General features: G+C 42.3%; 9 protein-coding genes and 1 pseudogene across 13 annotated transcripts in view; 6 read left to right on the forward strand and 4 right to left on the reverse strand.

Moving 5' to 3' along the window:
- Nucleotides 1-5,458, reverse strand: part of LOC115178892 (zinc finger protein 883-like) — a 17,064-nt gene extending 11,606 nt beyond the window's left edge. For 2 of the 4 annotated variants that reach the window (XR_003872712.1, XM_029740297.1), the window contains exons 1-4: nt 5,213-5,458; nt 2,176-2,647; nt 1,714-1,918; nt 1-1,508 (exon numbers count right to left, since the gene is read on the reverse strand). The exon at nt 1-1,508 is cut by the window's left edge. Coding sequence is in view for 3 of the 4 variants with exons in the window: in XM_029740297.1 (XP_029596157.1) it covers nt 1-1,508; nt 1,714-1,918; nt 2,176-2,586 (2,124 nt within the window). In the remaining variant the exon portion in view is untranslated. The remainder of the gene's footprint in view (nt 1,509-1,713; nt 1,919-2,175; nt 2,648-5,212) is intronic. The other 2 variants (XM_029740298.1, XM_029740300.1) reach the window with 2 other exon arrangements.
- A 7,766-nt stretch (nt 5,459-13,224) lies between these two features.
- Nucleotides 13,225-37,047, reverse strand: LOC115178893 (zinc finger protein 271-like; annotated as a pseudogene).
- Nucleotides 37,048-40,457: 3,410 nt separating this feature from the next.
- Nucleotides 40,458-44,903, reverse strand: LOC115178894 (zinc finger protein OZF-like). Its single transcript, XM_029740303.1, has 2 exons — nt 44,728-44,903; nt 40,458-42,863 (listed from the first exon to the last, which is right to left on the reverse strand). The coding sequence occupies exon 2, from the start codon at nt 42,785-42,787 to the stop codon at nt 41,318-41,320; it is 1,470 nt and encodes a 489-aa protein (XP_029596163.1). The 5' UTR covers nt 42,788-42,863; nt 44,728-44,903; the 3' UTR covers nt 40,458-41,317.
- A 3,283-nt stretch (nt 44,904-48,186) lies between these two features.
- LOC115178382 (vascular cell adhesion protein 1-like) lies at nt 48,187-49,724 on the reverse strand. Its single transcript, XM_029739547.1, has 3 exons — nt 49,339-49,724; nt 48,915-49,154; nt 48,187-48,824 (listed from the first exon to the last, which is right to left on the reverse strand). Exons 1-3 carry the CDS (start codon nt 49,712-49,714, stop codon nt 48,751-48,753), a joined length of 690 nt encoding a protein of 229 aa, XP_029595407.1. The 5' UTR covers nt 49,715-49,724; the 3' UTR covers nt 48,187-48,750.
- Nucleotides 49,725-54,541: 4,817 nt separating this feature from the next.
- LOC115178443 (uncharacterized) lies at nt 54,542-60,881 on the forward strand. Its single transcript, XM_029739626.1, has 3 exons — nt 54,542-54,789; nt 55,070-55,334; nt 58,229-60,881. The coding sequence occupies exons 2-3, from the start codon at nt 55,076-55,078 to the stop codon at nt 60,808-60,810; spliced, it is 2,841 nt and encodes a 946-aa protein (XP_029595486.1). The 5' UTR covers nt 54,542-54,789; nt 55,070-55,075; the 3' UTR covers nt 60,811-60,881.
- Nucleotides 60,882-62,507: 1,626 nt separating this feature from the next.
- On the forward strand, nt 62,508-79,713 carry LOC115178576 (zinc finger and SCAN domain-containing protein 2-like). The gene is made up of 4 exons (XM_029739831.1): nt 62,508-62,688; nt 76,534-76,738; nt 77,161-78,202; nt 79,701-79,713. Exons 2-4 carry the CDS (start codon nt 76,540-76,542, stop codon nt 79,711-79,713), a joined length of 1,254 nt encoding a protein of 417 aa, XP_029595691.1. The 5' UTR covers nt 62,508-62,688; nt 76,534-76,539.
- Nucleotides 79,714-80,650: 937 nt separating this feature from the next.
- Nucleotides 80,651-91,394, forward strand: LOC115178343 (zinc finger protein 41-like; the record flags this gene model as incomplete). Its single annotated transcript, XM_029739485.1, has 3 exons — nt 80,651-80,854; nt 88,618-88,828; nt 90,760-91,394. Coding segments are annotated over exons 1-3 (1,011 nt in total), but the record flags the coding sequence as incomplete, so codon positions are not given.
- An 8,111-nt stretch (nt 91,395-99,505) lies between these two features.
- Nucleotides 99,506-135,783, forward strand: LOC115178339 (zinc finger protein 345-like). Of its 2 annotated transcripts, XM_029739480.1 has the most exons (4): nt 99,506-99,727; nt 109,731-109,947; nt 110,610-112,426; nt 134,664-135,783. In XM_029739480.1, exons 2-3 carry the CDS (start codon nt 109,749-109,751, stop codon nt 112,391-112,393), a joined length of 1,983 nt encoding a protein of 660 aa, XP_029595340.1. In that variant the 5' UTR covers nt 99,506-99,727; nt 109,731-109,748; the 3' UTR covers nt 112,394-112,426; nt 134,664-135,783. The 2 variants fall into 2 exon arrangements, with proteins under 2 accessions (XP_029595340.1, XP_029595339.1); XM_029739479.1 differs by lacking the exon at nt 134,664-135,783 and having other exon boundaries at nt 110,610-112,833.
- On the forward strand, nt 123,019-135,006 carry LOC115178338 (zinc finger protein 345-like). Its single transcript, XM_029739478.1, has 3 exons — nt 123,019-123,280; nt 132,134-132,350; nt 132,768-135,006. The coding sequence occupies exons 2-3, from the start codon at nt 132,152-132,154 to the stop codon at nt 134,609-134,611; spliced, it is 2,043 nt and encodes a 680-aa protein (XP_029595338.1). The 5' UTR covers nt 123,019-123,280; nt 132,134-132,151; the 3' UTR covers nt 134,612-135,006.
- Nucleotides 135,784-141,853: 6,070 nt separating the features above from the next.
- The window catches only part of LOC115178341 (zinc finger protein 660), a 5,342-nt gene continuing 3,016 nt past the window's right edge, over nt 141,854-144,179 (forward strand). Inside the window, exon 1 of the mRNA XM_029739483.1 lies at nt 141,854-142,058. The gene's annotated coding sequence lies outside the window, so the exon portion shown is untranslated. The remainder of the gene's footprint in view (nt 142,059-144,179) is intronic.

The following is a 144,179-nucleotide window of genomic DNA, read 5'->3' on the forward strand; positions in this document are numbered from 1 at the left end:
TCTCTCTCTGCCTGTGGGGATTTTCTCTCCACCTGTGTTGGTTCTCTCTCTGCCTGTGCGGGTTCTCGCTCTGCCTGTGTGGGTTTTCTGATGACTCTTCAGGTTTCCTGACTGAGCGAATCTCTTCCCACATATATCACATTTATAACGTTTCTCTCCAGTGTGTGTTCTCTTGTGTACAGTCAGCAGTCCTGACTGAGCAAATCTCTTCCTGCATAGAGTACAGCTGTAGGGTTTCTCTCCAGTGTGCACTCGTTGGTGCATTTTCAATTCTACTGGCTGTATAAAGCTTTTCCCACATTGATCGCAGCGGTAGGGTTTCTCTCCTGTGTGCCTACGCATGTGTACATTCAGGGATCCCATGTGTGTGAAGCTCTTCCCACATCGATCACACAGGAAAAGAGAGTTCTCTCTGGGGTGTACAAGCTGGTGCGTTCGCAACTCTCCTTTGGAAACATATCTCTTCTCACACTGTTCACAAGTGTAAGGTTTCTCTCCGGTGTGTATATGCTTGTGTTTAGTCAGGAATCCCGATGAAGCAAAGCTCTTCCCACATTGATCACAGACATATGGTTTCTCACCTGTGTGTATACGCTTGTGTATATTCAGGTTTCCCGAACTAGCAAAACTCTTTCCACACTGATCACAGACATATTGTTTCTCACCTGTGTGTATACGCTTGTGTATATTCAGGTCTCCAGAACTAGCAAAACTCTTCCCACATTGATCACAGACATGAATACCCTCCCACATGTGTTTTCTCTGGTGGTGTCTTGCTAGGTCTTCTGAATGAGCAAAACTCCACTCACAGTGCTTACAGCTGTATATAGCACAGCTACGAGGTTTCTCTCCAGTGTGTGTTGGCTTATGTAAAGTCAGTGTTCCTGAGTTAGTAAATCTCTTCCCACATTGATCACAGACATATGGTTTCTCTCCAGTGTGTGTTAGCTTGTGTTCAGTCAGGGAATAAGCTCTCGCAAAACTCTTTTCACATTGATCACAGCGATAACATTTCTCTCCTGTGTGTGTATGCTGGTGCCGTTTCAACTTCACTGATGTAGGGAAGCTCTTCTCACAGTCTGAGCAGTGGAACGTCACACCAGTGTGTGTTCGCTTGTGTTCAGTCAGGGAACAAGCTTGAGTAAAACTCTTCCCACATTGATCGCAGCTATAAGGTTTCTCTCCAGTGTGTGTTCGCTTGTGTATAGTCAATTGTCCTGACGTACCGAAACGCTTTCCACATATAGGACAGCCATATGGTTTCTCTCCTGTGTGTGATCTCTTGTGTCTAGTCAGTGTTCCTGACATACGGAAACTCTTTCCGCATATAGGACAGACATATGGTCTCTCTCCTGAGTGTACTCTTTGGTGTCGTCGTAGGTTTCCTGATTGAGTGAAACTCTTCTCACATACGTCACAGCTATAAGTTCGCTGGATCACTTTCAACCCTGGAGCCTTCCCAGATGATAAGACCCTCCCACTGAGCAAACGACCATTTGGGTTGTCCCCTGTGAAACAAAGACATGAGTTAAGGTTCCTCACTGTGTACCAAAGTACTTAACAATGAACTAGTGTTGAAGTATCTTCCCCATCCAACACAGATGAGCTGCTATACAACACTGAGTAGTTACGTTTAGCAAATATGGGTCAATTAATAAATATTGACCAATCAATGAACTGTTACTGAAGCAGATTGTAGACTAATACACACACCATTGTTCTTACTTGAGGACATCGAATCTGAATCTCCATATCCCTTCTCTTCTCCTCCTACTCTCGTAGTTCCACTCAGCCCCAGTGTTTTCCTGCAGTCGACCAGCCGCACAGACACCCTCTTCAAACCCAGTAGTAATGTGCTAGCGGGAGAGGCAGGACCTGGGGACTCGGGGAGAGGGGAGGCAGGTGGGAGAGACATGTCCTGAAAACCACAAAAAGGGATCCAGTATAAATCAGGAAGGAAACACTCTCCTACCGGTCAAGGAATTTAGAATCCTCAAAAGTCTCAGCAGTATTTCCGTGATTCCTCTCATTCTCTGGACCCACTGCTATAAAATGCATTGAGGAGAATACCTGAGGTCCACCTTGGACTTTCTCCTCCAATGAATTTATAACAGGAGGTCCAGAGAATGAGAGGAATCAAGGAAATACTGCTGAGACTTTCTGGGAAATACTCACATCCCTATGCCTCTGCTCTGGGGTGTGGTTCTCTGGAGATGACTCCGCCTCCAGCCTGTTGCTAAGAAACCAATCCTTGTCCTGCATGTCCCATTCCTCGCCGCAGGTTGTAGCATCATCATCATCAGACTGGCTGGGACTCATGGGTGCCACAGTAGATTCTTCATGTATCTTTCTGATGTCATCTTTCAGTCGGAGTAACCAAGACATTCCCTGCTCTTCCGAATTGACTGAATCTGCATTTTCCCACATTTCCTCTATGATTTTACGTCGCAATGAGCAATGGTTCTTTCCTTTAACTTGGGAGCCATCTATTCCACAACGTTCACACAGGTATCGTAAATTATCCTCTGTTAGAGGATGTAAACTCTGTTCGATTTCATCCAGCAATGTTTCCTTCTCTCCACTCATGTTGTCCTACTGGAGGGAACAACAATGAAATCAATGGCAAGACAGCAGGAAGTCCATACACCTGTAATAGAAGAATGCTACATTACAACACAGTATTGACAGTGTAATATGATATTTACAACATTTACCAGAGTTCTCTTCTCATCACCTAATCCAACTACCTAATGCAACTACTTCTAATCAGCGATAAAGAATCTTTCAAATAAAATGCTACACTTCCTGTAGCAGTTTGGCACAGATCCATACGCTGTTTGTGCCTCCAGTTGAAGAACTACACTTCCTCCCCAGTTACTTACACACAGGTGTTCAGGGCACGTTAGATAGCTGATTAGCACAGGTGTGTTCAGTCAACAAGCGATGTAACAAGAAGACACGGCCGTGTGGGAACCATAACCCTACAAAACGGTGTATAACTCATTTAAACGTTTTTTGAAAATATTTCTTGCTGATATGAAAGATACAGTACGTTCCCTTTGTTTTCAAATACGTACAGCAAGTAGTGTTAATATTTACCGCAAGCGATGCGCGCTAATGTTTAGAGCAAGCGTCAGGCCTCTTAAAACACTCCCCCAGTCAGAAGATACTATCCTCAATAGGTTATCAATAAAACATCACAATACGGTACAGAGCGTTTGATTTGGCTGGGGGAGGGGGGGCAAGGGGACCCCCAGCTCCACTAAAACCCTTGACAACTACGTGCCGTTTTCAGGGGATTGGTAAATGTTATAACTATTTGGTTTTAATATCATCACCTCTTAAGCGCCTAGTCAGAACTACACATTTCTGATTAACTCTGATAGAGATACATGTGGAATAAACAGCAGTAACGGCATGCTTTTCATGATCAGTAAACATCAATGGATCATGTATTTTCAGATATGTGAGGGTAGCCAGATCCATTTGGCATGTAGCCAAGTAAACAACATGTGTCATTTGTATTGAGATATCGTGAGGCTACCCTCAAGTATCTGAAATGACATGATCCATTGATGTTTACTGCGAACGATGACATGTCAGAGGGAGAAGGCGGCCAAACCCTCCCCGAACCCGGACGACGCTGGGACAATTGTGCGCCGCCTCATGGGTCTCCCGATCGCAGCGACACAGCCCGGTATCGAACCAGGATCTATAGTGATGCAGCTAGCACTGCGATGCCTTAGACCGCTGCGCCACTCGGGAGGCCTAATGGCGCCCTTTTCTTGAGAGCAAAAACAATTCACATTTCTTGCCCCCATTCGTTTAACGCGGAGCACCTGCTCCCTCTGACCAGCAGAAGCACAAACAATTATCACAAGACCACTTCTGGTTACCCTCACCGATTCCACAGCACCCAACTCTGTTTTCACCCACCCTGAAACCACTAAATGGATCAGCCACAAGGCAAGAGTCCAACTTTTTCTAAAACTTCACTCCTACTGTCACAGATTGATCTTTATCCTGACCCTCAGTGCCTCGGGCTCCGAGAACTTCCCCACACCTACCACCTCTGATACTTCGCCCTCATTAACTCACATTTCTCCTCCTGTCTTCAGCTCACTCTGCTTACACTTTCTACCATTCTTTTTAACAAACCATCTCCCTTTTCCCCAGCATTTTTAACAAACTCAAGCTTCCCCTCTTCCTCCCTCTCTCAAACCTCCCTCTCTTTTCCCCTCCATATTCCAAGTATAAGTCTCCTTATGATAAGTGCACTTCACCTGACACATCTTCAGTGTTTGACAATCAGCACAGATCGAAAACGATAACACTTAATGAGGAAACAATAACAAAATGAAGCATTGCAATTGATTAATCGAAATTGATTGATCATTAGAATTTTGACAGTCTTAAACCAGAGTATGGAAAAGCATTGTCAATTGAGAATCATTTATCTTGTCACAATTCATGCTCTCCAAAGGAAATGAAATGGCAAACATGATAAATGATTTGTCATTTAAGCATTTACATTTGATTTTTAAATGTATCAGTGTTGTACTGGATAGTACCATGGAACTTAAATATCAAACACACTTTGCTATTTATTTTGCAAATTGGCAGACAATATGCATACTCAACCATGAAAATACCAATTTAGGAAATGCATACCCAGTTAGGAAAAGGAATTGCAAACATGATACTGATTTATCATTGGCCATTTGCAATTCCAATTGAGTTTTGGCAGCTAAACGCTTCCATACACTCGCCTGATATAAAAGAACTGAACTCAGACCGACTAATGACGTCATCAACATGGCCGCAACCTAATCTACAAAACTTCCTCCGGTATTATTTTTGGAGCAATTCATAACGTCGTTTAAAGGTATCGACATGAAGAAAAAAATAACGTTATGGTTCATTTGAGCTATTTATATTTTAAAACGGAGCAATATCAGACCAACTAACGTTAAAGATTTTAAAATAAATAAATAAATATATATATATATATATATATATATATACACCTTAACCGACGACTAGTTGGGCATAAACGTCCGTGTCATACTCACAATGCCGGGTTTGTTTGGACCTCACCAAACTAGAATTTGTAACATTGTCATAATTAGACTGTAAACATTCCTCGTTCATAAAAGGTACAAAAACATAAATCCGGCTAAAGCTGTTGTTGAACAAAAGCTAGCCAACTGACCAGATTCCTTGTAGAAAAGCCAACTACGTAGTTAGCAAGTCTCTGTCCCCCGTTTTCTTCCACGTGGAAAGGCAGGTAGGCTATATCTCGTCAGTTTCGACTAATGGTCCTTTTCTACGGCGCTGTATTTTTTTATTTTGAGATGAATAGCTTGTTTAAACGATACTAGTTCGACTCTTAACTGGCTACCATCTTTAGTAGCAGGGCAGCAACTTCCGTTTTGTCTGGTTTTGTTGCGTTCAGTCACAGGCCAGAGCAATCGAGTATCGACAGAAAAAGAAGCGAGACATCCCATTCGCTGTTTGTTTTTTTGGGACTCCCTAAAACACGCCACTTCAATACAGCTACGACTTTACGCAGCAGGTTAGGATAATTAATGTAGCAGGTTATGAAAATGCTTTACTAACCTGCTACGAAGTCACTTAAATTGAAGTGGGGTGTTTTTAGGGAGTCCCGTTTTTTTCTGGTTCAATGAAAGTCCATGAGTTAATAAGTAGACCAGAACTGACCATTTTCCCCCAATGGTTTTCAATAGTAAACGGAGCCTGAGTGAACTATCTATCCACCATATTTTATATAAGTAAACTTATTTTTCAGTGGGGTTTATTGAAAGTTGGTATCCAACGTTAGTGCATTATCACCACCTACTGTACTGGAGGGTGGGCCAGAGACAACCTGCCAGCCTAATTTCTCTTAAAAAATGATATCAAAAGATTGGCGATTGTAAAATGATGCTCTACTCAGTAAACACTTAACTCAATTTCTGTATCCTATTCTCCCTCCTACTGGATCTCAGTCTCTCCCTCTCATACGGACCACAGTGTATCAGTCTCTCTCCTTCCCTCTATTACTGACCACACTCAGTGTCTCCTTCCCTCTCATACTGACCACACTATCAGTCTCTCTCCTTCCCTCTATTACTGACCACACTCAGTGTCTCCTTCCCTCTCATACTGACCACACTATCAGTCTCTCTCCTTCCCTCTCATACTGACCACACTATCAGTCTCTCCTTCCCTCTCATACTGACCACACTATCAGTCTCTCCTTCCCTCTCATACTGACCACACTATCAGTCTCTCCTTCCCTCTCATACTGACCACACTATCAGTCTCTCCTTCCCTCTCATACTGACCACACTATCAGTCTCTCCTTCCCTCTCATACTGACCACACTATCAGTCTCTCCTTCCCTCTCATACTGACCACACTATCAGTCTCTCCTTCCCTCTCATACTGACCACACTATCAGTCTCTCCTTCCCTCTCATACTGACCACACTATCAGTCTCTCCTTCCCTCTCATACTGACCACACTATCAGTGTCTCCTTCCCTCTCATACTGACCACACTATCAGTCTCTCCTTCCCTCTCATACTGACCACACTATCAGTGTCTCCTTCCCTCTCATACTGACCACACTATCAGTGTCTCCTTCCCTCTCATACTGACCACACTATCAGTCTCTCCTTCCCTCTCATACTGACCACACTATCAGTCTCTCCTTCCCTCTCATACTGACCACACTATCAGTCTCTCCTTCCCTCTCATACTGACCACACTATCAGTCTCTCCTTCCCTCTCATACTGACCACACTATCAGTGTCTCCTTCCCTCTCATACTGACCACACTATCAGTCTCTCCTTCCCTCTCATACTGACCACACTATCAGTCTCTCCTTCCCTCTCATACTGACCACACTATCAGTCTCTCCTTCCCTCTCATACTGACCACACTATCAGTCTCTCCTTCCCTCTCATACTGACCACACTATCAGTCTCTCCTTCCCTCTCATACTGACCACACTATCAGTCTCTCCTTCCCTCTCATACTGACCACACTATCAGTCTCTCCTTCCCTCTCATACTGACCACACTATCAGTCTCTCCTTCCCTCTCATACTGACCACACTATCAGTCTCTCCTTCCCTCTCATACTGACCACACTATCAGTCTCTCCTTCCCTCTCATACTGACCACACTATCAGTGTCTCCTTCCCTCTCATACTGACCACACTATCAGTCTCTCCTTCCCTCTCATACTGACCACACTATCAGTCTCTCCTTCCCTCTCATACTGACCACACTATCAGTCTCTCCTTCCCTCTCATACTGACCACACTATCAGTCTCTCCTTCCCTCTCATACTGACCACACTATCAGTGTCTCCTTCCCTCTCATACTGACCACACTATCAGTGTCTCCTTCCCTCTCATACTGACCACACTATCAGTCTCTCCTTCCCTCTCATACTGACCACACTATGTCTCTCCTTCCCTCTCATACTGACCACACTATCAGTCTCTCCTTCCCTCTCATACTGACCACACTATCAGTCTCTCCTTCCCTCTCATACTGACCACACTATCAGTGTCTCCTTCCCTCTCATACTGACCACACTATCAGTCTCTCCTTCCCTCTCATACTGACCACACTATCAGTCTCTCCTTCCCTCTCATACTGACCACACTATCAGTCTCTCCTTCCCTCTTATACTGACCACACTATCAGTCTCTCCTTCCCTCTCATACTGACCACACTGTATCAGTCCTTTGTTTCTCTGTACCTCTACTCTTAAAATCAGTCCCTCTAGTCCCTAGCCCACCTAGCCTCCAGCCCATCTAGTCTCTGTCAGGGATGCAAACTGCTGAGGGCCCAAAATGGTGACACTGTTTTTGCACTGAAACCACACAACAACAAAAAATCCCTGCTAGGGGGAAATGCAGGTTTTAACCAATTAAACAAAGAATATGATCTACATGATCAGTCTCTGTGTGTAAAATAAAAAGTGGTTAATGTGAACCTAAAGAAAGCAATCCAATGTTATTTGTTGCCTAGAGACTTTACTGCAAATGGCACTCTTGAATCTTGAGAAAAAGCAATACACTAACATTGCAGTTAGCCATGACAGCCTTTATAATATACGCTTGTGACCACACACACATCTAAATATTGCACTTGGGGAAAAAACATCTTAAAGTAGAAATAGAATGAAACAAACAGGCATTCTATTTCTGCTCTATTATAGTGGCCACTATAGTAGACGACATCAATCAAGTGCACACGGCTACATGTGTGAAATAATAACATTCACCAAGTGAAACATTTAATAATCCCCCCTCACTCACACACAAGTGGTACTGTCCAGTTCAACACAACAAAAGCAATATCTTTGGGCTACACATTATTACATTGTACACTTTCTGCCTGTGGACATCTGTTCTACAATGTGCCAGCAGCAGAGCATGATACCCTTTGTTGGCATAATTGATCTCTTTCAGGCAGAGAGTACACCTGGCCTACCCCTTTTTATCCACTGTATTGAAAAAGTGAGAAAGGGAAAGTGTGTAGTGTTCCTTTCACCTCTATGGTGGCATCCAGTTTAAACCAGGCCCAGCTCCAGCTACACTTCATCCCTGAATCCACTCCTTTAACAAGCAACGCCTCATTTTCACCTAATTCTCTCATTCTGAAAATTAACCACATATTGTAGAGGGAAAACATCAGTTCACAGATAATTAGTTAGCTAGTTAACATTTCACAGATTACTGGACTCTGGCAATCAACTAACGCATTATAACTTGAGGAACGGCAAGAAGTCGTATACCAGTTACCATAGCGGATTGGTTAGGTTACTAACGTTAGCTCATCTGATGTTGCAACGTTAGCTAGCTAACGTTAGCTGTCTGACTTTATTAGCCAGCTAATTTTCACACCATAAACTCAATTATTTGATCAGTTAAGTTGGCTAATGTTGCTCAACATTTCTCTGGCTAGCTAACGGGAATTCGATCCAGCTACCAAGATACTTAACAATGCTAACAATACTTGTTCCACCACACTTTTCCCCACCGAGGTAAAGACAGTTTGAAGTTGGATATTCGACGGCTATTCGCGCTTTCAAACCTCAATAGCTTTCAAACCACTTGAGCCACAGACTCCAAATAAGTGTCATTATGTTGGAAAAATTGCACACAACATTGCACAGGTCTTATTTTCACGATTTGGACATTAATTCGCTTTCCAAAGCTAATAAACATGTGGAAATGTGAGCAGCATTTTGTATTCCTAGTTGAATTAGTTAGGGAGCGTAAACAAAGTACAAACTTTTTTTTACATTCGAATTTCAATAGCTCCTTGGTAATGTGACCTACTTAACTCAAACAAGGTCCAGAACGTCCACTGACTACCCTTCTATATTGCACACCCTTTAGTTTGTCCATTTTCATCTCAAGATTTTACATACATTTTTCAACATTTAGAATTTCAATAGCTCCTTGGTAGAATTTAGAATTTCAATAGCTCCTTGGTCATGTGGAAGTCACTAGGTCACATGATCAAGGAGCTATTCTGGTAAAATCTTGTGAGATGAAAATGGACTAACTAAAGGGTGTGCAATATAGAAGGGTAATCAGTTGACATACTGAACCTTGTTTGAAGTCATTAGGTCACATAACCAAGGAGCTATTGAAATTTTACATTTGGAAAAATTCATGTAAAACCTGTGAGATGAAAATGGACAAATTAAAGGGTGTGCAATGTGTAGGCCCACTGAGTGGACATTCTGAACCTTGTTTGAGCTATTGAGCTCAAACAATGAGCTATTGAAATTCAAAAATATAAATAAATAATTTAAAATAGTGCGAGCTGTAAATCGACAAAAAATTTGTGCAATGTTCGGCTATGCCATCGGGTTAGCTAGAACCCGTTTTGAAAGTTTTAGGAGTAATGGTTAAATAGCTATTAGAATTTGAAAAATGTGATTTGTCACTATGTTGACGGTCCCTAATTGCTGTTGGTGGACTTAAGGAAAACTACAGGCGAATATCGTTGAATATCCAACCTGAAACTGTCTTTACCTCGGTCTTTTTCCCTCACCTCAAACTTTCCAAATGCCAGTTGTTTTTCTGTTACAGCTCATGAAGTACGCTTTCATCACCTTCTCACACCCGTGGTCAGGCTTCTCACCTACAGTACCTCTTTGTTATCATTCAGGGGACGCACAGCTGTAACTGACAAACTACCTTTCTACTCTCACGATGTCTTTCCTACTCTCCCGATGTCTTTCCAGAGAGCCGATGATGCTATAACTAGCACATTGGTTGTATCTTCTCTCTTCAGTCGTGTGTTGCATTCTGTTGTGATGTGAATGATTGGCTGAGCCTTGGATACAGACAGTATTGCTCCAAACATGCATCACTCGTTCGCTTACAGCAAGTAGTGAACCCCGAGCTTACAGCCAGTAGTGGTCCAACGCCCACAGTTTACAGCCAGTAGTGGTCCCCCAGCTTACAGCCAGTAGTGATCCCCCAGCTTACAGCCAGTAGTGGTCCAAAGCCCCCAGCTTACAGCCAGTAGTGGTCCCCCAGCTTACAGCCGGTAGTGGTCCAAAGCCCCCAGCTTACAGCCGGTAGTGGTCCAAAGCCCCCAGCTTACAGCCGGTAGTGGTCCAAAGCCCCCAGCTTACAGCCGGTAGTGGTCCAAAGCCCCCAGCTTACAGCCGGTAGTGGTCCAAAGCCCCCAGCTTACAGCCGGTAGTGGTCCAAAGCCCCCAGCTTACAGCCGGTAGTGGTCCAAAGCCCCCAGCTTACAGCCGGTAGTGGTCCAAAGCCCCCAGCTTACAGCCAGTAGTGGTCCCCCAGCTTACAGCCGGTAGTGGTCCAAAGCCCCCAGCTTACAGCCGGTAGTGGTCCAAAGCCCCCAGCTTACAGCCGGTAGTGGTCCAACGCCCCCAGCTTACAGCCAGTAGTGGTCCAAAGCCCCCCACCACCCCCAAACTTGTCATCGGATCTACACGAATCACGTAGGTCACCTATTTTGGATTCAAAAACGTTGAATTTCGCCAAAAGGTGACTAGTTTTCATCCCTGCTCTTTCCCTGTACATATAGCCTCTGTCCCTACAGTACTGTCATCAGCTCTGCATACAGCCAGGCAAGGCCTACAGTACTGTCATCAGCTCTGCTGTGTATACAGCCAGGCAAGGCCTACAGTACTGTCATCAGCTCTGCTGTGTATACAGCCAGGCAAGGCCAACAGTATGGTCATCAGCTCCGCTGTGCATACAGCCAGGCAAGGCCAACAGTACTGTCATCAGCTCTGCTGTGCATACAGCCAGGCAAGGCCTACAGTACTGTCATCAGCTCTGCTGTGTATACAGCCAGGCAAGGCCAACAGTACTGTCATCAGCTCTGCTGTGTATACAGCCAGGCAAGGCCAACAGTACTGTCATGAGCTCTGCTGTGTATACAGCCAGGCAAGGCCAACAGTACTGTCATCAGCTCTGCTGTGTATACAGCCAGGCACAGCCAGTTAACTGGTTAGAGGGGAACCTGTAGAACACAGCCAGTTAACTGGTTAGAGGGGAACCGGTAGAACACAGCCAGTTAACTGGTTAGAGGGGAACCTGTAGAACACAGCCGGTTAACTGGTTAGAGGGGAACCTGTAGAACACAGCCAGTTAACTGGTTAGAGGGGAACCGGTAGAACACAGCCAGTTAACTGGTTAGAGGGGAACCTGTAGAACACAGCCAGTTAACTGGTTAGAGGGGAACCGGTAGAACACAGCCAGTTAACTGGTTAGAGGGGAACCGGTAGAACACAGCCAGTTAACTGGTTAGAGGGGAACCGGTAGAACACGGCCAGTTAACTGGTTAGAGGGGAACCGGTAGAACACGGCCAGTTAACTGGTTAGAGGGGAACCTGTAGAACACGGCCAATTAACTGGTTAGAGGGGAACCTGTAGAACACGGCCAGTTAACTGGTTAGAGGGGAACCTGTAGAACACGGCCAGTTAACTGGTTAGAGGGGAACCTGTAGAACACGGCCAGTTAACTGGTTAGAGGGGAACCTGTAGAACACAGCCAGTTAACTGGTTAGAGGGGAACCTGTAGAACACAGCCAGTTAACTGGTTAGAGGGGAACCTGTAGAACACAGCCAGTTAACTGGTTAGAGGGGAACCTGTAGAACACAGCCAGTTAACTGGTTAGAGGGGAACCTGTAGAACACGGCCAGTTAACTGGTTAGAGGGGAACCTGTAGAACACAGCCAGTTAACTGGTTAGAGGGGAACCTGTAGAACACGGCCAGTTAACTGGTTAGAGGGGAGCAGGTAGAACACAGCCAGTTAACTGGTTAGAGGGGAGCCGGTAGAACACAGCCAGGTACATTAGAGTGTTGCATTTTGATTCAAGTGGGTCGCCAGCGCGATAAGTGTAACAACACCTTTTTGTTAATTACTCCTATCGTCATCACATTGAAATCAAACTAACACTATTCAAAGGCCAGACGGAATCTGAGAATCATTTTTATTTCACTGGTTAGAAGAGAATTTGCTGAAGACAAGTCACCTACATTTTTGAAACGTGGGATTGAGATTCTGGAAGGCTGCTGATACGCAGAAGGAAAACAAATCACTTGCTTTTTGTTATTTAACTTGTTTAATTCTACATAGGAGTAGTATAGAAAGTGGTCCCATAGTGACTGTGCAGCAGCCCGTTCATTACACTTCCCCAATAAGAGATCAAACACTTTTGTTAAACACATGATGCTTGGTGTAGCTGTAATCTTACTTCAGGAAACAACTTGCTGCATTTTGTCTTGTTCTCTGAAGAATAGGTAAAGTCAATCAATCGATCAAATTTATTTATAAAGTCCTTCTGACATCAGCTGATGTCACAAAGTGCTGCACAGAAACCCAGCCTAAAACCCCAAACAGCAAGCAATGCAGGTGTAGTGGCTAGGAAAAACTCCCTAGAAAGGCCGGGAACCTAGGAAGAAACCTAGAGAGGAACCAGGCTATGAGGGGTGGCCAGTCCTCTTCTGGCTGTGCCGGGTGGAGATTATAACAGAACATGGCCAAGATGTTCAGCTGTTCATAGATGACCAGCAGGGTCAGATAATAATAATCATCATCGTTGTGATTAGTGATGCATTTACATCTGTCCCTCACCCCAAGATGTTCAAATGTTCATAGATGACCAGCAGGGTCAAAGTGAAGAAAAAGGAATGCCAAAGTTCATAGCAGCCATTTATTATAAAGGAGCTTTGTATTTAATCTTATTAAAAGTAAAATAAAGTGGTATGTATTAACATATGGATTCAATTTGAATTAAATAGAATTAAAACATTAACTCTTACTATAGCAATTATAAAATATTCTACATGATTTAATTTACAATATGAGCCCATGAAATAAGATACAAATAAGCAAAGTTCATCGCACATACATCACAGCTGTACTGCTTCTCTCCAGTGTGACTCCTACTATTGTGTCTTACCAGAGAGCATGACTTAGTGAAGTTCATACAACATACATCTCAGCTTTAGGGCTTCTCTCAAGAGTGAACACGTCTGTGCTTAGTCAGGTTTGTTGACTGAGTGAAGCTCTTCCCACACTGGTCACAGCGGTATGGTTTCTCTCCGGTGTGTACTCTAATGTGTATTTTCAAATCACCTGGATGAGCGTATCTCTTCCCACATTGATCACAGCTGTAAGGCTTCTCACCTGTGTGTCTGCGCATGTGTACTTTCAGGGTGCTTCTTCGAGAAAAACTCATTCCACAGACATAGCAATGAAAAGGTTTCTCTCCTGTGTGTGTACGCATGTGTTCATTCAGGGCCGTGGCATCTTTGCAGCTCTTCCCACATTGATCACAGCTGTAAGGTTTCTCTCCAGTGTGTAGACGCTTGTGAATAGTCAGGGCTCCCAAACGAGCAAAGCTCTCCCCACACTGATCACAGCTGTAAGGTTTCTCTCCAGTGTGTACACGCTTGTGTTTAGTCAAGGAATCCGAACAAGCAAAGCTCTTCCCACACAGACCACACCTGAAAGCTTTCTCTCCTGTGTGTACACGCTTGTGTTTAGTCAGGGAACCTGAACAAGCAAAGATCTTCCCACACAGACCACACCCGTAAGGGTTCTCTCCTTTGTGTGATCGCTCGTGCTCTTTCAACTTTGCTGGTGTATAGAAGCTCTTCCCACAGTCTGAGCAGAGGTAGGGCTTCTCTCCTGAGTGTGTTAGCTTGTGTGCGGCGTGCGGCCAAGCAGTTAGGCCGAGTGAAGCCCTTTCCACATTGATCACAACTATGAGGCTTCTCTCCAGTGTGCGTTAACTTGTGTTCAGTCAGGTAATCAGTTCGAGCAAAACTCTTCCCACATTGATCACAGCTATAAGGTTTCTCTCCTGTGTGTGTTCGCTTGTGTAGAATCCGATGTCCTGATGTACAGAAACTCTTCCCACATTGATCACAGCCATATGGTTTCTCTCCTGTGTGTATTCTCTGATGTCTCTTTAGGTCTCCTAAATGAGGGAAACTCTTCTCACATACATCACAGCTATATGGTCGCTGGATCTCTTTCAACCCTGGAGCCTTCCCAGATGATAAGACCCTCCCACTGAGCGAACGACCATTTGGGTTGTCCCCTGTGAAACAAAGACATGAGTTAAGGTTCCTCACTATGTACCAAAGTATTTAACAATTAACTAATGTTGAAGTATCTTCCCCATCCAACACAGATGAGCTGCTATACAACACTGAATAGTTACGTTTAGCAAATATGGGTCAATTAATAAATATTAATTAACTGTTACAGAAGCAGCTTGTAGTCTAATACACACCATTCTTCTTACCTGAATCATCAGACTGGCTGTGCATCATGGGTACCCCAGTAGATTCTTCCTGTATCTTTCCTGTGTAGATTCCCTCTCCACCTGCCTGACTTCTCCCGCCGCCTGCCTCGTTTATTCCGCCGCCTGCCTCGTTTATTCCGCCGCCTGCCTCGTTTATTCCGCCGCCTGCCTCGTTTATTCCGCCGCCTGCCTCGTTTTTCTCTCTGCCTGTGTGGGTTTTCTGATGACTCGTCAGGTTTCCTGACTGAGCGAATCTCTTCCCACATAGATCACAGCTGTAGGGTTTCTCGCTGGTGTGGGCACATATGTGCTTTGTCAATTCACCTGCATGAGTGTATCTCTTCCCACATTGATCACAGATGTAAGGCCTCTCTCCTGTGTGTGTACGCATGTGTACATTCAGGTTGCTTTGTCGAGAAAGACAAATTCCACAGACACAGCAGCTAAAAGGTTTCTCTCCTGTGTGTGTACGCATGTGTTCATTCAGGGCTGTGGCATCTTTGCAGCTCCTCCCACATTGATCACAGCTGTAAGGTTTCTCTCCAGTGTGTAGACGCTTGTGAATAGTCAGGGCTCCAGAATGAGCAAAACTCTTCCCACAATGATCACAACTGTAAGATTTGTCTCCTGAGTGTACTCTTTGGTGTCGTCGTAGTTTTCCTGACTGAGTGAAACTCTTCTCACATACATCACAGCTGTAAGGTCGCTGGATCACTTTCAATCCTGGAGCCTTCCCAGATGATAAGACCCTCCCACTGAGCGAGCGACCATTTGGGATGTCCCCTGTGAAACAAAGACATGAGTTAAGGTTCCTCACTATGTACCAAAGTACTTAACAATTAACTAGTGTTGAAGTATCTTCCCCATCCAACACAGATGAGCTGCTAAACAACACTGAATAGTTACGTTCAGCAAATATGGATCAATTAATAAATATTAATTAACTATTACAGAAGCAGATGGTAGTCTAATTTTTTTTGCTTCTTGACCCACCGATACAGATGTATTGTGTCACAACCAACCAATAAGGGTTGAGCGGTGAAAACACATATACATACACACACACAGCCATGGAACTGAAAGAAAATGTTGCAGTTTAAGATAATTTCCTACAATTCTACCCATTGTGACATGGCTAATGCTGTATTCCTATGCTCAAACATTAGAACCCTATCAAAAGAACCTGATTGTCTAGGAGCTTTATCCCTTTCAAAGTTCTCATATATATATATATATATACACACACATTCTTTTTTTCTACATATTCTATTTGGTTTCAGTCGTCAGATAGCGCTCTTCCATCCCGGAAATCTATTTATAAAATGTATTTTTATTTTTTTATCATTGCTATTTTCATCCCGTGACCCACATGGACCCCTGCCGCGACCCCATTCTTCTGGCCCACATTGGACCCCTGCCGCGACCCCATTCTTCTGACCCACATGGACCCCTGCCGCGACCCTATTCTTCTTACCCATTTCGTCGTCATCAGACTGGCTGGGACTCATGGGTGCCACAGTAGATTCTTCATGCATCTTCCTGATGTCATCTTTCAATCGGAGTAACCAAGACATTCCCTGCTCCTCCGATTTGACTGAATCTGCATTTTCCCACATTTCCTCCATGATTTTACAACGCAAAGAGCAATGGTGCTTTCCTTTAACTTGAGAGCCATCTATTCCACAGCATTCACACAGGTAAAGTAAATTATCCTCGGATAGAGGGTGCAAACTCTGTTCGATTTCTTCCAACAATGTTTCCTTCTCGCTACTCATATTGTCCTGCTGGTGGGAACAATGACAATGCAGTCAAGGGCAAGACAGCAGGAAGTCCATACACTTTAGATGATATATAGTAGAAGAAGACAGCAGGAAGTCCATACACTTTAGATGACCTGTAGTAGAAGACAGCAGGAAGTCCATACACCTGTAATAGAAGAATGATACATCACAACACAGTATTAATACACAGTATGGCTGGGTATGAGGTTTTCATCTATCAACAGGTATATATGTAGTATACCCAAGATTGTGTTGGTTTGTCTTTCAGAAGAGAGCAAATGGTAGGTGCTGCCACAGCTATTGTCCCAGTTTCATTGATTTCAATACAATATTGATGTGAGTGATTAATTTGTGCGCACTATAGATTACATTAGAAAAAGCTAATAAATTTCAGTCTGGAGTGACCGCTTGGTAAATGTTGGTGCGTGAGTAGTTAAGATACTTGTATTTTGTTAAATTGTGTAGTAACAAAATACAACTAATCTGAGCACAAGAGCGACACGTGTTTGTAAGGAGTAATTTGTATGTCTTGGTCTTCAACATATCACGACTCATTTCAGCATATTGACGATGAATTTGGACATTTAAAACTGGTGTTTTGACACTTTGCTATAATTACAGGAAGCAGCAACAGTATAAAATGTCAACTTATTTTTTTCAACAGGATTCTACTTAAATCAGGTAAAAAAAAACTGCAATGATTTATTGACTTTGATGATATTAGTGAAATTGTGAAAATGTCATCTTGAGACACCTTCTCCAGAAGAAGAAAATAAAGAAAGTTGTAGGGAGGGCGAACGCACAGGCTGCTGTGTAGCCTCTATGACAACTCTTTGTAGAACTCCTGGTTAAAATGGTTCAACTCTCTAAAATGGTTAAACTCTAAAATGGTTACAGTTTCATTCAAGTACACCATCCAAAGTGTGATTAATAACTTCACCATGCTCAAAGGGATATTCAATGTCTGCTTGGGTTAGTCGAGGTAATATGTATATGTAGGTAGGAGTAAAGTGACTAATGCATAGATAATAAAACAGTGAGTAGCAGCAGCACAAAAAAAGGGGGTTAATACAAATAGTCCGGGTAGCCATTTGATGAACTGTTCAGGAGTCTTATGGCTTGGGGGTAGAAGCTGTTCAGCAGTCTTATGGCTTGGGGATAGAAGCTGTTCAGCAGTCTAATGCCTTGGGGGGGTAAAAGCTGTTAAGGAGCCTTTTGGACCTAGACTTGGCGCTCCGGTACCACTTGCCGTGCGGCAACCTCTGTAGCGCATTGCGGTCGGATGCAGGTCTCTGACCTCATCCCTATCGGCTGTCTCATCGTTGTCGGTGATCCGGCCTACCACCGTTGTGCCGTCGGCAAACTTAATGATGGTGTTGGAGTCGTGCTTGGCCACGCAATCGTGGGTGAACAAGGAGTACAGGAGGGGACTAAGCACGCAACCCTGAGGGTCTACCATGTTGAGGATCAGCGTGGCAGATAGGTTGTTGCTTACCCTTACCACCTGTGGGTGGCCGTCAGGAAGTTCAGGATCCAGTTCCAGAGGAGGTGTTTAGTCCCAAGGTCCTTAGCAATGAGCTTTGAGGGCACTATGGTGTTCAACACTGAGCTGTACGTGTTCCTTTTGTCCAGGAGTGAAAGGGCAGTGTGGAGTGCAATAGAGATTGCGTCATCTGTGGATCTGTTGGGGCAATCCTTTCAAAGCTACAGACGTGAGTGCTACGGGTTGGTAGTCATTTAGGCAGGTTACCTTGGTGTTCTTGGGCACAGGGACTATAGTGGTCTGCTTGAAACGTGGAGGTACAGACTCGGTCAGGGACAGGTTGAAAATGTCAGTGAAGACACTTGCAGGTTTGTCAGTACATGCTCTGCGTACGCGTCCTGGTAATTCGTCTGGCCCTGCGGCCTTGTGAATGTTGAACTGTTTAAAGGTCTTACTGATATTGGCTACAGAGAGCGTGATCTCACAGTCATCCGGAACAGTTGGTGCTCTCATGCATGCTTCAGTGTTGCTTGCGCACATAGAAGTCATTTAGCTCGTCTGGTAGGCCCGTGTCACTGGGCAGCTCGCAAATGAGCTTCCCTTTGTAATACGAGTGTTAGAGCCGGTGTAGTAGGATGAAATCTTAGTCCTGTATAGATGCTTTGCCTGTTTGATGGTTCGTCGGAGGGCATAGCGGGATTTCTTATAAGTGTCTGGATTAGTGTCCAGCTCCTTGAAAGCGGCAGCTCTAGCCTTTAGCTCATGCGGTTGTTCCCTGTAATCCATAGCTTCTGGTTGGGATATGTACGTACGGTCACTATGGGGATGACGTCAACGATGCACTTATTGATGAAGCCGGTGACTGATGTGGTGTACTCCTCAATGCCATCAGGTGAATCCCGGAACATATTCCAATCTGTGTTAGCAAAACAGTCCTGTAACTTTGCATATGCGTCATCTGACCACTTCTGTATTGAGCGAGTCACGGGTACTTCCTGCTTTAGTAGGATAGAATTATGGTCAGATTTGCCAAAAGGAGGGCGAGCTTTGTATACGTCTCTGTGTGGAGTAAAGGTGGTCTAGAGTTTTTTTCCCCCCTCTGGTTGCACATGTGACATGCTGGTATAAATTAAGTCAAACAGATTTGAGTTTCCCTGCATTAAAGTCCCCGACCACTAGGAGCACCAATTCTGGATGAGGATTTTCTTGTTTGCTTATGGCCTTATACAGCTCATTGAGTGCGGTCTTAGTGCCAGCATCGGTTTGTGGTGGTAAATAGACAGCTACAAAAAAATGTAAATAAAAACTCTTGGTAAACAGTGTCGTCTACAGCTTATCATGAGGTATTCTATCTCAGTCGAGCAAAACCTTGAGACGTCTTTAATATCAGAGATCGCGCACCAGCTGTTATTGACAAATACACAGTCCACCACCCCTCGTCTTACTGGAGGTAGATGGTCTGTCTTGCCGATGCACGGAAAATCCAGCCAACTGTATATTATCCATGTCGTCATTCAGCCACGACTCAGTGAAGCGTAAGATATTACCGTGTTTAATGTCCCTTTGGTAGGATAGTCTCGAACAGAGCGCATCCAGTTTATTCTCCAATGATTGCACGTTCGTCAATAGGACGAATGGTAGAGGCGGTTTACCCACTCGCCGAAGGACTCTCACAAGACACCCGGATCTGTGGCCCCTGTATCGGCGTCTCCTCTTCATGTGAATGAAGGGGATTTGTGCCTGGTCCGGGCGGAACAGTAAGTCCTTTGCGTATGACTCACCTCCAGTTCGAGGTGAGTAATCGCTGTTCTGATAACTATAAGCACTTGTTAGGGTTAAACTGGCTATTTGTATGCATAACCTTTATAATATACCGGGGAAGCTATGCTACAATATTAAGTATATAAACTACGGATAAATCAACTGCTGAAGACAGGAAGAACGACACCCGGCGACAGGAAGTGCGTCACTAGGCTGGGACCAGACTGCACGCCGACAATAGGAGGAGCAAGTTTAAACCATGCTCCTCCTCCCTCTGACAGGCCAGCATTGAGTGGGAACTATCTCTGTCAGAGTATAAAAGAGAGAACAATAGAATGTGACGCCCTCTTCTCTGTTTGCCCTGCGAGGTGTCACAGAGAGACCGTATACGAACGACATATTTACCATACACGTGTTTGCATTAATTAAAGTACAGCTAAATCAGAAGTTACTATGTGCTGACTATTTTGTTCTGATACCAGAAACGAATAGACGCAGCTTTAACACACTTTATGGTCATAAGAGCTGGTGGCAGAAACAATATTTAGAAAATGTGTTAAACAAGCCGGAAGAAAAGACTACAAATGGTTAGTAGCCCATAAACGGAAGCCATCCCCTCCGGCGCCATCATTATAATTTTTTTAGGTAGTAAATTGTATCTTTAGGTTTTCAATATCACGAACTGTTCCTGCGTATTGGTTATGGAGTGACATTAAAACTGTTAATGTGTTATGACATTAGGCTATTTATCAAAATGTCTCGTGAACAGGAAGCAATGACAGCATACTTTTCAACTTACGTTTATAACGTACTTTTTATCAAGTAAAAACTGCTGAATGATTCCAAAAACGTGATTTATTTATTTTGATGATATTCAGATATCTCCAAAACGGGTTTGTCTTGCTTATTTTTAGCCAAATTAGGGAACTCTGAGATATCGACTAATGACGTAATTTCAACATGGACGCAACCAAATCAACTACAAAAATCGTTGGTTTTTTGGCAGGAATTCATAACGTCGTTTAAAGGCATTGACTGGAAAATAAAACCGTATGGTTGATTTGAGCTATTCAGATTTTAAAGGGAACAAACAGTATCAGGCTAACATGCGCCGACGAGTAGTTGGGCGGGAACATAACTTCAGGGTGATAGTCGCACTGCCGTGTTTGTTTGCACTTCACAAAACTCTAATTAGTAACATTGTCGTCATAAATAGCTAGACTGCAAACAGTCGTCCTTGAGTGCACTGCAACTGGCCAACTCACCAGATTTCTTGTAGAAAATCCCGGCTAGCTTGCTAACGTATTTTTTCCACGCTAGCTATATCTATTCAGTTAAGGGTAATGGTCCTTTACGACGTCCAAACAAAGTTATCCTGTGGCTGATGTATTTCGGAAATTCAGAGGAGGATACCTTGCTTAATTAAAGGCTAGTACTAGCTCGACTCGTTCAGCTTCCATATTTAGCAGGGTAGCAACTTCTGCTTTGACTGGCGTTGTTGCGTTCAGTCACACAGGCCAGAGAAATCGAGTATCGATTTAGAAGAATGGGTAGGAAAAATCTACTCTATTCTACACTTATACAGTGCCTTCAGAAAGTATTCACACCCTTTAACTTATTTAGTTGTCTTACAGCCTGAATGAAAATTGATTAAATATGTTTGTCTCACCCATCTATACACAATACCACATCATGACAAAGTGAAAACATGTTTTTAGTAATTTTAGCTAATTTATTGAAAATTAAATACGGAAATATCAAATTTACATAAGTATTCACACCCCAGAGTCAATGCTTTGTAGAAGCACCTTTGGTGGTGATTACAGCTTTGAGTCGTCTTGGGTATGTGTATATCAGCTTTGAGTCGTCTTGGGTATGTGTGTATCAGCTTTGAGTCGTCTTGGGTATGTGTGTATCAGCTTTGAGTCGTCTTGGGTATGTGTGTATCAGCTTTGAGTCGTCTTGGGTATGTGTGTATCAGCTTTGAGTCGTCTTGGGTATGTGTGTATCAGCTTTGCACATCTGGATTTGGGGATTTTCTCCCTTCCTTGCATATCTTCTCAAGCTCTGTTAGGTTAGATGGGGCACAGCGTGAACAGCAATCTTCAAGTCTTTCCACTGATTTTCAATGGGATTCAAGTCTGGGCTTTGGCTGGGCTACTCAAGGACTTTTACGTTCTTGTTCTGAAGCCATTCCAGCATTGCTTTCGCTGTATGCTTGGGTCATTGTCCTGTTGGAACGTAAATCTCCGCCCCAGCCTAATGTCGTTTGCACTCTGAAGCAAGTTCTCATCAAGGATTTGCCTGTATTTGGCTCCATTCATTGTCCCTCTATCCTCACCAGTCTTTCAGTCCCTGCTACTGAAAAGCATCCCCATAGCATGATGCTGCCACCACCATGCATCAAGGTATGGATGGTGTTAGACGGGTGATGAGCTATGCCTGGTTTTCAACATAGAGCTTGCATTCAGGCTGAAGAGTTACATGTTTGTCTCATCAGACCACAGAATATTTTGACTTATGCTCCGAGTCTTTCAAGTGCCTTTTTGCAAACTCCAGGCCTGCTGTCATGTAACTTTTTCATTTTTCTCAGGAGTGGCTTCCATCTTCAGGAGTGGCTTCAATCTGGCCATTCTCCCATAAAGCCCAGATTGGTTGAAGTGCTGTAGAGACTGCTGTCCTTCTGTCAGGTTCTCCCATCCCAGCAAAGGAATTCTGTAGTTCTGTCAGAGTGGTCATTGGGTTCTCGGTCACCTCCCTACCCACATGGAAACTGGAGATATTTTTTTACATCACTGGTTAGAGGACAACCTGCAGAAGACAGGCGGACACATTTCAATGTCTTGCGTTTTGATTCAAGTGGGTCGCACATCACGATAAGTGTAACACTACACTTTTTTGTTCATCACTCCTATCAATTTCACCTTGAAATCAAACTAGCACTACTCAAAAGCCACACCGAATCTGAGAATAACTTTTACATCACTGGTTAGAAGATAATTAGTTGAAGACAGTCATCTAAATTCTAGAATGTCGGATGGAGATTCTGGAAGGCTGCCTGAAACGGGGGAGGAAACAAATAAGTTGCTTTGGTATTTAACTTGTTTCATTTGACATGAGATATCAAAACCGCTAAGGGTTGGGAAAGTACAGTGCCTTCGGGAAAATATTCAGACCTATTGACTTCTTCCACATTTTATTACGTTACAGCCTTATTCTAAAATGGATTAAATAAAATACAAAAAATCAGCAATCTACACACAATACCCCATAATGACAAAGCAAAAACAGGCTTTTAGAAATTTTTGCAAACAGAAATATCTTATTTACGTAAGTATTCAGACCCTTTGCTATGAGACTCAGAATTGAGCTCAGATGCATCCTGTTTCCATTGATCATCCTTGAGATGTTTTTACAACTTGACTGGAGTCAACCTGTGGTAAATTCAATTGATTGGACATGATTTGGAAAGGCACACACATGTCTATATAAGGTCCCACAGTTGGCAATACATTTCAGAGCAAAACCGAGCCATGAGGTTGAAGGAATAGCCCTTCTGCAGAGAAGAATGGGAGAAACTCCCCAAATACAGGTGTGCCAAGCTTGTAGCATCACACCCAAGACTCGATGGTGTGATCACTGCCAAAGGTGCTTCAACAAAAGTACTGAGTAAAGGGTTTGAATACTTATGTAAATGTGATATTTCCGTTTTTTTTTTTAAGAAATTAGCAAAAATGTCTAAAAAAATGGTTTTGCTTTCTCATTATGGGGTATTATGTGTAGATTGATGAGGGAAAAACTATTTAATCAATTTTAGAATAAGGCTGTAACATAACAAAATGTGGAAAAAGTCAAGGGGTCTGAATACTTTCGAAGGCACTGTATTTGAGTGATAGTTTATTGGTGTGTGGCCAGTGATTTTTATAGTGTCCTGCATTATTCATAACATTTGAGTTTGAAATTGGCAGTAGCGTTCTAAGACCTGCAACCGACAAGCGTACCAACACCAAAGATATTGATCTGTTTTATTAAGCAATCGACTGTGTCATCGTGATAACTATAAACTTTTACATTAACAGCACCAATCTGAGGTAAAAATGATGTCTAATTAACCTAAATTCGACGTGATCAAAACGTGAACTTGCGTAATGTAGTTGAAACGTATGGTGTCCATTTGGATCAAAACATCAAGGAAAGACAGCGCAATATAAAATAATCTAATATGTACAAATAAATCAACATTTCAATTTAGGATGATAGTATTATGTTACCCACTTTACAGAAAAAATCTATATCTCACGAGTTTAACCGTTTGCAGAGTTTAAAAAAAAATATTGCTTCTATGCACAATTTAACAGAGCTCCCATAGTGACGGTGCAGCCCGTTCATTAGTCTTTCCCCAACAGGAGATACAAAATTATTGTGTGTCTACGTGGATGATGTTTCGTGTAGCTAATCTTACTTTAGGTTTAAAAAAATACATTTTTAGTTGTTCTCAGAAGAATAAGTTGAAAAAAAGAATGCCAAAGTTTATAGGAGCTTCGTATTTATTCTAATTAAAAACAAAAATACAGGGGCATGTATTAACTACAAGCACATATGCGTTCAATTTTAATTAAATTGAATTACAACATGAATTCTACCTATTTTATTACAACATGAAAACTCGACCTATAACATTGAATTACAACATGAAAACTGTACCTATAACATTGGCAAAGCATTCTACATTATAACATTATTTTAATTGACAATATGAACCCGTTTTTAAAGTCACTGTCTCTGTCATCTTAAGATGAAAGCACTAACAGTAGGTCGTAAAGTAAATATAACCCCTCAACATGCCATCAAACCAACACACAAAACTTACTCTTCTCTATTTTTACAAATGATTTGCCATTTGTCTTACAAGAAGCTAGAATGACTATGTATTGCTGACGACTGCAGACTCTACACATCAGCACCTACAGCCAGGGAGCTCACAGAGACTCTTAGCAAGGACTGACAGAATCAACTGGACTTAAATACATCTAAAAAGCATTGTATTTGGTTCAAACCATTCTCTTAGACCTATACCTCAACTGGGGTTGTGCGTGAAGGGTGTGTATCCATTGAACAAGTTGAAGTTATCATGGTCAAGTCATATTGACTATGTTGTTGTGAAGATGGGGTGAAGTTATCATGGTCAAGTCATATTGACTAAGTCGTTGTTTAGATGGGGTGAAGTTATCATGGTCAAGTCATATTGGCTAAGTTGTTGTGAAGATGGGGTGAAGTTATCATGGTCAAGTCATATTGACTAAGTTGTTGTGAAGATGGGGAGGGGTGTGTCTGTGTTTTTGACACAAAGATCAACTGTACTAGTTGTCCAGGCTCTGGTCTTGTCCCATCTTGATTACTGTCTGGTAATATGGTGCAGAAAAGAAAGACCTAGCAAACCTGGCTCAAAACAAAGCAGCACGCCTTGCCCTTTAACTACACACATATAACTAACATAAACAACATGGATGATAGTCTTTTATGGTTGAGAGTTGAGGAGAAATTGACTACTTCTTGCCTTAAGAAATATTTGTGTGATGAAAACACCTAACCACTTGTATAATGTATTTGTATACACTTCAGAACAGACAAAGTGCCTTCAGAAAGTATTCAGACCCCTTGATTTATTCCACATTTTGTTACGTTACAGCCTTATTCTAAAATTGATTAAATTGTTTTCATCATCAATCTACACACAATACCCCATAATGACAAAGCAAAAAAACAGAGTTTTTTCCAAATTGTTGCAAATTTATACAAATAAAATTAAAAACTGACATCACATTTACATAAGTATTCAGACCCTTTAATCAGTACTTTGTTGAAGAACCTTTGGCAGCGATTATAGCCTTGAGTTTTATTGGGTATGACACTAACCTATAGTTGGAGTTTCCCCCATTCTTCTCTGCAGATCCTCTCAAGCTCTGTCAGGTTGGATGGGGAGCGTCGCTGCACAGCTGTTTTCAGGTTTCTCCAGAGATGTTAGATCGGGTTCAAGTCCGGTCTCTGGCTGGGCCACTCAAGGACATTCAGAGACTTGTCCAGAAGCCACTTCTGCGTTGTCTTGGCTGTGTGCTTCGGGTCATTGTCCTGTTGGAAGGTGAACCTTCACCCCAGTCTGAGGTCCTGAGCAGGTTTTCATCAAGGATCTCTCTGTACTTTGCTCCATTCGTCTTTCCCTCAATTCTGACTAGTCTCCCAGTTCCTGCTGCTGAAAAACATCCCCACAGCATGATGCTTGTTTCTCATGGTCTAAGAGTCCTTTAGGTGCCTTTTGGCAAACTCTAAGCGGGCTGTCATGTGTCTTTAACTGAGGAGTGGCTTCCACCTGGACACTCTGCCATAAAGGCCTGATTGGTGGAGTGCTGCAGAGATGGTTGTCCTTCTGGAAGGTTCTCCCATCTCCACAGAGGAACTGTGGAGCTCTGTCAGAGTGACCATCGTGTTCTTGGTCACCGCCCTGACCAAGGTCCTTCACCCCCAGGGTCTGAATACTTCCCGAATACACTGTAGATACCCCACCAGACACACCACTGAGTTTCTTCACAGTACCAAAACCGTGAAAAATGGGGATCCAAAATCCTGTAGCTAATGGGGATCTAATAAACTAAACTCACAGCAGACCACACATCTGTAATGTCTCTCTCCAGTGTGTGTTCGCTGATGCATCTTCAACTGTGAGTTTGTGTGTGTTCAGTCAGGTAATCTGCTCGAGCAAAACTCTTCCCACATTGATCACAGCCCTCTCCCCTGTGTGTTAACATGTGTCTAATCAGTTGTACTGCCTGACGGAAAACTGTTTCCACATATAGCACAGAGGTATGGTTTCTCTCCTGAGATTTCAAAAAGCCTTATGTTGGTATAACTCTTTCCACACAGAGCATTGGAAAGGCTTCTCTCCAGTGTGTGTTAGCTTGTGTAAGCCGTGCGACCCCCGTCTATGGTCCGTGACGTAAAGGGGCGAAAGTGGTGATGGAGGAGTGCCCTTCTCAAATGTAACAGTAATCTGCATCACTCGGTCAAGCCAGCATGGTGCATCGTCCAGAAACATACATATCTTTTCCATAAAATGTGTGCTCAAATGAGTTTTCATTGAGAAGGCAGATAAAATGATTTTATCAAAAGCAATCACTTCTTGCTTTTGAAAACAGAATCCTAGTCATTACTCCACAAGCTTAAATATGTCACTTTTGTTTTGAGCCTACTTTGCCATGGGCTTTCCTGGTCCTAAAACGAATGCAATCACCTTTCACCAGATGCAAACACTTCGCACCGGGGCAACCCAGGCGAGATGATCAAATCCCCTCATTGATCAAAGCTTCTATAAGATTTCTCTCCCGTGTGTGTTCTCTTGTGCCTTGTCAGTTGTACAGTTTGACGGAAACTCTTTCCACATATAGCACAAACATAAGGTTTCTCTCCTGTGTGAATTCTCTGGTGTATAGTCAGTGTTCCTAATGTAGTGAAACTCTTCCCACATTGATCACAGACATATGGTTTCTCTCCTGTATGTGTTCGTTTGTGTTCAGTCAGGGAACCAGCTTCAGCAAAACTCTTCTCACATTGATCACAGTTATATGGTTTCTCTCCTGTGTGTGTTCGCTTGTGTATAGTCAGTTGTCCTGACTGACGGAAACTCTTTTCACATACAGCACAGACATATGGTTTCTCTCCTGTGTGTATTCTATGGTGTATAGTCAGTGCTCCTAAGGTAGTGAAACTCTTCCCACATTGATCACAGACATAAGATTTCCTTCCTGTGTGTGTTCGCTTGTGTTCAGTCCTGGAATCAGCTCGAGCAAAACTCTTCCCACATTGATCACAGCAATAAGATTTCTCTCCAGTGTGTATTAGCTTGTGTTTAGTCAGTTGCCCTGGCTGACGAAAACTCTTCCCACATTGATCACAGCCATATGGTTTCTCTCCTGTGTGTATTCTCTGGTGTCTCTTTAGGTCTCCTAAATGTGGGAAACTTTTCTCACATACATCACAGCTATAAGGTCGCTGGATCTCTTTCAATCCTCGAGCCTTCCCAGATGATAAGACCCTCCCACTGAGCGAGCGACCGTTAGGGTTGTCCCCTGTGAAACAAAGACATGAAGTTAAGGTTCCTCATATGTACCAAAGTATTTCACAATGAACTAGTGTTGAAGTATCTTCCCCATCCAACACAGATGAGCTGCTATACAACACTGAATAGTTACGTTCAGCAAATATGGGTCAATTAATAAATATTGACCAATCAATGAACTGTTACAGAAGCAGATTGTCTTCTAATACACACACACCATTGTTCCTACTTGATGACATCGAATCTGAATCTCCCTCTCCATCGTTGTCCTCCACGTTCCATTCTTCGTCGCAGTCTGTAGCATCATCATTAGACTGGCTGGGACTCATGGGTGCCACAGTAGATTCTTCATGTATCTTTCTGATGTCATCTTTCAGTCGGAGTAACCAAGACATTCCCTGCTCCTCCGAATTGACTGAATCTGCATTTTCCCACATTTCCTCCATGATTTTACGTCGCAACGAGCGATGGTTCTTTCCTTTAACTTGGGAGCCATCTATTCCACAGCGTTCACACAGGTATCGTAAATTATCCTCTGTTAGAGGATGTAAACTCTGTTCGATTTCTTCCAGCAATGCTTCCTTCTCTCCACTCATGTTGTCCTGCTGGTGGGAACAATGACAATGCAGTCAATGGCAAGACAGCAGGAAGTCCATACACTTTAGATGACCTGTAGTAGAAGAAGACAGCAGGAAGTCCATACACTTTAGATGACCTGTAGTAGAAGAAGACAGCAGGAAGCCCATACACTTTAGATGACCTGTAGTAGAAGAAGACAGCAGGAAGCCCATACACTTTAGATGACCTGTAGTAGAAGAAGACAGCAGGAAGTTCATACACTTTAGATAACATGTAGTAGAAGACAGCAGGAAGTCCATACACCTGTAGTAGAAGAAGACAGCAGGAACACTTCAGTTGATAAATAACTACTACAGGTTGTCATCTATCAACAGGTATGGAAGTATTCCCAAGTTCGTTGTGGTCGGTCTTTTTAGAAGAGGACAAACGGCAGATGTTTCTGCGGCTATTGTCCCATTTTCATTGATTTCGATGTGAGTGATTAATATGCGCGCTATTTATTACAGTAGAACAAACTAATCAATTTCAGTCTGGAGTGACCGCTTGGTAAATATTGGGGCGTGAGCAGTTTTTAAAAGGTAGTATTTTAGCAAAATACAAGTAATCTGAACAAGTGTATGTAGAGAGGGATTTATATGTCTTGGTCTTCAACAAAATCACAATTTATTTCAGCATATTGATGAATTTGGACATTTAAAAACTCTGATTAATTTACGAGACATGGTCTATAGCGTTGGGGATACGGTCCAATGACTGTAGCCCACCTGCTAACACTTAGCCTGTTGTTTTATGGTACAATCATTTATTTTATTTCGCGTGCCGGGCCCGACATGAACGCTGGGCCCGTAAAACGTGTCAGTCAGTTCAGTGGATCTCGCCAGTCACTCCCATGACAGGGCCAGTAACTTTTCCGCGCATTTTTGCATTCCAGTTCAACATTTTCCTGCTCTGACGCAGTCTACACACGTAAATGTCATGCTATTTGTAGCTGAGCAATATGATTGGCCGTTCATTCAAGCACCACCATACTCCCGCGAGTCACAACTTCTGGAGCAGAGTACACGAGTTGATGCCTCCACACAGCACACGCCAGCTGTCTACTGGAGCTCCACATTGATCTGGTACTGGTACTCCCTGTATATAGATGCTCATTGATCTGGTACTCCCTGTATATAGCTGCACATTGATCTGGTACTGGTACTCCCTGTATATAGCTTCACATTGATCTGGTACTGGTACTCCCTGTATATAGCTCCACATTGATCTGGTACTCCATGTATATAGCTGCACATTGATCTGGTACTCCCTGTATATAGCTCCACATTGACCTGGTACTGGTACTCCCTGTATATAGCTCCACATTGATCTGGTACTGGTACTCCATGTATATAGCTGCACATTGATCTGGTACTCCCTGTATATAGCTCCACATTGATCTGGTACTGGTGCTCCCTGTATATAGCTCCACATTGACCTGGTACTGGTACTCCCTGTATATAGCTCCACATTGATCTGGTACTGGTACTCCCTGTATATAGCTCCACATTGATCTGGTACTGGTACTCCCTGTATATAGCTCCACATTGATCTGGTACTGGTACTCCCTGTATATAGATGCAGTGATCTGGTACTGGTTCTCCCTGTATATAGCTCTACATTGATCTGGTACTGGTTCTCCCAGTATACAGTGCAATTCTGTATTTTATTTTATTACTCATGTTACTATTTTATTTTTAAAGTAAAGTCTACACCAGTTGTAATTGCCACGTGACAAATAAAATGTGTTTTGATTGTTCAAATCATACCTATATTGCTCTACTCTTACAGAAATTCTTTAAAGGCCCAGTGCAGAATAAAAATGTTTGTGTTTTATCTCATATCATACAACAGTTGATGAAATTAACACTGTAAAACGTGTGAAAAAATGTGATCAGTGTTATTCCCTGACAGTTGCAAATTGAAAATCTAATCTGGCATTAAAAATGTACCAGAGGCCACCAAAATACGATTTGTTTTCACAAAACAAGCTCTAATTCACCCCCCCCCCCCCCAAAAAAATGATATTGATGATATTTAGTGAAATCGTGCAAATGAGTTTGTCTTGCTTAACATTAGCGTCTTGGGGCTCAGTCTCCTGATCTAAAGAAGGGAACTCAGATCTCGACTAATGACGTAATTTCAACATTGCCGCAACCAAATTAATTACAAAAATCTGCTGCTATTTTTGCAGCTATTCAGAACGTAGTTTAAAGGCGGCGACATGAAAATTAAAACTAGGGTTGATTTGAGCTGATCATCTTTTTAAACAGGGCATTATCAGACTAGCTAACGTTCACCGACATAGTTGGGCGGGAACTTTCGGGTAATAGTCAGTCCCCGCCCATTAGGCAGGATTAGGTGGCCGACAAGTGTGGCTAATTGATGAGGGCGGTATTTTCTGAGCTAAACTGAACAAGACGCACCGCCAACAACACATAACAGCTCACATAATTCTGCCCAAAAACAATGACAATTTCTCTCACCCAAGTGGTATATGGGGTATTTAGGTGAGCGCTGAAGTCACCCCATGATTAGCAGTGCCTGTTTTTGTTACACACTACCGGTCAAAAGTTTTAGAACACCTACTCATTCAAGGGTTTTTCTTTATTTTTACTATTTTCTACATTGTAGATTAATAGTGAAGACATCAAAACTATGAAATAACACATATGGAATAATGTAATAACCAAAAAAAGTGTTAAACAAATCAAAATATATTTGATATTTGAGATTCTTCAAAGTAGCCACCCTTTGCACACTCTTGACATTCTCTCAACCAGCTTCACCTGGATTGCTTTTCCAACAGTCTTGAAGGTGTTCCCACATATGCGGAGCACTTGTTGGCTGCTTTTCCTTCACTCCGCGGTCCGACTCATCCCAAACCATCCTAATTTGGTTGAGGTCGGGGGATTGTGGAGGCCAGGTCATCTGATGCAGCACTCCATCACTCTCCTTCTTGGTCAACTAGCCCTTACACAGCCTAGAGGTGTGTTGGGTCATTATCCTGTTGAAAAACTAAAGATTGTCCAACTAAGCCCGAACCAGATGGGATGGCATATTGCTGCAGAATGCTGTGGTAGCCATGCTGGTTAAGTGTGCGTTGAATTCTAAATCAAACATTGTCACCAGACAAGCACCCCCACACCTCCTCCTCCATGCTTTACGGTGGGAAATACACATGCAAATCATCCGTTCACCCACACCACGTCTCACAAAGACACTGCGGTTGGAACCAAAAATGTCCAATTTGGACTCCAGACTAAAAGAAAACATTTCCACTGGTCTAATGTCCATTGCTTGTGTTTCTTGGCCCAAGCAAGTCTCTTCTTATTATTGGTGCCCTTTAGTAGTAGTTTCTTTGCAGCAATTCGACAATGAAGGCCTGATTCACACAGTCTCCTCTGAACAGTTGATGTTGAGATGTGTCTGTAACACCGTGACGCATTTGTTTGGGCTGCAATTTCTGAGGCTGGTAACTCTAATGAACTTATCCTCTGCAGCAGAGGTAACTCTGGGTCTTCCTTTCCTGTGGCGGTCCTCTTGAGAGCCAGTTTCATCAAAGTTCTTGAAATTTTCCAGATTGACTGACCTTCATGTGTTAAAGTAATGATGGACAGTCATTTCTCTTTGCTTATTTGAGCTGTTCTTGCTATAATATGGACTTGTTATTTTACCAACTAGGGCTATCTTCTGTATACCCCCACCTTGTCACAACACAACTGATGGCTCAAACGCATTAAGAAGGAAAGAAATTCCACAAATTAACTTTTAACAAGGCACATCTGTTAATTGAAATGCATTCCAGGTGACTACCTCATGAAGCTGGTTGAGAGAATGCCAAGCGTGTGCAAAGCTGTCATCAAGGAAAAGGGTGGCTATTTGAAGAATCTCAGATATAAAATATATTTTGATTTGTTTAACACTTTTTTGGTTACTACATGATTCCATATGTGTTATTTCATAGTTTTGATGACTTCACTATTATTCTTTACCCTTGAATGGGTAGGTGTGTCCAAACTTTTGACTGATACTGTATATAGATTGATTTTCTTATTTTCTTTAAAACAACAATACACAGACAATACAAATGGCCGGACAACATCAGAGGGTCAGAAGGTGTTCTGGTCAGTGGGTGCTCATGCCCCCACTCGCCCCGAGACATCGACAAGGCCCCGCCCAGGCCCAAAAGGATTTTTCAAGCACGGGACTTGGAACGCCCAGGCGGGCATGGAAGTGTGGGCAGTCTGATGCATGGAAGTGAGCATGGAAGTGGAAGTGAGCGCACCCATAACTACCAGGACCAGCAGACACACCGCTCACAGCATGAATCTACCAGGACCAGCAGACACACCGCTCACAGCATGAATCTACCAGGAGCAGCAGACACACCGCTCACAGCATGAATCTACCAGGACCAGCAGACACACCGCTCACAGCATGAATCTACCAGGACCAGCAGACACACCGCTCACAGCATGAATCTACCAGGAGCAGCAGACACACCGCTCACAGCATGAATCTACCAGGACCAGCAGACACACCTCTCACAGCATGAATCTACCAGGACGAGCAGACACACCGCTCACAGCATGAATCTACCAGGACCAGCAGACACACCTCTCACAGCATGAATCTACCAGGACCAGCAGACAGACCGCTCACAGCATGAAACTACCAGGACCAGCAGACACACCTCTCACAGCATGAAACAAAAACACAAAACATAAATAGCTAAATGTAAAACATACAATAATCCCATTCCTACCCTCACCCCGATTGGAGGACCTCAATAATCCCACCCTCACACCCGATTGGAGGACCTCAAACATTTATACTGTACATTTGCGTTTATAATTTTTCCAACACAATCAATTCCACCCTTCAGACAGCATCAGATCAACCCATCTTTCCCAGGAAATCATCATTCTACCATTTCCTCTCGCAATACATCCTTCCATTCTCCCATGGTGTCTCACTAGGGACTTCAACCCCGCCATCTGCAATATTTCTGACCAAACGTCCCCAAAAATAAACATTTAACCCAAGAGCACAATGATATTTCCTGTTGACTGACGGTGGTCCTTCAAGTCTCCCAGCAATATAGTGTGCAGGACCAACCACACCCTGATATTGTTCCTGAACCTGACTCCAGAAACTAGACACCTACTGGACAGTAGGGCTGGGCGATATATCAATTTCATTTGATTTATTCTAATGTATGTTTTTGCGAAAGATTACAAATGCCTGTATTGCAGAATCAAGTTTTTTTTTATTTTTTATGAGCGTTTATGTCCGCTTGTTCTCATCTTGTCTTTTTGGTCCTTCTGTGCTGAGTGCACTTTCTCCATTTACATCAGATATCTGTATATAATGACGAAATGCTCATGTCTCCTCCCTAACAACAGGAGTTGTTGTCCCAAAGTGAAAGCAGGCAACAAGCTTAGGTTCAAAATAAGCACATAGAAACACATTGGGCTAATTTTGGCGAGTGAAACCTCTCTCTTGGTTTCTTTCTCCCAAGTCCCTACCACTCACAACAATAAAGATGAGAGATCACTTCTTCGTCGCTGACAAGCAGTTTCAACTCGCTATTTGCATTTGAGGTTTGGTCTAACACTCGGTCATATGGACACTGAAACACATGGAGACATAATTTTACTGTAATAGAGGAGACGTTAACCTTTCGAACCAATCCCTGTTCATGTTTCAACTCCTCACATTTCAAGCAGAGCAGACTACTAAAACAGATGCCAAAATGCTCATTTTGTCGCGAGCGCATTACAGTACCACGTACAGCTAGCAGCATTTTAGTCAAATAAAGACGGTTATACTGGCTGTTTAGTCTGTGTTTTATGAATGTGCAATTAGAATAAAACAATTATATAAGGAATTGGCAAATCTTTCTCATTCTGAGAAATAAGGTAGGCCACTTGGTTTCAACATGTGAACAAAGTGGACAGGCTAGCATGCTGTTCAAACAGCTGGAGACTGACTGAAAGGTGTGTTTTTATAACAATTCAACTGCTATGCCTTGTTAGCTAGCACATAGATTCTAAACTTGAAATATAAATATGAGTTGGCTACTCACTAGCACGTGGGCTTGTGCTGGAGAGACTGTTTATGAGACCAGTGTTAATGTTCTAGAATGCCTGCTACATTATTAGTGAATGTGCATTATGCATGGTTCTGGTTAAAGTTGTAACAAAAAGGGCATTTGTATAGACAGACCTGAAAGCCAGATCAGTGATAGCATAAAAAAGCAGGTACAACTATTTTTACTAAATTATTAGTGGGTCTTATCGTTGTGGAAGGACAATATTCATTTTTTTTTTTTTTTACATTTTAGTCATTTAGCAGACGCTGTTATCCAGAGCGACTTACAGTAGTGAATGCATACATTTCATACATTTTTTTTTCTTCCCCCCCATACTGGTCCCCCGTGGGAATCGAACCCACAACCCTGGCGTTGCAAACACCATGCTCTACCAACTGAGCCACACGGGACCAGCTTGGTATAATTTCACAAGCTCTGAATTCATTCAATTATTTCTCACCATTTTTAAATGCAGTGTATTTTACCTTTAAAATTGTACAACAAAGCTTATTTAGAGGATAACATTTTAAAATATCAAGATATATCGTGAGTCGCCCATAAATTTGAACATAAACGGAGATATGAGTATTGAGCCATATCACCCAGACGTAAAGGACAGTACCAGAGAGACACGCTATTGAGCCATACCGCCCAGCCCTAAAGGACAGTACCAAAGAGACACGCTATTGAGCCAGACTGCCCACACCTAAAAAAACAGTACCAAAGAGACACACTATTGAGCTATACCGCCCAGCCCTAAAGGACAGTACCAAAGAGACACGCTATTGAGCCAGACTGCCCACACCTAAAAGGACAGTACCAAAGAGACACACTATTGAGCCATACCACCCAGCCCTAAAGGACAGGACCAAAGAGACACGCTATTGAGCCATACCACCCAGCCCTAAAGGACAATACCAAAGAGACACGCTATTGAGCCATATCACCCAGCCCTAAAGGACAGGACCAAAGAGACATGCTATTGATTATTTGTCTGCATGGCAGAGTCTGCACCGATCTGTCTGTTCAATACCCCATATACACTGAGAATTATTTCTGGAGAGAATTTTATATTATAGCTTAAATTTAAAAGAACGAATTGATGCATCTGTTTTGTTTAACAGCTCAAACCCGTTGCCATGGTATTGGGACATCGAAGATCTGTTTTATGCGGCTTAGTTGTCAACCCTCTTGACTGTAAGTGAAACATAAATTTTATGATTTATAATGAGTCATTTTAAGTCATTTTTTATTCTTATTGGTGGCAGACAAAATAATTAATTATTTTCGCAAAATATTTAGCTGGTCCGTGCTTCTCCAGGGTGCTGTTGGAGAGATGCACCGCTATGGCGCTCCATCAACGTTCCGTCAAAAAATAATCTATGACAATGTCGTGAAACAGACACTTTTTACACCATGCATGCACGCTTCTCCGATCAAATAGCCGAAACAAAGGCAATAAAAAAGCTATTCAGTGTGAATGACATTTTAACAAATACTACACCCTAAAAATCAGGCTACCCACACCTGCTGTCCAGGAGTTTCACCCTGCGGGCTAAATCATGATAATCAGTGATTACAAGTTTATATTTCTTAATGGTTTTTGACGAACGGATCATAGCAAAAAAAATCAAATAGTTCAGCATTTCCTGCTGTGTAAATACATTGACTCATTGCAAATAGGCTCACTGATAAAAATTGGGTAGCTGATATTCTGAGCTTAAACAGCCAAAATGATTAGTCACGGGAATCAGGACTAATAACACAATGGAAATGTCTGTTTTACAAACGGTACCACTCAGACACTGACTACACCATTCTAGTTTTGCGGAGGGCGGCTTTTTTGTTGTTGTGGTCTCGTCTAGAGCGGCAGAACGGCCAGGACCCGGCCTGCACTGCCGTGTTTGTTCACGAACCACTAAACTGGAATTATTGACGATATCGTCATATCTAGACTGTCAACATTCGTCATTCTTAAGTGCACAAAACATTAATCCGCCTACAGCTGTTGTTGAACAGAAGCTAGCTATTTAACTCACCAAATTCCTTGTAGAAAAGCCAGCTAGCTAGCAAGCTAACGTAGTTAGCAAGTCCCTGTCCTCCTTTTTTTCCACGTGGAAAATGAGGTAGCTAGCTAGCTTTATCTCGTCAGTTTTGGCTAATGATCCTTTATGACTTTCAAACAAAGTTATCCTGTGGCTGTTGCATTTTGGAGATTGAAAATAGGATATATTTATAGTAGGCTACAAGCACGAACGTTTCAGCTACTCTCTTACAAGGTAGCAACTTCCGCTTTGACTGGCATTGTTGTTGTTCTTCTTCTTCTACGGTATTATGGCGGTCCGCAAACAAGTGTCAGGTGCATGCCGCCACCTACTGTACGAGTGGTAAACGATAGAAGGAAAAAACTCCATTGTTGGAAAATAAACATTAAAAACCTATCCTACTCCGTCTGTCACAGTCCAATTCAAGTCACATCCTGACAACGGCTCAGCGGCCTGTGAGGACAGAACATTCTGTGACAGGATTTCTTGCAAGGCCTCGGCTGTAAACTCAGAGTCACAAAAGAGCGTTCTGTATGCACTAACAATGACTCAAATGTTCTCTGATTTCTTCTTTGTTATGTGCTGCGTAGTTTATGACGAGGCACTAAATGCTACAAAGACCAACTTTTTCACGTGCAATATATCAGGATCCCTTGGTTGCGGAGAAACATTCACTGGTGCAGGCTCTATTACCATCGCGTCTTCAACGCCACTCACCCCTTCCACTCTTCTCACCGCCTCCAAATCGGAGACACACTGGACATCCCTCACTCTTGCCACCTCTGTCTCCTTCCCCCTAACGGGACAATCCGGGAAATGAAGGTGCATGTTCACCACTTACAGTTGTAGCATTACCTCAGCTGGCATACGATATTCTTCCCGTCTGCATACACTTGACCAAATATTTTTGCATTTATGACACTAGAGGGGTTTGTGCACAAAAGCTCTTACAGGATATTTCACAAATCCTAACTTTACATGAGAAGGGAGAGACTTTTCATCGAAGAACAGTAGTATGGATGAAGTCAATTTCCTTACTCCATCCACCATACCCAATTGACGTGCACCAATCACTTCACCTGCTTCCTCGGCAGGTAGCCTAGTGGTTAGAGTGGTTAGAGTGGTTAGAGTGGGGGGGGGGGGGGCGGGTAGCCTAGTGGTTAGAGTGGGGGGGGGCAGGTAGCCTAGTGGTTAGAGTGGGGGGGGGGGGGGGCAGGTAGCCTAGTGGTTAGAGGGGGGGGGGCAGGTAGCCTAGTGGTTAGAGTGGGGGGGGGCGGCAGGTAGCCTAGTGGTTAGAGTGGGGGGGGGCGGCAGTAGCCTAGTGGTTAGAGTGGGGGGGCGGCAGGTAGCCTAGTGGTTAGAGTGGGGGGGGGGGGGCAGCAGGTAGCCTAGTGGTTAGAGTGGGGGGGCAGGTAGCCTAGTGGTTAGAGTGGGGGGGGGCAGGTAGCCTAGTGGTTAGAGGGGGGGGGGGGGCAGGTAGCCTAGTGGTTAGAGGGGGGGGGCAGGTAGCCTAGTGGTTAGAGTGGGGGGGGGGGGGGGGGGCGGCAGGTAGCCTGGTGGTTAGAGTGGGGGGGGGGGCGGCAGGTAGCCTGGTGGTTAGAGTGGGGGGGGGCGGCAGGTAGCCTAGTGGTTAGAGTGGGGGGGGGGGGGCAGGTAGCCTAGTGGTTAGAGTGGGGGGGCAGGTAGCCTAGTGGTTAGAGTGGGGTGGGGCAGGTAGCCTAGTGGTTAGAGTGGAGGGGGGGCAGGTAGCCTAGTGGTTAGAGTGGAGGGGGGGCAGGTAGCCTAGTGGTTAGAGTGGAGGGGGGGGCAGGTAGCCTAGTGGTTAGAGTGGAGGGGGGGGCAGGTAGCCTAGTGGTTAGAGTGGAGGGGGGGGCAGGTAGCCTAGTGGTTAGAGTGGGGGGGGGCAGGTAGCCTAGTGGTTAGAGTGGGGGGGGGGCAGGTAGCCTAGTGGTTAGAGTGGGGGGGGGGGCAGGTAGCCTAGTGGTTAGAGTGGGGGGGGGGGCAGGTAGCCTAGTGGTTAGAGTGGGGGGGCAGGTAGCCTAGTGGTTAGAGTGGGGGGGGGGGGCAGGTAGCCTAGTGGTTAGAGTGGAGGGGGGGGGCGGTAGCCTAGTGGTTAGAGTGGGGGGGGGGCAGTTAGCCTAGTGGTTAGAGTGGGGGGGGGGGGGGGCAGGTAGCCTAGTGGTTAGAGGGGGGGGGGGGCAGGTAGCCTAGTGGTTAGAGTGGGGGGGGGGCGGCAGGTAGCCTAGTGGTTAGAGTGGGGGGGGGGGCGGCAGTAGCCTAGTGGTTAGAGTGGGGGGGCGGCAGGTAGCCTAGTGGTTAGAGTGGGGGCGGCAGGTAGCCTAGTGGTTAGAGTGGGGGGGGGGGGCAGGTAGCCTAGTGGTTAGAGTGGGGGGGGGGCAGGTAGCCTAGTGGTTAGAGTGGGGGGGCAGGTAACCTAGTGGTTAGAGTGGGGGGGGGGGCAGGTAGCCTAGTGGTTAGAGGGGGGGGGGGGGGCAGTTAGCCTAGTGGTTAGAGTGGGGGGGGCAGGTAGCCTAGTGGTTAGAGTGGAGGGGGGCAGGTAGCCTAGTGGTTAGAGTGGAGGGGGGGCAGATAGCCTAGTGGTTAGAGTGGAGGGGGGGCAGATAGCCTAGTGGTTAGAGTGGAGGGGGGGCAGGTAGCCTAGTGGGTAGAGTGTTGGACTAGCAACCGAAAGGTGTCAAGATCGAATCCCTGAGCTGCCAAGGTAAAAATCTGTTGTTCTGCCCCTGAACAAGACAGTTAACCCACTGTTCCTAGGCCGTCATTGAAAATAAGAATTTGTTCTTAACTGAATTGCCAGGTTAAATAAAGGTTAAATAAAAAAATATAATCTACATGCGCCACCCTAGAGATAACCTCCTTGACAGGTGCCCTGCTTTGGAAATCCGTACACATTACATTCAAGTGTTTTTTTGAGGTGCAAAGCACGCTTCTTCTGCCCCAGCGGACACACCCAAAAAAATCTGAGCAAGCCCCAGGAGGACATTTCCCCGTTGACCTATTAACGCTCTCTTCCAAATCTATCAAAAAGGCTGATCTTACATTTAGCCTCACCTCTACCCAGTGGAGCCTGAAGATCTATTGCATCACATTTCAGCGCCTTTTTTTGGCTATTTTATTTGGACACTATTGCATTTGAAGAGATTTAATCTGGCAAAGTGTCAAATAAACAATATAGCTGGTTCATAAAAGCCAACTCACTGACCTAAAACAGGAGAAGCCTGTTACCTTTTTAGGAACATCTCTACCAAGAGAATTTAACAGGAACTGTGCTATTAACATAAGTAATGTACATGTATAAATTGCATGGGCATTAATGATAAGGATAAATAAAAGGGAGGACTGGGTGGTGGCAGAGCCATATTACTGTACTATAGAGTTGGTCCAATGCAGTTCTGTCTGAACGTTCTGAGAGCTCCACCTTCTCCATAGCTGAATAAAGGCACTAACATGGTAGCGCTTCTAAAACCTGGCCGAACTCTCTCTCTCTCTCTCTCTGTATATGCCTCAGGGTGGTGGTAGTTGATGATGTCATCTCTAACAGGTATCTAGTCTTCACATAGAATGATGTGGTTCTTTACAACAACGGTGTGATTCACATAGGAAATGTACAAGTATAAAATGCATGAATAATATTAGGTGTGGTACCAAGATTTAACTGTGACTGAACTGAGGAGTCAAAACAATAAAAGGTCACGCACACTCCATGTAACTCAATGATTTTAATGAACCAATGTTTCTGTACATAGTGTCTTAAGTCATCTTAAAGCAGATAAAAGTATATGAGGCTATTTTATTCAATTTCTGACCACACCTCAATTTAAAAAGCCATTTTCTATCGAGGAAAAAAAAGAGGTTAGTATTTAATCTATTAAAACTGAATTCAGAATCTGTAGAGCTGGATTCAGGCACAGATGCGGGAAAAGAGGTCAATGGAACGCAGGACCCTGTGACGGCGTCATTGGCTCACATTCAACAAATCTGATCTAACTAAAGTGGATATATTCATCAAATCCGTCATATGATTTATGTAACAGGCCCACAAAGTGGTTACTTTAGTCCGATTTAGATATATTTGTCTGTTTCCTCTGCATAACATTTTTGAAGATGTCCCTTTTCCTGTTTAGAAGAAGTAACTGCTAACTCCTGTTCTTATGAGCTTGTAGCATACACAAATCGCTGATGGCAGTCAAAGTCCTTTTGTTACTATAATGCAGTTGATTGGTGATGATGACATGAACATGTGTTGGGGGTTGACATCCATATAAGCATTATACTCCGATTTTTACCTCAACATATAGTGAGGGGACCATGAGGAGATTCGGGATCTTTCCCCCATGGCATCTTTCTCCCACCTGTGTCCATGGCATTTCTATTGTTTTGGTCGAGTTCCATCCATCTCTTTACCGCATATATATAACAGATAGGTGTCATAATTTCCTAGTGCTAGAGTCGTCCAGCAGCGGAACCTTGGACTTTTCTTTGTTTATAGAGGGTTCTGGAACTGATCCCAGGGAGGGAGATGGATCTGGAACTTTGTGCTGCTCAGATTTATTTGAGGGTTCTGTTACTTTGGGCTGTTCAGATTTATTTGAGGGTTCTGGAACTGCTGCTGGGGAGGCAGATCTGTACACACTTCACCTGCTGCGTGTGATTTCTGGTGCACTTTCAATGTTCCTGTTCTAGCAAAGCTCTTTCCACACTCTCCACAGATGTATGGCTTCTGTCCTGTGTGTGTTCGCATGTGATCTTTCAAGTGTTGTGAATTAGCAAATTTCTTCTCACACTGATCGCAGATATGAGGGTTCTCTCCAGTGTGCATTCGCAGGTGTGCTTTGAGTTGTTGTGAATGAGCGAATCTCTTCTCACACTGATCACAGACAAACGGCTTCTCTCCAGTGTGTGTTCTCATGTGTGATTTCAGGTGTTGTGGTTGAGTGAATTTCCTCTCACACTGATCACAGCTAAATGGCTTCTCTCCTGTGTGCGTTCGCAGGTGTTCTTTCAGGTGTTGCGAATGACCAAATTTCTTCCCACATTGATCACAGCCGTAAGGTTTCTCTCCAGTGTGCATTCTCTGGTGAACTTTCAACCTTCCTGTTTCACGGAAGCTCTTCCCACACTGGTCACAACAGTACGGTTTCTCTCCTGTATGAGTCAGCTTATGTTTAATCAGGGTTCCTGACAGAGCGAAACTTTTCCCACATAGATCACAGCTATAAGGCTTCTCTCCTGTGTGTGTCCTCCGATGGTTAGCCAGGGTATGTGATTCAAAGAAACTCTTCCCACAATCCGCACAGCTATAAGGCTTCTCTCCTGCATGTTGTTTTCGCTTGTGCTTTGCCAGGGATCCCGGATTGACAAAGCTCTGCCCACACTGATCACAGACATACGGTTTCTCTCCTGTGTGCGAACGACGGTGGCTGGCCAGTAGTCCTAACTGAGAAAAGCTCTTCCCACACTTCTCACAGCTGTAGGGTTTCTCTCCAGTGTGTGTTCGCTGGTGTCGGATCAGATTGAAGGCTACGTTAAAAGTCTTCCCACATACATCACAGCTATGAGGTTTCTCTCCAGTGTGTGTTCTCAGATGAGTTGCCAGGCTTCCTGACTGAGTGAATGTCTTCCCACACTGATTACAGCTGTAAGGATTCTCTCCAGTGTGTGTTCGCTGAGTCACTTCCAACTGTCGAGGCTTCCCAGCTTCATGGCAGTCTGCAGCGTCCCCGTCACCATCAGACTGGCTGGGACTCGAGGACACGCTGCTCGATGCACTGGAGCTCATGGTTACATGTCTACCATCCTCCTGTATACCTCTGATGTCCTCTTTCAGTTGGAGTAACCAAGACTTTGAATCCTCATTTTCCCAGATTTCCGCCATGATTTGACGCCGCAGCATGCGTTCACTGTTTTCTTTACCTTTGAACCGATCCTTGGAGCCTATTCCACAACGAACGCACAGGTAACATAAGTTGTCCTTGGTTAGAGTGTATAAACTCTGTTCCAGTCCATCCAACAGCTTGTCCCTCTTTCGACTCATGTTGTCCTGCTCATGTGGCAACAACAGCAATGCAGTCAATGGAAAGACAGCAGGAAGCCCATACACTTTAGATGACCTGTAATAGAAGACAGCAGGAAATAAATGAACTGTAAAAGACAGCAGGAAGTCCATACACTCTAGATGACCTGTAGTAGAAGAAGGATAGTGTCAAAATATATACATCCAATACTTCGATGCTTACCGATAACACGTTACCGATTGAATATTTCCACAGCATTTCAACTTTTGATGCGAAACCATCATGCTGTTGTAATATCAATGAATGCTTTTTATGTATATTGTATGTTTATATAACATTTATATTTAGAGGCTATTGATCTCAACCCTTTACACTCTAGCCCGTAAACGGGTTGAAAATGGCAGATTAGGTCACTGATAAGGGAAACCATTGGAACACAGTGTCTGTACAGTAACATTGTATACATGTATGAGATTCAACTGATAGATGCTCTAAAACGTGAGCACCACACAACAAGATCTCACCCACATCCCTCCTGCTGATTGGGACTTCTGCGCATTGTGTCGTCTGAGTAAGGGGAATGCTGTAGATCAAGAGGACTCGATGTGTTCTGAGATGTTAAGGGTTAGAATAAATACCGCTCTGATGTCATTCATATAAGCATCTTGGAGATGTAGGGTGAAGATGGAGATGCAGGGCTGGGTTCCAAACAAGAAAACTACAAGTGCTTGCATCAGTTCCTCAATTGCAAAGCTAGGAGAGCTTTAAAAAAAACAAACTTAAAGATGGCTCTTTCGTTGAGTCAAAGTGCATTGAAATGACTTAGTAAGTGTGCACACATTGAAGAGGTGTGTGTCCACTTGGAGACACCAGTTAGTCCTCTTACCGAAACCCTTGTCATTTTTGGGGTCTTAGTTGCACCTACCCTAGCCCTTGATCCTGACTCTCAGTTGCATTACACATAAGAGTAATTGGATAAAGGCATCTTCTGTACAGGGGAGTTTTGTTAATAGCCCTGATGCTTGGTCTGAACATTAACACACAACACTTACGGTAAGGTTTTGGAAGCATAAGGACCTTATCTTTTATATCAGCGAGAAATAATAAATAAAAATGTTTTTTAAAGGTTACATTGATGCACACCTTTATAGGGTTTGTGTTCCCACACGGCCATATCTCCATGTTACAGCAGCGTGTTTACAGAAAACAGACGGAAGACAGCGTGGACTACATGCCCTAATTAGCTATATGCATCTCCGAACACCTGTGTGTAAACGGGAAGACGGAAGCCACAAACGTAACCGGTTAAAACAGTAAGTGTGTATTTCGCATTTGTGAAATTATTTTGACGTGAAATGAAAGTCGAGAGATTTATGTTTCTAGAACCGTACCGCAATTGAGCATCGATTCACATTTATATGTAGTATTTGGCTCTTTTTGGCTTCCAGAGCCAATTCAACCTTTAAAAACAGAAGATGTAAGGTTCTTTAACTATTGAGTAACGTTAGACTCCTTTAGTCCAATACTGAGCTACACCTACCCCAAATTGAGCATGAATATTCTAATTATGTTCCTGAATGTATCCAGAGTATTTTAGGGTGTTATAAAGAGAGGACCATAGATGTTATTTATATAATACTATCTACTGTATTCTGTGTAGCTATGTTCTAATCATATATTCTAATATCTAAAAAAAATTGTGTCTGGAGGGAACCATTTTAAGGGAACGCATCTCATTTCGTGACGTACATTTAATCAAATTGTCTCTAGAACATTACTATATCATACGTGTATAATAAAATAAAACATGTTGAGAAGCTTTGCTTGACTAAGACACAAATAAACCTTCCACTATTCTATAAAGACGCGTCCAGTAAAGTCATACATTTACCGCACATATTCATTGAGTTGGCGTTGCCTATTTAACTTACAGTTAGCTAACGATAGCATGCTAACTCACCAGCGGTAAAAGGCCAAGTCCAAAGTTTCCACGGGATGACCGTTACTTTCGTTGACGTTCAGATTGAATTGTCGTTACTCTGAGGTCAGTTTGTCGATGTACTTTATAGATCGAGTGTATGAAGTATGCCCAGCACAGAATATTTGGTGAAGAGTCAGCCGGAAGCGAAGGGACTTCCGCTTGCCTATGGCCACTTCTTCTTCTATGATATAATGGCGGTCCGCAAACCAACGTTAAAGGTGCATGCCGCCACCTATTGTGCTGGAGTGGGTGGTCAATCTCGGTTTACAACATTTCTAAATCCTTCTACCTAACTCAGTATTTCTTGAGAAAAAAAAGAGTCTACTAACTTCTAATAGACCCTCCCCCATCCCCCAAATCCCTTCCAACGTCAATGACCCTATACTTCAATATTTTAAACACTCTCTTAAACACACTTACAACAATATAACAACACATACTCCACCGTTTCATCGACCATACACTCGAGACACAAACCATTCACATGCTTGCCAAACAGATGTAATGACAAGTTCCATGTACAATGTCCAAAGCGCAGTCGAGTAAACACCACCTCTTCCTTTGCATCTTGGTCCACAACCTTTCTTTAGAGGGCATATAAATGCCAGCCCTTGGGCTCAGAGTTCCATCTCTTCTGCCACATATCTATCAAAATGGCTCTGATCTTACATTTGGCCTCACCTCTACCCAGTGGAACATTAATATCAATTATATCTCATTTCAAAACTCTTTTGGCTAACTGGTCTACAATTTCATTCCCTTCCACACCCGAATGTCCTGGGACCCAGCAGAATCTCACTAATACACCCATTCTCTCAATAAAGGTGAAAAAAATAAAAAAATTCTCCATAATAACATTAATACCACCAATAGTAGGTCAGTCCTATTAGATTGACCAAATTATAAACTATTCAATACAGACAGAGAATCTGAGCATACTATAATTAATTGTTTTACGCCGTATATTCAAAGGCATCTCACCTGCCTCCACTAGTAAGGCAGAGATACAGATGTTGATTGTCTGGTAAAATCAACTGATCATGACCTATTTGTCAGAAGGTGAGTGTAGCTGGTGTCACGCCCTGACCGTAGAGAGCCTTTTTATTTCTCTATTTGGTTAGGTCAGGGTGTGATTTGGGTGGGCATTCTACCTTATTGTATTTCTATGTTGGCCTGATATGGTTCCCAATCAGAGGCAGCTGTCTTTCGTTGTCTCTGATTGGGGATCATATTTAGGCAGCTTTTTCCCACTGGGTTTTTGTGGGATCTTGTTTTTGTATAGCTGCTTTGAAGCCTGCAGAACTTTACGTTCATTTTTGTATTTTGTTGTTTTGACCGTGTTCATTTTAATAAAGGAAAAAATGTTCGCCAACCACGCTGCACCTTGGTCTCCTTCTTACGACGGACGTAACAGCTGGTGCATGAAGTCAGGCGCAGGAGAGCAAAATGAGTGAGCAACGTACTTTACTCATAATCAAGGTAACAAATACACTTGACCAAATACAAACGGTAAATATTACGCACGGGTGAAAACAGCACCCGTCAAAAAACCAGCCATCATGAACCGACATGAACATAGAAACAATCACGCACAAAAAAACATGGGGGAAACAGAGGGTTAAATACATGAACATGTAATTGGGGAATGAAAACCAGGTGTGTAGAAAACAAAGACAAAACCAATGGAAAATGAAAGGTGGATCAGCGACGGCTAGAAGACCGGCGACGTCGACCGCCGAATGCCGCCCGAACAAGGAGAGGGACCGACTTCGGCGGAAGTTGTGACACTATTAAGGCTGAACACATCTCAAATCGACATCTAAAGAAGACTCAATAGTATCTATTTTCTTATATACATTAACATGAGCATTTAAAATCTCACACCTGTGTTGCTAATAAAATAAAATAATATTTTATTGGTCACATACACATGGTTAGCAGATGTTATTGCGAGTGTAGACAAATTATTGTGCTTCTAGTTCTGACAGTGCTAATATCTAACAATTCCACAACAAATACCAAATACAAACAAATCTAAGTAAGGAATAAAAATATATAAATATATGGATGAACAATGTTAGAGCGGCATAGGCAAGCTGCAATAGATAGTATAGAATACAGTATATACAAATGAGATGAGTAATGCAAGATATGTAAACATTATTAAAGTGGCATTATTAAAATGACTAGTGTTCCGTTTATTAAAGTGGCCAGTGATTTCAAGTCTGAATGTAGGCAGCAGCCTCTCTGTGCTAGTGATGGCTGTTTAACAGTCTGATGGCTTTGAGATAGAAGCTGTTTTTCAGTCTCTCGGTCCCAGCTTTGATGCACCTATACTGACCTCGCCTTCTGGATGGTAGCGGGGTGAACAGGTAGTGGCTCGGGTGGTTGTTGTCCTTGATGATCTTTTTGACCTTCCTGTGACATTGGGTGCTGTAGGCATCCTGGAGGGCAGGTAATTTGCCCCCGGTGATGCGTTGTGCAGTCCGCACCACCCTCTGGAGAGCCCTGCGGTTGTGGGCAGTGCAGTTGCCGTACCAGAGAGTGATACAGCCCGACAGGATGCTCTCAATTGTGCATCTGTAAAAGTCTGTGAGAGTTTTATGTGACAAGACACATTTCTTCAGCCTCCTGTCTGTGTGGGTGGACTGTCTGTGTGGGTGGACCATTTCAGTTCGTCAGTGATATGTACACAGAGGAACTTAACTTTCCACCTTCTCCACTGTTGTCCTCTGCTATAAACGCTGCTGACAGCACAGGCACTTCGAGTGTTGAGAACGTGAAGAGGGTGAAGGTAGTGAAAAACGAAAGTAATGATGTGTCGGAAGTGGAAAGTTGTAATCATGTTTGATGCGAACACAGGGTCTCAACTACGCCCTATTCGATCAACCAATGCCGTTAAGAGATAGGGGAAGTCACATTAGCCCGGTTCAGTGGTAATGGTAGACTGTTAATATTCTGTGCTGACCATGTTCAGCGAGGGAAGATTCTGAAAATGAAAACTCTCAATGGGAAGAAAATCACAAGTCATGTCTCTGGAGCTTCGGCTAGGCTGAGGTTGTGTATAACATTAGCAGTGTGGTTAGATTTAGGTTTTAAATCTGATTTTAAGAAGAGAATTGTAGAAATATGCGGTGTTTATGACTTTATGGCTGTGGTAACGGCCCATGCTATCTGGAATCCCTGGGACGTCCATACCACACTACAACATTGCAGTTGACATTTAAAATGGAATTGGTTAGGTTTATGGCTAGGGACATCCCAAGGATCCCAGATAGCACAAAGCATGTGGTAACTAGTGACGACTCTCCTCCTGCGGATCTGGTTGAAAATGCATAACATGGCGCGGCTATGTCACCTACGGTGGTTGCCATACAAACACATCCACCCACACTCATAATCATTGCAGCCAACCTGATAACAAATGTGTTAAACCAATGACAGTTTGTGGGTCAACTTTTATTAGTCACAAAAGACATTGACAACATTGCAAAAAGGATAATGGCAGATCTGTTGCTAGAGACTGGGTTAGGATTAGGCCAAAACATTTATATAGTTTATTAGTAATAAACATTTAGGGTTAGGATTAGGCCTAAACATTTATATAGTTTATTAGTAATAAACACTTAGGGTTAGGATTAAGCCTAAACATATATAGTTTATTAGTGATAAACATTTAAGGTTAGGGTTTGAAATAAACATTTATACCGTTGTGTCGTGCATAAGAACAGCCCTTAGCCGTGGTATATTGGCCATATACCACCCCCTGGGCCTTATTGCTTAATTATAGACCTGTTCAATAGCACTACTTCAAAATAACACATTTCAAAACAGCTAATTTCACATTTAGGAAAAAAGGGTTTTCTACTAACTCAGATCTGATTCCAGATCTATTGAAGACTGCCCTCACAGATCACTGTCAAATCACAAAGCTCCAGCACAGAGATTGATGTCCTGATTAGTCAATTAATCATTCAACCATTCAATCAATAAAATAATCATTCAATATAGCCAATGAATGAGCTGGTGGAGCAGCAGAGCCACCGTGGCACTCCCAGCAGCCTGACAGGAAGCTCCTGTGGAGGGAAACAGACGTTGAACAACACCTTAAAAATCAGTTTCTAACACGCGCACACACACACACAAACACAAACAAACAAACACACCTCTAGCAGCACAGTCATGTAGGACCTCCACCTCCACTGTGTGATTGGCTTTTCCAATACGGTTCAAAGCCATGAGGGTGTAATTCCCAGCATCCTCTCTGCTCAGGTGTGTGGGCGGGGTCAGCATCTTTCCGTCTCTCAGCCAGGTGACCGATGGGAGGGGATTGCCTCTGACATCACAAGTTAGCCCCTCCCCCGCTCGCACCTGCAGCTTGGCAGAACAGCAGAACTCAGGAGCGACTGGGGGGGAGAGAAAGGATACGAAACTTCAGTGAAACAACCATATTATAATCATCATCATCATGACCTCATAATTACATCCCCATCATTTGATCCCCGTCATCTTTAATACCATCATAACCACAGTACTGATCTGTACAGATAGACATTACCAATCAAGTCACGAATCACCAGATGGACTCACAGTGCACGGTGGTGTTGAGGCATTCTGATTCCATTACAGGAGGAGGTTGGGGTCCCTGTGGTCCCAGATCCAACATGGCTGAACACAACAACTGGGCCCCGTCATCAACACTAGTGGGGGAGAACTGCAGGGAAAAGCTCCCATTCACTGGTTCCCTAATGTCATTGTTCAGTTGTTGTGTGTATAACACTGTCTGTTCACCATTGGTAGAGACTTTGAAGAAGGTCACTCTGAGGTGCTCAATAGGAGCGGTGTTCTGGACAACACAATGCAGAGAGTACTGATGCCCCTCAACCACGGGACCAGAGTGGTTTAAATATCTGATGGATACTCTGTCTGGAAGCTTTGTGGAGGAAGGGAAACACACACGCACCATTGAAATGAACAGAGTGTGTTTCTGGTCAGTGTGTTACTAACAGGTTTCTGGTCAGCGTGTTACTAACAGGTTTCTGGTCAGCGTGTTACTAACAGGTTTCTGGTCAGTTACTAACAGGTTTCTGGTCAGTGTGTTACTAACAGGTTTCTGGTCAGTGTGTTACTAACAGGTTTCTGGTAAGTTACTAACAGGTTTCTGGTCAGTGTGTTACTAACAGGTTTCTGGTCAGCGTGTTACTAACAGGTTTCTGGTCAGTGTGTTACTAACAGGTTTCTGGTCAGTGTGTTACTAACAGGTTTCTGGTCAGTGTGTTACTAACAGGTTTCTGGTCAGTGTGTTACTAACAGGTTTCTGGTCAGCGTGTTACTAACAGGTTTCTGGTCAGTGTGTTACTAACAGGTTTCTGGTCAGTGTGTTACTAACAGGTTTCTGGTCAGTGTGTTACTAACAGGTTTCTGGTCAGTGTGTTACTAACAGGTTTCTGGTCAGTGTGTTACTAACAGGTTTCTGGTCAGTGTGTTACTAACAGGTTTCTGGTCAGTGTGTTACTAACAGGTTTCTGGTCAGTGTGTTACTAACAGGTTTTGGGTCAGTGTGTTACTATCAGGTTTCTGGTCAGTTACTAACAGGTTTCTGGTCAGTGTGTTACTAACAGGTTTCTGGTCAGTGTGTTACTAACAGGTTTCTGGTCAGTGTGTTACTAACAGGTTTCTGGTCAGCGTGTTACTAACAGGTTTCTGGTCAGTGTGTTACTAACAGGTTTCTGGTCAGTGTGTTACTAACAGGTTTCTGGTCAGTGTGTTACTAACAGGTTTCTGGTCAGTGTGTTACTAACAGGTTTCTGGTCAGTGTGTTACCAACAGGTTTCTGGTCAGTGTGTTACTAACAGGTTTTTGGTCAGTGTGTTACTATCAGGTTTCTGGTCAGTTACTAACAGGTTTCTGGTCAGTGTGTTACTAACAGGTTTCTGGTCAGTGTGTTACTAACAGGTTTCTGGTCAGTTACTAACAGGTTTCTGGTCAGTGTGTTACTAACAGGTTTCTGGTCAGTGTGTTACTAACAGGTTTCTGGTCAGCGTGTTACTAACAGGTTTCTGGTCAGTTACTAACAGGTTTCTGGTCAGTGTGTTACTAACAGGTTTCTGGTCAGTGTGTTACTAACAGGTTTCTGGTCAGCGTGTTACTAACAGGTTTCTGGTCAGTTACTAACAGGTTTCTGGTCAGTGTGTTACTAACAGGTTTTTGGTCAGCGTGTTACTAACAGGTTTCTGGTCAGTTACTAACAGGTTTCTGGTCAGTTACTAACAGGTTTCTGGTCAGTGTGTTACTAACAGGTTTCTGGTCAGTGTGTTACTAACAGGTTTCTGGTCAGTGTGTTACTAACAGGTTTCTGGTCAGTGTGTTACTAACAGGTTTCTGGTCAGTGTGTTACCAACAGGTTTCTGGTCAGTGTGTTACTAACAGGTTTTTGGTCAGTGTGTTACTATCAGGTTTCTGGTCAGTTACTAACAGGTTTCTGGTCAGTGTGTTACTAACAGGTTTCTGGTCAGTGTGTTACTAACAGGTTTCTGGTCAGCGTGTTACTAACAGGTTTCTGGTCAGTTACTAACAGGTTTCTGGTCAGTGTGTTACTAACAGGTTTCTGGTCAGTGTGTTACTAACAGGTTTTTGGTCAGTGTGTTACCAACAGGTTTCTGGTCAGTGTGTTACTAACAGGTTTTTGGTCAGTGTGTTACCAACAGGTTTCTGGTCAGTGTGTTACTAACAGGTTTCTGGTCAGTGTGTTACTAACAGGTTTCTGGTCAGCGTGTTACTAACAGGTTTCTGGTCAGTGTGTTACTAACAGGTTTCTGGTAAGTTACTAACAGGTTTCTGGTCAGTGTGTTACTAACAGGTTTCTGGTCAGTGTGTTACTAACAGGTTTCTGGTCAGTGTGTTACTAACAGGTTTCTGGTCAGTGTGTTACTAACAGGTTTTTGGTCAGTGTGTTACTATCAGGTTTCTGGTCAGTGTGTTACTAACAGGTTTCTGGTCAGTGTGTTACTAACAGGTTTTTGGTCAGTGTGTTACTAACAGGTTTCTGGTCAGTTACTAACAGGTTTCTGGTCAGTGTGTTACTAACAGGTTTCTGGTCAGTTACTAACAGGTTTCTGGTCAGTGTGTTACTAACAGGTTTCTGGTCAGTTACTAACAGGTTTCTGGTCAGTGTGTTACTAACAGGTTTTTGGTCAGTGTGTTACTAACAGGTTTCTGCACAGACAAAAGATACTGGGAGACACGAGAGAGTCAGAGAGCAAACATAAGAGGGAAGTTACTCACTGTAAACAGTAACATTCAACACTCTGGCACACTGGCCTCCCTCCTCAGAGAACTCAAAGCATTGAGGCTTTATATTCCTTTCAGTCAGGCTGTCTACTCTCCAAGTCAGCTCTTTCACCCCAGTGCTAAAGACCTGAGATTCTCCCTGGCTCGGCACCCAGCCCATAGAGGTGACCGTATCGGAGGTGCAGTTGGCCGAAGCAGGGGCTCCATACTTCACCACCAGCCCAGCAGGACTGACCACCAGGGAACAGGACTCACAGACGCCTGGAGAGAGAGACGGACGGGGAGGGAGGGAGGGGACAGATATTATGTCTGTGAGTGGAGAGCCTGGAAGTGTCAGGAAACCAACGTCTTAACAATTACGCAAATAGGAAACTCCGTCTTGGTCCGAGGGTGACACTGATTTTGAAGTCAGGGCTACCTCATCAAAACAGCATAAGTCCGACTCACCTCCGGTACAGAAGCACGACTACACACTTTTAGAGAGAGAGAGAGAGAGAGAGAGAGAGAGAGAGAAGGAGGAGAGGTGAGGAGGAGGGTGCTGGTGGGACAGGAGGAAAGGGAGGTGACCTCACCGTTGTCATTGATAGAGAATGCTGACGACGCCAACATCCAAACACAGCAACAGCACACGCATGCACACACACACACTTAATTTCCAAAAATGAGGAGAGGAAAGGAGTTCCTGACAGGAAAGAAGGAGTCCCTGACCTAGCGAATCACCTTACTGTGACCATTTTTCAGCCAATTACCTCATTCCTCTCTATGAACATTGTTCAGTGGTCCTCTGGGATATTATGATCTCATTTACTTTCACTGACATAGGCAAATCATGTACAGTCATGATATCACTGTGTGTGTGAATGTGTGTGTGTGTGTGTGTGTGTGTGTATTTGTTCAACCGCCGTCTCTATCTCTCTCAACCTCAATCTTAGTGTAATATAATCCTAAACATACGTGACATTAGACATCTGAAATCAAGTTTCAAAGTTTATTCGCCACGTGCAAAGCATACAACAGCTGTAAACAGTACAGTGAAATTCTTACCTTGAGAGCTCTTTCCCATCAATGCAGTGATAATAATAATGATAATAATACTAATGATATAGATAATAATGGAAAATAGAATTTAAAAAAATACAAGAAGTATAATATATGTTATTTTTTTTAAAACAATTGTTTCCTGGTGATCTAATTGTCACTGTTCTAAAGACGAAATCTCTTTCATGATCTACTGCTACGAGCCGTCTCTTTTCTGGGATATCGCATTTCCACCAATGGAATAGAGGTGGAATGTGACCGCATTACAGCCGTGCGTAATTGTATCACGCCTCTCTCCCTCATTTTCTCTCTCACACACACACACACACACACACACACACACACACACACACACACACACACACACACACACACACACACACACACACACACACACACACACACACCCTCACCTGGCTTCAGAAGGAGGAGAGTGTGTGTGTGCATGCTGTGTCTGTTTCTTCACTGAGAGATCAGTAGCCGCACATGCTCCCCTCAGAGTTCTCTTAGTAACTGAGACGAAGATAGCTGATCTCCTCCGATATGTGTGTGTCCAGCTCATTGTCCCTTTTCTTTAGTCTTTTGGGTTTGTCCTGTGACCAACCTGGGTGTTCCTACCGTTCTGACTACGACCGCGTTCCAAAAATGACACCCTGTTCCCTATATAGTGCACTACTTTTAACCAGGACCTTAATCAGGACGCAGGACCTGTGAGAGGAAGGAAGGGAGGAGAGAGTGCTAGTCTAAACACAATGTGGCTTAAGAAGGGTGGGCAGTACACCCACCCTTTACAGCACACAGTACATACACACTAAAGTATCAGATACTATGTCTGATAATGAGTTGAATAGTAGGAGAAGGCTACACACATACACACTAAAGTATCAGATACTATGTGTGATATGTGCTGCTTTGCGTGAAGTATTGTTGTCTCTACCTTCTTGCCCTTTGTGCTGTTGTCTGTGCCCAACAATGTTTGTACCCTGTTTTGTGCTGCTACTATGTTGTGTTGTCATGTCTTGCTGCCATGCTATGCTGTCGTCTTAGGTCTCTCTTTAGGTAGTGTTGTCTCTTGTCATGATGTGTGTTTTTGTCCTATATTTTTATGTAATTTCTTTTTCTTTTTAATCTCAGCCCCCATCCCCGCAGGAGGCCTTTTGTTAGGCCATCATTGTAAATAAGAATTTGTTCTTAACTGACTTGCCTAGTTAAATAAAGGTTAAATAAATAAATATGTCTGCTAGTGTGTTGAATTGAAGGCGATTCCAAAATAATAGGAGAAGGCTAAACACAGAGCTGATCATAAGTGGAGAAATACATGTTTGATAACCAGTGTACGATAGGATTATAATTGTGCATATATTTCCAATCGTTTATTTCGCCTTCATTACCCATTTACACGCGGTTTACAGGACAGGACTCTTATGTTGACGTTTTTTCCCCCCAAATGACGTCACCCGGAAGTTATTACTAGCTGGCGTCAAGTAGTTTTCCACTGATATTCTCATCCAAACAAACAATTATTTCAGGCAGCTAGGAAATTCGTTTTAAATCTGTTTTACATTTTCATTTTTAACTTTAATGACTTATTTAAATAACTCATGTCTCAGACAAACTCTTGAGTCTTTTAGAGTGCGTGTTATCCTAGCTTGTAAGCTAGCTAACGTTACACTAGCCATTGTCTTGGGTTGGAAAGTGACTGCAGCTAAATAGGTTGGTATCTTTCTAGCTAGCTAACACTTTGCATTGTGTTTTGTCCATAATATTGTATTTAGCTATTGCTGTTGGCTACGAAAAGTTATGCACTCGTATGTTGCTCTGGATAAGAGTATCTGCTAAATTACTCAAATGTAAAATGGCTAGCTTGCTTTGTTTACTACCACATCAGCGTACACACGTTTGCATTGCACCCCTTTACCAAATGTGGTATAACCTGTTTGTTTGTGAAACTCACCTTTTTATACCGCCTCTGGTTCTACTGGCCCACTTCTAGCCCACCATGTCTGAACCGAGTTCTGGCTGTGGCATTCCAGTCCAGAGAAGCTCACAGTCTGGTCCAGAGACTGTGTCAGTGAAGCTGGAGGACTCAGTGAAGCTGGAAAACTGCAGTCAAACACTGGAACTCAATGTGATTGTCAAAAAGGAGGAGAAGGGAGATGTTAAAGAAGAAAAGAGTGAAATCAAAGAAGATAAGGAAGAGGAGGAGAAGAGAGAGGTCCAAGTAGAAGAGGAGGGAAATGCTGATATGTCTCCTCCAGGTCAGTTAGGTTGGATGTGGGGTATGGAGAGATGTCAATGACAAAATGATACAGTTGACCTAAAATTTCCCAAGTGATTCCATACATTGAAACTAGTTAGATGGAGTTTGCCTTCTCCCCCTCTCTCTCCCTGCAGCCTAGAACTGGAAAGCTACATAAAAGGGTCACGTGACATGGAAAAACAGATAAATGTAAAATTATAAAATTATTGTTTTGTACCCACATTTTTGGCACTAGACTACTTCCGTATATACTTCCATTAATTTTTTTAAACTGGTACCGGGCTACCTTCAGACAAGTCTTGTGGGCATCCTAGAACGAAACAAGTGTGTAGCCCCAAGCTGTTCGGACACTACAGACAGAAGTTGGGCAGATCGGCGGTACCGACTTCAGGCGAGTTCCATGACACTTGTGAACTATCATGTTCATGAGAGTCTCATCTTTCCATAGTGGTCACGGTAATTTGTAGGCCAAACCGTTCCGACGTTTTTGTGAGAAAGACCAATTTTCGGGATGTCTCGTGGTCTGACAAACACCACTGTAGTTTGCCCACCTTCCAGCGCAGATGCAGAAGGACACCATTGGCGGATGCAGTAGATTGAGACGCAGCCCATACAAAAAAACAACAACCTAGCAATCTATCTGAAATAGATGGATTTTGATGGAGATTTTTTTTGTATTATGCAAGGGGGTTAAAGAGTATATGCATTGATTTTAATTGGACTCAATTGATCCTAAATGTGAAAAACCCTGTTAACTCCTCATTGATTTATAAAATTCTGACTAATAACATCCATACATTTTTCTCTAGTGGAGTATTTGCATATGATCTCAGTGATCATTGTCCCGTAGTATGTTTTAGAGATACCAAACGACAAAATACTAATCTTCGTTTAATTCAGAAGATGCATTTTAAAATGTTTTCTCAAGGGATTTTACATGACATGTTCAACTCTGATTTAGCTACTGACCATGTTTACATATAAACACCCATATCCCATTATTATTCAGGATACTCAACTATTCTGTTTTTGAGTTGACGCATATAAATATCATATCCCGTTTTACAATAACCTGAAAAAAGCTTGTATCCCGGGTTATGAGAAACCCGGATAAGATGCCAGGGATGAGTTGATCTAAGACAGGACACTGTGACATGTAAACATCTCCTCCCGTATACTGTAGTTTTGGAGGTCTGTGCGGGCTCAGTTTCACATATCATGGGTGTTGTGTGATGCTGTTTTCATCAGATCAGATCACTTCAAAAGTAGGCTACCTGCGCAGTTAGATCCACCATAATAATTATCCTATAATTTAGCCAGCCATAATTAATTTACTACTGGCTACTTTCACCCCTAATTTAGACAAGTTTCTGCTTATAATTTCTGACATTTGTTAGGCCATATTATAATTTCTGACATTTGGTAGTCCATTTGTTTGTCAACTATAGTTTGATACATGCAGCTTCTCTTCTGTCATAACTTGTTGCCCCAGAAAACGAAATAAAGTAATGCTCATCAGAATAATGTCTTACATCGTTAGAATGAATGCATTAGTAATCTAGTTAACACCAGTAAAGTTGTCTGTTTCGGTTAGGGACCGGGGAGGAAACACCATAACTCCAAAACAGTGGAAAGATTGGTCCTATGCAAGATGTCCAAATGTCATCCGTTTTACCAGTTTTAAGGAAATGACAAGCTGAGAAAACGACGAAAGACTTCAGTGATGAGATCCTGAGGCCCATTGTCGTGCCATTTATCCACCGCCATCACCTCATGTTTCAGCATGATAATAAACGGCCCCATGTTGCAAGGATCTGTACACAATTGCTGGAAGCTGAAAATGTCCCAGTTCTTCCATGGCCTGCATACTCATTGAGCATGTTTGGGATGCTCTGGATCGACGTGTACGACAGCGTGTAATGGTTGGAATGGAATAAATGGAACGTTATCAAACATATGGAAACCACAGGTTAAACTCCGTTCCCTTTATTCCATTCCAGCCACTACAATGAGCCTGTCCTCCTATAGCTCCTCCCACCAGCCTCCACTGGTCACAGAGTTTGCCCAACGAGAGCGCACATGCACAGTTGTTACCCATCTCTGCTGTTGTTGCAGTCGGCCACATAAAATAACCGCAATCGTTTTAGGTGGGAAAGTACACATTTCTTGACTCAAAACCATTAGTAATTTTGATTTAAAAAAATAGCTGATTTGGCCATACGCTTTCAATAAATCAAAGAATCTGTCCACAATTCGCAGATTTCACAATCACTCTTTGACTGACAACGGAGCAGAGTTAGTTGTACAGAAAGACGAGTAATGTGACCCTTTTAGCAGCTTTCCAGTTCTAGACTGCAGGGAGAAAGAGGGGGAGAAGGCAAACTCCACCTAACTAGTTTCAATGTATGTAATCACTTGGGAAATTTGGTATTTTAGGTAAACTTCCCTTTTAACCTCATACATTCTGATAGGCGCTGTAATTGAATTGGGGAGATGCCTTTGTATTATTTGGTGTTTTAATCACACTTGAATTCTAAATAATCAATGCATTATTTTTTTACTTTTCTGATTGTAAACCCATATTACTTGCACATTCATCTTCTATCACTCCAGTGTTTAATTGCTAAATTGTAATTATTTCGCCACTATGGCCTATTTATGGCCTTACCTCCCTTACCTTACCTCATTTGCACACACTGTATATTTTTATATTGTGTTATTAACTGTATGTTTGTTAATTCCATGTGTAACTCTGTGTTGTTGTTTGTGTCGCACTGCTTTGCTTTATCTTGGCCAGATCGCAGTTGTAAATGAGAACTTGTTCTCAACTAGCCTACCTGGTTAAATAAATGTGAAAATAAATAAATCAAATCTGTTAATATATTCTCACAGGAGAGAGCTCCAGCTCAGGCTCACTCAGCGAGCCCAGTACCACAGTATCAGGAAACCACCGACAACATAGAGGGAGGAACTCAAGACAGAAACATCACCACTGCATGGACTGCTTCACTAGTTTCTATGAGCCAGAGGAGTTGAGAAAACACACTTGTAAAGACCGCAGCCACGGTGCAACATGTCCTCCCAAACGGAAAAAGACTTCCAGCTCCTTCTCACCAATCCTCCCACCAGTCCTCCCACAATTTTCTTTCATCATCGTGTCAGCTAACGGGGATCCTAGTAAACATAAAGATATATGTGATGAGAGCTTGAACCAGGCCAGAAAACCAACATCAATCAGTAACCATGTGGATTTTCTCCTTACTAACCGTTACACTTTGTCGCAGGAGGAGAAACTCCAGATAAAAGGTCTCGGTCCCCACCAGCCAGCTGATGTAGAAATAACACTTCCCCAACACAGAACAAAGGGAAAGGACCCGACCCGTTCATTCAACCCCTCGTGGTTCCATAAGAAATCGTGGCTGACGGCTAGCGTCTCTAAAAAAGCGCTTTACTGCTTCCCGTGCCTTTTATTCGGCAAAGAGGGCACTTGGTCAACGGTGGGTTTCAAGGACCTGAAGCACCTCTCCGAAAGGATTTCGAAACATGAGAGTTGTTGTACTCATCTGGAAAACGGCATGAAACTGGGATTTCTAGGGAAGACTAACGCCGCTGGTCAGCTGGTCAGCGTAAACCCAAGCTCCATTGAGATACACAACAGACAAACAGAGGAGAACAGGTACGTGCTGGGTAGAATGGTCAAATGCTTCGTGCTGTGTGGGAGACACATGGCTGCCACGTGGCGGCGCGGCCGGGTCGCGTCGGACTCTCTAAACACATCCATGTTTAAGTGCATCTTTGAGACGATGTGCGAGGGAGACTCGAGACTTCAGAGGCATTACGACGCTCACGGCTTCTTTAAGCACCCAAGAGGCTATGTACAAAACAAACTGTTTGACTGTATGCACGAGGTGTACAAAGAGGCGATTACCAAGGAGGTGTGGGCGGCTAGCTTTGTAGCGGTGCAGGTGGACGGCATGCCGTGGACAGGGGAGGTCTCCTCCAGGGTGACATTACCCCTAGCTACAGATCTAGGATCAGCGTCTCCAATCCCAACCTTGACCATTAGTGTGGAAAATGCCATACTGGCCCAAGATCAGCTTCTTGGGCTAACAATCTACTCCTGTATGCCACAGCAGGTCTCTGTCGTGCTACGGTACATGCTTCCAGACAATACTATCACAGAGAGGTTTTGGGAGTTTGTGGACCTAAAGGATAAAACGGCCGCCGGTCTCACCAACGCAGTCAAGGACTCGCTGGAACCACTGAAACTGGAGCACAAGCTGATCGCTCAGACGTACGACGGGGTCACGGCGGCAGCAGCAGTGGACGGGGCCGACGTACGCGACCTGGAAACTCACCTGAAACGCACCTATCCCAACGCTAACTTTGTGCACTGTTACGCTCACCCGCTACGTGTCACACTCCAGCAGATCTGCTCGGCGACAGCGACCCAACTCAAAGTGTTTTTTACGGATTTGTCTTTGTTCGAGACCTTCTTCAAAGATCAGCCGAAGAGAGCTACAGCTGCAGGGTGGAACTGTGAGCGAGAAACGGTCAGTGTGGTTTGGGAAAATCGCGTTGCTCTTCAGAAGTGTGTGGAGGATATTAGGACACAGCCGGTGTGGGACCAGGACTCTATCAGAGAGGCTTATGGCCTGTCAGCCAAACTCGGGGACCCCACGTTCCTACAACTGCTGGAATTATTCTATTTGGTCATGCAAGAGGTGGATGTTCTCACTGTCAATATACTCAAAAGGGACATTGTCGTGGCGGACATCGAACAGGCAGTTGATAGTTTTGAGAAGTACGTTCAGGCCCAACAGGGGAGAGCTGAGGCCACAGCACACGGAGGCCCCGCGTCGGACAACGACAAGAGAGACACAAAGAGAACTGCAGCGGTCATGAGGAAGGCATGTGACATCATCGTCACACATGTGCATCACAGGTTTTCTCAAAGTAGTGACCATTTAATCGCAGCCAAACTGGTGAATCCCACACTCTTCTCTAAGTTCGTAGGCTGTTTCCCGTGCTCAGCCCTACAGTGTGCTGCCAAGCTATGGCCGGTGGTTAACACTGGGAAGCTGAAAGATGAATTGACCTCTCTGTACCAACACACGGAGCTCCACAGGGGTACAACAGCGCTGTCTTTACTGAAAACAATCAGCGAACTCAACCTCCAGGATGTTTTGTCAGAGACGGTCTCTCTTCTCAAAATCATCATCACCACTCCCATGCAGACCGCCGAGTCTGATAGAAGGTTCCCCACTCTGAAAAGAATCCAGGCGTTGCCGTGTTCTCGGAACACCTCGGGATCCGCGGTCGCTTGGCAACAGAACAATGGCATGCTAAATGCACTGTCCATGCTCTCTGTCGAGAAGGACTTCATTCAAGGACTCAGGTCAGACTTTCACGACAAGGTCGTCGATAAGTTTGTCCAAAATAAAACCTGCCCTGGAGCCTTCCTGTTTAAATGAGCAGTACAGCATCTGAGAAAAATCTGAGAAGGCTTGGGTTGTGTCTGTATATAGTATATACTGGGGGCTGAGTCTATATATATATATATATATATATATATATATATATATATATATATATATATATATACTGGGGCTGAGTGTCCCAAATGGCGCACAATTCCCTCTGTAGTGCACTACATTTGACTATGGGCTATTCTATTGAATACAAAATAAGTCCATAGACTTCAGTAGAATTCAGTTGTAAATATTTTCTTTATACATAATTCAAATCAGTAGAAGGGCTGGTTTGTATTGACATTCTAGGTCTTCACAGGTCCAGATATCAGCCAAGTTGCTCTTCTGGTTAATTAATAGGTCTTTATGTTGGCTAGGCCTTCTATAAGTCAATCATTTCACCTGATTAGCATAAAATAAATATGCTATAGACTATGCAGAGCCCTGGTCGGGTCCATTCGGGTCTATCAGCTGTGGTTACGTAGACCCAAGATCCGATGACAATCAAGCAGGACCCACCCTGAACCGAGGGACAGGTTAGAATTTCAGACCAGAACGGCCCGGGTCTCGGGTATGTTCGGGTATATTGGGTCCACCCGGACCTTGAAGACCTCTAATTGACATCCAAAGTTAACAATATGTGTGTGTTGTAATGCCATGATCCGCTTGTAAACTGTGTAAAATGTTGTCAACTATCCTTCAACTGAATTATAAATACAAACAGTTCCAACTGTCTGTGTGGCTCCTCTTCTTCATTCAAAGTGTATTATGTTGGTAGATTGTCTTTATCGGATGACAAGTCAGTATAGTAGCATTATGATAATAAAGGATAACAGATGTTATACACTGTTGAAATAATATAACATCACACTGCTGATATAAATATAATGTAATGATAGCTTGTCTTGTTTTGGTTGAGAAATCTACACTGAACAAAACTACAAATGCAACATGTAAAGTGTTGGTCCCATGATTCATGAGCTGAAATAAAAGATTCCCGAAATGTTCCATTAGCACCAAAATCGTATTTCTCAAAAATGTTGTGCACAAATGTGTTTACATCCCTTTTAGTGAACATTTCTCCTTTGCCAAGATAATCCATCCAACTGACAGGTGTGGCATATCAAGAAGCTGATTAAACAGCATGATCATTACACAAGTGCACCTTGTGCTGGGGACCATAAAAGGCCACTCTAAAATGTGTTGTTTTGTCACACAACACAATGCCACAGATGTCTCAAGTTTTGAGAGATTGTGCAGTTGGCATACTAACTGCAGGAATGTCCACCAGAGCTGTTGCCAGAGAATTTAATGTTAATTTCTCTACCATGGTTATCAACTGTACTGCAGGGATGGAACGTAAGTCGCAGAAAATTGAAGTTGTGGTGGCAGCTGGCAGAGAGGTATTTGGGTGTGTGAGACTTGACATCAGAAGAGTTACAGGGTGTGTTAAGTGGTGGTGTCCCATCCTTTCAGGTTGTTGACCTGAGGTAGGAGTAAATAGATTTAAATAGTGGAGTAGGGTGGTGTTATTTAAAAAATATATATATTATTTTTTGTGAGTGAGTGTTGTATGAGTTTTTTTTCAAACAAAGTATAAGGAAGTTCTACTCCAGTCTAGTAGGTGGCGGTAATGCAACATGTATTGGATGCCAACCCCCGTTACACCATATCGAAGAAGAAAACGTATTTCCGCCAGAGGCCAGCAACACATGCACAACGATTAAACTGATACGACGCTCACAAACATTTTTTGCAGCATCTCATAATCCAGACCAAACGCACTCGGGAAGTGGATGAATTTCCGCTTGCTCAACTAGACCTCACAATTTCATCAAGTTCTTCTCGGCTAAACAATTATCAACAGGAAATCAGTTCAAGGTAACCTATTGCTAATTTCAAAAATGTTAAACTTGAGCTTGTAGCACGGTCTGTGAACTAACGCATCCCACGATTAAACGACAGTAGTTGCCGCGGCCTGGCTTTGTTGTTCCCCCAGCTAGTTAGCTACCTAGCTGTTAGCCACTCGTTAATTAGCTAGCTACACATCTCCCGTCCAACCCGTTTGTGTCGATACCTAGCTAACAAACTAACTTAATTTCGGGCAACGGTTGAAGTGACTTTTACTTAATAGTTAGCCAGCTGTCGTCTCATTGTGAGTAAACTGACTGTGGCGAGGAATTAGCTAACCGCCAGCTCATTGTTTAGCCACCGATAGCTTAACGAAATATGTTTTTATAACTACAGTAACGTTAATCTATCTAGCTAACGTTACTGTACGTAGCTACATTGGCTGGACTAGCCGTTGCTAAATTATCTGGCTACCGGTTATGAAAGCAGCGAATCCCTAACCCTTTTACCATAACGTTTTCAAGCAAATTTAAGAAGAAATGTCTACATAACTTGTAACAATTTTCGTGTTTCTATCAAAATAATGGCGCTGTGAAGCAGGCACACAAGCGTTTCGCTACACCCAAAATAACATCTGCTAAATATGTGTATGTGACCAACTTGATTTGAACAATAATTAAATACTTCCGGGTTACGGATTTTTGGGGGAATCTTTCAGAATAAGAGTCTCGTTATGTATACTTATGCAGTAAGGCCAGAGGAGGTGTGGTATATGGCAAGTATACCACAGCTAAGGGCTGCTCTTATGCACAGCACGGAGTGCCTGGATATAGTGGTGGGGAGTCGACTCCAAATTCCTTGTCGACTCCCATTTCTGTGTGTCAAGCGTCGATTCCTAAGGAAACTATTTGCCGTAGTCTACGTCAAACACAAACTCGCAACAAAGAGCGAGGGGGAGAGAAATATGGGAGGGGGCACAGCCAGAACCATGCATCGGTAATGCAAAAAATGTAGTCAATCGCAAATAAATTTTTATTGGTCACATACACATGGTTAGCAGATGTTAATGCCAGTGTAGCGAAATGCTTGTGCTTCTTGTTCCGACCGTGCAGTACTGTAGTTGCAATTTCTTGGCATGCAATGTCTCGCACAAGTTCACTAAAGTAGGGGCTATCGATGAGTAGAGTGAGCTCTTCTACACACAGCAGACCGAAGACCAAACACTAGCATTTTTCATAGTGAAGAGAAAGAGGAGCCAGCGAGTTAGGAGGATCGGGGGAGACAGAACCGTGCGCATAGGCTATATCTTGGTTATCTGTCTTGTCTAGCAATGCATCGTAAATTCACCAAAAGTATATATTAGGCTGTCAGTGACTATGGTTAAGCTATTCTTCATGGTGCCAGTGTATTGAAGTTGAACATTGCCAAATGCATCAGTTTAATTAGCCCTAAATATGCAATAAAGTATTGCCTATAGCTTATTTAATGAAACCCTGGCTGTCTGTTGATGTCCTAGGTCAGGGCTCTCAACCCTGTTCCTGGAGAGCTACCTCAACCCTGTTCCTGAAGAGCTACCTCAACCCTGTTCCTGAAGAGCTACCTCAACCCTGTTCCTGGAGAGCTACCTCAACCCTGTTCCTGGAAAGCTACCTCAACCCTGTAGGTTTTTTGCTCCAACCCCAATTGTAACTATCCTGATCCAGCTTATCAAGCAGCTAATTATTGGATCACATGCGCTAGATTAGGGTTGAAGTGAAAACCTACAGGAGGGTAGCTCGACACGAACAGGGTTGGAGAGCGCTGTCCTAGGCAATAGATCTCAAAGCAGCGTTCCCCGCTAAAGTTCACCTGTCATCCATAAACACAGTCAAGTGCAAATACGGTTCAGCAACTGGAGTCAGCAGGATTGGGGGCGTTGTAATATAGGTCCCGTGTGGCTCAGTTGGTAGAGCATGGTGTTTGCGACGCCAGTGTGGTGGGTTCGATTCCCACGGGGGACCAGTACGGAATAATTTTTTTTTAATGAAAGTGTCTGCTAAATGACTAAAATGTAAAATGTAAGGACGTCTACCATGGATCAGCTACAATAATGAATAGTATCACATTTCATAAATTTTAAATATTATGGGGAGACCTATACATTTGGGAGCCAAGCACGAGTTATCAGTGTAGCCTGTTATCGTCTAGACGTGACGTTGAAATATCTTCACGCCTACAATAAAAAAAACAGGCTTCCGTCATAACTCCAATGTAAAAAAAAAATATATATATATATATATATATATATATATATATATATATTAGAATTTACAGGGGCAGTTCGGAAAGACTAATTCTATGGGAATAGTCCTCTGGAATAACACACATGCTGGGATACTAATTAGAAAACCCTCATCTCTAGTAATACCTGTCAGAGTAGAGCTGTAACGTGGAAAATAGTCTTATCAGCGTAGAGTGCTTTAACTAAGCAAGTCAGTTAAAAACAAATTCTTATGTACAATGACGGCCTACCAAAAGGCCTCCTGCGGCGACGGGAGCTGGGATTAAATTCATCCCATGGGATCCGTCTAGGCTGCGCACGGCAGATGTATCAGTGAAATATTCTAGTCCTACACATCACCTAGGCTTTTTATAGGCTGCGTTGATGAGCAAATGGCAGTATCATTCTCATCTCAGTCCTCTAGAACGCAAATGTAGTCTTCTTAGTAGGACTGCAATAATGAGGTGGTGTGTGCGTATCCATTTCAACGTGTTTTGGGAGTTGACTCCAACCACAGGGAGTCGACTCCAACTCCTGAAGTTGTGCACAACTACCTGGACACAGCCCTTAGACATGGTATTTTGGTCATAGGCTCCTGAGTGGTGCAGCGGTCTAAGGCACTGCATCTCAGTGCTAGACGCGTCACTACAGACACCCTGGTTTTGAATCCAGCTGTATCACAATCATCCATGATTGGGTGTCCCATAGGGCGGCGCACAATTGGCCCAACGTCATCCGGGTTTGGCCGGTGTAGGCCGTCATTGTAAATAAGAATTTGTTCTTAACCGACTTGTCTAGTTAAATAAAGGTAAAAACAAAAAACACCACAAACCCCCAAGGTGCCATATGCTATTATAAACTGGTTACCAAAGTAATTAGACCAGTAAAAATATTGGTCTTATCATGTGTGGTCCTGTGTGGCTCAGTTGGTAGAGCATGGTGTTTGCAACGCCAGGGTTGTGGGTTCGATTCCCACGGGGGACCAGTACGGGAATAAAAATGTATGCTTTCACTACTGTAAGTCGCTCTGGATAAGAGCGTCTGCTAAATGACTAAAATGTAAAATCATACCTGCAGTGTACTTAAGGGATGATCAACGAGGGTTGTTTTCTATGGAAAATAAGGAATGACGTGGAAGGTGTTTTCCATGACACGCTAGTGGAGTAGAACTGATTAAACTGACCTATTTTCCAGAGAACGCATAGAGCCCTGCGTTGATTATCCCTTTAATACCATGGCTATAATTTAACACATTTGCAGGTAGAAATGTGTTTAACATCCACTAAAGAAGCTAGCACGTTTACTACATAGCTACAGTAGCTGCTGGGTTATTCACGCTCAACAGTTTCCTGTGTGTATCAAGAATGGCCCACCACCCAATGTGTCAAGTTGGTCATCAAGTCAACTTGACACAACTGTAGGAAGCATTGAAGTCAACAAATCAATTTTTATATGTCACATACACATGGTTAGCAGATGTTATTGCGAGTGTCGCGAAATCCTTGCGATTCTAGTTCCGACAGTGCAGCAATATCTAACAATTCCCTAACAACTACCTAATACACACAAATCTAAGTAAAGAGATGGAATATACGGATGAGCAATGACTAAGCGGCATAGGCAAGATGCAATAGATGGTATAAAATACAGTATACACATATGAGATGAGTAATGCCAGATATGTGAACATTATTAAAGTGGCATTATTAAAGTGACTAGTGATCCATTTATTAAAGTGTCCAGGGTGACAGCTAAGGTGGAGGTGATATGATCCTTGACTATGGGGGCGGTAGTCATTTAGTTCAATTACCTTTGCCTTCTTGGGTACAGGAACAATGGTGGCCATCTTGAAGCATGTGGGGACAGCAGACTGGGATAGGGAAAGATTGAATATGTCTGTAAACACACCAGCCAGCTGGTCTATACTGACATTTTGCTTGTTTGATTGCCTTGCGGCGGGAATAACTACACCTTTTATATTCGTCCATATTCCCAGTCACCTTTCCATGGTTAAATGTGGTGGTTCGCGCTTTCAGTTTTGCGCGAATGCCACGGTTTCTGGTTGGAGTAGGTTTTAATAGTCAGTGGGTACAACATCTCCAATACACTTCCTGATAGACAAATACATTGATTCGGTGACTGAGTTTGTTATTCTCGGAGGCTACCCGGAACATATCCCAGTCCGCGTGATCAAAACAATCTTGAAGCGTGGAATCCGATTGGTTAGACTAGCGTTGAATAGTCCTTATCACGGGTACATCCTGTTTGAATTTCTGCCTATAGGAAAGGAGGAGCAAAATGGAGTCGTGATCAGATTTGCCGAAAGGAGGGCCTTGTATGCATCGCAGAAGTTAAAGGAGCAGTGATCCAGTGTTTTGCCAGCGCGAGTGCTGCAATCAATGTGCTGATAGAATTTAGGTAGCCTTGTTCTCAAATTTGCTTTGTTAAAATCCCCAGCTACAATAAATGCTGCCTCAGGATATATGGTTTCCAGTTTGCATAAAGTCTGGTAAAGTTTCTTGAGGGCTGTCATGGTATTGTCTTGAGTTGGGGATATACACGGCTGTGATAATAACCAATGAGAATTCTCTTGGGAGTTAATACGGTCTGCATTTGATTGTGAGGAATTCTAGGTCAGGTGAACAAAAGGACTTGAGTTCCTGTATGTTGTTACAATTACACCATAAGATGTTAATCATGAAACATACAACCCCACCTTTCTTCTTCCTGGAGAGATGTTTATGAGCCAGCATCCCCGTGGAATGCTTTTGACATCTTGTGGAGTCCATGCTCTGACGAATTGAGGCTGTTCTGAGGGTGCAACTCAATATTATGACGGTGTTTCTGTTTGGTATACTCGGTGTGTACAGTAACACTTCCTCAAAATAGTCAAAATCAAGAAATATCTTATTAATTTGAGTTTTTTACTGAGGAGGTATTAGTCATGAAATTTTACATCTAACTAGGATGTTTGTAGCAGTATTTATCAAGCGAAAAAATGTGCATTAAAATTAGTCTGTCGTTGAATGACGACAAACCTTCCCTACAGTTGACCAATCACACGCAGGGGCGTAGACTTTGGCTACTAAACTTCAGCTTGCCTCAAGAAAATTGTGCTCGAACAGCCAAAAGAAAAGGAAAAAACATACGAACACCAAAACGAACAAAAATGTCATCAAAATATATGGGCAAATTGGTTCTACTGGGAAGCATATGGTAAGCTTAAGGGATGGTTGATTGATCAAGAGCATGGTCTCTCCGCTGACCCAGTCAATCGGTTAACAGAACCAAGACGTTCTAAGGAAGGTCCAATAAACTTTCTTGTTATTCAGAAAAGTTGGGTCTATCAATGACGTCCTACGCGATGCGGAAGCTGTTGGCAAGTTAGGGACTTTGTTGCTGCATTTAGTTTGTAGACCCCTCGCTATTTTTATTGATTTTAGTCTAGCGACAAATTCAGCTACTTTTTTTTTAGGCTGCCATTGGGAAGTTTTCTATGGTTTTGATTAGGTGATATTACATTTTTGGACAATATCTGATATTTTCCTTGCCTTTAAAAAAAACCGATACCGATATTAAAAAAATAGCGGCCTTTTAAGCGTTCTAGTACAGTTAAATAGTTGAAACACACACACTGACCAAAAAGTTATTTTGGGGGGCATTTACGTATGTCCCCATTACCAGTAAAACATAATCGAAACCTATTTCTTTCACTTGTGCTGTTTCGTTGTTATATCTCAACCTGGATTTCATCATACATGTCAAGCAGTGAAGTTTCAGCTCTGTCTGTGGGTTCTCTTCCTCGGTGCGCACTGTCACTGTGTCCCATTTCCATCTTGTCCAGCTGTCTAACATTTCACGTAAACCCTGTTTCTTGTCTGCATCGAAGTAGTAGCGGTCCTTATACCTAGCATCGAGCATGGTGGCGACACAGTAAAGAGGCTCAGAGAGAATGCCACCGACTCGCTTGTTCACAGCCTCTAGTAGAGTACTTTTCCAAGTTAACCCCACAGTCTGTTGGCGTTTTTGTTGAACAGGCATGAGAACCAGCACATTTTTGAGCATGCAATACGGCTTTCCTCAGTACAAAATCCTTGTTGACCCACTTTGCTGTAAGACTCGGAATGCTCATCGCTGGTCCAAATGTCAGTCGTGAAGCAAATAGCAGTGATGCCCATAGCAAGTAGCTCATGGATGTGTGTTTCAACAATACTCCGATAGGGCAACATCTGAAAAATAGCACCTACTTGGTAGTAGTGTACCGGTGCTTGAGCAGTCGGGGAAAGCCTACATCATCCACGACAGAGAACGGTTGATTGTTAACCTCTCTTGGGTATGTGGGACGAAATCGTCCCACCTAGTCAACAGCCAGTGGAATCGAGTGGCGCGATATTCAAAAACCTTAAATGCTATAACTTCAATTTCTCAAACATATGACTATTTTACACCATTTTAAAGACAAGACTCTCGTTAATCTAACCACATTGTCCAATTTCAAAAAGGCTTTACAACAAAAGCAAAACATTAGATTATGTCAGAGTACCCAGCCAGAAATAATCACACACCCATTTTTCAAGCTAGCATATAATGTCACAAAAACCAAAACCACAGCTAAATGCAGCACTAACCTTTGATCTTCATCAGATGACACTCCTAGGACATTATGTTATACAATACATGCATGTTTTGTTCAATCAAGTTCATATTTATATCAAAAACCAGCTTTTTACATTAGCATGTGACATTCAGAACTAGCAAACATACCGAAAACTTCCGGTGAATTTACTAAATTACTCACGATGAACGTTCACAAAAAAACATAATTATTTTAAGAATTATAGATACAGAACTCCTTTATGCAATCGCGGTGTCAGATTTTAAAATAGCTTTTTGGCAAAAGCACATTTTGCAATATTCTGAGTAGATAGCTTGCCATCACGGGCTAGCTAATTTGACACCCACCAAGTTTGGCGTTCACTAAACTCAGAATTACTATAAGAAAAATTGGATTACCTTTGCTGTTCTTCGTCAGAATGCACTCCCAGGACTTCTACTTCAACCACAAATGTTTTGGTTCAAAATAATCCATAGTTATGTTCAAATATCCTTTGTTTTGTCCATGCGTTCAGGTCCCTATCCGAACAGTGACGCGCCGATGCATGTCGTGACAAATAAATTCAAAATATTCCATTACCGTACTTCGAAGCATGTCAAACGCTGTTTTAAAATACATTTTTATGCCATTTTTCTCGTAAAATAGCGATAATATTCAGACCGGGAGACGTTGTTTTCATTCAAAGACTGAAAGAAGAAAATGGTGTCTTCACGTGCACGCACGCACGCACCCGTGTTATTGTTCTCAGATCGACTACTTTCCAAATGCGCTACTGTTTTCCGCCCAGGGACTGCAGAGTCATCATTCCCCATTCTGGTGCCTTCTGAGAGCCTATGGGAGCCTTAGAAAATGTCATGTTACAGCAGAGATCCTCTGTTTTCGATAAAGAGGCTATAGAAGGCCAAGAAATGGTCAGAGAGGGCACTTCCTGTATAGAATCGTCTCAGGTTTTGGCCTGCCATATGAGTTCTGTTATACTCAGACACCATTCAAACAGTTTTAGAAACTTTAGGGTGTTTTCTATCCAAATCAAACAATTATATGCATGTTCTAGTTTCTGGGCAGGCGTAATAACCAGATTAAATCGGGTAAGTTTTTTTTATCCGGACGTGAACATTTCTGCCCCCTACCCAATAGTGGTTAAGGGCAGTGAATTCCATTATCTGGCTGTTAATAGATTTAGTCTTTGAGTTGTCTCGCTGAAATGTTCTTACTCTTTCAAATTTTCCATTTTTAGTAATTTAGCAGACGCTCTTATCCAGAGTGTCTTACAGTAGTGAATGCATACATTTCATACATTTTTCCCCCGTACTGGTCCACCGTGGGAATCGAACCCACAACCCTGGCGTTGCAAACCCCATGCTCTACCAATCGAGCCACACGGGACCATGACTGCTGGACTTGTTGACTGCTCCATCCACACAGCAGACATTGTGGGCTAGGTTAGGAATGCTGTGTTGCACGTGTAGCGCTATATTTGTTGTGGCGTCATTACGTCATCTACCTACGTTATATAGGTATGGACAGCTTTGACATCGGTTTTGCACGTTGGCGTTAAACTAGACATCGGGCCGAGGCTGGCATTTTTAGCTAATATCGGCCGATTCCGATATGCTTACCTATTTTTATATCGTGCATCCCTAGCTTTGATAGCGTTTAGCGACTTTTCCCACTCAATTCTGCTGCAAAAGCTGTCTGTGTGATAGAAGTCACAGCAACGGCGCACACAGGCAGAGAAGCACAAGGGGAGGGTGTAAAAATGCTACATCGGGGACCAATAGCGATTCTGTGAAATTGTTGGCAACACTGTGTGGAAGAAAGAGCGAAACAAACCGCATGTTGAATATAGTGGCATAATAAAGCCTAAAGAACTAAGACTCAACGGAAATAACTTCATAAAACAAAAATGTGACTTAACTGAAATCTAGGACTGTCTCCGACTAAAATAACATATTAAAGTAAAAATCTTGGTTGACCCAGAGTTGTCTGTTTAACTTTTCCATGTATAGACACATCTTGTGTGTTTTAATCAAATCAACTATATTCATTTAGCTTGTCTGATGCTTTAAGCACACTGTTTTGATTAAATAATTAAGACACACAAATTACTAGTGGGAGTCCGACCAGCAATTGATTTGATTGTGGCGGGCTGGGCTCAGACTTGCTGTGCTGTGTTTTAAAAAAGACTGCAAGTGACACTGACTAGCAGCCGTTGTCTCTCCTCCCTGCTGCAGTGACCACCACAGAACATAGTGTTTATTGCGCTGTCCGTATTGCTTAAGCTGCAACACAATTTTAGCCAATTCTGACTGAACAGTAATGTTACCAAATCCCTCATTTGTTTAGGAAAAACATTCCCTATTCCCTCAACCTTTGCTCTCTTTATGTGAGACGTATGCATCGCATGCACGTGACCAATAGGGCCTGACCTATCGCATATCAGTCACAAATATAAATTGGTTTATAACAAACTCCAAAAACCATAACTGCAAAAATGGATGCAGAGGATGTTTACTGGTTGCTCAGGAGGTAAAGGGGAAGTCAGATGTGTGGAATAAATGTGACTGGTTGTAGAAAATACTGGAGATCAAAGAAAAGAAGGTAAGGAGCAAGCATTGCGTGCATATTATGTCATGCCATACAGGTGCTGTATAGGTTACAATACCATTTTTCTGACCGTTTGGAACAATGTTAACACAATGCATTATAAGCGTACCAGAGTCCTGTAATGTTTTTTTTGTCAAGCGTTTATTACAGCAAAGAAAAGTCACATTCATTTGTGAATGCAATTACCCGAAATGGAACGATTTATTTATTGTTCAAGCAAATTATTCAAGGCTCGCTTTATTTTATTTTAACAAACTAAAATGCTTGATTGCATTTCAAATCATGAATGACTTGTATGCTGGGTAGCCTTGTTTGAGTAGCCTCATTTCACTGCCAAAAATGTTATTAAACCATGTAGTGTTCAGCTAAATAACACAATGTCAAATACAGGTAAATAATTAACATCCAATCACATTAACAGTTACTCTCTAGCGGGAAACCTTCACTCTTGCGCAGAAATTTAAAAATGAAACATGACAACTTGAAAAATAAGCTACAGGAGTTTGAGTGAGAATAAAGACAATTTTTGAGTAGTAAGACATGTATAAAAGCAACAGATACCATTAATAAAAAGGGTCTAGAAGTGTCTTATATGGTGAGCTACCGAGTGGCTAGGACAGACAAGCCCCATACTATTGTAGAGGATTTAATTCTTCCTGCTGCTGGGACAATGCAGGGGGAAAAGGCCCCAAAAAACTATACAGACAATGTCTCCATCAAACAACACTATTTCATGGCGCATCAGTGACATGGCAGATGTTTTGAAACAATTACTGCTTCGCATATAAGCCAGTGAATTATATGCGTTACAGCTGGATGAGTCAGCGGGCGTGGCACAGCTCCTGGTATGTCTGTTAAGTTTATGGGGCTCTTGGCAAATCGCGCTGTTAAGACACTGATGCCCTTTGCAACCACGTACCTATGTGAGAGTGGATTCTCGGCCCTCACTAGCATAAGAACTAAATACAGCCACAAACTGTGTGGAAAATGATTTAAGACTGAGAGACTCCAATACAACATTGCAGAGTTATGTGCATCATTTCAAGCAAACCCTTCTCCTTGACGATTAAGGTTTTATATGTAAGATGGTTAAATAAAGAGCAAAATTATTGATTATTATTTGTGCCCTGGTCCTATAAGAGCTCTTTGTCACTTCCCACGAGCCGGGTTGTGACGACAACGCACTCATTCTTATGTTTAAAAAAATGTATTGTGTGTGGCAGGCTTACAATGATGTCAAAAAACATTTGAGAGTGCGCTGACCCTGGTGCTAGAGGGGGTACGCAGTTGGAGGTTGAATGTTTGAAGGGATAGGGGACTATAAAAAGTTTGGGAACCACAATGGAATTGTCCACTCAGACAGGTGCGAATCAGATAGGAGTCTTGTACACCATGAGGTACAGTGCATTCCAAAATTATTCAGGCCCCTTGACTTTTTCCACATTTTGTTACGTTACAGCCTCATTCTAAAATGGATCAAATACGTTTTGCCCCGCATCAAACTACAGACAATACCCAATGACAAAGCAAAACATGTTTTTAGATATTTTTGCCAATTTATTACAAATAAAACAAATACCTTATTTACTTAACCTCTCTGGGATCGTTCAGGACGTGAGCTTCCCACCTCGCCAACAGCCAGTGAAATTGCAGGGTGCCAAATTCAAACAACAGAAATCTCATTATTAAAATTCCTCAAACATACAAGTATTATACACCATTTTAAAGAAACTTCTTGTTAATCCAGTTAGTGTCCGATTTTCAAAAAGGCTTTACGGCGAAAGCACACCATACGATTATGTTAGGTCAGCGCCTAGCCACAGAGAACCATACAGCCATTTTCCAAAGAAGGAGAGGTCTCACAAAAGTCAGAAATAGCGTTACAATTAATCACTAACCTTTGATCTTCACCGGATGGCACTCCCAGGACTCCATGTTAGACAATAAATGTGTTTTCTTCGATAAAGTTCATCTTTATGTCCAAAAACCTCATTTGAAATTGGGGTGTTATGTTCAAAAATGCACTGTCTCAAACAAACATCCGGTGACATTGCAGAGAGCCACATCAAATAACAGAAATACATGAACATTGATGAAAGATACAAGTGTTATACATAGGATTAAAGATAAACCTCTTGTTAATCCAGCCGCTGTGTCCGATTTCATAAAGGCTTTAGGGCGAAAGCACACCATGCGATTATGTTAGGTCAGCGCCTAGCCACAGAGAACCATACAGCCATTTTCCAACCAAGGAGAGGTGCAGTGGCGGTTCTAGACCATTTCAACTGGGGGGGCCAAGCTGGGGCCAGTTGTACTGTTAGAGGGGCCAGTTACATTAGACGTTATTGTGGTCATATCGTTTTCTTCACTGCATTGCAGGCAAAAGACCATGTTCATAATCATCATCGTTGCCACTGTCTAATAACGGATGTAAAAAAGAAAAATAGCAAAAATGTGCACATTTATTTCATACTCCACATTTAGGGGGGCCACAAGGGGGTCCAATATTGTTGTCACAGGGGCACTGGCCCCCCCCAGAACCGCTAGTGAAGAGGTGTCATAAAAGTCAGAAATGGCGTTAAAATTAATCACTTACCTTTGATCTTCATCTGATGGCACTCCCAGGTCTCCATGTTAGACAATAAATGTTCATTTTGTTCGACAAAGTAAATCTTTGTCGAAATACCTCCTTTTTGTTTGCGCGTTTAGTCCAGTAATCCAAATGCACAAAGCGCGGGCACAAAGTCCAGACAAAGTCTAAAAAGTTCCATTAAAGTTCATAGAAACATGTCAAAAGATGTATATAATCAATCTTTAGCATGTTTTTATCATAAATCTTGAATAATATTCCAACCGGACAATTCCGTTGTCATTAGAAAGGAAAGAGAATGAGCGTCGTGCGCGAGACTAAACTAATGTCTTTCAGCTTGACCACTTGTTGAAACAGCTCTTATTCTCTCCCCTTTCACAATAGAAGCCTGAAACAACGTTCTAAAGACTGTTGACATCTACTGGAAGCCTTAGGAAGTGCGATCTGATCCCACAGACACAGGATACTGGACAGGCATTCACTTAAACTACAAACTTTAGAATTCCCACTTCCTGGTTGGATTTTTCTCAGGTTTTCGCCTGCCGTATGAGTTCTGTTATACTCAGACATTATTTTAACAGTTTTGGAAACTTGAGTTTTCTATCCAAATCTACAAATTATATGCATATCCTAGCTTCTGGGCCTGAGTAGCAGGCAGTTTAGTTTGGGCATGCTTTTCATCGAATGCTGCCCCCTATCCTAGTGAAGTTACGTATTCAGACCCTTTCCAATGAGACTAGAAATTGAGCTGAAGTGCATCCTGATTCCATTGATCATGCAATATGTTTCTACAACATGATTGGAGTCCACCTGTGGTAAATTCAATTGATTGGACGTGATTTGGAAAAGCACACACCAGTTAATATAAGGTCCCACAGTTGACAGTGCATGTCAGAGCAAAAACCAAGCCATGAGGTTGAAGGAATTGTCTGTAGAGCTCCGAGACAGGATTGTGTCGAGGCACAGATCAGGGGAAGGGTACCAAAACATTTCTGCAGCATTGAAGGTCCCCAAGAACGCAATGGCCTCCATCATTCTTAAATGGAAGAAGATTGGAACCACCAAGACTCTACCTAGAGCTGTTCGCTCGGCCAAACTGAGCAATCGGGAGAAGGGCCTTGGTCAGGGAGGTGACCAAGAACCCGATGGTCACTCTGACAGAGCTCCAGAGTTCCTCTGTGGAGATGGTTGTCATTCCCTAAGGTTCTCCCATCTCTGCAGCACTCTACCAATCAAGCCTTTATGGTAGAGTGGCTAGATGGAAGCCACTCCTCAGTAAAAGGCACATGACAGCCCGCTTGGAGTTTGCCAAAAGGCACCTAAAGGACTCTGACCAAACCAGATTGGCTGGTCTGATGAAACCAAAATTAAACTATTTGACCTGAATGCCAAGCGTCATGTCGGGAGGAAACTAGCCACTGCTCATCACCTGGCCAGTACCATCCCTACGGGGAAGCGTGGTGACGGCATCATGCTGTGGGCATGTTTTTCAGTGGAATTGTCAAAATAGTGGTGGCAACTTCCTCTGGAGGGGTCCATTTAACTTACATTTGCTCGGAAGAGGTGGTTTTGTCTATCTATTGTGCTCTAGTGTGCCTAAAGTCGGATTAAATCATTTTACAGTGCACTTGTCACCAATTCTTTCTTTTTTATGGAAAAAGTGTTCCTGTTGGACGGCATGTGTGGTTAGCTGGCTTAGATACATTTTTGTCTTTTCCAGAGCTATACCGCGATCTAGGTTTGAAAGTCTCACACTGAACTCTTTCGGTCTCCTCTTTTTTTTTTTTTTTTAGATCTACCCAGCCTACCATGTCTGAACCAGGTTCTGGTTGTGGTGTTCCAGCCCAGAGACGCTCCCAGCAGGGTCCAGAGATGCTGTCAGTGATGCTGGGGGACTGCAATCAAACAGTGGAACTCAATGTGATTGTCAAAGAGGAGGAGGAGGAGAGAGAAATCAACGAGGGGGAGGAGGAAGAGCGAGAGGATGACAGGGACTCGGTTGACTCAGGTAAATTCAGGCTAACAACCTCTTTGGTTCAGAGAGTTGAACGACCCAAAATAGCTATTGATTTTCTGGTTCATTAAGAAATGTAAACTTAGATATGTTTTTGGTTAAGTCAATTAGACCATGCCAATCATATCTTTAAAAAAAGTTGTTATTTCTGAATATTTAGGCAAGTTAGCTGGCTAACTCATTGATTCTGGTTTGTCGTATACCCCTCAGTATGTGTAAGAGGTGAGGCGAGTGCCAAAACAAAAATGACTACCTACCATTTTGACAATGGCATTATCTATGTGTAATGCAACAAGCCCATCGCAAAGTATTTACTTCAATACTCTGTTAATTCTAATGACTGAATCCTGCATTATTTAACTTAAATGCTTTGTTTCTGTCTGTTTCTTACCCTATATCTGTTAATATTCTTACAGGAGAGCGCCCCAACCCAGACTCAGTCAACAAGCCCATTTCCACAGCATTAATACTACCTGGTTGTGGGAGTTACCCCTGTCCTCAATGTGGAAAGTGTTTCAGTTCCTCAACTAATCTAAAGAATCATCAAAGAGTACACACTGGAGAGAAACATTTTGACTGCTCAGCATGTGGGAAGAGTTTCAGTGAGAAAGTAAACCTTAAGAGACATGAGAGAGTACATAGTGGAGAGAAGCCTTACCACGGCACCACATGTGGGAAGAGCTTCAATCATTCAGGAAGCCTTAAGAAACATCAGCGACTACATACATGGGAGAAACCTTACCATTGCTCTCTTTGTGGGAAGTGTTTCAGTCGAGCAGGAGACCTGAAAACTCATAAGAAATCACACAGTGGAAAGAAGCCTACCTGTACTTTCAATGTGATTGTCAAAGAGGAGGAGGAGGAGGAGGAGGAAGATGAGAAGGAAATTGATAAAGAAAAGCGGGAAGAGGAGGAAAATAGTGTTGTAGTTGACACACGTACATCAAGACTACCTAGTCGTGGGAGTTACCCCTGCCCTCAATGTGGAAAGAGTTTCAGTTCCTCGGGTAATCTAAAGAATCACCAGTGTGTACACACTGGAGAGAAACCATTCCACAGTGCCACATGTGGGAAGAGTTTCAGTGTAAAAGTCAACCTCACGAGGCACGAGATGGTACATAGTGGAGAGAAGCCTTACCACTGCACCAAATGTGGGAAGAGCTTCAATCATTCTGGAAGCCTTACACATAGAGTACATACAGGGGAGAAGCCTTACCATTGTTCTCTGTGTGGGGAGGGATTCACTCAGCTAAGAAGTCTTAAAAGTCATGAGAGAATTTCCATTGGAGGGAAGCCTGCCTGTGCTTTCAATGTAATTGTCCAAGAGGAGGACGAGGGAGAAAAGAAAGAAGTTGAGGATAAGGGGGACGAAAGTGGTGTAGTAGACAGTGCATGTCAGAGCAAAAAACGAGGCATGAGGTCGAAGGAATTGTCTGTAGAGCTCCGAGACAGGATTGTGTCGAGGCACAGATCTGGGGAAGGGTACCAAAAAATTTCTGCAGCATTGAAGGTCCCCAAGAACACAGTGGCCTCCATCATTCTTAAATGGAAGAAGTTTGGAACCACCAAGACTCTTCCTAGAGCTGGCCGCCCGCCCAAACTGAGCAATTTGGGGAGAAGGGCCTTGGTCAGGGAGGTGACCAAGAACCCGATGGTCACTCTGACAAAGCTCCAGAGTTCCTCTGTGGAGATGGTTGTCCTTCTTGAAGGTTCTCCCATCTCTGCAGCACTCCACCAATCAGGCCTTTATGGTAGAGTGGCCAGACGGAAGCCACTCCTCAGTAAAAGGAACATGACAGCCCGCTTGGAGTTTGCCAAAAGGCACCTAAAGGACTCTCAGACCACGAGAAACAAGATTCTCTGGTCTGATGAAACCAAGATTGAACTCTTTGGCCTGAATGCCAAGCGTCACATCACCACTCCTATGGTGAAGCATGGTGGTGGCAGCATCATGCTGTGGGGATGTTTTTCAGCTGCAGGGACTGGGAGACTAGTCAGGATCGAGGGAGAGATGAATGGAGAAAAGTACAGAGAGATCCTTGATGAAAACCTGCTCCAGAGTGCTCAGGACCTTAGGCTGGGTCAAAGGTTCACCTTCCAACAGGACAACGACCCTAAGCACACAGCAAAAACAACACAGGAGTGGCTTCGGGACAAGTCTCTGAATGTCCTTGAGTGGCCCAACCAGAGCCCGGACTTGAACCCGATCGAAAATCTCTGGAGAGACCTGAAAATAGCTGTGCGGCGACGCTCCCCATCCAACCTGGCAGAGCTTGAGAGAATCTGCAGAGAAGAATGGGAGAAATTCCCCAAATACAGGTGTGCCAAGCTTGTAGCTTCATACCCAAGAAGGCTCGAGGCTGTAATTGCTGCCAAAGGTGCTTCAACAAAGTACTGAGTAAAGGGTCTGAATACTTATGTAAATGTGTTTTAAATAAATTTGCTAAAATTTCTAAAAACCTGTTTTTGCTTTGTCATTATGGGATATTGTATGTAGAGTGATGAAAAAAACCCAATTTTATCCATTTTAGAATAAGACTGGAATGTAACATAATGTGGAAAAAGTGAAGGGGTCGGAATACTTTCTGAATGGGCTGTATATGAAGCTGCCACTTCATTAAAGCCGTTAGATGCAGTTTATCATAGCGCACTGCTCTTTATTACGGCAGACCGTTTCAGTACTCATCACTGCATTCTCTACCAGCAAGTTGCTTGGCCCTTTGTCACGTAGGTAATTAAATTGCTATGTTTTCATTTATGAAGCCCTTTTACAAAAAGTCTCACTGTACCTAACCTGTTTACCACACCCGGTCTCCGGGATGGTTAACTCTGGAAACTCCTTTTGGTCTCTACTGAGTTAGGTACATCAGCTTTTTGTTCTACAAATAAGGTGCAAGAAAACTATATTCAAAATGTTGTTAAATTTGATGTTTTGATGCCGCTATGGGCAATTCAGGAAGCTGATTTGAGGACCTTATAACTGATGAATATTTATTTCTGCTTGCATTTTGTATTTATACTGGGGGGGGGAAATTATTAACGCAACATGCAACAATTTCTAAGATATTACTGAGTTACAGTTCATATAAGGAAATCGGTAAATTGAAATAAATTCATTAGGCCCTAATCTACCCGAACAATGTAATAGTCCGATGGCCATTTGATTAATTGTTCAGCGGTCTTATGGCATGGGGGTAGAAGCTGTTAAGGGGCCTTTTGGTCCTAGACTTGGCGCTCCGGTACTGCTTGTTGTGCGGTAGAAGAGAAAAGTCTTTCCTCTGACACCGCTTAGTATATAGGTCCTAGATTGCAGGGAGCTTGGCCCCAGTGATGTCGCCACTATGTTTCCCTGCGGTGGCTTTTGCGCCGTCAGTACAGATACCAACATGAGCAGCAGTTACGTTTGGCTACACACGGACCGTTAGTGGAATTACCGCGAGAGAGCAGCGGTTAATGTGATGGATGTTAATTATTTGACTTGGCTACCTGTATTTGACATTTTGTTATTTCGCTGAACACCCGTAGGTTTAATTTTATTTTTGGCAGTGAAACGAGGCTCCTCGGGCGAGGAAAAACTCATCCAAATGTAGAGCCCTGTTGGAAAATATAAATGTACAGTTTATTAATGTGAACCACATTTTTAATACCTGGTCTACGGTATCCGGAAGGATGCTGTTGTGAGCCATGACCAGCCTTTCAAAGCACTTCATGGGTACTGTCTGTAATGCCTCTTCTTCGTTGAAAGTGTTATGTTGGTAGATTGTATTTATCGATGACAAGTCAGTATAGTAACATTATGATAAAGAACAGATGCTATACACTGTTGTAATAATATAACATCACACTGCAGATAGAATGTAATGATAGCTGTCTTGTTTTGGTTTAAATCTATTTGCATTTGTTTTGCCTGACTTCTTTCCGTCAGAGGCCGGTAAAATATGCACAATGACACCGCTGATACGACGCTCACGAACATTTCCTGCAGCATCTCATAATCCAGACCAAACTCACTCGGAAAGTGGATACATTTTCCCCTCTTGCTCTACGAGACCTAACCATTTCCTGAAGTTCTTTTCAGCCAAACAATTAGCTACAGGAAATCAGTTCCAGGTAACCTATTTCTAACACTTTTTTTTCTTTTAAATTCTGTAAACCAACGCATTCAATGATGAAACGGCAGTGGTTGCCGCGGCCTGGCTTTGTTCTTATCCCAGCTAGCTAGCCGTTAGCCAGTTAGCTAGCTACACATCTCCCGTTCGACCCGTTCGTGTAGCTAGCTAACATGCTAACTTTATTTCAGGGTCACGATTGAAGTGTGACTTTTATTTAATAGCCAGCTGTCGACTCATCGTGGGTAAAATGACTGTAGCGAGGAATTGGCTAGCTAGCTAACCGGCTGCTCATTGTTTAGCCACAGATGGCCAAACCAAATATTTTTGTTATAACTAACCTATCTAGGTAGGTAGCTAGCTAGCAAAATTAGGACTAACCGTTGCTAAACTTCCCGGCTACCGGTTTATGCAAACAGTTAATCCCTTGAACAAACCTAGTGTCATTGCGCAAAATGGTACGCAGCATCATCTGGCTATTTGTGCAACAAAAGTTCAACCTTCAGCTACCATTTCTGCCAAGCCGTCCACGTATGCATACGTTCGATAAATTCAACTTTGTGCACTACACAGAACGCACTGCAAAGCAAACGCATTGTTCCGTTAAATTAATGAATGTACTTCTGGTGCACCAAAATGCAATGATGATGGTGGTGACGTGATCAAGGCGTAACCATTTTTCCATAACGTTTTCAAAGCAAATTAAGAAGGAATGTCTAGATAAGACTCAATTCGGGTTTCCATCAAAATAATAAGGCCAAAGATTTGTTATAACTAAACCAATATAAACCACAGCCTGCAAGAATAACTAAGTATTTCCAGGTCATGGCTCTTCTTCTATGGTATAATGGCATTCTCAACAATTAGATGTGCATTCCGCCACCACCTGTGGGGTGGATGATAAGGATCCGGGTATTATTATATAATATATAGTATAAAAAGAAATTTGCTTAACAAAATCAACCATTGATATCTTTACTTAGCAACAGCTAATGTTACTCCTGTAAAAATAAAATAAAAATAGTACTAAAGAAAAAAAGGTCACTAAACTTCTAAACAGGCTCAGAAGACTCCTGTGAGGATGGGACATTTCCTAGCGACAATAGTCCTTGCAGTGCTTCTGCCGTGAAGTCTCGGAGACCCGGAAACATATCAGCTGCAGATATAATGATATCCAGCATTCTTGGACTTCTAAGACACTTGTGCTGTACAATTAATCACTGTGGCTATAAATACCCACAATCCACTTTCTTTACAATGAGTGTATCCAGATAACTCGATTTGACTTAAAACACTAGCAACTGGTTACAATGCATCCACTACCATATCTTCAACACTCTTTCCCCTTCGGCTCTCTTCATCACCTCCACATAGGAGTCCACTGTACAGCCCTGATCCTTGACACCTCGACCTCCCTAACAGGACATTCAAGGAAGTATGATCCCCACCACAGTTGCAACATTTTTCATTCACAGATTCTTTAATACCATACTTCTCCCATCTGCAAACATGTGACCATATCCTTTACAATTCCCACTATAATGGTTTGAACATAAATGCTCTCACCGCATACCTCACATATCCAAGCTTCACATATTCAGGTAGAGTCTCATCAAACAACAATAATATCGACAGGCTTTTCTCCTTCCTTCCATTCACCATACGGGTCAGGTGACGTGCACTGACCACTCCTGGGACTCGTCATCTATATCCAACGAGACTCCAGCTATAACTCCTTTGGCAGGCACCTTACTCCGAAGATCAATACATGCTACTTCTGACGTAGGCACCTTTCCCACTGCTTTCTTCACAGTCCTCGGTATTAAAAATGGAATTCCCAAATGAACCTCCTTATCCAAAAAATGCAGTACAATAAAAAATGCCTTATTGGACCGGTCCTTGTCTTCTACTACAACTTTTGCCCATTTTGATCCATTCTTTGATTTCACAATTTTCCATTCATTGTCACACACTTCACTTGTCACATTTTCAGATCCAAGCACAGTCGCCATTTCCGTCAACTCGCTTCTTTGACCGGTTGTCATCATGGATCTTTTGGAATCCTTCAGAATAAGAGTCCCGTCATGTTTACCAAACATTATGGATAAACTGACAAGATACGTCTCTCCGCCCTAATAATGGGAGTGTTTGTCCGTAAAACGTCTGTCTAGCTCTCTGAATTGGTGGCCTCATCTCATTATTGTAATCCGTTTTTGAATATTTGATGAGGGTTGTTGACATCAACCGCTTGTATTCAATGGAGAGATATGCTATGCTACTAGCCTCATGCCATGAATATGCATAGCCATCTCAAGACAACTCCAATATAGTGTTTTTTTATTTTTTTATCTTAAAGTAGTGTGTCACGAATGTCACATGTCCTAGTTATCAGTACAGTCATAACGACTTAAACATTTATTTGATCAAATACATCTAGTGTAGCAGTTAAGTCATTGCTTTTTTGTTGACCAAATTCGACTCACTCTCATTGACCTCCATACAAAACTCCCTGCTTGGTGGGCGAAATGAGAAACGCCACCTGCTGGAGGGAGACAGATTTGCAGCCGAGTTGGGCCTCTTCCTCTCTGGGTATACTTTGTAAATTAATAATTAGTGCTGAATTATCGAAACATTTTATACTTGTTATCATATATAAAATATTTCATTATTCTTTAAGATATTATGGGATTTTTTTTAAATATATTTTTTGAATGCTAAATGTTCAATAGTGTTGTTTGTGTGTGTACTCTTATCTTCTGTACGTTGTGCTGCAGTAAAAGGTTCATTCTACACAGGAACACTTTTAGTTTCCAAGTCCACTGAGTTTACACCCCAAGGAGCATCGCTGCTCATTTTGCGGCCCTTAGAGTGGCCAATCAGCTTTAACCTCTCTAGGGTAGGTGGCACCAAATCGTCCCACCTACGTAACAGCCAGTGGAATCCTGTGGCGCGATATTCAAATACCTTAGAAATGCTATTACTTCAATTTCTCAAACGTATGACTATTTTACAGCATTTTAAAGACAAGACTCTCGTTAATCTAACCACACTGTCCGATTTCAAAAAGGCTTTACAACGAAAGCAAAACATTAGATTATGTCAGCAGAGTACCCAGCCAGAAATAATCAGACACCCATTTTTCAAGCTAGCATATAATGTCACAAAAACCCAGAAGACAGCTAAATGCAGCACTAACCTTTTGATGATCTTCATCAGATGACACACCTAGGACATTGTTATACAATACATGCATGTTTTGTTCAATCAAGTTCATATTTATATCAAAAACCAGCTTTTTACATTAGCACGTGACGTTCAGAACTAGCATACCCCCGCAAACTTCCGGCGAATTTACTAACAATTTACTAAATTACTCACGATAAACGTTCACAAAAAGCATAACAATTATTTTAAGAATTATAGATACAGAACTCCTCTATGCACTCTATGTCCGATTTTAAAATATCTTTTTGGTGAAAGCACATTTTGCAATATTCTAAGTAGATAGCCCGGCATCACAGGGCTAGCTATTTAAACACCCAGCAAGTTTAGCCTTCACCGAACTCTGATTTACTATTAGAAAAGTTTGATTACCTTTGGTGTTCTTCGTCAGAATGCACTCCCAGGACTTCTACTTCAATAACAAATGTTGGTTTGGTCCAAAATAATCCATAGTTATGTTCCAACAGCGGCGTTTTGTTCGTGCGTTCAAGACACTATCCGAAGTGTAAATAAGGGTCACGCGCATTTCGTGACAAAAAAATTCTAAATATTTCATTACCGTACTTCGAAGCATGTCAACCGCTGTTTAAAATCAATTTTTATGCCATTTTTCTCGTAAAAAATAGATAATATTCCGACCGGGAATCTGCAATTAGGTAAACAGACGAAAGAAAATAAAGCACAGGGTCGACTCGGGCACGCGCCTAAGCCTATTGTCCTCTGATCAGCCACTTGGCAAAGGCGATAATGTGTTTCAGCCAGAGGCTGCCTCGATATCGTTCAGCTTTTTCCCGGGCTCTGAGAGCCTATGGGAGTCGTAGGAAGTGTCACGTTATAGCAAAGATCCTCAGTCTTCAATAAACAGAGCCAAGATGAAACACATCTTGTCAGACAGGCCACTTCCTGCATGGAATCTTCTCAGGTTTTTGCCTGCCATATGAGTTCTGTTATACTCAGACACCATTCAAACAGTTTTAGAAACTTTAGGGTGTTTTCTATCCAAAGCCAATAATTATATGCATATTCTAGTTACTGGGCAGGAGTAGTAACCAGATTAAATCGGGTACGTTTTTTTATCCGGCCGTGTCAATACTGCCCCCTAGCCCTAACAGGTTAATCCACTTGTTTGTCATATTGGACATAAATATTGCACCGTACATAATCGATTGTGTGTCTATAAAACCAGGGTCCGGTCTACTCACTAGAGTCTATAGCATACAAAACAGATGAGTTTGAACAAAACTCATTGTAATAGATGAATTTGAACAAAAAGTTTGTGTCCAATATGAAATATCTATTGGATTTAGGCTGATTGGCTACTCTTTAAGGGATGCAAAATGAGCAGCGACGCTCCTCTGGGTGGAAACTCTGTGACGATAAGAAGTAGCCACCGTAGCAGATACAGATGCAAATACAGCTATTCAGGAAATTCATGAGCTGGAATATATCGCTAGTTCTGACTACGGAAGCAGATTATTAACACATTTTAGCTGAAGATCATTAGTTTAATTATGGTGAAGAAAATGTTCAGCAGCCTAATGGCTTGGGTGTAGAAGCTGTTTAGCAGTCTAATGGCTTAGGGGTAGAAGCTGTTCCAGAGCCTTTTGGTGCCAAACTTGGTATTCCGTTACAGCTGGCCGTGCGGTAGCAGAGATGACTTGGGTGGCTAGAGTCTTTGATAATTTTTCGGGCCTTCCTCTGACACCGCCTGGTATAGAGGTCCTGGATGGCAGGGAGCTCGGCCCCAGTGATATACTGGGCTGTACGCAGTACCCTTTGTAGTGCCTTGCAGTCGGATGCCAAGCAGTTGCCATACCAAGCGGTGATGCAGCCAGTCAAGATGCTCTCAGTGGTGCAGCTGTAGAATGTTTTGAGGATCTGAGGGCCCCATGCCAAATCTTTTCAGCCTCCTGAGGGGGAAGAGGCATGGTCGTGCCTTCGTCACGACTGTGTTGGTGTGTTTGGACCATGATAGTTCCTTAGTGATGTGAACACAGAGGAACTTGAAGCTCTCGACCCCTCCCCTACAGACCCGTCAATGTGAATGGGGCGTGCTCGGCCCTTCGTTTCCTGTAGTCCACTGTCAGCGCCTTTGCCTTGCTGACGTTGAGGGAGAGGTTGTTGTCCTGGCACCACGCTGTGTGTTGTCAGCAAACTTAATGGTGACTCGCCTAGCTGTATAGGGCCATAAGCAAACAAGAAAATGCTCATCCAGAGATGGCACACCTAGTGGCCGGTGATCAGTTTTACCTAATTTCTACCAGCATGTTACCTGTGCAAAACTCTAAATCACCTTTACTACACACACAGAGAGACATACAAAGCTCTGCCTCGCTCTCCGTTTGGCAAATCATCCTCCTGATTCCTGCTTACAAGCAAAAACTCAAACAGGAAGTACCAGTGACTCGCTCAATACAGAAGTGGTCCGATGAAGCGGATGATAAGCTACACGACTGTTTTGCTAGCACAGACTGGAATATGTTCCGGTAATCATCTGATGGCATTGAGGAGTTTACCACATCAGTTACCGGCTTCATTAATAAGTGCATCGATGATGTTGTCCCCACAGTGACTGTACGTACATATCCCAACCAGAAGCCATGGATTACAGGCAACATCTGCACTGAGCTAAAGGCTAGAGCTGCCGCTTTCAAGGAGCGGGACACTAATCTGTACGCTTATAAGAAACCCTGCTATGCCCTCCGACAAACCATAAAACAGGCAAAGCGTTAATACAGGATCAAGTTTGAATCCTACTACACTGGGTCTGTCGCTCGTTGGATGTGGCAGCGCTTACAAACTATCACAGATTACAAAGCGAAACCCAGCCACGAGCTGCCCAGTGACACAAGCGTACCAGAAGAGCTAAATGCCTTCTATGCTCACTTTGAGGCAAGCAACACAGAACCATGCATGAAAGCATCAGCTTTTCCGGACAACTGTGTGATCACGCTCCCCATAGCTGATGTGAGTAAGACCTTTCAAATAAGTTAACATTCACAAGGCCACAGGGCCAGACGGATTACTAGGACGCATACGCAGAGCATGCGCTAACCAGCTGGCAAGTGTCTTCACTGACATTTTCTCCCTGACCCAGTCTGTAATACCTACATGTTTCAAGCAGACCACCATAGTCCTTGTGCCCAAGAATGCCAAGGTAACCTGTCTAAATGACTGCCACCACGTAGGACTCCCATCTCTAGGCTGGTCATGGCTCACATCAACACCATCACCCCAGACACCCTGGTCTCACTCCAATTCACATACTGCCTCAACAGTTCCACAAATGACCAATCGCTATTGCACTCCACACTGCCCTTTCCCACCTGGACAAAAGGAACGTGAGAATGCTGTTCGTTGACTACAGCTCAGTGTTCAACACCATAGTGCCCTCCAAGCTCATCGCTAAACTAAGGGCCCTGGGATTAAACACCTCCCTCTGCAACTGGATCGTGGACTTCCTGACGGGCCTCCCATTTATCTGACAATCTAAGGTTGATTATCTACAAGGTTATGGTTGAATGACTGTTTTAATATTTCACCAACTTGTGTTTTTGGTTACTGAGTATGAAATACTTTGTTACACCTTGCTGAATTTTGAATGTGGTTTTGGGAAAGCTACTTTTTATTATTGAGTGTTTTAATGCTGATGGTTTGATAAAACAGTCCACTGCTCTTTAATTATTTTGAGTGTTACCAGTGGGAAGCTATATCACAGAGTGATTGTATACATTGACTATTAAAGACACCATACTGTTGCTCTTGTTTTGTTGTGTTGACAATCAACTCTCAACACTATACCACTGCTCCTAGTGGATGAACATTGTTCATCATTCTTACACTTCATATGAACGCATGGAATTAAACCAAACATTTCCAAACTACTTTTAACAATTAAGACTGAAAATGATACAAAAACACATTGACTTGAAGAACGGTGCAGATACAAAGTTTGGTAACAGAATGATGGTTTGTGCTGTTTGTGGAAATTGTTAGAAGTAGGCCTTGTGCATAGAGTTGTATGGTTTGTTTAACCTTATAGAATGTTCAGTGGAAATAGTCCTTGTGCTCCCATGGAGTTGTATGGTTTGTTTAACTTTGTATTCATTGGTTTTTCATACATTTTTAGGGTGACAACTCTGTGTCTCAGCATCACTCTGTTACCTTGGAATTGCCCCTAATCTATTCAACTTGACTAGCCAGGTGATTTTTGTGGTAAGAAAATGCTTGTGTTGCTTATAGGCGAATGTTTGAATAGGCTACTGAGGATGGGGTGGTAATTTCAATCACTGAGTGTATCAGATATTAGTAATGAATTTGAACTGAATATGCTTGTACTCAAAAGCCAGTGGTTTTCTTTACTTATAGCCTAATCTGACTGGCTGTTGCCGTCAATCCTATATTTATTTTATGGAAAAAGGGTTCCTGCTGGACGGGATGTGTGGTTAGCTAGCTTAGATACATTTTTGTTTTTTCTGGAGCTATACCACGATCTAGGTTTGTGAAAATCACCCTGAACTCTTTCGGTCTCCTCTTTTTTAGATCCACCTCCAGCCTACCATGTCTGAACCAGGTTGTGGTGTTCCAGCCCAGAGAAGCTCACAGCGGGGTCCAGAGATGCTGTCAGTGAAGCTGGGTGACTGCAGTCAAACAGTGGAACTCAATGTGATTGTCAAAGAGGAGGAGGAGGAGAGAGAAATCAATGAGCGGGAGGAGGAAGAGAGAGAGGAGGACAGGGACTCTGTTGACTCAGGTAAATTCAGGCTAACATCCTCTTTGGTTCAGAGGTAAACAACCCAAAATAACTATTGATTTTCTGGTTCATTAAGAAATGTAAACATATGTTTTTAGATGTTGAATAAAATGTTAATTCGGAATATTTAGGCAAGTTAGCTGGCTAACTCATTGATTTTGCTTTGTAGTATACCCCTCAGACTTCTTTATGTGTAAGAGGTAATGCGAGTGCCCCAAAAAAATGGCTACCGACCATTGCCGATATCATAACCGCCATCGATAAAAGACAGTACTGTGCAGCCGTCTTCATCGACCTGACCAAGGTTTCGACTCTGTCAATCACCGTATTCTTATCGGCAGACTCAATAGCCTTGGTTTCTCAAATGACTGCCTCGCCTGGTTCACCAACTACTTCGCAGATAGAGTTCAGTGTGTCAAATCGAAGGACCTGTTGTCCGGACCTCTGGCAGTCTCTATGGGGGTACCACAGGGTTCAATTCTTGGGCCGACTCTTTTCTCTGTATATATCAGCGACGTCGCTCTTGCTGCGGGTGATTCCCTGATCCACCTCTATGCAAAGGACACCATTCTGTATACATCTGGCCCTTCTTTGGACACTGTGTTAACTAACCTCCAGACGAGCTTCAAAGCCATACAACTCTCCTTCCGTGGCCTCCAACTGCTCTTAAACGCTAGTAAAACCAAATGCATGCTTTTCAACCGTTCGCTGCCCGCACCTGCCCGCCCAACTAGCATCACTCCTCTGGACGGTTCTGACCTAGAATACGTGGACAACTAGGTATCTGGCTAGACTGTAAACTCTCCTTCCAGACTCATATCAAACATCTCCAATCCAAAATCAAATCTCGAATCGGCTTTCTATTTCGCAACAAAGCCTCCTTCACTCACGCCGCCAAACATACCCTAGTAAAACTGACTATCCTACCGATCCTCGACTTCGGCGACGTCATCTACAAAATAGCTTCCAATACTCTACTCAGCAAACTGGATGCAGTCTATCACAGTGCCATCCGTTTTGTTACCAAAGCCCCTTATACCACCCACCACTGCGACCTGTATGCTCTAGTCGGCTGGCCCTCGCTGCATATTCGGCGCCAGACCCACTGGCTCCAGGTAATCTATAAATCAATGCTAGGTAAAGCTCCACCTTACCTCAGTTCACTGGTCACGATAACAACACCCACCCGTAGCACGTGCTCCAGCAGGTATATCTCACTGGTCATCCCCAAAGCCAGCACCTCCTTTGGCCACCTTTCCTTCCAGTTATCTGCTACCAGTGACTGGAACGAAATGCAAAAGTCGCTGAAGCTGGAGACTTACATTTCCCTCACTAACTTTAAACATCAGCTATCTGAGCAGCTAACCGATCGCTGCAGCTGTACATAGTCCATCTGTTAATAGCCCACCCAATCTACTTACCTCATCCCCATATTGTTTTTATTTACTTTTCTGCTCTTTTGCACACCAGTATCACTACTTGCACATCATCATCTGCTCATCTATCACTCCAGTGTTAATCTGCTAAATTGTAATTACTTAGCTACTATGGCCTATTTATTGCCTTACCACCTCACGCCATTTGCACGTACTGTATATAGACTTTTTTTTCTATTGTGTTATGGACTGTACGCTTGTTTATTCCATGTGTAACTCTGTGTTGTTTGTCGCACTGCTTTGCTTTATCTTGGCCAGGTTGCATTTGTAAATGAGAACTTGTTCTCAAGTAGCTTACCTGGTTAAATAAAGGTGAAATAAAAATGTAAAAAATTGCGCAATGCATTGTAATTTGACAATGGCATTATCTATGTGCAATGCAACAAGCCCCTTGCAAATTATTTCTTTCAATACTCTGTTAATCCTACATTGTTAAACTTAAAGCCTTTGTTCCTCTGTCTGTTTCTTAACCTATATCTGTTCATATTCTTACAGGAGAGATCCCCAACCCAGACTCAGTCAATGAGCCCAATTCCACAGCATCAATACTACCACCTGGTTGTGGGAGTTACCCCTGTCCTCAATGTGAGAAGAGTTTCAGTTCCTCAACTAACCTGAAGAATCATCAAAGAGTACACACTGGAGAAAAACCTTTTGACTGCTCAGCATGTGGGAAGAGTTTCAGTGAGAAAGTAAACCTTAAGAGACATGAGAGAGTACATAGTGGAGAGAAGCCTTACCACTGCACCCAATGTGGGAAGCGCTTCAATCATTCTGGAAGCCTTAAGGAACATGAGAGAATACATACAGGGGAGAAGCCTTACCACTGCTCTCTGTGTGGAAAGAATTTTCGTGTCGCAGGAGGCCTAAAGAATCATCAGAGATCACACAGTGGAGAGAAGCCTTATCACTGCACTCAGTGTGGGGAGGGATTCACTCAGCTAAGAAGTCTTAAAAGTCATGAGAGAATACCCATTGGAGGGAAGCCTGCCTGTGCTTTCAATGTAATTGTCCAAGAGGAGGAGGGTGAGAGGGACATCAATATGGAGGAAAAGGGAGAAGTTGAGGGAGAGGAGGACAAAAGTGGTGTAGTAGACAGTGCATGTCAGAGCAAAAACCAAGCCATGAGGTCGAAGGAATTGTCCGTAGAGCTCCGAGACAGGATTGTGTCGAGGCACAGATCTGGGGAAGGGTACCAAAAAATTTCTGCAGCATTGAAGGTCCCCAAGAACACAGTGGCCTCCATCATTCTTAAATGGAAGAAGTTTGGAACCACCAAGACTCTTCCTAGAGCTGGCCGCCCGGCAAAACTGAGCAATCGGGGAGAAGGGCCTTGGTCAGGGAGGTGACAAGAACGTTATGGTAACCGTATTACCGCCACACTGGGGGTCATGATGGCAGTCAAATTCCACGTGACCGTTTAGTCACAGTAATTAGGCTTCTTCAAGCTCTGATGCAGCTGATGGTTATTAGTAGCCTACCAAACTTGCTTAACTGCCTGGTACTCAGCATTCTAATCTCTAATCACTCTGGGATCAATGAAAATGTAATCCAAAAGCTAATCAAACACTTCATGATAATGGTCCATTCTCAATCAAAACTAATTTCACACAGTTATTATTTAGTATATGTAAAGACATTAAATCAAGAATAGTCTGATAGGTGACTATTAGCTTGTGAATGATATACTGTCACTTGTGGATGATGGCCAGCTCGTGCAGTAAGGCAAGAAACAGTGTTTGCCTTTTTGTTTGTGTGACTTTTTCAAATCATAGTCGCACACCTCATGAAGCCCTATATGGCCTATATGTTTTCATAAGGTTTGTATCACAACTAAAGTAGCGAAATGACTTCTTATAATTAAGCACATTAATTTGCTTTATAACTGGTGGAGAGCCTAACTGGCATACATAGGCTGCCCGTGACTTTCAAGTTTGGGGAAGATCATTTTCACCAATAAAAATGCACCTTTTTATAATAAAGCATTACATGCATAATGGCATTTGCTGTCGCTTTCGAGAAGTGTTTTCCCGCTAATTGATTTCATTTTTGTAACATTGGCTCTTATAGCCTACTGCCGTTTGTGCATTCCTACGCTCATAATGTGGCGAAATAGGCTAATAGTTGAACATTTTTAAGCTAAGTGTTCTGAGCTGTTGCATCAGCCTCAAGTGGTTGTATTAATTTGGGATCGATCGCATCCCACAACTGTCCCAGAGTATGTTTGGAATATTTATTTCTTGCACAGAAGGACAAATTGACCAATAGAATAGGTCAACTTTTGTACTATGGGGGATAGTAGATTGACATAGGCAATTGCTTTTGCTGTTTGTTAGGCCTACTCATCTTGTTGGTTGACGTAAAGTAGGCTAAATGTGGACCGTTCTAAGTTCTTCAATATGCGCCTCGGAATTCGAAAAATAGGGACTTGCGCAATTCCGTCCCCCGATGTATCGGTCTTCACTTGTAGCCTAGTTCTCAGCTGAAATTCTTGTGAGAAGGACCAGATCACGTGACGGGCGTTGGCTAATAAGAATTGAGATATCCGAGAGAGCCATGTAAGAGAGGTGCTTCGGCGCACGGCAGCTGGGAGAAGGGAATTATAATTGTTATATTCAGCCCAAGGGCACCATGATGCATTACGGCCACACAAGGGGGGACGTCGCCGGGAAATTTGAGGCTTGATGAGAATATCAAGTGCTTGTCAAAATTTTGAATGAGAGACTGATGAAGTGTGTGCAGCTTGCGACTATTTTCAAATCGTCATTAGAGTCCCATCATGCAGGCTTAGAATGTATTAAAAATCAGAACATATATCCCAACGTTTATCACAACTAAAGTTGCATAACCTCTCTAGGATATGTGGGACGAAATCGTCCCACCTACTCAACAGCCAGTGGAATCCCGTGGCGCGATATTCAAATACCTTAGAAATGCTATTACTTCAATTTCTCAAACATATTACTATTTTACACCATTTTAAAGACAAGACTCTCGTTAATCTAACCACACTGTCCGATTTCAAAAAGGCTTTACAACGAAAGCAAAACATTAGATTATGTCAGCAGAGTACCCAGCCAGAAATAATCAGACACCCATTTTTCAAGCTAGCATATAATGTCACATAAACCCAAACCACAGCTAAATGCAGCACTAACCTTTTGATCTTCATCAGATGACACTCCTAGGACATTATGTTATACAATACATGCATGTTTTGTTCAATCAAGTTCATATTTATATCAAAAAGCAGCTTTTTACATTAGCATGTGACGTTCAGAACTAGCATACCCACCGCAAACTTCCGGTGAATTTACTAAATTACTCACGATAAACGTTCACAAAAAACATTAACAATTATTTTAAGAATTATAGATACAGAACTCCTTTATGCAAACGCTATGTCCGATTTTAAAATAGCTTTTCGGCAAAAGCACATTTTGCAATATTCTGAGTAGATAGCTCGCCATCACGAGCTAGCTATTTTGACACCCACCAAGTTTGGCACTCACCAAACTCAGATTTACTATAAGAAAAATTGGATTACCATTGCTGTTCTTCGTCAGAATGCACTCCCAGGACTTCTACTTCAATAACAAATGTTGGTTTGGTTCAAAATAATCCATAGTTATGTTCAAATATCCTCTGTTTTGTTCGTGCGTTCAAGACACTATCCGAAGGGTAACGCGCCCGGCGCGTATCGTGACAAAAAAATTCGAAATATTCCATCACCGTACTTCGAAGCATGTCAACCGCTGTTTAAAATCAATTTTTATGCGATTTTTCTCGTAAAAAAGCGATAATATTCCGACCGGGAAACCCTGTTTTTGTTCAAAGACTGAAAATCTAAAATGGACTCTTCATGTGCATGCGCACCCCCGTCTCATTGTTCTCAGATCGACCACTTACCAAATGCGCTACTGTTTTTCAGCCATGGCCTGCAAAGTCATCATTCAATGTTCTGGCGCCCTCTGAGAGCCTATGGGAGCCGTAGGAAGTGTCACGTTACAGCAGAGATCCTCAGTTTTCAATAAAGAGAGTGTAGAAGGCCAAGAAATGGTCAGAGAGGGAACTTCCTGTTTGGAATCTTCTCAGGTTTTTGCCTGCCATATGAGTTCTGTTATACTCACAGACACCATTCAAACAGTTTTAGAAACTTTAGGGTGTTTTCTATCCAAATCAAACAATTTATATGCATATTCTAGTTTCTGGGCAGTAGTAATAACCAGATTAAATCGGGTACGTTTTTTTATCCGGCCGTGCAAATACTGCCCCCTACCCTAGAGAGGTTAAGTAACTCTACATGAAGCATATAGGAGGACAGGGTTCTTTGTTAACCGCTCAACACAGAGTAGCCGTATGTGCGCACTTCCTTTTTAAATTGTTTGTAGAAAATATCCTTTCTATTTTATTAAGCTGTGTTCAATTGTATTCGTCATACTATAAAATAATTTTAAAAATAATGACACGGAATTCTAAGCAAATCTTGTCTGCTAAATGAACTAGTGTAGCCCACAGCCATATCAGGACCTAACATAAGGACAACTTTTACAGAGTATGGTATTCTGTTCTTCTGAAATAGACTACATTTTATTCATATCATGTTTCTTTAGACCTGTCTAAAATAAGTAATGGATTTATTGTGATGTAGGCTATGTTAAATGGATGTATTAGACTTTTTAAAATGTAGTTGTTCCAAAGGTCTACATCAGTGGCTTGTAGGCTATGTGTGGAAGCCAGGAGATGCGAAATGTGTTTGTTAATTAACGAATCAGGCCTTTATGGTAGAATGGCCAGACGCAAGGCACTCCTCAGTAAAACGCACATGACAGCCCAGTTGGAGTTTGCCAAAAGGCACCTAAAGGACTCTCAGACCATGAGAAACAAGATTCTCTAGTCTGATGAAAGGAAACCAGGCACCGCTCATCACCTGGCCAATACCATCCCTATGGTGAAGCATGGTGGTGGCAGCATGATGCTGCGGGAGGGACTGGGAGACTAGTCAGGATCGAGGGAAGATGAATGGAGCAACATATAGAGATCCTTGATGAAAACCTGCTGCAGAGTGCTCAGGACCTCAAACTGGGGTGAAGGTTCACCTTCCAACAAAACCACAACCCTAAGCACACAGCCAAGAGAACGCAGGAGTGGCTTCGGGACAAGTCTCTGAATGTCCTTGAGTGGCCCAGCCAAAGGTCCGGACATGAACCCGGTTGAACATCTCTGGGGAGACCTGAAAATAGCTGTACAGAGACGCTCCCCATCCAACCTGACAGAGCTTGAGAGGATCTGCTGAGAAGAATGGGAGAACCTCCGTAAATACAGGTGTGTCAAGCATGTAGCGTCATACCCAAGAAGATTTGAGGCTGTAATCGCTGCCAAAGGTGCTTCAACAAAGTACTGAGTAAAGGGTCTGAATACTTATGTAAATGTGATATTTCCGTTTTTATTTGTAATAAATTAGCAAAAATGTCTAAACTATTTTTGTTTTGTCATTATGGATTAGAGTATTGTGTGTAGATTGATGAGGGGGGGAAAACAATTGAATCCATTTTAGAATAAGGCTGTAATGTAACAAAATGTTTAAAAAGTGAAGTTGTATGAATACCTTCCAAATGCACTGTATGTAGACAGGTGTGCCTTTCCAAATCATGTCCAATCAATCAAGTTGTAAAAACATTTCAAGGATGATCAATGGAAACAGGAGGCACCTGAGCTCAATTTCAAGTCTCATAGGAAAGGGTCAGGAAAGTATGTAAATTAGGTATTTCCATTTTTTTTATTTTATCCATTTGCAAAGGTTTCTAAAAACCTGTTTTCGCTTTGTCTTTATGGTGTATTATTGTGTCTAAATTGCTAGGAATTGTTTTATTTATCCACTTTAGAACAAGGCTGTACCGTAACAATGCAGTTAGATGCAGTTTATCATAGCGCACTGTTCTTTATTACAGCAGACCGTTTCAGCACTCATCACTGCATTCTCTACCAGCAAGTTGTTTGGCCCTTTGTCACGTAGGTAAATAAATTGCTATGTTTTCATTTATAAAGCCCTTTTACAAAAAGTCTCACTGTACCTAACCTGTTTACCACACCCGGTCTCGGGGAAATTATTAACGCAACATGCAACAATTTCTAAGATTTTGCTGAGTTACAGTTCATATAAGAAAATCGGTAAATTGAAATAAATTCCTTAGGCCCTAATCTATGGATTTCACATGACTGGGAACTGGAACATGCTGTCGTATATGTCGAACATCCCAAACATGCTCAATGGGTGATATGTCTGGTGAGAATGCAGGCCATGGAAGAACTGAGACATTTCCAGTTTCCAGGAATTGTGTATATGTAGCTGTCTTTATATGTACCACAGAAGAAAAACCAAGAAATGAAGACCGACACCACAGCTGTCTATTTTGGGCTTTTACATAGATCTGCAATGGTATTATGACAAGACAGGAATACATCAGTCTCCAAGGCACCATCTGACAAGTTGTTCTTTCTCTACATCTCCCATAATGCAATGCTAACATTTGTCAGTAGCTCAGCAAACCATCTGCATCACAGAAAGACATGCTAGCTAGCAACTGCAATACTTTTCAGCACTCTGTAAAACTATATCAATAACGATAAAACTCTTAGTTACATAGTTTCAATAGTCTCACACTCCCATATAACAATACCCATAGCATTACCATTGGAATGCTTAAATGTATTTAAATTCATGGACTTCTACACAGGAGTAATCTGCGACACATACCTTTCTCAGTGTTTTCTCAGACTGAGGAGAACGGGAATTACGGGTAGTGCCAGGGTGTTAGTAAGTGACGTAAGCACCCAGATGAAATAAAATACATTTCATGACATAAAAATAGATGTTAATATCAACCTCTACAGGATTGGTGGGTCCCCCTCGGGACAGTTGAGCTAACGTAGGCTAATGCGATTAGCATGAGGTTTTAAGTAACAAGACAATTTGCCAGGACATAGACATATCTGATATTGGCAGAAAGCTGAATTTCTAGTTAATCTTACTGCACTGTCCAATTTACAGTAGCTATTACAGTGAAATAATACCATGCTATTGTTTGAGGAGAATGCACAGTTAGGAACTTTAAAAGTCATTAATAAACCAATTAGGCACATTTGGGCAGTCTTGATACATTTTTAACATGAATGCAATGGTTCATTGGATCAGTCTAAACCTTTGCCCCTACACTGCTGCCATCTAGTGTTCAAAATCTAAATTGTGCCTGGGCTGGAATAATACATTATGGCCTTTCTCTTGCATTTCAAAGATGATGGTACAAAAACATTTTGTGTGTATTATCTTTTACCAGATCTAATTTGTTATATTCTCCTACATTAATTTCACATTTCCACAAACTTCAAAGTGTTTCCTTTCAAATGGTATCAAGAATATGCATATCCTTGCTTCAGGCCCTGAGCTACAGGTAGTTAGATTTGGGTATGTCATTTTAGGCAAAAAATTTAAAAAAGGGTCCAATCCTTAAGAGATTTTCTTTAATATCATCCAGCTACTGAAGCTACTTCCTTAACATTAACAGACAGTACTACTGTAGCTGCTTCCTTAACATTAACAGACAGTACTACTGTAGCTACTTCCTTAACATTAACAGGTAGTACTAGTAGTTCAACAAATGAAATAGAAACCAAAAGTAAAGTTCCTGACTCCTCCTTCAGTCGGAATTTGGAACATTCCTGCTCAAGGACTTGGGCCACTGACCCTTAACCTGGATGTTATTTTCTGCGTTGTGTACTATTCTAATAATTTGAAGTTTGATGGAATAACCATTTTAACTCTCCTACATACAGATCCTTGCGACATGGGGCCGTGCATTATCATGCTGAAACATGAGGTGATGGCCGACGGATGAATTGCTCAGCAATGGGCCTTGGGATCTCGTCACGGTATCTCTGAGCATTCAAATTGCCATCTATAAAATGCAATTTTGTTAATTGTCTGTAGCTTATGCCTGCCCGTACCATAACCCCAATGCTAACATGGGGCACTCTGTTCACAACGTTGACATCAGCAAACCGCTCATCCACATGACACCATACACGTGGTCTGCGGTTGTGAGTCTGTTTGGACCAGGCTGTTTGGGCACACTGCCAAATTCTCTAAAACGACATTGGTGGCTTATGGTATAGAAATGAGCATTTGTTTCTCTGGCAACAGCTCTGGTGGACATTCCTGCAGTCATCATGCCAATTGCACGCTACCTCAAAACAGTGGCCTTTTATTGTCCACAGCACAAGGTTCACCTCTGTAATGATCATGCTGTTTAATCTGATTCTTGATATTCCACACCTGTTAGGTAGATGGATTATGTTGGCAAAAGAGAAATGCTCACTAACAGGGATGTAAACAAATTTGTGCACACATTTTGAGAGAAATAAGCTTTTAGTGCTTATGGAAAATTTCTGTGATCTTTTATTTCAGCTCATGAATCATGGGACCAACATTTTACACGTTGCATTTATTTTTGTTAAGTGTATGTTGGCTAGACCTTCTATAAATCAATAATTTCACCGTATTAGCGTAAAAATAAATATAGACTATGCAGAGCCGTTGGTCCATTCGGGTCTATCAGCTGTAGTTCCATAGACCCGAGATCCGATGACAATCAAACAGGACCCACCCTGACCCGAGGGACAAGTTAGAATTTCAGACCAGAACGGCCCGGGTCTCGGCTATATTGGGTCCACCCAGACCTTGAAGACCTCTAATTGACATCCAAAGTTCACAATATGAGTGTGTTATGTCATGATTTACTTGTAAAATGTTGTCAACTATCCTTCAACTGAATTATAAATACAAGCAGTTCCAACTGTCTATGTGGCTCCTCTTCTTCATTAAAAGTGTATTATGTTGGAAGATTGTCTTTATCGATGACAAGTCAGTATAGTAACATGGTGATAATAAATTATTAAGGATAACAGATGCTATACACTGACTGCACTGTTGTAAATAATATAACATCACACTGCAGATAGAAATCTAATGTAATGATAGCTGTCTTGTTTTGGTTTTGGTTGTTTTGGGGCGACAAGTAGCCGAAAGGTTGCTGGTTCGAATCCCTGAGCTGAAAAGGTACAAATCTGTCGTTCTGCCCCTGAACAAGGCAGTTAACCCACTGGTCCCCGGTATGCCGTCATTGTAAATAAGAAGTTGTTCTTAATTGACTTTCCTAGTTAAATAAAGGTCAAAACAAATATATATATTTGCATTTGTTTGGCCTGACTTCTGTCTGTCAAAGAGGCTAGCAAAACATGCACAAACACTACGCTGATACGACGCTCACGAACAGTTCCTGCCGCATCTCATAATCCAGACCAAACGCACTCGGAAAGTGGATACGTTTTACCCGCTTGCTCAACTAGACCTCACCATTACCAATTATTTGCAGCCAAACAATTAGCCACAGGAAATCAGTTCCAGGTAACCTGCTGCTAATTTCTAACATTTTTAAAATGATGCTTGTAGCACGGTCTGTAAATCAACATATTCCATGATGAAACGGCAGTGGTTGCCGCGGCCTGGCGTTGTTGTTATCCCAGCTAGCTAGCCGTTAGCCAGTTAGCTCCCAACATCTCCCGTCCAACCCGTGAGTGTAGTTAGCTAGCTAACATGCTAACTTTATTTCAGGGTCACGATTGAAGTGTGACTTATTTCATAGTTAGCCAGCTGTCGTGTCGTCGTGAGTAAAATGACTGTATCGAGGAATTAGCTAACCGGCTGCTCATTGTTTAGCCACATATAGTTAAACCAAATATGTTTTATAACTAACCTATCTCGGTAACGTTAGTTAGCTAGCAAAATTTGCAGGACTAACCGTTGCTAAACTTCCCGGCTACTGGTTTATGCAAACAGGTAATCCCTTGAACAAACCTATAGTGTCATTGCGCAAAATGGTACGCAGCATCATCTGGCTATTTGTGCAACAAAAGTTCAACCTTCAGCTACCATTTCTGCCAAGCCGTCCACGTATGCATACGTTCGATAAATTCGACGCAGTGATGGAAAAAAAATCCCCAATTGTCACACTTGGAGTAAAAGTAAAGATATCTTAATAGAAAATGACTCAAGTAAAAGTCACCCAGTAAAATACTACTTGAGTAAACATCTAAAAGTATTTGGTTTAAAATATACTTAAGTATCAAAAGTAAATGTAATGCTAAAATGTACAAATACCTTATATTAAGCAAACCAGACGGCACGAATGTATTTTTATTTTACGGATAGTCAGGGACACACCCCAACACTCAGACATAATTTAAAAACGAAGCATTTGTGTTTAGTGAATCCACCAGATTAGGTAGGAGGGATGACCAGGGATGTTCTCTTGATAAGTGTGTGAATTGGACTATTTTCCTGTCCTGCTAAGCATTTAAAATGTAATCAGTACTTTTGGGTGTCAGGGAAACTGTATGGAGTAAATAGTACATACTTTTCTTTAGAAATGTAGTGAAGTAAAAGTTGTCGAAAATATAAATATTGTAACGACCCTGGGTTTATAAGCGCGGATATCGACACTGCCGCTTGAGAAGGCTTTTGCGGCTCAGTCGATAGCGCGCTGGACTTCGGGCTAGAAGGTCGAGGGTTCGAGTCAATATAAATATTGTGATGATCAATGCATGGTCCCTTTTTCAAGCAAATTAAGAAAGAATGTGTCATAAGAAGAAAAATTCGTGTTTCCATCAAAATAATGCATCTGTGAAGCAGGGAAAAGTAAGTATTTCGGGGTTACAGATCTTCTACGGTATAATGGCGTTCTCAACAATTGGATGTGCATTCCACCACCTACTGTGGGGTGGATAATAAGGATCCTAAAAAGGAAATAATGTGGGTAATATTTATTTATTTTTTCATACAAACTATATAAAAAGAAATTAACTAAACAAAATCAACCTGCTTTTCTGTAAAAAAAACAAAAAACGAACTAATTCTAATCAGGTCCCTAAACAGGCTCAGAAGACTCCTGTGAGGATGGGACATTTCCTAGCAACAATAGTCCCTGCAGTGCTTCTGCCGTGAAGTCTCGGAGACCCGGAAACATATCTGCTGCAGATATAATGATATCCAGCTTCTTGGACTTGTAAGACACTTGTGCTGTACAATTAATCACTGTGGCTATAAATGCCACAAAATCCACTTTCTTTACAATGAGTGTATCCAGATAACTCGACTGACTTAAAACACTAGCAGTTGGTTGCAATGCCTCCCCCGCCATATCTTCAACACTGTTGCCTCTTCCCCCTTCAACTCTCTTCACTGCCTCCACATAGGAGATCTGCTGCACAGCCATGATTTCTTGAAACCTCGACCTCCCTAACAGGACACTCAAGGAAGTATGATCCCTAACACAGTTGCAATATTTTCCATTCACAAATTCTTCAATACCATACTTCTCCCATCTGCAAACATTTGACATTTGACACATGACCATATCCTTTACAATTCCCACCACTGTTAACGGTTTGGACCCAAACTCTCTCACTGCATACCTGACAAAACCAAAGCTTACATGTTCAGATCTCCTCAAACAATAATATCGACAGGCTTTTCTCCTTCCTTCCATTCACCATACAGGTCAGGTGACGTGCACTGACCACTCCTGGGACTCGTCATCTATATCCAACGAGACTCCAGCTATAACTCCTTTGGCAGGCACCTTACTCCGAAGATCAATACATGCTACTTCTGACAGATCTAGTGCAAACTTCTTCATCGACACAATTAACCAAAACAAGGCCGATTCTAGTCACCTTGATTGAATCCACCTTTCCCACTGCTTTCTTTACAGTCCTTGATATTACAAATGGATTCCCAAATGAACCTCCTTGTCCAAAAAATGCAGTCCAATAAGAAGTGCGTTATTGGACCGGTCCTTGTCTTCTACTACAACTTTTGCGCGTTTTGTTCCATTCTTTGATTTCACTAGTTTCCATTCGTTGTCACACACTTCACTTGTCACACTTTCAGATTCAAGCACAGTCGCCATTTCCGTCAACTCGCTTCTTGGACCTCCATCGCGGATCTTTTTGGAATCCTTCAGAATAAGAGTCCCGTCATGTACAATGCATTCAGAAAGTATTCAGACCCCTTGACTTTTTCAAAAAAAAAATTCCGTTACTACCTTATTATAATATTGATTTAAATAATTTTTTTACTCGTCAATTTACACAAAATACCCCATAAAGACAAAGCAAAAACAGGTTTTTAGATTTTTTTGGCAAATTTATAAAAATAAGAACTTATCACAATTTATAGACCCTTTCCTATGAGATTCGAAATTGAACTCAGGTGCATCCTGTTTCCATTGATCATCCTTGAGATGTTTCTACAACTTGATATATTGGACATGATTTGGAAAGACACACACCTGTCTACATACAGTGCATTCAGAAAGTATTCAGACCCTTCACTTTTTAAACATTTTGTTACGTTACAACCTTATTCTAAAATGGATTCAATTGTTTTTTTCCCCTCATCAATCTACACACAACACCCAATAATGACAAAGCAAAAATTGTTTTTTAGAAATGTTTGCTAATTTATTACAAATAAAAAACTGAAATATCACATTTACATACAATACCAGTCAAAAGTTTTGACACACCTACTCATTAAAGGGTTTTTCTTTATTTTGACTATTTTCTACATTGTTGAATAATAGGGAAGACAAAAACTATGAAATAACACATATGGAATCATGTAGTAACCAAAAAAGTGTTAAATGAATGCTTTTCCAACAGTCTTCAAGGAGTTCCCAAATATATATTTTTGATTTTAGGTTCTTCAAAGTAGCCACCTTTTGCCTTGTTGACAGTTTTGTACTCTCTTGGCATTCTCTCAAACAGCTGAGCACTTGTTGGCTGCTTTTCCTTCACTCTGCGGTCCAACTCATCCCAAACCATCTCAATTTGGTTGAGGTTGGGTGATTGTGGAGATCAGGTCATCTGATGCAGCACTCCATCACTCTCCTTTTTGGTCAAATAGCCCTTACACAGCCTGGGGGTGTGTTTTGGGTCATTGTCCTGTTGAAAAGCAAGTGATAGTCCCACTAAGCACAAACCAGATGGGATGGGATGGCGTATCGCTGCAGAATGCTGTGGTAGCCATGCTGGTTAAGTGTGCCTTGAATTCTAAATAAATCACTGACAGTGTCACCAGCAAAGCACCATCACACCACCTCCTCCATGCTTCAAGGTAGGAACCACACATGCGGAGATAATCCGTTCACCACCTCTCTAATTCACCTACTCTGCCTCTCATAAAGACACAGCGGTTGGAACCAGAAATCTCTCTTTTGGACTCATCAGACCAAAGGAGGGATTTTTACCGGTGTAATGTCGATTGCTCGTATTTCTTGGCCCAAGCAAGTCTCTTCTTCTTATTGGTGTACTTTAGTAGTGGTTTCTTTGCAGCAATTTGACCATGAAGGCCTGATTCACGCAGTCTCCTCTGAACAGTTGATGTTGAGATGTGTCTGTAACTTGAACTCTGTGAAGCATTTATCTGGGCTGCAATTGCTGAGGCTGGTAACTCTCAAACTTATCCTCTGTAGCAGAGGTAACTCTGGATCTTCCTTTCCTGTGGCGGTCCTCATGAGAGCCAGTTTCATCATAGCGCTTGATGGTTTTTGCGACTGCACTTGAAGAAACTTTCAAAGTTCTTGAAATGTTCCGTATTGACTGACCTTCATGTCTTAAAGTAATAATGGACTGTCATTTCTCTTTGCTGATTTGAGCAGTTCTTGGCATTAAAAAAAACTTGGTCTTATACCAAATAGATCTTCTGTATACCACCCCTACCTTGTCACAACACCAGTGATTGGCTCAAACGCATCAAGAAGGAAAGAAATTCCACAAATTAACTTTTAACAAGGCACACATGTTAATTGAAATGCTTTCCAGGTGACTACCTCATGAAGCTGATTGAGAGAATGCCAAGAGAATGCAAAGCTGTAATCAAGGCAAAGGGTGGCTACTTTGAAGAATCTGAAATATAAAATAGATTTTGAATTGTTGAACACTTTTTTTCTCATTACTACATGATTCGATATGTGTTATTTAATTTCATACAATGTAGAAAATAATAAAATAAAGAAAAGCCCTGGAATGAGTAGCTGTGGCCAAACTTTTGACTGGCACTGTAATTATTGAGACCCTTTATTCAGTACTTTGCTGAAACACCTTTGGCAGTGATTACAGCCTTGAGTCTTCTTGGGTATGAGGCTACAAGCTTGGCACACTTGTATTTGGGGAGTTTCTCCCATTCTTCTCTGCAGATCCTCTCAAGCTCTGTCAGGTTGGATGGGGAGTGTGACTGCACTGCTATTTTCAGGTCTCTCCAGAGATGTTCAATCGGGTTCAAGTCCAGGCTCAGGCTGGGTCCACTCAAGGACATTCAGAGACTTGTCCCGAAGCCACTCCTGTGTTGTCTTGGCTGTGTGCTTCGCCCCAGTCTTATGTCCTGAGCGCTCTGGAGCAGGTTTTCATCAAGGAGCTCTCTGTACTTTGCGCCATTCATCTATCCCTCGATCCTGACTAGTCTCCCAGTCCCTGCCACTGAAAAACATCCCCATAGTATGATGCTGCCACCACCATGCTTTACCGTAGGGATGGTGCCTGGTCTCCTCCAGATGTGACGCTTGGCATTCAGGTCAAAGAGTTCAATCTTGGTTTCATCAGACCAGAGAATCTTGTTTGGTCTGAGAGTCCTTTTTGCAAACTCCAAGTGGGCTGTCATGTACATTTTACTGAGGAGTGGCTTCCGTCTGGACACTCTACCATAAAGGCTTGATTGATGGAGTGCTGCAGAGATGGTTGTCCTTCTGGAAGGTTCTCCCATCTCCACAGAGGAACTCTAGAGCTCTGTCAGAGTGACCATCGGATTACTGGTCACCTCCCTGACCAAGGCCCTTCTTCCCCGATTGTTCAAATTGGTCGAGCGGCCAGCTCTAGGAAGAGTCTTGGTGGTTCCAAACTTCTTCTTGGGAACCTTCAATGCTGCAGAAATGTTTTGGTACCCTTCTATAGTTCTGTGCCTCGACACAATCCTGTCTCGGAACCCTACGGACAATTCCTTCGACCTCATGGCTTGTTTATTGCTCTGTCATGCACTGTCAACTGTGGGACCTCATATATAGAGAGGTGTGTGCCTTTCCAAATCATGTCCAATCAATTGAATTAACCACAGGTGGACTCCAATCAAGTTGTAGAAACATCTCAAGCATGATCAATGAAAACAGGATGCACCTGAGCTCAATTTTGAGTCTCATAGCAAAGGGTCTTATGTAAATATATATATTATTTTCATTTGTAAAATAAATTTGACCTGTTTTCACTTTGTAATTATGGAGTGTTGTGTGGGGTATTGCGTGTAGATTGATGAGGGAAAAAAATGTATATAATCCATTTTAGAATGTGTAACGTTCTAGGGGTCTGAATATTTGGCACAGTGGGCTGTCTAGCTCCCGCCTATCCTTTCTTTGGATTGGTCGATACATCTCATTATTGTAATCCTTTTTAAAATATTTGATGAGGGTTGTTGTCGTCAACCGCCTGTATTCAATGGAGAGAGATGCTATGTCACTTTAATATTTACATATCTTGCATTACTCATCTCATATGTATATACTGTATTTTATACCATCTATTGCATCTTACCTATGCCGCTCTGTCATCGCTCATCCGTATATTTAGATGTATATATTCCATCTCTTTATTTAGATTTGTGTGTATTAGGTAGTTGTTGTGGAATTGTTAGATTACTTGTTAGATATTGCTGCATTGTCGGAACTAGAAACACAAGCATTTTGCTATGCTCGCAATAACATCTGCTAACCATGTGTATGTGACCAATAACATTTGATTTATGCTACTACAATATAGTGTCCTACTTATTATCAGTACGCTCGTAACGACTTAAACATTACGAAAACTCCATTCTATCAAATAAACCTTGTGTAGCAAATAAGCCATTGCTTTTTTTGTTGACCAAATTCGACTCACTCTCATTGACCTCCATACAAAACCTCCTTGCTTGGTGGGCAAAACAACGAGAAAACACCACCTGCTGGAGATTTGCAGCCAAGTTAGGCCTCTCTTCCTCTCTGTGTATACTTTGTAAATTAATAATTAGTGCGAAAATGTGCAGAATTATCTATATATTTTATACTTGTTATCATTATTCAAAAGGCACTCGCACATCTGAGCCATCTTTTTTTGCAGGTGCCTGGTAACAGTTGAATAACATGAGAAGAAAGGAGAAACCTGCACACTGCTCTTGATAGTATCACTGCTCTTTAATAACCTTTACGTACGGGCCTCGAGGCCTTCATCGGAGTTTAAGTACGGGCCACGAGGCCTTCATCGGAGTTTACGTACGGGCCTCGAGGCCTTCATCGGAGTTTAAGTACGGGCCACGAGGCCTTCATCGGAGTTTACGTACGGGCCTCGAGGCCTTCGTCAGAGCTTTTGTGAGTTTAAAAAATATATATGCGCCCTCATGTAAACATAGCCCCACCCACATCCATTCCACGCATCAAATGGGGTTGGAGTCGAGGGAAAACAAATAAGTGCTACCAAGTATAACAGTACACAAAACGTATTAGACACGTCTGTGAAACCACAATGAGGACATTTGACCTACCAAGCAAGTTTTTAAAAAATCATTGGGTACAGCGCAAGGAAAAACGTCAGAGTAATCTGAAATAGGGGCGTAATTCATGTTCACTTTTACAACATAACATACGTAGACGTTTCATCATTAAGACCTTTAGGAAATAATGTCTGGAGGGTGAAAATCCCAAAACATTCTCTTTTACTCAGAGTATTATTTATATCACCTCCCTTGTCTGATATCTAGACTTTCTCTATACCACGAAATCTAAAGTTAGAAATGTCATGTTTTAGGTCATTAAAATGTACTGCGACTGGATAATCCCTGTCGTTTCTCCTGATTTTAACTTTTATGTTCACCGATTCTCTGTTTTGAGAGAACGAGAGGTTTTACCTACATCACACAGTCTACATGGACATTTAATCATGTAGATAACATGGGTGGTGGAGCATGTAATAATGTAATTTATTTAGAACCGTTTTCCTGTATGTGGGTGGCAGAAATATTCACACTTCATCATATTGTTGCACTGTGCTCAACCTATGCATTTATAGCTCCCATGTGGAAGAGCCTGGCTGATTTTTATTTTGTGGCTGGCAGTTGGCATGGACCAATTTATCTCGTAAATTGCAACCTCTCCTCGATGCAATACGTGGTGAATTCTTAAATTCAGCTGGCAAAGCTGGGTCCATTGATAAAACATGCCAGTGTTTCTTGACAGCATCTCTCACTTTTTACAAGTTCAAAGTGTATGTGGTGGTGAACATTACAGAGGGTTCTTTAGCTTTAGTGGGTCTTTTTTGTAGCAGTTCATCTCGTGTTTTCTCCAATGCCATATTAAGAGCTTCATCCACACATTTGTGGAGAGTAGCCTCTTCTTAGAAACCTATTGCCCATCTCCGCTCCTTTTTCTAGATAGTCCTCTGTGGAGTGGCATATACGGCGCAGTCTGAAAAACGGGCTTCTTAGAAGTCCTCTTTTTAATGTCTCAGGGTGGAAGCTGTCCCCCTGTAATAGAGTATTTCTCTCCGTTTCTTAGTTGTAAACAGAGTTCCATTTGATTTCTCAATCCACATATCGAGGTAATAAACACGTTTAGTGTCCCATTCAATAGTGAATTTGAGATTGGGGTCAATGTCATTGAGTAGTGCCATAAAATCTGACAGCTCTTCTCCCCCCCCCCCCCATATGCAAAGAAATTCGTCAATATATCGATACCACTTCAGGACTTTATTCAAAAATTGATTTTTGATTTTCATTGTTCACAAAACATTCTTCAAAATGACCCACATAAAGGTTAGCATAGCTCTGAGTGAATGTGGAGCCCATCGATGTTCCATTCCTTTGGAGGTATCATCAAACCTGAAATAGTTATTTGTCAAAACATATTCAGGCAGCTCTAGAATAAAGTTTGTTGGTGTGTATTCATTAGTATCTCTGTCTCTCAAATAGTGAGCTAGGGCTGCCAGCCCCCCCCCCCCCCCTGTATGGGGAATGCTAGTATGTAGACTCTCTAAGTAAAGTATTTCTATAAGATATTATTTGTTTATTATTTCAAGTCTAAATGGTCAACAATGTTGTTTGTGTGTGTTCTCTTATCTTCTGTACGTTGTGCTGCAGTAAAAGGTCCATTCTACTCAGGAACACTTTTAGTTTCCAAGTACACAGAGTTTACACCCCCAGGAGCGTCGCTGCTCATTTTGCGGCCCTTAGAGTGGCCAATCAGCTTAAATCCACTTGTTTGTCGTATTGGACATAAATATTGCACTGTACATAATCGATTGTGTGTCTATAAAACCAGGGTCCAGTCTACTCACTATAGTCTAGAGCAGGGGTGGGCAAACTGTTTGGCTCAAGGGCCACATCGGGATTTTGAAATTCAATGGATGGTCACATTTTTTGGGGGACCAATTGTTTGTTAAAATTAATTTGCGGGGAACTCCCGAGTGGCGCAGCAGTCTAAGGCCCTGCATCGCAGTGCTTGAGGCATCACTACACACACGGGTTCGATCCCAGGCTATGTCACAGCTGGTCATGACTGGAAGACCCATGAGGCGGCGCACAATTGGCCCAGAGTCGTCCGGGTTAGGAGAGGATTTGGAAGGCCGAGATTTCCTTGTCCCATCGCGCTCTAGCGACTCCTGTGACGGGCTGGGCGTATGCACGCTGCCACGGTAGCCAGGTGTACGGTGTTTCCTCTGACACATTGGTGCGGCTGACTTCCGGGTCAAGCGGGCATTGTGTCAAGAAGCAGTGCGGCTTGGCTGGGTTGTGTTTCGGAGGACGCACGGCTCTCGACCTTCGCCTCTCCCGAGTCCATACGGGATTTGCAGCAATGGGACAAGACTGTAACTACCAATTGAGATACCACAAAATTGGAGAGAAAAAGGAAACACTTTTTTTGTTTTAGGAAGTTGTGTGGTTTAACTTTGCATATTGGTTTTTCATACATTTGTGTCTCAGCATCACTCTGTTACCTTGGAATTGTCCCTAATTCTAACACAAGAAAGTGCTTGTGTTGCCTGTTTGAATAGGTTACTGAAGATGGGGTGGTAATTAGATATTAGTGATAAGAATATCAAATGAATATGCTTGTACTCAACAGCCAGAGTTTTTAAAAACCTTTTCTTTATCTTATAGCCTATTCTGACTGGCTGTTGCCCTCAATCCTATATTTATTTTATGGAAAAAGGGTTCCTGCTGGACGGGATGTGTGGTTATCTAGCTTAGATACATTTTTGTTGTCTTTTCTGGAGCGATGTCACAATCTAGGTTTGTGAAAATCACCCTGAACTCTTTCGGTCTCCTCTTTTAGATCCACCTCCAGCCTACCATGTCTGAACCGGGTTTTGGTTGTGGCGTTCCAGCCCAGAGAAGCTCACAGCAGGGTCCAGAGATGCTGTCAGTGAAGCTGGGTGACTGCAATCAAACAGTGGAACTCAATGTGATTGTCAAAGAGGAGGAGGAGGAGAGAGAAATCAATGAGCGGGAGGAGGAAGAGAGAGAGGAGGACAGGGACTCTGTTGACTCAGGTAAATTCAGGCTAACAACCTCTTTGGTTCAGAGGTAAACAACCCAAAATAACTATTGATTTTCTGGTTCGTTAAGAAATGGTAACTTACATATGTTTTTGGGTGTTGAATAAAATGTTAATTCAGAATATTTAGGCAAGTTAGCTGGCTAACTCATTGATTATGCTTTGTAGTATAACCCTCGGGCTTCTGTATGTGTAAGAGGGAAGGCAAGTGCCAAAACAAAAATGGCTACCTAACATCCTCTTTGGTTCAGAGAGGTAAACAACCCAAAATAACCATTGATTTTTCTGGTTCATTAAGAAATGTCAACTTAGATAGGTTTTTTGTTTTTGAGTCAATTAGACCATGCCAATTTCAAACTCATCTTTAAAAAAATACATCTGAATATTTAGGCAAGTTAGCTGGTTAACTCATTGATTCAGCTTTTTGAATTATACCCCTCAGGCTTCTGTATGTGTAAGAGGGAAGGCGAGTGCCAAAACAAAAATCGCTACAGACCAATGTGCAATGAATGCATTGTAATTTGACAATTGTATTATATATGTGTGATGCAACAAGCCCCTTGCAAAGTATTTCTTTCAATGCTCTGTTAATCCTAATGACTGTTGAATCCTGCATTGTTAAGCTTTCTTACCCTATCTCTGTTCATATTCTTACAGGAGAGAGCCCCTACCCAGACCCAGACAACGAGCCCAGTTCCACAGCATCAAGACTACCTGGGCGTGGGAGTTACCCATGCCCTCAATGTGAGAAGAGTTTCAGTTCCTCAACTAACCTAAAGAACCATCAAAGAGTACACACTGGAGAGAAACCTTTCGACTGCTCAACATGTGGGAAGAGTTTCAGTGAGAAAGTAAACCTTAAGAGACATGAGAGAGTACATAGTGGAGAGAAGCCTTACCACTGCACCACATGTGGGAAGAGCTTCAATCATTCAGGAAGCCTTAAGCAACATCAGCGAATACATACAGGGGAGAAACCTTACCGCTGCTCTCTTTGTGGGAAGAGTTTCAGTCGGGCAGGAGACCTGAAGACTCATCAGAGATCCCACAGTGAAGAGAAGCCTTACCACTGCTCTCTTTGTGGGAAGAGTTTCAATCAGCCAGGAAACCTAAAAAGTCATCAGCGAATACACATTGGAGAGAAGCCTGCCTGTGCTTTAAATTTGATTGTCAAAGAGGAGGAGGATGAGAAGGAAATCGATGAGAAGGAAAAGAGAGGAGTTGAGGAAGAGGAGGAAAATAGTGGTGTAATTGACCTATGTACATCAAGACTTCCTGGTCGTGGGAGTTACCCCTGTCCTCAATGTGGAAAAAGTTTCAGTTCTTCAGGTAATCTAAAGAATCACCAACGAGTACACACTGGAGAGAAACCTTTCCACTGTGCCACATGTGGGAAGAGTTTCAGTGAAAAAGTCAACCTCACGAGACACGAGAGGGTACATAGTGGAGAGAAGCCTTACCACTGCACCCAATGTGGGAAGCGCTTCAATCATTCTGGAAGCCTTAAGGAACATCAAAGAGTACATACAGGAGAGAAGCCTTACCACTGCTCTCTTTGTTGGAAGAGTTTCAGTCAGCCAGGAAACCTTAAGAAACACCAGAGAATACATACAGGGGAGAAGCCTTACCACTGCTCTCTGTGCGGAAAGAATTTTCGTTTTGCAGGAGACCTAAAGAATCATCAGAGATCACACAGTGGAGAGAAGCCTTACCAATGCTCTCTGTGTGGGAAGGGATTCACTCAGCTAAGAATTCTTAAAAGTCATCAGAGGATACATATTTTAGAGATGCCTGCCTGTGCATTCAATGTATTTGTCCAGGAGGAGGAGAGTGAGAGGGAAATCAATGTGGAGGAAAAGAGAGATGTTGAGGAAGAGGAAGACAAAAGTGGTGTAGTTGACTCAGATATATCAAGACTTGTTGGTCGTGGTCGTTACCCCTGCCCTCAATGTGAGAAAAGTTTCCGTTCCTCAAGTAATCTAAAAAATCATCAAAGAGTACACACTGGAGAGAAACCTTTCCACTGCTCCCAATGTGGGCGGGGTTTCAGTGAGAAAGTAAACCTTAAGAGACATGAAAGAGTACATAGTGGAGAGAAGCCTTACCACTGCACCACATGTGGGAAGAGTTTCAATCATTCAGGAAGCCTTAAAGAACATCAGAGAATTCATACAGGCGAGAAACCTTACCACTGCTCACTGTGCGGAAATAATTTCCGTTTTGCAGGAGACCTAAAGAATCATCAGAGATCACACAGTGGAGAGAAGCCTTACCACTGCACTCAGTGTGGAGAGAGATTCACTCAGCTAAGAAGTCTAAAAAGGCATGAGAGAATATCCATTGGAGCGAAGCCTGCCTGTGCTTTCAATGTGATTGTCCAAGAGGAGGAGGATGAGGGAGGAGAAAGAGAAGTTGAGGGAGAGGAGAGTAACGTGAAATAAAGGTGAAGTGAGGATACATAAACATCTCTGTAGGTATGGAAATTCACACCTATCCTTGCAATGGCATCTTCTGTGACAACATGGTCATGGGCAGCACCATTTAGGGCTATCTTCATTTTCTTTTACTTCTATGAGTGTATTGGAAGTTCACAAAGGAACTCAACTTGAATACCGTCACCACCACCACCTAATGTGCTGGAGAGTGTATTAATCTGACCTTTGTTTTGACAGGGAGACCAAGGTCTCTTTTACAGATGAGCCCTGTATTGTACCACAATACACATTAAACTACCAATTCATATACACATTAATATAAACACATTACACTACACATTCATATGCACAATAAACACTTTAAACTACACATTCGTATGCCCGTTAAAATACATGTAATTATACACAACAATACACGAAAACCAAAACACAATCATAAAAAAAAACACATTCAGAAACAATATCCCCTAACAACCATCTGAAATGCCCTAAAGGCACTAATTCCTCCATTGTAGATCATTCCACACACAAGGCGCAAGGAAACCAAAGGCTGATCTACTTAAGTCTCTAAACACCAAAGTAGTCTCTAAAGTTAATAAATTGGACCCTTTTTTTCCAATTCTCGCCTAAAATGACATACCCAAATCTAGCTGCCTGTAGCTCAGGACCTGAAGCAAGGATATGCATATTCTTGATACTCCCAGGAATGTCATACATGATGGATCATTAGCTTATACACAAACCTTCACACATCTAGATGGCCGGGCAGGGTGGGTGTGGAGCCAGAGACCGCAGAGGTTCAAACTGTAGAACCCAGTTCCTATATTTAAATATAACAATAACAATTTAATTTATCAAATAAAACTATGCTACATTTTATCTCTGGCCGTGGTAAGTTTTTTGTTGTTATGCATTCTCCTCAAACAATAGCATGGCATTTTTTCACTGTAATAGCTACTGTAAATTGAACAGTGCAATAACATTAACAAGAATTTAAGCTTTCTGCTCATATAAGACATGTCTATGTCCTGTAATTAGCGCACGTTAGCTCAACCGTCCCGGTATAGGGACACCAATCCCGTAGAGGTTTTTAACCAACCCTGTGAATGGGTTTGAGGCAGCTGCTCTTTTATAAATAGTATCACCATAATTGAGAACCGGTAGAAAGGTTGACAGCTGAATCTGCTTCCTTCTGACTGGAGAGAGACAAGATCTGTTTCTGTAAAAAAAAAAACTACATTTCATACATTTCATTGTAAACATAAACATCGGACGGTGAGAACAGAGGATTTTTACCACCAGCCAATGTGATGACATCACAGAAGCTCTCGCCATTCAAACTTCCTGCCAGTTCATTGTGAATGCTTTAACCTATTTTATATCCAACAAGGTTCTTCTTTCCTGATTTTATATACATTTTTTTATTGCTAAAAATAAGTGACCAAACTACAGGGTTTTTAGGGAAGGGTATAACATGTCTAAAGTGCTGAAAGTTTCCAAAAGCACAGTGATCTCATCATTGGGTTATGGAAAAAATATAGAACTACCCAGAATTGGCCTAGAGCTGGCCATCTGACCAAACTGAGCAACCGGGTAAGAAGGACCTTGTTCAAGGAGGTGACCAAGAACCCAATGACCACTGACAGAATTACAGTATTCCTAGGCTGAGATGGGAGAACCTGCCAGAAGGACAACCGTCTCTAGAGCACTTTACCAATCTGGGCTTTATGGGAGAGCGGCCAGACGGAAGCCACTCCTAAGAAAAAGGCACATGACAGCAGGCCTGAAGTTTGCAAAAAGGCATGTAAAAGACTGAGAGCATAAGGCAAAATAATCTGTGGTCTGATGAGACAAACATTGAACTATTTGGCCTGAATGCAAAGCTCTATGTCTGGAGAGAAAAAAACAGGAACAGTTCAATCACCTGTCGAACACTATCCCTACCATGAAGCATGGTGGTGGCAGCGTAATGCTTTTCAGTGGCAGGTACTGGGAGACTGATAAGGATATTATTTGACCATGCTGGTCATTTATGAACATTTATGAACATTTTAACAACTTGGCCATGTTCTGTTATAATATCCACCCGGCACAGCCAGAAGAGGACTGGCCACCCCTCATAGCCTGGTTCCTCTCTAGGTTTCTTCCTAGGTTTTTGGCCTTTCTAGGGAGTTTTTCCTAGGGAGTTTTTCCTAGCCACCATGCTTCTTTCACATGCTTTGCTTGCTGTTTGGGGTTTTAGGCTGGGTTTCTGTACAGCACTTTGAGATTTCAGCTGATATACGAAGGGCTATATAAATAAATTTGATTTAGATTTTTTTTTTTTTGATATAGGGAACAATGAATGAAACCAAATTAGGGCTGACCCCAAATTTTTAGTCTACTGGTCGATTGTTTGGTCGATAGGTTGTTGGTCGACTGAGATTACTTTAGGTGTGCAGTCACAAATATATATATATTGGGGGTTTTTGTCACGGTGCACAAGACATCTGCCTGATTCACGCCTGTCTCGGTGGACTAATCCTTTCCGGAGGCCACGGGGATGGTACAGTCAAACACTCTAAATTTAAAATTGTAAATGGTTATATTATGTAAGAATAATGGTTCAACACTAATAAATATAATGATCATCATTATAATAATGTCATTATCATGCTTCTTATAATAGTAGTCTTCTATAACCACCATTGAGGCTTAAGAGCACATCCTGTTTCATCTTAATACTGTAATATTAATCAATCATTCATCACACAAATCATTCTTACTTTGGAATTTTTTTATTTTACCAGGCAAGTCAGTTAAGAACAAATTATTATTTTCAATGACAGCCTAGGAACAGTGGGTTAACTGCCTTGTTCAGGGGCAGAACGACAGATTTGTATCTTGTCAGCTCAGGGATTCGATCTTGCATCCTTTCAGTTACTAGTCCAACACTGTAACCACTAGGCTACCTGCCGCCCCAATCCACATCTTTGTGAAGTCTTCTCTTGAATGTTGACTTTGACACAGACACGCCTACCTCCTGGAGGGTGTTCTTCATCTGGCCAACTGTTGTGAAGGTGATTTTCTTCACCAGAGAAAGAATTCTTCTGTCATCCACCACAGTTGCTTTCCGTGGTCTTCCGGGCTTTTAGGTGTTCCGGAGCTCACCAGTGCGTTCTTTCTTTTTAAGAAGTACCAAATAGTTGATTTGGCCATACCTAATGCTTTTGCTGTCTCTCTGATGGGTTTGTAATGATGGCTTGCTTCACTGGCAGTGACAGCTCTTCGGACTTCATATTGAGGGTTAACAGTAACAGATTCCAAATGCAAATGCCACACTTGAAATCAACTCTAGACCGTTTATCTGCTGACTTGTAAATGAGCTAATGAGGGAATAACACACCTGGCCATGGAACAGCTGAGCAGCCAATTGTCCAATTACTTTTGGTCCCTTAAAAAGGGGGGACCGCAAAAAGTGCTGTAATTCTTACACTGTTCCCCCGATTTGGATTTAAATACCCTCAAATTAAAGCTAAAGTCTGTATCTTCAGCTCATATTCATTATTTAATTTCAACTCCAATATGCTCTGGTAGACCGCTAAAAATAATAATAACTTGGTCAAAGTCCAAATATTTATGGACCTGACTGAATATGCTATAGACTATGCAGAGCCGTTGGTCCATTCGGGTCTATCAGCTGTAGTTCCATAGACCCGATGACAATCAAACAAGACCCACCCTGACCCGAGGGACAAGTTAGAATTTCAGACCAGAACGGCCCGGGTCTCGGCTATATTGGGTCCACCCGGACCTTGAAGACATCTAATTGACACTCAAAGTTAACAATATGAGTGTGTTATGTCATGATCTGCTTGTAAACTGTAAAATGTTGTCAACTATCCTTCAACTGAATTATAAATACAAACAGTTCCAACTGTCTATGTGGCTCCTCTTCTTCATTCAAAGTGTATTATGTTGGTAGATTGTCTTTATCGGATGACAATTCAGTATAGTAACATTATGATAATAAAGGATAACAGATGATATACACTGTTGAAATAATATAACATCACACTGCTGATAGAATCTAATGTAATGATAGCTGTCTTGTTTTGGTTGAGAAATCTATATGCATTTGTTTTACTTGAATTCTGTCTGTCAAGATGTCTCTATGACATCACCACGTCAGTATAGGAAACTGGGAGCTTGTTACACGGACAGTGATGGAGTGAAGACATGTTGAAATTTACCTCCGAGTCTCATTAATTCAGTATAATATCCTAACTTAGCACACGTTGTACGTATAGGATTTGAACAATGGCGACGAGGATAACGTTTGAAAAAACGATAGTTAAAATCTGAAAAGCGAGTTAGTGTCGTCAAGATGGAAAACGCTTTGCCGAAATGTGACTGCTACAGTGAGCCTGCTACGCTAGGTCCATGCAGGACTAGGTGGTTGATGACGTTTGAGCTGTTCGCGGATGGTAAACGATCAAATCAAATCCAGTATTTGTCACATGCGCCGAATACGACAGGTATTCGGCGCATGTCACCTTACAATGAAATGCTTACTTTCAAGCCCATAACCAACAATTCAGTTTTAAGAAAATACCTAAAAAAAAGAAAGGTTAGAGATAAGAATAAGAAATCATTAAAGAGCAGCAGTATATAACAATAGCGGGGCAATATACAGGGGGTACCAGTACAGAGGCAATGTGGAGGCTATATACAGGGGGTACCTGTACAGAGTCAATGTGGAGGCTATATACAGGGGGTACCTGTACAGAGTCAATGTGGAGGCTATATACAGGGGGTACCTGTACAGAGTCAATGTGGAGGCTATATACAGGGGGTACCTGTACAGAGTCAATGTGGAGGCTATATACAGGGGGTACCTGTACAGAGTCAATGTCAATGTGCGGGGCCACCGGTGTCGAGATAATTGAGGTAATATGTACACGTAGGTAGAGTTTTAAAGTGACTATGCATAGATAATATGCATAGAATACTGTACGGTGACGTTGATGCGGTTACAAAACAACGGAGGAGAGCTTTGCTTCTACATCATGCAGAGATAGATGTGCAGGACATTTTCTCCACACTCGCAGACACCGGAGAACCAACGGACTTAGGTCAGGGCTGTGGCTGCGTTAAACGTATACTTCGTGCCACAGGTGAACACCGCCTTCGTGAGACAGACATTTTATCAATTGGCACAGAAAACTGTTGAGACAGTTCAGCAATGTGTTACTCGTCTTAGACAATGCAACTAAAGATTGTGACTTTGCTGGAGATAAGGATAATCAGATTAGAGATGGCATACTGAGCAAGTGTAATTAGGAACATGTGCGACGTAAACTATTGGAGGAGGCCCCTGGGCTAACATTAGCATGTCCACTTGAGCTAGCCGCACAACGTGAAAGAATGGAAGTGCAAATGTCCTCCAAGCGTGTGAGTACAGATGCTAAAGAGACCGTGCATCGTGTTTTCAAAAAGGAAGGGAAATACCACAAAAAGAGGACGGAGAAGGTGTGCTATCGTTGTGGACACGCAGATCATTTCACAAAGGAGCCTGCTTGTCCAGCACGTGGGCAGACCTGCAAGAAATGTAATGGGAGGGACTATTTTGTCCCCCAAAAATGTGCAAGACGAAAAGGTGACAGGAAACACAGGAAATATGTTGATTCAGAGGAACAGAACCGAGACCATGCATTTGTGGTAAATGAGAACTGTTATCTCAGACAGGATCACCTTCTCAGTGGGAGGGGTCAGTTTATTCATGTTAATTGACTCCGGGGCCACGAGTAACATAGTAGATGAGTGCACATTGGAAATGTTGAAAGCCAAGAAAATCACGTGCTGTTCATCGCTGACTGATAAAAAGCTATATGCATACTCATCACGTGAACCATTACCAGTAAAAGTGGTTTTCACATGCCAAATAAAGATAGGCAAGCGCAGTGCAGGCTGAGTTCACTGTGAAATGTGGACGTGGAGAGCTGTTGCTAGGTAAAGAGACTGCTATTAAATTGGGTGTGCAAAAAGTGGGTGTTGACATAGCAGCAGCGACAGATGTAAAAACGCAGATAAAACAGCAGTAGCCCAAGTTGTTTGAAGGGGTGGGAGATCAACCTACATGTTGATAGCAGATCAACCTACATGTTGAAGGGGTGGGTAAGCTCAACACATAGCAGATCAACCTACATGTTGATAGCAGATCAACCTACATGTTGAAGGGGTGGGTAAGCTCAACACAAAGCAGATCAACCTACATGTTGAAGGGGTGGGTAAGCTCAACACATAGCAGATCAACCTACATGTTGATAGCAGATCAACCTACATGTTGAAGGGGTGGGTAAGCTAAACACATAGCAGATCAACCTACATGTTGAAGGGGTGGGTAAGCTAAACACAAAGCAGATCAACCTACATGTTGAAGGGGTGGGTAAGCTAAACACAAAGCAGATCAACCTACATGTTGAAGGGGTGGGTAAGCTAAACACAAAGCAGATCAACCTACATGTTGAAGGGGTGGGTAAGCTCAACACATAGCAGTTCAACCTACATGTTGAAGGGGTGGGTAAGCTCAACACAAAGCAGATCAACCTACATGTTGAAGGGGTGGGTAAGCTCAACACAAAGCAGATCAACCTACATGTTGAAGGGGTGGGTAAGCTAAACACATAGCAGATCAACCTACATGTTGATAGCAGATCAACCTACATGTTGAAGGGGTGGGTAAGCTAAACACATAGCAGATCAACCTACATGTTGAAGGGGTGGGTAAGCTCAACACATAGCATATCAACCTACATGTTGAAGGGGTGGGTAAGCTCAACACAAAGCACATCAACCAACACATGACACCAGTAGCACAGACCTTTAGGCGTGTTCCATTCCACCTGAGAGAAGCTGTGGATAGAGGAACTACAAAACATGGACTTAATGGAGAGAGTGGATGGTGCAACACCCTGGGTGAATCCAGTAGTGTTAGTGCCAAAACCGGACCGCGATATAAGACTGTGTCTGGACATGGGACATGCGAACACAGCAATCATACGTGGCAGGTACCCAATCCCCACAGTTGATGAACTTTAGCAAGGAATGAATGGGTCTGTCACGTTCAGTAAACTGGAATCTTAAATGGGGGCTATCATCAACTGGAGCTAACACCAAAGTCAAAAGGCATAACGACGTTTGCAGTGCATAATGGGATATACAGATATAAAAGACTTTGGAGTTCCATCGGCGAGCGAGCAGAATCAACGTGAAATCGCAACAGCAACTGGCAGGCATCGAGGGGTTTGGAGAACATATCGGATGACATCATCGTCCACATCCCAGACAAAGGAGACCCATGACCAGTGGCTACATGCTGTCCTCAATAGGCTGGAGTGTTTGTTTGGGGCTGACTCTCAGCTCAGAGAAATGTCAGTTCAACATGGGGCAAATTGGTGTTTAATCGGCCCAAAGCTGAAAGAGTGAGAGCAGAGTGGTCGAGGCCAGTGAGCCGTCATCAGAGGTTTGTAGCTTTCTAGTTCCACTTTGGACCAGGAAACAGAAGGAGAAGAAGGAGAAGAAGAAGAAGGAGAAGAAGAAGTAGAAGAAGAAGGAGGAGAAGAAGGAGAAGAAGAAGGAGAAGAAGGAGAAGAAGAAGGAGAGAGGAAGAAGGAGAAGAAGGAGAAGAAGAAGGAGAAGAAGGAGAAGAAGAAGGGAGAAGAAGAAGAAGGAGAAGAAGGAGAGAAGTAGAAGAAGAAGAAGAAGAAGAAGAAGAAGGAGAAGAAGAAGGAGAAGAAGTAGAAGAAAGGACGAGAATGAGGAAGCAGAAGAAGGAGAAGAAGAAGAGGAAGTAGAAGCAGAGAGGAGGAGTGAGAAGAAGAAGAAGGAGAAAGAAGACAGGAGGAGAAGGAGAAGAAGAAGGAGAAGAAGGAAGAAGAAGAAGGAGAAGAAGAAGAACGGGGAAAGAAGGAGAAGAGTAGAAGAAGAAGGAAGAAGGAGGAGAAGAAGAAGGAGAAGAAGAAGTAGAAGACAGAAGGAGGAAAGAACGAAGAGAAGAACGAGAAGAAGGAGGAGAAGAAGATAGAAAGAAGAAGAAGAGGAGGAGAAGGAAAGAAAGAAAAAGGAAGGAAAGAAGGAGAAGAAGAAGGAGAAGAATGAGGAGAAGGAGAAGAAGAAGGAGAAGAAGAAGAAGAAGAAGAAGAAGAAGAAGAAGGAGAAGAAGGAGAAGAAGTAGAAGAAGAAGAAGAAGGAGGAGAAGAAGAAGGAGAAGAAGAAGTAGAAGTAGAAGGAGAAGAAGAAGAACGAGAAGAAGGAGGAGAAGAAGAAGAAGAAGAAGAAGGAGGAGAAGAAGAAGAAGGAGAAGAAGGAGGAGAAGAAGAAGAAGAAGGAGAAGAAGGAGAAGAAGAAGGAGAAGAAGAAGAAGAAGGAGAAGAAGGAGAAGAAGAAGAAGAAGGAGAAGAAGGAGGAGTAGAAGAAGAAGAAGGAGAAGAAGAAGAAGGAGGAGAAGAAGAAGAAGAAGGAGAAGAAGGAGAAGAAGGAGAAGAAGAAGGCATTTCAGACATTTTAAAGAGGAACTGTCTAAAGCCGTCGACACTCTCACATACTTTGACAAAGACACTCCCCACACAACAGCAGACGTAGGACCAGCGGGCCTATAGGAGCTGTGCTCCTGCAAGAACAGCACAGAGAAATGGTTCCAGTCTGTTATGTGAGCAGGAGTCTGAACACAGATATTCACAAACTGAGCGTCCGGCCCTTGTGATGGTTTGGCCTTGTGAAAGGCTTCAGCCGTATGTATACGGCAGGGAGTTTGATCCAGTGACTGATCACAAGGCGTTAGAAGCTATTTGACAGTCCTCGCTCAAAGCCATGCGCTCGCATCGAACGGTGGGGTGCTGAGACTCCAACCCTATGACTTTCGTGTTGTCCACATATCAGGGGGGAAAAAACAACATGGATGACCCTCTGTCTCGTCTAATTGGAGAGACTGCAGTGAAAGACACACACACACACACACACACATGGAGCAGAGGAGAGCGTGAGATTTGTGGCTGTGAACGCAACTCCAAATGCAATGACCACAAGGGAAGTGGAGAGAGCATCAGCTACAGACAAAGAGCCAAGAGAGCTGAGAAATGCTCTGCAGAGTGGGTGTTATGAGGCATGCCAGGCCTATAGCAAATTAACTGTGTGTAATCCGACAGTTAGTCCTAAGGGGAACAGGCATTGTTTTACCACGTGGACTTTGTGTGATGGCTGTAGCCTTAGATCACCAGGGACATGTGGGCATTGTAATCACAAAACTACATGTCATGAGTAAAGCACGATGGCCGGGCATTGTACAAGGCTGCAGAGAGACGCGTCAAGTCCTGCCATGGTTGTCAGATTGTAGCACGACCAGACATGCCAGAACCGCTGAGACCCACAGAGCTACCTGAAGGGCCGTGGCAGGATGTCACCACTGATCTATTGGGTCCACTACCAACATGACACTCAATCACTTGTAGTTGTAGACTATTACAGCAGATATTATGAATATGATATCATGCAATCTACTACCACAGGAAAAAAAGGTGATTGATAGTCTGGAGACTATTTTCACTCGTCATGGTCTACCATTAACAATCCGATCTGATTGTGACCCACAGTACATGTCATCCCAGTTCCAGAACTTCTGCCAGGAAAATGATGCTGAGCAGAAAGGGAAATCCAAGATCTATGCAGACAACCGTCACAGAGCCAAACACTCTGACATGGACATCGGAGACCAGGTTCTCCTAAAACAGGACAAGAACAGACAAGTTCACAACAACCTTCAACAAGATACCACACACTGTGATCACTATAGAGGGAAACAATGTGGTTGTTCCATCTCCAACTGGAGCCAGCTATTCCAGCAATACAACATTCATGAAGAGCTATAGAATTGAGGAGCCAAACCCACAACCAAAGGACAGAGACTGAAAGAGAGAACAGAGTCCTACTCTGAGACATTACATAGAGGCCAAACCAGAGACCATCTGTGAGGGATCACCTCAAAGACCACGGACATCCAAGCTAGTCAGGCCTCACAGACAAATTAAACTGCCACAGAAGTTAACAGACTTAGTAATTTAAATAATTATCCTGTACTGCAAGGGGTAAAGAAAACAAGCATAAATTGAAAAAATTACAAGTACAAAGGACTAATGTGAAGACTGAATGTTTGAATTATGTTGTGAAAAAGGTGCAAAATGTTTTGTTACAGTAAGAAAACAATAATACTACTGGTTTTTTTTCTTAGAAGTAGGCTTAAAATGGAATGTCCATTAGGAGAACAGAAATAAGACATTGAACAGATTTCAGTTGTTTATTGGTAACACAACGGTTGCTATACTGGTAAAGAATGAGTGTTGGAGTGTATGTCAGAGAGGCCCAGCGTCATCCGGGTTAGGGTTTGGCCCGGGCTAGGCCATCATTGTAAATAAGAATTTGTTCTTAACTGACTTGCCTAGTTAAATAAAGGTTAAATAAAATAAATGGGGAAAAAATGTCAGGTTGACATTAAAGTTCATGTCCAAGTAAAGGGGAATGTCGTGTATTGATTTGACGCGCTGATATATGACGTCACCACAGGAATGTGGGGCTTGTTACACGGACAGTGACGGAGTAAAGACATGTTGAAGTTTACCTTCGAGTCTGGTTGAGTTAATTCTGTATAATATCCTCAGTATAGAATTGAACAAGAGAGGCCAGTAAAATATGCACAATGACACCGCTGATACGACGCTCATGAACACTTCCTGCCGCATCTCATAATCCAGACCAAACTCACTCGGAAAGTGGATACATTTTTCCCGCTTGCTCTACGAGACCTCAACATTTCATCAAATTCTTTCAGCCAAACAATTAGCTACTAGAAATCAGTTCCAGGTAACATATTGCTAATTTCTAAAATTTTAAATTATGCTTGTAGCACGGTCTGTAAACCAAAGCATTCCAGGATTAAACAGCACTAGTTGCCGCGGCCTGGCTTTGTTGTTATCCCAGCTAGCTAGCCAGTTAGCTACACATCTCCCGTCCAACCCGTGTGTAGTTAGCTAACATCATTTCAGGGTCACGATTGAAGTATGACTTTTATTTCATAGTTAGCCAGCTGTCGTCTCATTGTGAGTAAAAGGACTGTACCGAGGAATTAGCTAGCCGGCTGAGCTATCTAGGTAGCTAGCCAAATTAGCTGGACTAACCGTTGCTAAACTACCCGGCTACAGGTTAATGCGTACAGCTAACGCCTCCATCATACCAATAGTATTAATGCGTTTTGGTACTCCGAGTGGCGTAACATCGTGTAACGGTCTAAGGCGTCACTACAGACCCTGGTTAGATTCCTGGCTGTATCACAACCGGCCGTGAACGGGCACAAATTGACATTTTATTTTTTATTTTATTTAACTAGGCAAGTCAGTTAAGAACAAATTCTTATTTTCAAGCCTAGGAACAGTGGGCAGGGGCAAAACGACCTTGTCAGCTGGGGGATTCGATCTTACAACCTTTCGGTAACTAATCCAACGCTCTAACCGCTAGGCTACGCTGCCGCCCAAACATCGTTAAGGTTTGGCCAGGGTAGGCCTTCATTGTAAATAAGAATTTGTTCTCAACTGGCTTGCATAGTTAAAGGTTGAATAAAAATATAAATAAAAGTATATTCCTTTCCAACGGGTCCGGCGTTTGCCTTGTAGCATTGATTTGCAGAGGCAGTGCGTTCTGTTTGGTGATTATGTTGAATTTATTGAACATATGCGTCTACTTGACAAAAATGGTAGCAGAAGGTGAATGTTGAACTTTTGTTCCACACATATCCAGATGATGCTGTGTACCATTTTTCGCAATAACGCTGTTGGTGTGATTAAGGCATAACCCTTTTTCCATAATATTTTCAAGCAAATTTAGAATTAATGTCGATATAATAAACAAAATTCGTTTTTTCATCAAAATGATACAGCTGTGAAGCAGGCAAGAATAACGAAGTACTTCTGGATCATGGATATTTTGGAATCCTCCAGAATAAGAGTCCTGTTATGTATACCAAACATTATGGATGAACTGACAAGATGCACGTCTCTCCGCCCTGATAATGGGAGTGGTTGTCCACAAAGCTGCACGGTGGGCTGTCTAGCTCCCGCCTATCCTTTCTTTGAATTGGTGGATACATCTCATTATTGTAATCCTTTTAAAAAGTATTCAATGAGGGTTGTTGACGTCAACCGCCTGTATTCATTGGAGAGATTGTATGCTAATTGCTATGAATATGCATAGCCATCTCGGGACAACTCCAGTATAGTGTCCTACTTATATCAGTACACTCGTAACGACTTAAACCTTATGAAACTTCTATTAGATCAAATAAACCTTGTCGCAAATAATACATTTTGTTGTTGACCAAATTCAACTCACTCTCCTTGACTTCCATACAAAAACCTGTTACTTGGCTAAACAATTGAAAGAAAACACCACCTGCTGGATGGATACAGATGTGCACCCTAGCCGGGCCTCTCTCTTCCACTTCCTCTCTGTGTATACTTTGTAAATTAATAATTAGTGCAAAAATGTGCAGACTTATCCATGTATTTTATCCTTGTAATTATTCTTTGTTTGATAAGTATTTCTATAAGATATTATGTGATTTATTTGTTTATTTTTTCAATGCTAAATGTTCAATAGTGTTGTTTGTGTATGTACTCCAATCTTCTGTACGTTGTGCTGCAGTAAAAGGTCCATTCTACCCAGGAGCACTTCTAGTTTCCAAGTCCACTGAGTTTACACCCCCAGGAGTGTCGCTGCTCATTTTGCGGCCCTTAGAGTGGCCAATCAGCTTCTTAAAGATAGGGGGCAGTATTTTCACGTCCGGATGAAAAGCGTGCACAAAGTAAACTGCCTGTTACTCAGGCCCAGCAGCTAGGATATGCATATAGTTGGTAGATTTGGATAGAAAACACTCTAAAGTTTCTAAAACTGTTAAAATAATGTCTGTGAGTATAACAGAACTGATTTGGCAGGCTAAACCCCGAGGACAAACCATCCAGGGAAAAAAATTTGAGGTCACTGTGTTTTCCATGGGTTTCTATGGGAATCCCTATTTAATAGGAACCTGGTTGCAGTTCCTATGGCTTCCACTAGATGTCAACAGTCTATAGAAATTGTTAGATGTTGAGAAATGAAATGAAGAAGTAGGGCTGTTCTTTGTAGGTGTCACTCTGAAAGTCTTTTGGTGTGCGTGAACTGGAACACGCTTCACGTTGTTTTTATCCGGTATTGGAAACAGTTTATCCCGTCTTAAATTTTATCGATTATTTACGTTTTAGGATACCTTAGGTTGGATTAGAAATGTTTGGACCAAGTTTACAGGTAACTTATTAGATACTTTGTAGTCATGTTGGAACCGGTGTATTTCTGAATCAAACGCGCCAAATATATTTATATTTTGGGGATATAAAGAAGGACATTATCGAACAAAATAACCATTTGTGATGTTTTTGGGACATTTTGGAGTGCCAACAGAAGAAGATCTTCAAAGGTAAGGCATTTATTATATAGTTATTTCTGACTTTTGTGTCGCCACCTGCCTGGTTGAAAATTATTTTCATGTGTTTATATGCGGGGCGCTGTCCTCAGATAATCGCATGGTCTGCTTTCACCATAAAGCCTTTTTAAAATCTGACACTGCGGCTGGATTAACAAGAAGTTAAGCTTTATTTTGAATTTGGCGCTCTGCACTTATATTTTCGTGAATATTGATATTTCTGTAGTTTGAATTTGGCACTCTGCAATTTCTTGGCAACGATAAGAAGTAGCCGGAGTAGCAGATAGCATAGCTAATGCAAATACAGCTATTCTGGAAATTCATGAGCTGCAATATATCGCTAGCTCTGACTATGGAAGCAGATTACTAACTTGTTCCAGCTGAAGATCATTAGTTTGATAACGGATACGAGAGAAGGGGACTAATGATTGTTTCACAGTGACTCTAAAAGAAAACAACATTATTCTCTTCATGGAATAAAGAAGTTCCGTGAAGAGAACTGAAAGTCATTAAAGACAGGTTAACGCTTGAGTCACTGATTTTATTTAGAATAGATTATTTATTTTTGTACTATTTTCTTCCGTTGACAATTTTATATCAAATCAGATGTTTTGTCACTGGTGTAGACTTTTACAGTGAAATGCTTATTTACGAGCCCAAGTTGCTGGATCGAATCCCCGAGCTGACAAGGTAAAAATCTGTCGTTCTGCCCCTGAGCAAGGCAATTAACCCACTGTTCTACCGGGTGCCGAAGACGTGGATGTCGATTATGGCAGCCCCCCCTCTCTGATTCAGAGGGGTTGGGTTAAATGCGGAAGACACATTTCAGTTGAATGCATTCAGTTGTACAAATGACTAGGTATCCCCCTTTCCCCTGTTTTGTCACAGGTGTAGACTTTACAGAGAAATGCTGACTGACGAGCCCTTTCCCAACAATGCAGAGTTAAAAAGGAAAATGAGAATAGTAAAACAATAAAATACATGGAGTGGCGTTACCAAGTCTCTGTGTGAGGTTACATGGACACAATATTATTGTGGATAGTCAGATTAATGTAATAGTTTGATTAAAACGTGCTTTGCAAGAAGAACGATTTCTCTAATAATAATCCTGTTTCCATCTGAAATTCGGCTACCCGATGACACTCTGATAAATGCAGAAGATTACAACTCAAAATAAATGTTCTACCACAGCGATCTTGTTATTTTTTAAGCATATTTGATTGAGTTAGGACATAAAACATTTTGTTTGTGAAAACTACTTCACATTTACGTCATTTAGCAGACGCTCTTATCCAGGGCGACTTACAAATTGGTGCATTCACCTTATGATATCCAGTGGAACAACCACTTTACAATAGTACATCTATATCTTTTTGGGGGGAGGGTTAGAAGGATTACTTAATCCTATCCCAGGTATTCCTTAAAGAGGTGGGGTTTCAAATGTCTCCGGAAGGTGGTGATTGACTCAGCTGTCCTGGCGTCGTGAGGGAGCTTGTTCCACCATTGGGGTGCCAGAGCAGCGGACAGTTTTGACTGGGCTGAGCGGGAACTGTGCTTCCGCAGAGGTAGGGAGGCGAGCAGGCCAGAGGTGGATGAACGCAGTGCCCTTCACGTACATTCACTTGTTCCGAACTCATTTCACTTGCGCTTAAGAGGGAGGCTCGCTTTGCTGGTGCCAGCACATTTGCAGATCAAATACAATTTGCTGGAATTCCGATTTTTAAATACAATCTTCTGGAATTCCGATTTAAGGTGCTACATGTCCTATAGTTTAAAAGGTTGCTCAGAAAACCTTGTTTTAATCGGCGTTGATGCTTGCTTTGATTTTGACCGTACACCGACTTAAGATAAGCAGAGTAAGGTGTTTACATTACTATTGGATAATTTGCTATATTTAGATTAATATTGAGGTAATATATGCATGTATTTAGGGGTAAAAGTGACTAGGCAATCAGGATAGATAATAAAGAGTAACAGCAGCATACAGTACCAGTCAAAAGTTTGGACAGACCTACTCATTCAGACATCAAAACTATAAAAATAACACATGGAATCATGTAGTAACCCAAAAAGTGTTCAATTAATACTTTTCCAATGGTCTTGAAGGAGTTCCCACATATGCTGAGCACTTGTTGGCTGCTTTTCCTTCACTCTGCAGTCCAACTCATCCCAAACCATCTCAGTTGGGTTGAAGTCGGGTGATTGTGGAAGCCAGGTCATCTGATGCAGCACTCCATCACTCTCCTTAGTCAAATAGCCCTTACACAGTCTGGAGGTGTGTTTTGGGTCATTGTCCTGTTGAAAAACAAATGATAGTCCCACTAAGCGCCAACCAGATGGGATGGCGTATCGCTGCAGAATGCTGTGGTAGCCATGCTGGTTAAATGTGCGTTGAATTCTAAATTAATCACCAACAGTGTCACCAGCAAAGCACCATCACACCACCACCTCCATGCATCACGGTGGGAACTACACATTCGGAGATCATCCGTTCACCTACTCTGCGTGTCAAAGACACGGCGGTTGGAACCAAAAATTTGGACTCATCCGACCAAAGGACAGATTTCCACCGGTCTGATGTCCATTGCTCGTGTTTCTTGGCCCAAGTTTCTTGGCAACAATTCGACCATGAAGGCCTGATTCACGCAGTCTCCTCTGAAAAGTTTATGTATCTATTACTTGAACTCGGTGAAACATTTATTTGGGCTGCAATCAGAGGTGCAGTTAACTATAATGAACTTATCCTCTGCAGCGGAGGTAACTCTGGGTCTTCCTTTCCTGTGGCGGTCCTCATGAGAGACAGTTTCATCATACCACCTGATGGTTTTTACGACTGCACTTGAAGAAACTTTCAAAGTTCTTGAAATTTTCCGCATTGACTGACCTTCATGACTGTCGTTTGTCTCTGCTTATTTGAGCTGTTCTTGCCATAATATGGACTTAGCCCTATTTGGTAAAAGACCATCTTCAGTATACCCCCCTACCTTGTCACAACACAACTGATTGGCTGAAACGCATTAAGAAGGAAAGAAATTCCTCAAATGAACTTTTAACAAGGCACACCTGTTAATTGAAATGCATTCCAGGTGACTACATCCTGAAGCTGGATGAGAGAATGCCAAGACTGTGCAGAGCTGTCAAGTCAAAGGGGGGGCTACTTTGAAGAATTTCAAATATAAAATACTTTTTTGGTTACTACATGATTCCATGAGTTATTTCATAGTTTTGATGTCTTCACTATTATTCTACAATGTAGAAAAATTGTCAAAATAAAGAAAAACCCTTGAATGAGTAGGTGTGTCCAAACTTTTGACTGGTACTGTATGTACAGAGTGTGAAAGTGTGTTTTGTGTAGTATGTGTGAGGGTGCAGGTTGCCATTAGTCCAGGTTGCCATTTGATGAACTGTTCAGCAGTCTAATGGCTTGGGGGTAGAAGCTGTTCAGCAGTCTAATGGCTTGGGGGTAGAAGCTGTTCAGCAGTCTTATGTCTTGGGGGTAGAAGCTGTTCAGCTGTCTAATGCCTTGAGGATAGAAGCTGTTCCAGAGCCTTTTGGTGCCAAACTTGGTACTCCGGTACCACTGGCCGTGTAGTACCAGAGATTACTTGGGTAGATGAGGTCTTTGACCATTTTTAGGGCCTTCCTCTGACGCCGCCTGGTATAGAGGTCCTGGATGGCAGGGAGCTCAGCTCCAGTGATGTACTGGGGCCATACACACTACCCTCTGAAGTGCCTTGCGGTCGGTGTGTTTGGACCATGATAGTTCCTTAGTGATGTGGAACACCGAGGAACTTGAAGCTCTCGACCCGCTCCACTACAGACCCGTCGATGTGAATGGGGGCGTGCTCAGCCACTCAATTTCCTTTTGTCTTGCTGATGTTGAAAATTATACAAAAACACATTTACTTGAACAGTGCAGATATAAAGTTTAACAGTTTAACGGTTTGTGTTGTTTGCTGTCATTGTTATCAAACGTTGTAGAATGTTCAGTGGAAATAGTCCTTGTGCATTATTTTTATTTGTTATTTATTTAACCAGGTACGCCAGTTGAGAACAAGTTCTCATTTACAGTCTTGGCCAAAAGTTTTGAGAATGACACAAATATTAATTTCCACAAAGTTTGCTGCTTCAGTGTCTCTAGATATTTGTCCAGTGTTACTATGGAATACTGAAGTATAATTACAAGCATTTCATAATAGTCAAAGGCTTTTATTGACAATTACATGAAGTTGATGCAAAGAGTCAATATTTGCAGTGTTGACCCTTCTTTTTCAAGACCTCTGCAATCTGCCCTGGCATGCTGTCAATTAACTTCTGGGCCACATCCTGACTGATGGCAGCCCATTCTTGCATAATCAATGGTTGGAGTTTGTCAGAATTTGTGGGTTTTTGTTTGTCCACCCGCCTCTTGAGGATTGACCACAAGTTCTCAATGGGATTAAGGTCTGGGGAGTTTTCTGGCCATGGACCCAAAATATCAATGTTTTGTCCCCCGAGCCACTTAGTTGTCAATTTTGCCTTATGGCAAGGTGCTCCATCATGCTGGAAAAGGCATTGTTCGTCACCAAACTGTTCCTGGATGGTTGGGAGAAGTTTCTCTCGGAGGATGTGTTGGTACCATTCTTTATTCATGGCTGTGTTCTTAGGCAAAATTGTGAGTGAGCCCACTCCCTTGGCTGAGAAGCAACCCCACACATGAATGGTCTCAGGATGCTTACTGTTGGCATGACACAGGACTGATGGTAGCGCTCACCTTGTCTTCTCCGGACAAGCTTTTTTCCGGATGCCCCAAACAATCGGAAAGGGGATTCATCAGAGAAAATGACTTTACCCCAGTCCTCAGCAGTCCAATCCCTGTACCCTTTGCAGAATATCAGTCTGTCCCTGATGTTTTTCCTCGAGATAAGTGGCTTCTTTGCTGCCCTTCTTGACACCAGGCCATCCTCCAAAAGTCTTCGCCTCACTGTGCGTGCAGATGCACTCACACCTGCCTGCTGCCATTCCTGAGCAAGCTCTGTACTGGTGGTGCCCGATCCTGCAACTGAATCAACTTTAGGAGACGGTCCTGGCGCTTGCTGGACTTTCTTGGGCTCCCTGAAGCCTTCTTCACAACAATAGAACCGCTCTCCTTGAAGTTCTTGATGATCCGATAAATGGTTGATTTAGGTGCAATCTTACTGGCAGCAATATCCTTGCCTGTGAAGCCCTTTTTGTGCAAAGCATGATGACGGCACATGTTTCCTTGCAGGTAACCATGGTTGACAGAGGAAGAACAATGATTCCAAGCACCACCCTCCTTTTGAAGCTTCCACTCTGTTATTCGAACTCAATCAGCATGACAAGGTGATCTCCAGCATTGTCCTCGTCAACACTCACCTGTGTTAACAAGAGAATCACAGACATGTCAGCTGGTCCTTTTGTGGCAGGGCTGAAATGCAGTGGAAATGTTTTTGGGGGATTCAGTTCATTTGCATGGAAATTAATTGCAATTAATCTGATCACTCTTCATAACATTCTGGAGTATATGCAAATTGCCATCATATAAACTGAGGCAGCAGACTTTGTGAAAATTAATATTTGTGTCATTCTCAAAACTTTTTGATACGACTGTACAACTGCGACTTGGCCAAGATAAAGTAAAGCAGTGCAACACAAACAACAACACAGAGTTACACATGGAATAAACAAACATACAGTCAATAATACAATGGAAAAAGTCTATATACAATGTGTGCAAATGAGGTAGGATAAGGGAGGTAAGGCAATGAATAGGCCATAGTGGCGTGCATAGAGTTGTATGGTTTGTTTAACTTTGCATTCATTGTTTTTTCATACATTTTTAGGGTGACAACTCTGTCTCAGCATCACTCTTACCTTGGAATTGTCCCTAATTCTAACACAAAGTGCTTGTGTTGCCTGTTTGAATAGGTTACTGAGGATGGGGTGGTAATTAGATATTAGTAATATGAATATCAACTGAATATGCTTGTGCTCAACAGCCAGAGTTTTTTTATTTTATTAGTTTTTTACTTATAGCCTAATCTGACTGGCTGTTGCCGTCTATCTTATATTTTTTTAGGGGGAAAGGGGTTCCTACGGGATGTGTGGTTAGCTAGCTTAGATACATTTTTGTTGTCTTTTCTGGAGCTATACCACGATCTAAGTTTGAAAATCACCCTGAACTCTTTCGGTCTCCTCTTTTTTAGATCTACCTCTAGCCTACCATGTCTGAACCAGGTTCTGGTTGTGGTGTTCCAGCCCAGAGAAGCTCACAGCGGGGTCCAGAGTTGCTGTCAGTGAAGCTGGGTGACTGCAGTCAAACAGTGGAACTCAATGTGATTGTCAAAGAGGAGGAGGAGGAGAGAGAAATCAATGAGCGGGAGGAGGAAGAGAGAGAGGAGGACAGGGACTCTGTTGACTCAGGTAAATTCAGGCTAACAACCTCTTTGGTTCAGAGAGTTGAACAACCCAAAATAACTATTGATTTTCTGGTTCATTAAGAAATGTAAACATATGTTTTTGGTTGTTGAATAAAATGTTAATTCAGAATATTTAGGCAAGTTAGCTGGCTAACTCATTGATTCTGCTTTGTAGTATAACCCTCGGGCTTCTGTATGTGTAAGAGGGAAGGCGAGTGCCCCCAAAAAATGGCTACCAACCATTGTGCAATGCATTGTAATTTGACAATGGCGGCATTATCTATGTGCAACGCAACAAGTCCCTTGCAAAATATTTATTTCAATACACTGTTAATCCTAATTAATGTTGATTCCTGCATTAAGCTAAAATACTTTGTTCCTCTGTCTGTTTCTTACCCTATATCTGTTCATATTCTTACAGGAGAGAGCCCCAATCCAGACTCAGTCAATGAGCCCAATTCCACAGCATCAAGACTACCTGGTTGTGGGAGTTACCCCTGTCCTCAATGTGGAAAGTGTTTCAGTCGAGCAGGAGACCTGAAGACTCATCAGAGATCCCACAGTGGAGAGAAACCTGCCAGTACTTTCAATGTGATTGTCAAAGAGGAGGAGGGTGACTGTACTCTCAATGTGATTGTCAAAGAGGAGGAGGATGAGAAGGAAAAGAGAGAAGTTGAGGAAGAGAAGGAAACTAGTGGTGTAGTTGACCCAGCTACATCAAGACTTCGTGGTCGTTACCCCTGTCCTCAATGTGGAAAGAGTTTCAGTTCCTCAGGTAATCTAAAGAATCATCAAAGAGTACACACTGGAGAGAAGCCTCACCACTGCTCTCTTTGTGGGAAGTGTTTCAGTCGAGCAGGAGACCTGAAGACTCATCAGAGATCGCACAGTGGAGAGAAGCCTCACCACTGCTCTCTTTGTGGGAAGCGTTTCAGTCGAGCAGGAGACCTCAAGACTCATCAGAGATCGCACAGTGGAGAGAAGCCTGCCAGTACTTTCAATGTGATTGTCAAAGAGGAGGAGGATGAAATGGAAATTGATGAGAAGGTAAAGAGAGAAGTTAAGGAAGAGCAGGAAACTAGTGGTGTAGTTGACCCAGATACATCAAGACTACCTGGTCGTGGTCGTTTCCCCTGCCATCAGTGTGGGAAGAGTTTCCGTTCCTCAGGTAATCTAAAGAATCATCAAAGAGTACACACTCGAGAGAAACAATTTCACTGTGCCACATGTGGGAAGAGTTTCCGTGAAAAATTCAACCTCACGAGACATGAGAAGGTGCATAGTGGGGAGAAGCCTTACCACTGCACCCAGTGTGGGAAAAGCTTCAATCGTTCTGGAAGTCTTAAGGAACATCAAAGAGTACATACAGGGGAGAAGCCTTATCACTGCTCTCTTTGTCGGAAGAGTTTTAGTCAGCCAGGAAATCTTAAGAAACATCAGAGAATACATACAGGGGAGAAGCCTTACAGTTGCTCTCTGTGCGGAAAAAGTTTTTGTTTTGCTGGAAACTTAAAGAACCATCAGAGATCACACTGTGGAGAGAAGCCTTACCACTGCTCTCAGTGTGGGGAGGGATTCCCTCAACTTAAAAGTCTTAAAAGCCACCAGAAAATACATATTGGAGAGACGCCTCCCTCTACTTTCAATCTGATTGTCAAAGAGGAGGATGGTGACTGTACTTTCAATGTGATTGTCAAAGAGGAGGAGGATGAGAAGAAAATTGATGAGAAGGAAATGAGAGAAGTTGAAGAGGACAATAGTGGTGTAGTTGACGTATCTGGGTCAAGACTGCCTGATCGTGGTCGTTACCCCTGTCCTCAATGTGGAAAGAGTTTCAGTTCCTCAAGTAATCTTAAGAATCATCAAAGAGTACACACTGGAGAGAAACCTTTCCTCTGCTCCCAATGTGGGAAGAGTTTCAGTGAGAAAGTAAACCTTAAGAGACACGAAAGAGTACATAGTGGAGAAAAGCCTTACCACTGCACCACATGTGGGAAGAGCTTCAATCATTCAGGAAGCCTTAGAGATCATCAGAGAATTCATACAGGGGAGAAACCTTACCACTGCTCACTGTGCGGAAATAATTTTCGTTTTGCTGGAGACCTAAAGAATCACCAGAGATCACACAGTGGAGAGAAGCCTTACCACTGCTCTCGGTGTGGAGAGGGATTCACTCAGCTAAGAAGTCTAAAAAGTCATGAGAGAATATCCATTGGAGGGAAGCCTGTCTGTGCTTTCAATGTGATTGTACATGAAGATAAATAAGTTGAGGGAGAGGATCGTGATGTGAAGTGAGGATACATAAGCAACTCTGTAGGTATGGAAATTCACACCTATCCTTGCAATGGCATCTTCTGTGACAACATGGTCATGGGCAGCACCATTTAGGGCTATTTTCCTCTTCTTTTACTTTTATGGGTGTATTGGAAGTTCACAAAGGAACTCATCTTGAATACCATCACCACCACCACCTAATGTGCTGGAGAGTGTATTTATTAAACCTTTGTTTTGACAGGGAGTCAATGCTGAGACCAAGGTCTCAGATGAGGCCTGTATAGCACCACAATACACATTAATATACAATAAACACATTCAACTACACATTCATAAACACAATATACAAGGTGTTATACACAACAATACACGAAAGCAAAACACAATCATACAAAAACAGACACATTCTTTAGTAACAAGGTCCCCTTTCAATCGTCTGAAAGGCCCTAGGGCCACCAATTCCTCCAATTTTAAAGTGCATTGTAGATCATTCGACACACACAAGGCACAAATAAACCAAATGCTGATCTACCGAACTCTGTAGACACCAATGGAGTCTCTAGAGTTAACCAACCCTGTGAACGGGTTTGATAACTTATCATTTAGAGGCAGCTGCTCTTATATAAATAGTATCACCATAATTGAGAACAGATTCCTGCTGACTAGAGAGAGACTAGATCAGTTTCTGTAAAAAAAAAAAAAACACTTTAAATCTTAGTTTCTTAACAAGCTCAGTCGTATGTTTTTTTTTTTTTTAACATTAAATCACACCGAGGTCCTTTGTATACTGGGACTCGTTCGATTTATAAAACCATCCGATGAGTGAGGGAAGATGTAATCCAACTGAGACAATAAGTATGAGTTTTAAAAATCAGCAAGGGCTTTCCTGCACAACTGTAAAATCCGACTGTAGCCTTGTCACAGCCAGGTCAGCAGTCGGGGTAATTCCTTAACGTAATAGTATCGTCCGTATTTAGATGAGATCGAGACAAGATCATTAACAACTATAGTGGTTGCTGTAATAGTGCTATGCCCAGGCCTAAACCCTGATTGGTTTTACGTTAACTATACATGTCTCATTGTAAACCAGGCTGCCAGTCCAGGCCTAAAGCCTTTACATGAGATCGATATACTGAACAATGTTTTCCATTCGCACAAAAAAAGCTTATTTTGTGCACAAATTTGTTTACGTCCCTGTTATTGAGCATTTTTCCTTTGCCAAGATAATCCATCCACCTGACAGGTGTCATATCAAGAAGCTGATTAAATAGCATGATCATTACAGCATGATCATTGACAAACCTTAGTCTGGTCATGGTAAAAACTTGACGTCTGGCCACCCGAGTGGCACAGCAGTCTAAGGTACTGCATCGCAGTGTTGCGGCGTCACTACTCAATCCCATGCTGTCTCATTACCGGTCGTGACCAGGAGTCCCATAGGGAGGCGCTCAATTGGCCCAGCGCAGTCCGGGTTAGGGGAGGGTTTGGCCGGGGGGGGCTTTCCTTGGTTCATCGCTCTCTAGCGACTCCTTGTGGCGGGCCGGGCACTTGCAGGCTGACTTCGGTTGTCAGTTGAATGGTGTTTCCTCCAACACATTGGTGCAGTTGGCTTCCGGGTTAAGCGAGCGGATGTTAAGAAGCTCGGTTTGGTGGGTCAAAAATTATTAAAAAAAAACATTTAGTCTTTCTTTTGAATGCACAGATGACACAAACAACAATATCTAACCCTAAGTACCACAGTATGATGTTAAAGGGAAATTTCACAATTTCATGTTCATCATCTCAAGCACCACACCCCAACATCAACATATGTGAAAATGGCACGTTTCTATGTTTTGCAGTAAAATAATAAGAGGAATGTGTTTCCAATGACATCGGTGTGATTTTAACCAATTATCAGGAGGCATTGTTTACTAATTACCTACTAATTGGTTGATGATGTCATCACATATGTTGATGTTGGGGTGGTGCTTGAGATGATGAATATGTAGTAGAATGTTTTTTTTATGTTAAAGTAACGTATGCCCATGTACATGACTAACATGTAAAACAGTAGCATAGTCTATAGAGGCCTGTATACTGGGGGCTGAGTCTATATATAGTATATACTGGGGCTGAGTTTGTATATAGTATATACTGGGGCTGAGTTTGTATATAGTATATACTGGGGCTGAGTTTGTATATAGTATATACTGGGGGCTGAGTCTACATATAGGATATACTGGGGGCTGAGTCTACATATAGGATATACTGGGGGCTGAGTCTACATATAGGATATACTGGGGGCTGAGTCTATATATAGGATATACTGGGGGCGGAGTCTATATATATATATGATATACTGGGGGCGGAGTCTATATATATAGGATATACTGGGGGCGGAGTCTATATATAGTATATACTGGGGGCTGAGTCTATATATAGTATATACTGGGGCTGAATGTCCCAAATTGTGCACTATTCTCTCTCCAAATGGTGCACTATTCTCTCTGTAGTGCACTGCATTTGACCATGACTATGGGCTATTCTATTGAATACAAAATAAGTCCATAGACTCCAGTAGAATTCTGTTGTGGATATTTTTATACATGATTAAACTCTGTAGAAAGGCTGGTTTGTATTGACATAAAATGTATTATTATGTCATGATCTGGATGGAACCAGTATTTTTTTTAAATATTGTTCTGTTCCAGAACAGTATAGATCCCTTTTGTTGTCAGTTCTGGTTCTGTTCCTTGAAATTCCGGTTTTCTTTTCTGTTCCCTGAACTGGTTCCAACCCCTGGTTTAGAATATTGTAAAGTATCCATTAATTAAATAATAAATGCAAACAAACTGTAATCTTCTTCTTCATTAAAGGTGGATGATGTTGGTAGATTGTCTTTATCCATGAAAAGTCAGTATTGTATCATGGTGATGATAAATCATAAGAATAAAAGATGCCATTCACTCACTGCATTGTTGGAATATTATAAACTGGCTGGTTTGAGCCCTGAATGCTGATTAGCTGACAGCCATTGCTATATCAGACAGTATGACAAAACCGGTATTTTTACTGCTCTAATTACGTTGGTAACCAGTTTATAATAGCAATTTGGCACCTTGGGGGTTTGTGGTATATGGCCAATATATCACCGCTAAGGGCTGTATCCAGGCAGTCGGCTTTCCGTCGGGCATAAGAACAGCCCTTAGCCGTGGAATAGTGGCCATATACCACACCCCCTCTGGCCTTATTGCTTAAATATAAGAGGCTACTCTGGTGAATGTTTGTGATGAATGGAGAGTGGATTATCTACTTTACACACAATCTCTGCTCTACTTGTTCAGTTTCCCAGAGAAGAGGCTACACCGGAGAATGTTTGTGATGAATAAAGAGTGGTGCTCATTTAATAAAGTTAGATCAAAACTGAATCAATGTAGGATCATTGGCTGAGTTTACACAAGCAGCCAAGATTTGATGTGAAAAAGTGTCATGTGATTGGTCAAAAGACCAATGAATGGAGAGAAATAAAACTCAATTTGGCTGCCTGTGTAAACGCAGCCATAATGACAGTATTCTACATTTGTGCTCACCCTCCTTTCACATTTCTCAACGTGAATTTAAAAAAGATCATTTTTCAAGTCTTAGATCTTGAGTTATGTACAGTGTTATTTTGAAGTAGCCTAGTGTTGTGAATGATGTACGGAGAATGAATTTTAGAGCATATGGCGATAAAGAACTAGCCTGTCTTTTGTTTCAATAAAAGCACGTGGCCTATTGTCTATAGTGGCTCGAGTTGTTGAGTTTTGACGGCATGAGAGAAAAATGCGATCGTTCATAAAATCATCCAGATCAATCTCATTTGCCAAGAAAAATAACAGCTAAAAGACCGTGCGAAACACTTTCCAAATGTTTTACACAAAAGTGTTGGGGAAATTGTTTTGCACTCCGTGCAACGTTGTGCTGGAACACGAGAGAAGGTCGACAATCAACAGTCACTTCGAATCAGCAAAGTATATGAGAATGTCAGAACAGTTCCCACAGCAGCGGCAGATCACCATGACTGAAGTGGTAGCAGGGAAGACTGGCAAGCGCTGAAAGAGTCAAGGTGAGTGGCTTCACTCAAACTTTTGCTCCACTAACCTTGGCTTTAGTAGGGTGGTCGGCACTCTGCTTTCCCCAGTCTGTCTATGGAGAGCGCTGCTCAAAGCGCTGAGTGCAATTTGTCAGCTTTGCCATATTAAACTTAATACGTATGACGAAAGCACAATCTTTCTGGATTTAAAAAGAAAATGGTAATACCGTTTAAAAGTACATATCAACCACAATACTCAATTTTTACGTGTTCTGTTCTTCATCTCCCTTACGACCCTTTCAGAAAAAATCACACTCAAGAATTTTGAAGACGACAAAAATCGATGCTCAAATTGAAAGCGATTGATCAGCTTTGAATCTATTTGTTTTGTTTGAGAGAGAATGTGAGTAGGAATGGGAGGTGCATCTTGTGTTGATAGCAAGCCCCAAGCCTGATAGAGAGGAGAGGTGTGTGTGTGAGTGAATATATTTGGTCTAATTAATTGGTGCAATTGTTGTTTCTCAGATTTGTGAAGATTGGGTACACACTTGCACAACAGTCAACATGCCCCTTTCCAAAAGTGATCACTCCTCAATGAGGCAGTTTCTGAAGGAGAAAGTCATCAATGGAGGTGCCATCCCTGGATACCACCAGCTACAGGAAAAGTACTTGGGAGATGTCTACTTGAAGGTGAAGGAAGAACTCAAGCAACATCTTGCAGGGAAGCCAGTGGCAGTCATCTTTGATGAAACTCCAGATGTTGAAGGAAGATGTGTACTAAACATCCTCATTGCGTATGACACAGACAATGCTGTGTACATGAAGAAAGCCTACAAAGCTGCACTTCAGTCATTGTTCCCCAACTTCCTGCACATAACATGCATGGCTCACATTATGAATCTCATAGGGAGTGCTTTCCACCAACATTCATGCTAAGTTTTTTCGCAGATGTTTTACCAGGCAGGGGCACGCAAAAGAAGATACCTTACCTTCCTCACCAACAACCTGGCAGAACGGAAGAGAGCGACTATGGCTCCCAATCCATGTGCAACACGCTGGAACTCATGGTTCTCAGCAGTGCAGTACCACTTCGAGCAGTTTGGCCTCTACAATGGGTCCATGCTGTGTTGTCATGTGTTGCTGCCATGCTGTGTTGTTGTCTTAGATATCTTTGTGTAGTGTTGTCTCTATTGTCGTGATGTGTGTTTTGTCCTATATTTTTATTTAATATATTTGTATTTTTAATCCCCCGTCCCCGCAGGAGGCCTTTTGCCTTTTGCCAGGCCGTCATTGTAAATAAGAATTTGTTCTTAACTGACTTGCCTCGTTAAATTAAGGTAAAATAAATACAAATGGAGATGGAAATACAGGTATGATATAGTGCTGTCTCTATTGTTGTGATGTGTGTTTTGTCCTATATTTATATTTAATTTATTTGTATTTTTAATCCCCCGTCCCCGCAGGAGGCCTTTTGCCTTTTGGTAGGCCGTCATTGTAAATAAGAATTTGTTCTTAACTGACTTGCCTCGTTAAATTAAGGTAAAATAAATACAAATGGAGATGGAAATACAGGTATGATATAAATCTACATGCATTCTACAATTGCTTAAGTCATTGTCATATCATTGTATTTATGCCGTGATGTCATTTCATATTTCATAGTCATATTTCAAATGTTCCTCTTTTTTTATTCCGTGTCATTGACAGGTGTGTGGCCAAAGTGCACCACAGACTGTAGAGAAACTCCACGAGATGCTACAAGACCACGAGCTGGTTCAGTTGCTGCAGATTCAGCTTAACATCATGGCAGACAAGTGTAAAGTCATCCTGCAGCTTCTCGACATCTTCCAGAGCAGACGCCCCGTGGCGACAAAAATCTTTCATTATTTAGAGGACTTGCAGATTAATATTGCAGCCAACAAAGAACTACAGTAGGAGGCTTTTTTACACTACTTCAACGCAGTTGACGACTTGCCCTTTGCTGTGAAAACAAAAATCTTGAACTCTGTTGAAGAGGCATACAGCAATGCAGAGGGAAAAAAACTTACAAAGTACATGTCAGATGGACAGCCTGCCATGGAGTTCCTCCAAGAAGTTAGGGTGTTTGATCCACGTCACATTGTGTTTATGGTTGACAGTGTCCAGCTACAAGGCTATTCCAGCTACAAGGCTATTCCAGGAACTTGAGATATAATGTCTTAATTGCAGATTGGACCCCAGGTGTTTCTTTTGTCCTAGTTTAATCTTTTTTAGTATTTACAGATTATGGGGGCATGCATTTTTTAATGTTGGAACTCTGAGCTAGCTTCCACCCCTTTTTTGTTCAGAAAAAGAAGCTGTTCAGGAAAATTTGAGCACTTTAAATGTTTCCAATTGTTTTTGTATTATGTATTCTGCTTAAAATCGTCATAAAACTGAGCACATATGACTTTTAATTGCTTTATATGAAATTAACGTGAGAGAAAAAATGTCACAATGTATCACAGAATTTCAGAAAAGCTGCCACAAAATCAAGCATTTTTGGAAGTAGAAATCAGAAAAGAATGTCTTGAAATCCTGTATTATGTTGGTAGATTGTCTTTATTGATCTCAGTATAGTCACTTTAAATAATTTCACTTTAACAACGTTTAGAGCATGGTGTTTGCAATGGTGTTTGCAACGCCAGGGTTGTGGGTTCGATTCCCACGGGGGCCAGTAAGGGGAAAAAAATGTATGAAATGAATTGAAATGTATGCATTCACTACTGTAAGTCGCTCTGGATAAGAGCGTCTGCTAAATGACTAAAATGTACATGCATTACTCATCTCATATGTATATACTGTATTTTATACAATCTTGCCTATGCCTCTCAGTCATCACTCATCCATATATTTTATATGTACATATTCTTATTCCATCCCTTTAGATTTGTGTGTATTGGGTAGTTGTTGTGGAATTGTTAGATTACTTGTTAGATATTACTGCACTGTCGGAACTAGAAGCCAAGCCTTTCGCTACACTCGCATTAACATCTGCTAACCATGTGTGACCCATACAATTGATTTGGTCGTAACATTATGATAATAAATAAGGATAACAGATGCTGTACACTGTTGTAATAATATAACATCACACTGCAGATAGAATGTAATGATAGCTGTCTTGTTTTGGTTGAAATATCTATTTTCGTATTTTTTTGCCTGACTTCTTTCCGTCAGAGGCCGGTAAAATATGCACAATGACACCGCTGATACGACGCTCACGAACATTTCCTGCAGCATCTCATAATCCAGACCAAACTCACTCGGAAAGTGGATACATTTTCCCCGCTTGCTCTACGAGACCTCACCATTTCCTAAAAATTCTTTTCAGCCAAACAATTAGCTACAGGAAATCAGTTTCAGGTAACTGTTGCACATTTTTAACATGTTTTTAAATGATGCTTGTAACACGGTCTGTAAACCAACATATTCAATGATGAAACGGCAGTGGTTGCCGCGGCCTGGCGTTGTTGTTATCCCAGCTAGCTAGCCGTTAGCCAGTTAGCTCCCAACATCTCCCGTCCAACCCGTGAGTGTAGTTAGCTAGCTAACATGCTAACTTTATTTCAGGGTCACGGTTGAAGTGTGACTTTTAATTCATAGTTAGCCAGCTGTCGTGTCGTCGTGAGTAAAATGACTGTTGCGAGAAATTAGCTAACCGGCTGCTCATTGTTTAGCCACAGGCCTTTTGGTAGGCCGTCATTGTAAATAAGAATTTGTTCCTAACTGACTTGCCTAGTTAAATAAATAAAACATTTGGTTTTAGCTATCTAGGTAACTAGCTAGCAAAATTAGCAGGACTAAACGTTGGTAAACTAACATTAGCAGGTGTTGTGGAAAAATCAGCCCCCCAAAATGCGTGAACGCGCGCGCACGCAATTCTACATTTTCTTGCCTGCCGAAATCCCCCCCTTCTAATTTCCTTATTTTGTCACTCGTCAAATACTTTCTGTGGCACACAGAGTCAAATACTTTCTATAGAACAAACTTCACGTCAGGATATGCAACCGAAATGAATAATGAATGTTTGTGTGTTATATTAAACAGACATTTCAGAACAACTACTAGTCAAATAAGACATGGGAGAAATGACGAAGTTTGGCAAAGATATGTATTTATAGACTAATACATTTGAAACAATTAGCCAAACCGACAACTGCAGACATTATTAGTGCCTGCCCCGCGATCAAACCGACGTAAAAAATGTAATGAAACGCAGCCTAACTGATCAGAAATCTCAACTAGGAAGCAAGTCGCAGCAATGAAGAATTGAGTGTCTGCGCCTTCACGCGAAGGGGGGAGGGAGAATTCTGGCATGGGGGAGATTTTCGGTACAACACCAGCTACCAGTTTATGCAAACGATGATCTTTTTGGCCTTCCTGTGACATCGGGTGCCTTAGGTGTCCTGGAGGGCAGGTAGTTTGCCCCCCGATGATGCGTTGTGCAGATGATAAAATAATTTATGTTTTAAAGATAATTATTAAATAATTCTACCCTGAAACGTAACCATTAGGGATTCTAGTTTATGTAGCATGTATAAGGGATAATTAAAGTATTAAACATAAGTCCAACTAGGTTGGACTGGGAGGGAGATAAATGTGTGTGTCTAAGAAAATACCGAGAACAATTACCCGACCTGGCTAGAACTCTGAGAAACTTATGATAGGACAGGGAGTCAATTTCAAGGTTCCTCTAATCTCGGGGGAATGGAATGAACAGCGCTGGGTAGTGATACACAGTGGCGAGAACTCTGGAGAAGCACAGAACTCACCTACTGTTCGTGTGTATGTATGTGCGTAGGAAATCTACTGTTTGTGTGGAAGTATAAAATGGATGTCTTTGTGTAATGGACTTCAGAGTACCCTCGTGAATAAACATTTTGACTATTGTAAGCTGGGACTCTCGTCTGTTTCATTCAACCAGAATCTTACAAACTCTGGGTTGCAGACTGAGTAGATTAATTGAAGTTTATGAACATTGATAACGGAATTCACATAACAGCAGACCACACAACCCTCTTGAGAGCCCTAGCGTCATGTCATGAATATGCATGGCATATCGAGACTCCAATGTTTTTTCTAAAAGTTGTGTGTCTCGCATGTCACGTGTCCTACTTCTATCAGTACACTCGCAACAACATAAGGATGACAAAACTTCTATTCGATCAAGTAAACCTTGTGCAGCAAATAAGCCATGACTTTTTTTGTTGACCAAAATCGACACACTCATTGACCTCCATACAAAACTCCCTGCTTGGTGGGCGAAACAATGAGAAAAATGCCACCTGCTGGAGGGAGACAGATTTGCAGCTGAGTTGGGCCTCTCTTCCTCTTTCTCTCTGTGTATACTTTGTACATAAGTATTTCTATAAGATATTATGTGATTTGTTTGTTCATTTGTTTATTTTTTCAAGTCTAAATGGTCAACAATGTGTGTACTCCTATAATTTATTGCACCTTCCACAATCTTCTGTACGTTGTGCT

Source organism: Salmo trutta, chromosome 38, assembly GCF_901001165.1.
Source record: "Salmo trutta chromosome 38, fSalTru1.1, whole genome shotgun sequence".
In the NCBI taxonomy this organism is placed as follows: domain Eukaryota; kingdom Metazoa; phylum Chordata; class Actinopteri; order Salmoniformes; family Salmonidae; genus Salmo; species Salmo trutta.

Excerpts from the sequence above, each read along its gene's own strand:
- LOC115178894 (XM_029740303.1), bottom strand. The coding sequence starts at position 42,787 with ATGAGTCGAAAGAGGGACAAGCTGTTGGATGGACTGGAACAGAGTTTA.
- LOC115178382 (XM_029739547.1), bottom strand. The coding sequence starts at position 49,714 with ATGGTGCGTGTGTGTTTCCCTTCCTCCACAAAGCTTCCAGACAGAGTA. Across the intron at positions 49,155-49,338 it reads CCTCAACACCACCGTGCACT|TCGCTCCTGAGTTCTGCTGT; the intron begins GTGAGTCCATCT and ends TCTCCCCCCCAG. Across the intron at positions 48,825-48,914 it reads ACATGACTGTGCTGCTAGAG|GAGCTTCCTGTCAGGCTGCT; the intron begins GTGTGTTTGTTT and ends TTCCCTCCACAG.
- LOC115178443 (XM_029739626.1), top strand. The coding sequence starts at position 55,076 with ATGTCTGAACCGAGTTCTGGCTGTGGCATTCCAGTCCAGAGAAGCTCA. Across the intron at positions 55,335-58,228 it reads TGCTGATATGTCTCCTCCAG|GAGAGAGCTCCAGCTCAGGC; the intron begins GTCAGTTAGGTT and ends ATATTCTCACAG.
- LOC115178576 (XM_029739831.1), top strand. The coding sequence starts at position 76,540 with ATGTCTGAACCAGGTTCTGGTTGTGGTGTTCCAGCCCAGAGACGCTCC. Across the intron at positions 76,739-77,160 it reads CAGGGACTCGGTTGACTCAG|GAGAGCGCCCCAACCCAGAC; the intron begins GTAAATTCAGGC and ends ATATTCTTACAG.
- LOC115178339 (XM_029739480.1), top strand. The coding sequence starts at position 109,749 with ATGTCTGAACCGGGTTTTGGTTGTGGCGTTCCAGCCCAGAGAAGCTCA. Across the intron at positions 109,948-110,609 it reads CAGGGACTCTGTTGACTCAG|GAGAGAGCCCCTACCCAGAC; the intron begins GTAAATTCAGGC and ends ATATTCTTACAG.
- LOC115178338 (XM_029739478.1), top strand. The coding sequence starts at position 132,152 with ATGTCTGAACCAGGTTCTGGTTGTGGTGTTCCAGCCCAGAGAAGCTCA. Across the intron at positions 132,351-132,767 it reads CAGGGACTCTGTTGACTCAG|GAGAGAGCCCCAATCCAGAC; the intron begins GTAAATTCAGGC and ends ATATTCTTACAG.